The sequence below is a fragment of the Prunus persica genome, chromosome G3 (genome assembly GCF_000346465.2).
Source record: "Prunus persica cultivar Lovell chromosome G3, Prunus_persica_NCBIv2, whole genome shotgun sequence".
Lineage (NCBI taxonomy): Eukaryota > Viridiplantae > Streptophyta > Magnoliopsida > Rosales > Rosaceae > Prunus > Prunus persica.
This window is the reverse complement of record NC_034011.1, coordinates 19567156-19708589: the sequence shown is the minus strand read 5'-3', so window position 1 is coordinate 19708589 and position 141434 is coordinate 19567156. Positions and strand designations below refer to the sequence as shown.

General features: G+C 37.2%; 13 protein-coding genes, 3 long non-coding RNA genes and 2 pseudogenes across 23 annotated transcripts; 11 read left to right on the top strand and 7 right to left on the bottom strand.

The window, feature by feature from the left end:
- Positions 9699–12679, top strand: LOC18782765 (wall-associated receptor kinase-like 1). Its single transcript, XM_007217101.2, has 4 exons — positions 9699–9790; positions 9908–10785; positions 11063–11182; positions 11326–12679. The coding sequence occupies exons 2-4, from the start codon at positions 9945–9947 to the stop codon at positions 12537–12539; spliced, it is 2175 nt and encodes a 724-aa protein (XP_007217163.1). The 5' UTR covers positions 9699–9790; positions 9908–9944; the 3' UTR covers positions 12540–12679.
- On the top strand, positions 15917–19267 carry LOC18781963 (wall-associated receptor kinase-like 1). The gene is made up of 3 exons (XM_020558786.1): positions 15917–17064; positions 17474–17590; positions 17993–19267. The coding sequence occupies exons 1-3, from the start codon at positions 16152–16154 to the stop codon at positions 19204–19206; spliced, it is 2244 nt and encodes a 747-aa protein (XP_020414375.1). The 5' UTR covers positions 15917–16151; the 3' UTR covers positions 19207–19267.
- Positions 20837–23094, top strand: LOC109948115 (annotated as a pseudogene).
- LOC18782792 (protein DETOXIFICATION 41) lies at positions 30900–34003 on the top strand. The gene is made up of 8 exons (XM_007215191.2): positions 30900–31321; positions 31645–32189; positions 32555–32641; positions 32737–32793; positions 32898–33136; positions 33240–33358; positions 33441–33527; positions 33631–34003. Exons 1-8 carry the CDS (start codon positions 30998–31000, stop codon positions 33700–33702), a joined length of 1530 nt encoding a protein of 509 aa, XP_007215253.1. The 5' UTR covers positions 30900–30997; the 3' UTR covers positions 33703–34003.
- Positions 46462–55935, top strand: LOC18783286 (annotated as a pseudogene).
- Positions 65959–70134, top strand: LOC18784233 (wall-associated receptor kinase-like 1). Its single transcript, XM_020560048.1, has 3 exons — positions 65959–66874; positions 68403–68573; positions 68713–70134. Exons 1-3 carry the CDS (start codon positions 65959–65961, stop codon positions 69921–69923), a joined length of 2298 nt encoding a protein of 765 aa, XP_020415637.1. The 3' UTR covers positions 69924–70134.
- On the top strand, positions 70820–73579 carry LOC18784347 (wall-associated receptor kinase-like 8). Its single transcript, XM_020559091.1, has 3 exons — positions 70820–71696; positions 71919–72071; positions 72208–73579. The coding sequence occupies exons 1-3, from the start codon at positions 70823–70825 to the stop codon at positions 73383–73385; spliced, it is 2205 nt and encodes a 734-aa protein (XP_020414680.1). The 5' UTR covers positions 70820–70822; the 3' UTR covers positions 73386–73579.
- On the top strand, positions 74649–77425 carry LOC18782690 (protein DETOXIFICATION 41). Its single transcript, XM_007217654.2, has 8 exons — positions 74649–75054; positions 75176–75720; positions 75987–76073; positions 76191–76247; positions 76339–76577; positions 76669–76787; positions 76877–76963; positions 77063–77425. Exons 1-8 carry the CDS (start codon positions 74743–74745, stop codon positions 77126–77128), a joined length of 1512 nt encoding a protein of 503 aa, XP_007217716.1. The 5' UTR covers positions 74649–74742; the 3' UTR covers positions 77129–77425.
- LOC109948216 lies at positions 77796–79545 on the bottom strand. Its single transcript, XR_002270822.1, has 2 exons — positions 78257–79545; positions 77796–78169 (listed from the first exon to the last, which is right to left on the bottom strand). It is a non-coding gene; the product is annotated as an uncharacterized LOC109948216 (long non-coding RNA).
- On the bottom strand, positions 87999–89198 carry LOC109948114. Its single transcript, XM_020560047.1, has 3 exons — positions 88493–89198; positions 88224–88331; positions 87999–88132 (listed from the first exon to the last, which is right to left on the bottom strand). The coding sequence occupies exons 1-3, from the start codon at positions 89196–89198 to the stop codon at positions 87999–88001; spliced, it is 948 nt and encodes a 315-aa protein (XP_020415636.1).
- LOC18783624 (protein DETOXIFICATION 41) lies at positions 91967–94612 on the top strand. Its single transcript, XM_007215200.2, has 8 exons — positions 91967–92369; positions 92481–93025; positions 93290–93376; positions 93495–93551; positions 93643–93881; positions 93973–94091; positions 94181–94267; positions 94362–94612. The coding sequence occupies exons 1-8, from the start codon at positions 92058–92060 to the stop codon at positions 94425–94427; spliced, it is 1512 nt and encodes a 503-aa protein (XP_007215262.1). The 5' UTR covers positions 91967–92057; the 3' UTR covers positions 94428–94612.
- Positions 94868–100784, bottom strand: LOC18781567 (pentatricopeptide repeat-containing protein At3g59040). 2 transcript variants are annotated; one of them, XM_020559672.1, is made up of 7 exons: positions 100579–100784; positions 99680–99992; positions 98988–99278; positions 98211–98459; positions 97172–97296; positions 96658–96756; positions 94868–95655 (listed from the first exon to the last, which is right to left on the bottom strand). In XM_020559672.1, the coding sequence occupies exons 1-7, from the start codon at positions 100668–100670 to the stop codon at positions 95025–95027; spliced, it is 1800 nt and encodes a 599-aa protein (XP_020415261.1). In that variant the 5' UTR covers positions 100671–100784; the 3' UTR covers positions 94868–95024. The 2 variants fall into 2 exon arrangements, with proteins under 2 accessions (XP_020415261.1, XP_020415262.1); XM_020559673.1 differs by having other exon boundaries at positions 94960–95655; positions 100615–100784.
- LOC109948194 lies at positions 101539–104226 on the top strand. Of its 2 annotated transcripts, none has more exons than XR_002270802.1 (8): positions 101539–101678; positions 102329–102403; positions 102554–102668; positions 102851–102912; positions 103004–103202; positions 103458–103562; positions 103694–103780; positions 103952–104226. It is a non-coding gene; the product is annotated as an uncharacterized LOC109948194 (long non-coding RNA). The 2 variants fall into 2 exon arrangements; XR_002270801.1 differs by having other exon boundaries at positions 102293–102403.
- Positions 105292–107596, bottom strand: LOC109947829. Of its 3 annotated transcripts, XR_002270602.1 has the most exons (5): positions 107451–107596; positions 106729–106839; positions 106464–106578; positions 105796–106201; positions 105292–105701 (listed from the first exon to the last, which is right to left on the bottom strand). It is a non-coding gene; the product is annotated as an uncharacterized LOC109947829 (long non-coding RNA). The 3 variants fall into 3 exon arrangements; XR_002270600.1 differs by having other exon boundaries at positions 105796–106578; XR_002270601.1 differs by having other exon boundaries at positions 105796–106578; positions 106729–106803.
- Positions 107770–112416, top strand: LOC18782065 (protein NPG1). The gene is made up of 7 exons (XM_007214779.2): positions 107770–108032; positions 108618–108848; positions 109218–109470; positions 109573–110783; positions 111170–111317; positions 111626–111964; positions 112050–112416. The coding sequence occupies exons 2-6, from the start codon at positions 108696–108698 to the stop codon at positions 111943–111945; spliced, it is 2085 nt and encodes a 694-aa protein (XP_007214841.1). The 5' UTR covers positions 107770–108032; positions 108618–108695; the 3' UTR covers positions 111946–111964; positions 112050–112416.
- Positions 114065–117841, bottom strand: LOC18782903 (probable polyamine oxidase 2). Its single transcript, XM_007215301.2, has 10 exons — positions 117310–117841; positions 117026–117156; positions 116846–116934; positions 116612–116725; positions 116128–116215; positions 115903–115988; positions 115693–115795; positions 115434–115531; positions 114908–115337; positions 114065–114803 (listed from the first exon to the last, which is right to left on the bottom strand). The coding sequence occupies exons 1-10, from the start codon at positions 117347–117349 to the stop codon at positions 114498–114500; spliced, it is 1485 nt and encodes a 494-aa protein (XP_007215363.2). The 5' UTR covers positions 117350–117841; the 3' UTR covers positions 114065–114497.
- LOC18782264 (transcription factor PIF4) lies at positions 129967–134391 on the bottom strand. Of its 4 annotated transcripts, none has more exons than XM_007216194.2 (9): positions 133526–134391; positions 133260–133349; positions 132248–133148; positions 132067–132165; positions 131907–131972; positions 131663–131728; positions 131260–131577; positions 130982–131108; positions 129967–130392 (listed from the first exon to the last, which is right to left on the bottom strand). In XM_007216194.2, exons 2-9 carry the CDS (start codon positions 133328–133330, stop codon positions 130382–130384), a joined length of 1659 nt encoding a protein of 552 aa, XP_007216256.2. In that variant the 5' UTR covers positions 133331–133349; positions 133526–134391; the 3' UTR covers positions 129967–130381. The 4 variants fall into 4 exon arrangements, with proteins under 4 accessions (XP_007216256.2, XP_020416275.1, XP_020416274.1 ...); XM_020560686.1 differs by having other exon boundaries at positions 133982–134391; XM_020560685.1 differs by having other exon boundaries at positions 133260–134390.
- LOC18782526 (uncharacterized oxidoreductase At1g06690, chloroplastic) lies at positions 136669–140778 on the bottom strand. Its single transcript, XM_007215521.2, has 10 exons — positions 140169–140778; positions 139624–139715; positions 139488–139528; positions 139190–139354; positions 139090–139112; positions 138869–138940; positions 138517–138684; positions 137509–137591; positions 137366–137428; positions 136669–136999 (listed from the first exon to the last, which is right to left on the bottom strand). The coding sequence occupies exons 1-10, from the start codon at positions 140368–140370 to the stop codon at positions 136814–136816; spliced, it is 1095 nt and encodes a 364-aa protein (XP_007215583.1). The 5' UTR covers positions 140371–140778; the 3' UTR covers positions 136669–136813.

Genomic DNA, 141434 nt, shown 5'->3' with positions numbered 1-141434 from the left:
ATCTCAAGTTAAACAATGAAGATGGAGAACTATTACATAATCCAGAAACCTATAGAAGATTGGTGGGTCGCTTGATATATCTCACCATCACCAGGCCAGACATTGTTCATACAGTTCATATTTTGAGCCAATTCATGCAAAGCCCCCGTACAACTCATAAAGATGCTGCAGATCGATTATTACATTATTTGAAAGGGACTCCAGGGCAAGGGATTCTGTTATCATCTTCTAATAATTTTCAATTGAGAGCCTACTGTGATTCTAATTGGGCTAGCTGTCCAATGACAAGGAGGTCGACTACAGGTTACTTTGTACTTCTTGGAGAAAGTCCTATCTCATGGAAAACAAAGAAGCAAGATACTGTATCACGCTCATCAGCTGAAGCAGAATATAGAGCGATGGCTATGGCAACTTGTGAACTCCAATGGTTACGATATTTACTTTATGATCTTGGTCTGTCACACACCACACCAAGCTTACTTTATTGTGACAACCAAGCTGCTTTATACATAGCAGCTAATCCAGTATATCATGAGCGCACCAAACATATTGAGATCGATTGTCATGTTGTTCGAGAGAAGATTCAAAATGGTTCTTTACGTACTGCCTATATTCCTTCAAAGGAGCAACTCGCAGATGTCTTTACCAAGTCTTTAGGTAAAGATCAATTCCAACGACTCAAAAACAAGCTGGGTATTCTTGATCTCCATACTCCAGCTTGAGGGGGAATATTGAAGATATGGAAAGATTACAAAATATATTATTTGTTACCTTGTATAGGAATAGTCAACTTCTCTGTTAAGGCTTGTACAAATTAGTGCCCTTAACTTAGGATTTAAATTACCTTCCTTAGGTAGTCTTGTTGGTTTTATATATTGGCCTTATTCTGTATTGCAAACACACAAAAATATACGAGATATTATTTTACAAGAGGATCTCCTTGGCGCAGCCCCCTTGATGGCACAATCATTCCCGAAGCCACCCCCCGAACTTGGACAGAGTATGTAACAGTGGATATACAATCCATGATTAGTTCCACCCATTTGTCGTTAAAGCCCAAGCGCTTAAGCATAGCCTCAATAAAGGTCCATTCCACTCTGTCATAAGTTTTAGACATATCAAGCTTTAACACCATTTTCTTCAGCTTACTCCCACCACGCCGTTTAATAGCATGTATGCTTTCAAAAGCAGCAATAATGTTATCCGTAATTAGCCTTGTAGGGACAAACGTGCTCTGGAACTCAGAGATGATAAGAGGCATAATAGGCTTCAACCTGTTAACTATAGTCTTGGAAATCATCTTGTAGATCACCGTAGACAAACTAATCAGCCGAAACTCAGTAACTTTTGTTGGTTTGTCTACCTTAGGAATGAGCGTCAAAAGTGTGTGATTAATTTCTTTTACACTGGCACCCCCATTCAAGACATTAAGGCAGAACCCAACCACGTCATCACCTACCACCCCTCAATACTTCTGATAAAACAATGCCGACATACCATCCACTCCTGGAAACTTGGTAGGAAACATTTGACCCAGAGAAGTTTCGATTTCCTCCCTTAAGAAAACTTGATTGAGGCGCAAAATTTGAGATGGAGTGAGTATCGGCTTAACCACCTCAGTGACTGCCCCGGCCTCATGTAGTCCATTGGAAGCAAACAAGCCTTGAAAATAATCACAGAAAACAATGCCAACACTTTCAGTAGATGTACGCCAAATCCCCTGATCATCTACAATAGCCTTAATCATATTCTGCCGTCCCCGCATTTTTGCATGTTCATGGAAAAATCTAGTGTTTTTGTCCCCATATTTCATCCATGAGACCCGCGATCTCTGCCTCCACATCATTTCTTCTCTTTCCAGTAACACATCCATTTCCCTACATATATTTTTATGTTGAAACTCAACTACTGGAGAATAACTTCTACTTTGGATGTCATCTAATTTCCGCTGCAAGCTTCGGAGCTTTGTGTGTATTCGGCCAACTTGGTCAAAATGGGTCAAAATGGTTCAAGTCTGCCTGCTTTAGCGTGTTAAAGTAATCTAGACTTCATTAATAGTCGGCTGGTAACTTTGAAATAGTTGGCAGTTTGTTGGTAGTTGTGTGTTAAATTAATGGTGTGGTAGAAGTTAGTTGAATTAACTATGTTTGGTGTTAGTTGTGTATTTAATGTGTTAGGTGGGTAGTGGCTTTAATGTGTTAGGTGGGTAGTGGCTATTATATAAAGCCACCCTTTTCTCTTCATTTGCATCAATCAAGGAAGGAACATTATCATATCTAAAATAGTGTCCCATTACTTTCTGCTTTTGATTATCACAAGAGAACAAGTTTCTTCTCATACCCATTATTACTTCTACATAACCGTACCCACCACCAAAAATATCATTCTTTTATTCCATCAAAGTGGTATCAGAGCTGGAAACTCAGAATCATATGGCTTCAAACAACAACTTGTTACAGCCCCAGCTTCCAAAGTTTACAGGGAAGAATTATAGTCAATGGAGCATCTAAATGAAGGTGTTGTAAGCTGCTCAAGATTTGTGGGAGGTGGTTGAAAATGGCTTTGTGGAGCCAAATGATCAAGCAGTCCTCACTCAACAACAACTCACAGAGCTGAAGGAGACACGTAAGAAGGACAAAAAGGCTTTATTCTTTATCTTTCAAGCAGTGGATGAAGCTATCTTTGAAAGAATCTCATCATGCACTACATCAAAACAGGCGTGGGACACTCTCTTTGCATCATATAAAGGAGAAGAAAAAGTGAAGATGGCAAGACTGCAAACTCTAAGAGGTGAGTTTGATATGTTACGTATGAAGGAGTCAGAATCTGTTGAAGACTATTTCAATCGTGTCATTTCTCTAGTCAACCAACTGAGAATTAATGGAGAAAAAATTGAAGATCAGAGAGTTGCTGAAAAAATTCTTCGAAGTATGTCTCGAAAGTTTGAATATATTGTGGTGGCAATTGAAGAATCCAAAGATCTGTCTACTCTGTCTCTTGACAGTTTAATGGGTTCTCTTCAATCCCATGAGTTACGACTGAAGCAGTTTGACTCTGGCCCTGTTGAGCAAGCTTTTCAATCTCAAGTCTCATTCAGAGGAAGTTCTAGAAGAGGAGGAGGCGGCTTTGCTCGTGGACGAGGAAGAAATAATCAAGGATGTGGCTATGCAAATGACCAGAAAGAAACTAATGATGAAGGCTCTGCACGAGATTATGGTTATTCAAGAGGAAGAGGAGATTATGGAAGACGGGATTATGGTTATCAAAGAGGAAGAGGAGATTATGGTTTTCCAAGAGGAAAAGGAGATTATGGTGGTTATTCAAGAGGAAGAGGAAGAGAACAAGGTTCCTCTCTTTCTAATATTCAGTGCTACAATTGCAAGCAATATGGGCACATCAAGTCAACATGCAAAAACAAAACAAATGGAGGAGCCGAATCAAGCTTTGTGCATGAAAAAGCTTCTGAAAGGGAAAATGATAATGTGGTTCTACTTGCATATGCAGCTGCCAGGGAAGGAAACGTGTGTGCAAAAAAATGGTATCTTGATAGCCGATGTAGTAATCACATGACAGGCAACAAAAGTGCCTTTGTCAATTTCAAGCATACCAACAACTCAGAAGTAAGGATTGGTGATGGTGGAAAGCTAGTGGCCAAAGGATGTGGAGATATTCTTTTTCTGTCCAAGTCTGGAGAACAAAAAAGAATCTCTGATGTGTTATATGTTCCAGATTTAAATTACAATCTCCTTAGTGTAGGGCAACTTCTTCGTAAAGGCCATAATATTCAGTTCAGGGAAGACCAGTGTGTAATTAGAGACAAGTACAACTCTCTAATTACAAAGGTGCAGATGTCAGGAGACAATATGTTTTCTCTGAACATAAAGTATGAATCTTTTGCTTGCTTAAGTGCACTTATCAAGGATTCCTCATGGTTGTGGCATCTACGCTATGGGCATTTGAGTTTCAATACACTATCATTGATGGGGAAACAACATATGGTACGAGGCCTACCAACGATACAGCATCAAACACAAGTTTGTGAAGCATGTGTGCTGGGAAAACATCAGAGAAATTCGTTTCTTACAGGAAATTCTTGGAGAGCATCCCATCCTCTTGAGCTGGTGCACTCAGATGTATGCGGGCCCATGAACACAACATCAACAGGAGGTAACCGCTACTTTCTTACATTCATTGATGATTATAGCAGAAATACATGGGTCTATTTTCTCAAATATAAATCAGAGGTGTTTGATTACTTTAAAGTTTTCAAAGCTTTGGCTGAGAAGCAAAGTGGATTTGCATTGAAAACCTTGCGGTCTGATCAAGGTGGAGAATTCTCATCCAATGTGTTCGAAAATTTTCTAAAAGAAAATGGGATTAAGCATCAGTTCACAGCTCGGTACACCCCACAGCAAAATGGTGTGGCCGAGAGAAAAAATAGGACCATTATGGAATTGGCAAGAAGCATGTTGAAGGCAAAAGCAATGCCTAATCGTTTTTGGGCAGAAGCAGTGGCATGTGCTGTATATCTCTTGAACTGTACATCGTCCAATAGTGTGGAAGGCACGACTCCTCAAGAAGCTTGGAGTGGCCTCAAGCCATGTATTAGTCACTTAAGGATATTTGGCAGCATTGCTTATTCTCATATTCCTGATGAAACAAGGAGAAAATTGGATGACAAATCAGAAAAGTGCATTCTTGTTGGGTATAGTGAAAAGGCCAAGGCATATAAGTTGTTTAATCCATTGACTAACAAGATTATTGTTAGTCGTGATGTCAAGTTCAATGAAGAAGAAGCATGGAATTGGAGTGAAGCTGAAAATCAAAGTCCAATACTGTTGGACATTGGCCTTGAAAATCCAGATTTAACTCCACCAACAACTTCATCATCACAGGAATCTTCATCACAAGGGTCATCATCAACTTCTTCTAGTGATAGCAGTGAGGAAGAAGAAATTTGCAGAGGACAAAGGAGATCAACAAGAGCTCATCAACCATCCACAAGGTACCCATCTAGTGATTATGTTTTGATCACTAATGGTGGCACAAATTTTGCTCTATTTGTAGATGCAGACCCAATTATGTTTGAAGAGACTTCAAAGGATGAAAAATGGGTGAAGGCTATGGATCAAGAAATTGATTCCATTAAGAAAAATGACACATGAGAGCTGGTTGATCTTCCTCAAGGAAAGAAGCCTATAGGAGTAAAATGGGTGTATAAGACCAAGCTGAATGCTCAAGGAGAAGTTGAGAAATACAAAGCTCGCTTGGTAGCTAAAGGCTACAAGCAAAATTATGGAATTGATTACAATGAAGTTTTTGCTCCAGTTGCACGCTTTGACACCATCCGAATGGTGTTAGCTCTTGCTGCCCAAAATTGTTGGAAAGTCTTTCAAATGGACGTTAAATCAGCGTTCTTGGAAGAAGAAGTGTATGTTGCTCAACCTCCAGGTTATGTGCAGGGAAATGAAGAAACAAAAGTGTGTAGATTGAAGAAGGCTTTATATGGTTTGAAACAAGCTCCAAGAGCTTGGTACAGTCGGATTGATGCATTCTTCCAAGAGTATGGGTTTCACAAATGCCCATATGAGCATACTCTTTACACCAAGAAGAACTCTCAAGGTTGTAAAGCCAGGTGGCTGAAAAGTATTTTAGAAGAGATGGGTCAAGTTCAAGAAAGACCTACAAAGCTGTTCTGCGACAACAAATCAGCTATTTGTCTTTCCAAAAATCCAATGTTTCACAGCAAGAGTAAGCATATCAAGATCAAGTTCCATTTCATCAGAGAGCTAATCAAAGATAAAGAAGTTAAGGTTCTGTATTGCAAGTCCCAAGATCAGCTGGCAGATTTGTTCACCAAACCGTTGAAGAAGGAGCTGCTCATCAAGATGAGAAAATTAATTGGCGTAAATTAAGTCTAGCTTAAGAGGGGATGTTAAAGTAATCTAGACTTCATTAATAGTCGGCTGGTAACTTTGAAATAGTTGGCAGTTTGTTGGTAGTTGTGTGTTAAATTAATGGTGTGGTAGAAGTTAGTTGAATTAACTATGTTTGGTGTTAGTTGTGTATTTAATGTGTTAGGTGGGTAGTGGCTTTAATGTGTTAGGTGGGTAGTGGCTATTATATAAAGCCACCCTTTTCTCTTCATTTGCATCAATCAAAGAAGGAACATTATCATATCTAAAATAGTGTCCCACTACTTTTCCCACTACTTTCTGCTTTTGATTATCACAAGAGAACAAGTTTCTTCTCTTACCCATTATTACTTCCACATAACCGTACCCACCACCAAAAATATCATTCTTTTATTCCATCATAGCGTACTTTTTCCACAAAAATCAACTCAAACAAAAGTCCTGACCAACAAAATATGTATTAATTTCAGATTTTTGTTGTATTGGCAAACAAAATTTAATTTTTATTTTCCTCAAAAACATATACTATACCTATTTTTTTATATAAATAATCTACCTATTTTTTTTAAATAAATAACGTACCTGTTTTTTGGACCTACATATGTAAGTATCTTTTTAATAACGTACCTATTTTTTAATAAACCATGTGCCTATTTTTTTTAATTACAAATAATATACCTTTTTGGATCTCGAGCCTCTGCATTTGGATATTACGCAGTTACCCGTATTTTACTAAATCTTGATCGTTCTAATAATCTAATGACATAAGATATGACACATCCAACACCAACTTAACACTGTTAAGTCTAAATGAAATATTGCAAAAAAAAAAAAAAAAAGTCTGAATAAAATTAATAATTAATAATTAATAATAAAAAACAGCCACTCAACCACAACAACCACCTATGGCCCAACCAACCTCACAGCACCGGCTGCAACACTGTACCTCTTCACCACAAGCCAACCTCTCCTCCCTTCCCTCCCCTTCTTTCTCTCTTATCCCTCCTTTTGTGTTCTATATCCCTTTGCCCAATCTTCAGGCTCAATTGGTCTTTTTAAAGAGGATCATATCATATGTTGGAAAAGGTACAATCAGGCCAATGTGACTAAAGAAAACCTGGCTGCAGTTGTAACATCCCATATCGACCAACGGAGATGGGGTGATGTGCCTTATATGTACATGTCCGCCTCCATATAACACAAGGCCTTTTGGGAGCTCATTGACTTCGGAGTTATGGGAACTCCGAAGTTGAGCGAGTTGGGACTAGAGCAATCCCATGATAGGTGACTCACTGGGAAGTTGTTCGTTAGGGGTGGGCATCCGGATTGGAAAACCGGAACACTGAACCAGACCGGTGAAAAAAAAGGGGGAAAAAAATTGGTTGACCAAAAAAGTCAACAAACCAGACCGGAACCGGTTCCAACCAGTTTCGGTTTTACACTACACCAAACCGAACAGGTTGTATTTTTTTTTTTAATTACAAAATTTAAAAATCCAATTCTATATTTTAAATTTTATAATTAATATTTTTCCAAATTCAACTTCAAAAAATTTATCATTGTATGAATTGGGTCATTTGTTAATTTTAAGCCAAAAAAATAACTTATTTATTATAATTTTTATTTTAAAAAAAAATTAAAAAAATTTAAAATCGGAACTGATCAGAACCGAACCGACCAGATTTTTTTAAAAAATTTGCGATGTTGTTTCTTCATCAACAGGTCCTTGTACGGATGGCGGTACAGGTTCTTCATTCGATGTACAGCCACTATTGTTTTTCAATACACAGTGAACAATATATTTGTTGTAATTATATATTCTCGGTTTTTGGACTTGGAATCATCTTTTAGACTATCACCTTATCTGTAAGGAAATTTTCTAGCTCTGTTTCTTGTGTTGGATTTTATGCAAGATCAGAGAAGAGAATAATGGAAACAAGATGAACTAGAGGTCTTTCTTTTTGGGTCTGAACTCAGAGGTCTAAAACTCAGACTTGGTTCTCAGAGATAATTTTTCTGATATTTTGGATTGCTTAGTTTTCTTAATTAAGAGAGTTTTCCTCTCTTGATACATCTAAAGGAGTTGTGTGTACTTGAAACCCAAAAAAAAACGACAGAAGAAAAATTAATAATTAAATAATATTTTCAATTTTAATTTATTTTTGGACAACGACCTCTCAACTCAACAAATGGTGATTCGTCTTGTTATGGCCACAATAATTAACTGAGCATGCACTGCATGGGTGACTCAAATCAAGTAGCTAGTCAACTTATTTTTTAAAAAAATTTGTGGGTAGCTAGAAGAAATAATGAGAAGGAAACACTTGGATTTTCAACTACCAGTCATATACAATTTCCATTCCAACCCACCACTAGTGTTTGTTCCTTTTCGTCGATGGACAAGGGGGGTCTTCATTATACAGTACACGCACTAAGTTGCAAAGAAAACTTTTGCTTTATAATCTATTACTTTTTAATTCCATCATTAAGTCGACTATGATCGTAAACTAAAGCAGTTGAGATGGCAGTGAAGCAAGGACGGACTATGATCCTTAATTATCACTCTTGTTTTTTTGTTTTTAAGTTTTATCCTGGCAGAGGAAGATTTGTCAAGTTCCTACTAGAATTGCTGTCCAAGACACTGAACAAATATTTGTTTTAATATAACACGCTTTTTTTTTCTTTCCCTAGCTCCTAGTTACAGATGACAATTTAAAACTCAATTTTGTTTCCTAGTGTTCCAAGTCCTTCCTCCATATAGACTAATGACATGTTTACTAATCTGTAATTAGATTAGGAGGAATTGAATTAAGAATGAATTGAATTGAGGAGGAGTTGGATTGCGGAGAATTAAATTCCGGATTCCTATTAAAGTTGTTCACTAAACCATATGGAATTGAGGTAGGAGTTGTGCTAATTACTAAAATGTCCTCGTTGTTGGGTTAAAGTAGTTGGCAAGTTTGGAAAATTTTAAATTGCGTGAGGATATAATGGGTAAAAAAGCCTAATGGTTTAGTTCTCCAAAAATTAAAATACCACCTCCCACTCAAGAATTGAATTTCTCCAAAATCAGGAATTCAATTCCTAATTGAATTCTCTATCACCAGACATATCAGACAGACAATCATGACAGCTCTACACATACAATTTCCACACACTTTACCAAAAGAAAAGTTCCTTCAATTTGTTTCCATCGTGAAGACAGTTGCAAAGAAATTTTTTGTTTGAGAATCTTTTACTTTTCAATTGCGTCATTTTCTTCTCATCACATATGTTGAGTTGGACATCTTGGCAAACAACAACTTGGAAACAAAGAAGAAAGAGAGAACTGCATGATAATATGCAAAATGATTCTGCAAAAGCATTTCTTATCCACACAAGATAACAGAAATCCCTATGCACTACATAGAGGATTAGTAGAATTGATTACGGTCAAGTCTGGCTGCTTAGGTTTACTTTTTCCACACAGCTATCATAACATAAATCCTAGACAACAATAGATTCCCTTCAATTCTACTAATCCTTTATGTAGGGCATAGAGTATGAGCATTAAACCCTAAACTAATTGGTCATGTGCGAAGAGGCCCTACATCTCTTAAGCTTTTAAGCTAACTTTTCCATCGATCCTTCCGTGTGAGATACTCTACAAGTTGGTCAATAGACAAAGCAAAGAAATATACAAGAGTTAGTAAATGATTTATAAAAAGTATGATTTGTCATTTTGTGGGGTCCATTTTAGGTGTAATAAAGCTCCCAAACACATTGCAAAGAAAGTTCACCTCAAACTTCTTGCTCCAGTGTGTTTGTTTTTTCTTCTGAAGAAGAAATGGTAAACCTGAATAATTTGTCGTAGTTAGTGGACTTGACTTGTAACAGTACTACTCTGCCCCTTCCTTATTTTCTTTTAATATTATCCGAGAGAAAGCTTAGGCTCAAGAATGAGCATTTTGCTTTGCTAGCTAAATTCTAATTCCAAGCTTCCTACTACGCAGGCAGATTGGTAATTAAAGAGAAGGAAGAAGAAACATAATGGTTGGCCAGTTGCTACTTCATATCACTCTGTTCTTGTGGTCTATGAGTAATGCACTACTAGCAGTAGCATCAGAAGCATCCTTGGCAAAACCAAATTGTTTGTCGCAATGCGGAAACATCACTCAAATCCCATATCCTTTCGGAATTGGAGCAGGTTGTTACCTGGACGACTGGTTCCAAATAATATGCAACAACTCAGCCAGCCCTCCGAAGGCTTTCTTGAACCGGACTGGGTTAGAGGTGCTGGAAATTTCTCTTGGAGGCACACTTACAGTCACAAGCGCAATCACCTTCTCTAATTGCGATAACAAGAAGAGCGACCGCCAGGCACCCAACTTGCTTGGAAGCCCTTTTGTGTTTTCCAAGAGCAACAGATTCACTTCAATCGGTTGTGATGTAATTGCCTTGATGACAGATCAGGGGAGCCCACTTGGTGGGTGCTATTCCATTTGTGATAATATTACTCACAGTACTAGTACTATCTTTCAAAATAATAGCTGTAGTGGTTTGCGCTGCTGCCAGACCACCATTTTGGATGGTCTTTCATTCTTCAATACTAGTTTTGCAGCAGTGCTAATTAACGGTAGTGACAGTGAAATGGAATGCAAGTATGCCTTCATGGTAGACCACGATTGGTTTATGTCAACAAATATCTCTACCATTGTGGACATGGACAGCGTCCCTGTAGTGCTGGAATATCAGTTGAATCAATATTCTGAACAGCATATATATGGAACATATAACTTTTCCCATCAAAACATGAACTGCAACATTTTTCGGCAATGTTCTTGCAAAAAGGGCTATCAAGGAAACCCCTATCTTCTTGATGGATGTCAAGGTACGCAAGCCTACCATTGTATATGTCCAAATCAAAAGTCATGCTCAAATTATGAGAATTCCTTTTTTCAGTACTGATCTGTACGTTACCCTAATTTTTATTGTTTGTAATTAATTAAATTCTTCAACCAACGAAGGTAAACGATGAGTACAACTGTATGAGCTATGGATATTCATTTGGATTTCCTTGATTGATTTTGTAGATACCATTTATAATTAACCATCCCTTCTTTCTTCTATTTTTTCCCCCATTTTCCACTTGTCATTATATATTCCAGATATCAACGAATGTGACAACCAATATAGATGTGGTCCGGGCACTTGTATCAATCTTCCAGGGCACTTTGTATGCTACCAGCCGGATCGACAAATACTACGGATTAACGTGGGCATTTTAGGTATGCCAATGCACTTTAATAAATTAAACTTTGGGCCCTTTGGTGGAAAATTTGAAATTATAGACATATTTGTCACACAAAAAAAAAAAAAAAAAAATCTTCTTGATCACGTTATCAATATTTGTATCTTATTGAGTACTCAGTTGCTGGCGGTGTGATTGGACTCTTGTTTCTACTCATTGGAGCTTGGTGGTCGCACAAAGTTATAAAGAAGAGGAAGGATATCAAACGCAAGCAAAAGTTTTTTAAACAAAATGGAGGTTTATTGTTGGAGAAGCAATTATCTTCTGGTGAAGTTAATGTTGAGAAAATTAAGTTGTTCAGTTCAAAGGATTTAGACAAAGCCACAGACAAGTTCAGTATAGATAGAATTCTTGGTCAAGGAGGTCAAGGTACTGTTTACAAGGGAATGCTGTCAGATGGAAGAATTGTTGCTGTCAAGAAGTCAAAAATAGTTGATGGAGGAGAAGTCGGACAATTTATTAATGAAATTGTCATTCTTTCACAAATTATTCACAGAAATGTTGTTAAACTATTGGGTTGTTGTTTAGAGACTGAAGTCCCCCTTTTGGTTTATGAATTCATACTCAATGGAACGCTTTCTCAGTATATTCATCACCCAAATGAGGAGTTTTGTCTTACATGGGAAATGCGCTTACGAATTGCCATTGAAGTCGCAGGAGCTCTTTCCTACTTACACTCAGCTGCTTCCTTTCCCATTTACCACCGAGACATCAAGTCTTCTAATATACTCTTGGATGAAAAGTACAGAGCAAAAGTAGCTGACTTTGGGACTTCAAGATCAGTTTCCATTGATCAAACGCACCTTACTACACTAGTACATGGAACGTTTGGTTATCTGGACCCGGAGTACTTCCAATCAAGCCAGTTTACAGAGAAGAGTGACGTTTATAGCTTTGGCGTGGTCCTTGCTGAGCTCTTGACTGGACAAAAACCAGTTTCTTTGATGAGGTCACAAGAAAGCAGAAGTCTAGCAACTTATTTCCTGCTTTCCATGGAGAATAATCTTCTATTTGATATTCTTGATTCTCAAGTTATGAAGGATGGTAGAAAGGAAAAGATTACAGCAGTTGCTAACCTTGCTGTTAGATGCTTGAATTTGAATGGAAGGAATCGTCCTACTATGAAAGAAGTAGCAGTGGAGTTGGAGGGAATTCAATTGTCAGTTAGAGCTGAGACTGATGTTCAACAAGTTTTCCCAGAGGTCCGATGTGTCCAAACTCAGGAAATAAATGAGGTTTGGGATGTTGTTTCTTCATCAACAGGTCCTTGTACGGATGGCGGTACAGGTTCTTCATTCGATGTACAACCACTATTGTTTTTCAATACACAGTGAACAATATATTTGTTGTAATTATATATTCTCGGTTTTTGGACTTGGAATCATCTTTTAGACTATCACCTTATCTGTAAGGAAATTTTCTAGCTCTGTTTCTTGTGTTGGATTTTATGCAAGATCAGAGGTCCTTTTTTTTTTGTCTGAACTCAGAGGTCTAAAACTCAGACTTGGTTCTCAGAGATATTTTTCTGATATTTTGGATTGCTTAGTTAAGAGAGTTTTCCTCTCTTGATACGTCTAAAGGAGTTGTGTGTACTTGAAACCCAAAAAAAAAAACAAACAAACAAAAAAGACAGAAGAAAAATTAATAATTAAATAATACTTTTCAATTTCAATTTATTTTTGGACAATGACCTCTCAAGTCAACTCAACACATGGTGATTCGTCTTGTTATGGCCACAATAATTAACCGAGCATGCACTGCATGAGTCACTCAAATCAAGTAGCTAGTCAACTTTTGTTTTTTTTTTTTCTTTTTTTTAAAAATTTGGGGTAGCTAGAAATAATGAGAAGGAAACACTTGGATTTTCAACTACCAGTCATATACAATTTCCATTCCAACCCACCACTAGTGTTTGTTCCTTTTCTTCGATGGACAAAGGGGGTCTTCATTATACAGTACACGCACTAAGTAAGTTGCAAAGAAAACTTAGTCGAGTAGGGAGACTTTTCACACGAATTCAATCACATATGGATATTGTTTGCCTATTTTCCAAAAAGGACATACTCCTCTGCAAATTACAGTTTGACATATGTGGTAAATTATGCTTTGACATATATATATATATATATGTTCCTTTTTATTGAGGGATCCACTACAATTTTTGTTTCAACGTTCCAAACTATCTATTTTTAAGTCTACATTCATAAATCATCTTTGCAAAAAATTAGACAATTCGGAAACCGTTTCGACATCCAATTGTATCATACAAAATCAATGAATACGGTGCTTCAAGAAAGTACTAAAATTTCAATAATTCAATTAAGTGGTCAAATGATATCGAATTCAAATGATTTTTTTATAGAGATGATATTTGAATGAATATCTACAAAATAGATGGTTTGGATTAATGAAATAAAATACGGAGCGGATCCTATAAGAGTGTCCCTCAAATTAGCCTAATTGAGAGAACCCTCAACCGAAGCTCCCTCTATCAATATATGGAAGAGAATTATTCTTTTCCTTAAATAATAAGATAATATAAAGGAGATTTGTTGGAAATCGGATCCTTGATTTGGAGGAGATATTCCTATCGTAAATCAAGAAAAATTGGCTAATTAAATCAGGATAATTGGCTAATTAAATCAGATTTAATTAGCTAAATTATTTGAAATAAGGAATATTCCACTATCCACATTTCACCTTGTGATTGGATGCCAAACTTTATGTTCCCACATGGTCTAAACTAGATATCATCACAGTTGCTAACCTTGCAAGGAGGTGTTTGAATTTGAGTGGAATGAAGCGTACTACAATGTGTTCTTATCTCTAGGTGTTTCAATTCAAGTTTAGATTAAGAATTTCATCTCTAGGTGTTCTTATCTGGTTACATTATGATGGACAACATTGTATTTGACAAAGGTAAGTTTTGCATTGCATTACATTGCATTAACCTATTCCTGAAGATTATGACTAGTCATCCTTTCTCCGTATGACTAGTCATCCTCCATATGACTAGTCATCCTTCTTCCATATGACTAGTCAACCTTTGCGTTAGTAAGGTTTTCCAGGTCACTGTTTTCAATTGCATCCTACCTATTGTTTTGTCATATTCTGCGAAATCCTCTACTGCCTTGTACGATTCTAACCTAGGAATTTTTGGGTAAAAACACATGCATTCCTCATTTGGCAGCCGTCACTTTTGTAGGCAAGTTTTGGAAAGTTTCTTTACAAACTTTCTCTTCTTCCTCAAGTGTAACCTTCATATTTTTCATCTTTGAGTTTTTCAAAATGTTTCCTTTTGAAAACTGCATTTGAAATATGAAAACCTCATTTTGCTAGATCAAACACTCTCTCATATATATCTAGGTCAGATTCAAGATTGATTTCTTTAAGAGTATGGTTTCTTGAAGAAAATGATCATTCTTCCTTTAGATCCAATGTTTGGTTTCTGTCTGAGTTAGAGCTTGCAAGCTAGTGCTATGAGATGAAAGAGTTGGATAAGGAGTTGTCATTGCCATGAAGAACTGAGCTTCAAGTTTTGCTAAGTTAGCGAAGAAGATTGCACAAAGGAGGTAAAGCTCATCTTCCTAAATAGACCTAGGAATTTCTTGAGCTTGCTAGTGTTCCTTTGTATGAATCTTTTTGCTTAGTGGATTGCCTAGTCGATTGATGACCCCCAGTTTTTCCCAATGATGGGTTTCTGGGTGAACAATTTCTAGTTTCCATCCCTATAAATTTTCTGGGTTTGTGTTCTTTATAGTTGACTAGTCATCGCATGATGTTCATGTGTTTTCTAGGTTTGTGTTTTGCGGTTAACTAGTCATCATTTTTTGTTGTTTGGTGGTTGCTTGATTATGCTGTCTTCACACACTTTCACCATAGTTGTTGCTAGCACAGGGGATGCCTAGACTGACCGGTCCTTTTGAGTGCCTAGGTTGTCACTAGTAATTCTCTAGGCTTGCAGGTACATCTTGGTATGCTCTGTGTATGTTATTGTTTGGTATAATTCATATCTGATAGTTGACTAGTCATAAGAGTATTTGGTCAAGGTCTAGAGTGTGTGAAGTTTGTTGTGTTCTTAGTTGAATATATTTTAAATTTACCCCTTGTTACCTAAGTACCAATTTCAGAATGAGAGAGATCACCTGCAGAGCCGGAGAGGTTTCAAATGTTAGAAAAAACTTTAAATGCAGTTCCACTATTACCTTTCATGTCACGCTGAACAATAATTAAAAATTTCTTAATTGTAATATTGTAATGCATGTTCCATATCTCAAGTCAACTTTTCCGATCAGAATGTGACAGTAGTTTCAATCAAGAAGATCATAGTGGCTAATTAGCGAAACAGAATGATTGCCATTTAAACATAAATCATCCGATATATAAAAATTAATTATGACTAAATCACTCGAGAAAATCTTTAGACAAGACGTTAGAAGATTTTAGACTATCACCTTGTGGAACCAATTTTCTGGCTTCGCTTGTGAAAATAAAACCAAATAAAACTCTGTTTCTCTTGTGTTGCATGACCTTTCAAAATATTATTGTTTAGTTAGTTAATGTTACGTTTGCCGAGCTCTATGTAATCATTGACTTGATTTCACAGCATTTTTATGTACTTGAAAAAGACAAAATAAGAATACTTTATTTTTAATTTCGTTATGGCCACAATAATTCATTTCCTTTTGTGAATGACTCAAGTCAAGTCAACTTTTTTTTTTTTTTGGTGGATAGCTAGGAAGAGAAGGAAACACTAGAATATTCTCAACTACTAGTCATATACAATTTCCACTCGCATTACAAAAAGAAAAGTAGCCTTCAATTCGAACCCACTTTTCTTCGATTGACAAGGGGTCTTTTAATATTATATATAGTACAAGCACTATGTGGCAAAGAAAACTTTTGGTTGATAATCTTTTACTTTTTATTATCCGAGCATAGGAACAATGCAATCGCAAGCACTTCATATGATGATTTTATTATTAATATTCCTCGTGTTGTTGATCATACATACATGTGCAGCAGCTGCAGCACAAGAAGTTTATTATCCGAAAGCGAAGCCGGGCTGCAAAGAGAAATGCGGAGGCGTCTTGATCCCCTACCCTTTTGGAATTGGAGGCACAGATTGCTACTTAGACGACTGGTTTGAAATCGAGTGCAGCAACCAGTCTTCTAAGCCTTTTTTGAAGCGAGCCCAACTGGAGGTGCTGAATATTTCTATTGGAGGCACGCTTGAGGCTATGTTGGGCACGCTTGAAGTGAACAGCCCCGTTACCTTTTTTTGCAACGGAAATGGAAGTAGCAAAATGGCTAATTTGACGGACAGCCCTTTCGTCTACTCTCAGGACAAAAACAGATTCACTGCGGTTAGTTGCGGCTTCCTTGCCACGATGGAATCAGCTGATTTTGTGGTGGGTGGCTGCAGGTCAGTTTGTTATAATCAAAGCTCTGCTTACTGTGATATTGGTATCAACTGTTGTCAGACTACCATTCCTCCATATCTCACTATGATGAGCCTTTCCATTCTATACAAAGGCGAAAATCGAAACGCGGATTGCGACAACTATGCGTTTCTGGTTGACAAGGATTGGTTTGATAGATCTTCTGCTCATGCAGTCAAGAGAAGAAGTCACGTTCCTGTGGTGCTAGAATGGAATATAATCAACTCTACTTCTTCATTCGCATTATTTGGAAGCCACGTTACAGAGAATTTGGATTCTTATTTTTATAATTATTATAGTTATAGCGATGTACCCTTCTGCAATATCTACACTTTTGATTCCAACAATCGCTCAGCGCTTTATTGTTTCTGCCGAGAAGGCTTTGTAGGAAATCCCTATCTTCTTCAAACTTGTCAAGGTACGTATGTAATTAATTATATCTAGCTTCCGTTTCTGCATTTTATTTTTCTTTGCGTTTGATTTATGCAAGCAATATTGGAAAGGAAGGGAAAGAACTCCCTTTTTATTCAGCCAAAGAACTTTTTTCAAGACATAAAAGTCATGCAAGTCAAAATAAGACCCTTCCTTCTACATACTTTTGGTCACCTAATAATACTTATTGTTAAGATTGTTGTTATTTGTACCACAAATGTTATTTGTATTCTTACTATTTCTTTAATATTAATGAGTCTCTCATACATTTATGGGGTCCAAACCGTATTAGAGAGGGTGATCTGCATAGTGATAAGATATTGTGCAAATAGTATTCTTATTGTATTGCTAATTTACCTTTTCTGTTTTTTTTTTCTTTCTAAATTATGTTTCAGATATTGATGAATGCATAATTGGTCATGATCGGTGCGGGCCGCACAGCCACTGTGTGAACATTCCTGGTTCCTTTCTTTGCCATGACAAAAAGAAAACTAAATTGATCGTTATTATAGGTACGCAATATATCATCCTAATAAAATACTGCTGCTTTTTCTATAAAAAAAGAAGAAGGATATTTCATAAATAAAGTTACGGGGAGAGCTAGATTGGTCATTCTTCACTGTTCACTATATTAGAGGTCTCTGCAGTTTTTTCTTTTATGGAGTAAATCGGATATCCAAAAAGGACAATCCTAGAACCCAAATAAATTTTATAACTTTACAAATATCACAGAGCCCAAAGTTCTTGACTAAGAAAATAAAGACCAAGGCCTAAGTGTCAAGAGGAATTTTAGACATAAAACTCTTTTGTATATTGCCATCAACAGTTTATTTTATTTTATTTTATGGGCACAAGACATAAACTTGGTTTGCGATTTGTGATCATTTATCATTTTACTGAGTTATATATTGCAGGTCTTGGTGCGGGTCTTGGACTGTTACTTTTGCTTATCGGTGCATGGTGGGGATACAGATTCCTAAAGAAACGCCATACCATGAAACGCAGGGAGATGTTCTTCAAGCGAAATGGTGGATTATTATTAGAGAAACAATTGTCGTCTGGTGAAGTTAATGTTGAGAAAATCAAGCTATTCAAATCGAAGGAGTTGGAGAAGTCCACTGACAATTTCAATACTGATAGAATTCTTGGCCAGGGAGGCCAAGGTACCGTTTACAAAGGCATGCTGACTGATGGAAGAATTGTTGCTGTGAAAAAATCTAAAATAGTGGATGAAAGCCAACTTTCAGATTTCATCAATGAGGTTGTCATTCTTTCACAAATCAACCACAGAAATGTCGTTCAACTATTGGGTTGTTGTTTGGAGACGGAGGTTCCCATTTTAGTTTATGAATTTATACCTAACGGAAACCTTTCCCAGTATATCCATGAGCAGAATGAGGAGTTTCCACTTACATGGGAAGTTCGCTTACGAATTGCCATGGAAGTTGCAGGAGCTCTTTCCTACTTACATGTTTCAGCTGCCTTTCCCATTTATCACAGAGACATCAAGTCTACCAACATACTCTTGGATGCAAAATACAGAGCAAAAATTGCTGACTTCGGAACTTCAAGATCAGTTGCCATTGACCAAACTCACCTCACCACACTTGTACACGGCACATTTGGTTACTTGGACCCCGAATACTTTCAATCAAGCCAATTTACGGAGAAAAGTGACGTGTATAGCTTTGGAGTTGTCCTTGTTGAGCTCTTGACAGGGCAAAAACCAATTTCTTTTAGAAGGTCACAAGAAGAAGGCAAAAGTCTTGCCACATACTTCATTACTTCGATGCAGTTAGATCGCCTGTTCGAAATTCTTGATGCTGAAGTTGTAAAAGGAGGGTCTAAAGCAGATATCATATTAGTTGCTAACCTTGCAAGAAGATGTTTGAATTTGAGTGGAAGAAAGCGCCCTACAATGAGAGAGGTCACGGCAGAGCTGGAGGGGATTCAAATGTCAGAAAAAACTTCTAATGGTGGACAAAACTATGAAGAGGTTGAATATGTTAGGACTGACCCAATTGAGCCTTGGGATGTTGCTTCAAGTTCAACGGGAACAGGGCCAGGTTTGGATGGTGGTCCTTCTTCATTACATGAAATTCCACTATTACCTTACAAGTCATGGTGAACATTAATTGTAATATTGTAATGCATGTTCCATAAATGTTATGTGTTGCTCCTTTTCTGAACTTTTCCGGTCAGAATATGAGTGCAGTTTCAACTCCAATCCAGAAGGTCATAGGTGAGGTCCGACTGATTAGCTACACTGATTAGAGCGACTGGGTATTTTGAAAGTGTTAAGAGTTTGAAATTTTTAGTTGGATCTTGAAATTTTTAGTTTGAAATTCGTTCTTGTGGTGCTGTTAAAATATCAACCCCAGCCCACAAACATATGAAGCAGCCCAAGAAAAGTAAAAGCCCAGCTCATAGAAATAATATTGCACAAGTAAAACTAAAACAACCTAGAATGTACCACTACAAGAAAACATGCCTTAGTTGACACTTCATAGTTGACGTTTCTTGAAAAACCATCAACTATTCTACTAAATTTTGATGTTTTTTAAAAAACGTTAACTATACAACTGTTTTCTTGACATTTTATAAAATAAAAAAACGTCAGCTAATGAAGTATAACTTTGACGTTTTTAAAAAATCGTCAACTAAAGAAACAATTTCGTGACATCATTAGAAAGCGTCAGCTTTCAAGTTCAACGGGAACAGGACCAGTTCTGGATGGTGATTCGGCTTCGTTATTGCATGACATTCCACTTTTATCTTTCAAGTCACTGTGAACAGAATATTTTCTTAATTTTTATATTGTAAATGCATGTTCCATGTATGTTATGTTCTTCTTTTGGCGAAATTATACACGCATGCACCTCATTAGATGAGTGGAAGACAACAAAAAGTCCTGTAATTAGATGAGTGGAAGACAACAAAAGTCCTGACCAAAGAATGACAACAAAAGTCCTGACCAAAGAATGGTTCCTTCCTTTTTCCCTGTAATTAGATGAGTGGAAGAGCTTAATGTCTTATCACTTTATTTGGAACAATAAAGTAATTTTATTTATTCAACAATAGATGAGTACTAGGCTTTATAGAGGACTAGGCTTATTGGCCTTCTACAACTAGAAAATGTTTACTAGGCTTATTGGCCTCCTTCCTATTTTCTGGCTCATTGGCCTCCTCTCTCTTAGTTCACTTATTCAAGAGGGCTCAACACCTATTTATAGATACAGGCTGCCGCCATTGTCCAAGTCGGTGGACATGGCTTTCTTCTCATAACCACTAGTTTACAATATAATAGTATTATTACCTAATCACAAGATTTTATTAAGACTTTTCTAGAATGCCTACAACAATTATGTCTTAAAGCTTGACTTTGTCAAAGTTGGTGGACATTTCTTGAGTTTTCTACTTTTTTTTCTAGATTCTTCAATACGAGTGTGCATTAAATTTTACAGTTCCAATACTCCCAATTAAGCACGTTCTGAAATGTTTCCTAGTTGAAATTTTTTTGTGTTGAGCGGACGTGACTTATAAAACTCGTCGATGAAGCAGTTATTCCTCCCCATCAGCTGCAGGACGGTACAAGAACTATATGTCTCTGCTCCTTCCATATATTGTTTTTAGTTTTATCCTCAAGAAGATTGAGGCTAAGTTGATCATTTAATTTGATAACTAAATACTCCAAGCTTTGTACGAGACATGATAAGATAAGGAACTAACGAGAGGAGGAAGAAGAAGCAGAATAATGGACATGGTTTCTACTTCATATTACTCTGTTCATATGCTCTGCAGCGGCATCAGAAGCAGCCTTAGCTAAGCCTAATTGCTCATCGCATTGTGGAGTACTCACTGAAATCCCATGTCTTTTTGGAATCGGAGCAGGATGTTACCTTGACCACTGGTTCCAAATAATCTGTGATCGCACAGCCAGCCCTCCAAAAGCTTTCTTGAACGTTATCGGTCTGGAGGTGCTAGAAATTCTGTTGAAGGCACACTAAAGGTGACAAGTCCCATTACCTTCTCCAATTGCAGTAACAAGCCCTTAGGCCGCCAGGCACCCAACTTGGAAGGAAGCCCGTTTGTGTTCTCCCAGAAAAACAGATTCTCTTCAATAAGTTGCGGTGGAATTGCATTGATGACATCCTTATATGGGTCAACAATTGGTGGCTGCTTGTCCATATGCGATCATACTAACACAAGCGTCCTCCAAACGAATAGTTGCAGCGGGATGAAGTGCTGCCAGACCACCATTCCCTTGCATCTCAGTGCCTTCAATACTAGTTTTGGAGCAGTTTTAAATGCTGACAGTCAAATGGCATGCAAGTTTGCATTCCTAGTGGACCATGATTGGTTTACATCAAATTCAACAAACATTTCTGCCATTAGTGAAATGGATTCTGTCCCTATAGTGCTGGAATGGTCCTTGCTTGATTATACGAATTTCGAGATATATGGAACAAATAATTGGACCGATGATAAAAGCACGAATTGCAGCAGTCATTGTTTCTGCTCAAAGGGCTTCCAAGGAAACCCCTATCTTCTTGATGGATGTCAAGGTAAACCTATAGCTGTTATTATCCAAACTTCAAAAGTCATGAACAAATTATTGAATTGATTTTTTGGCTTCTTTGGCAAAACAGGGGTTTTGTTTTTAACTGATTTCTTTCATTTCTTTTATTTCCATCTATTGAAACTTTAGTTTTCCATTTGTCATTAAATTCCAGACATCGACGAATGTGAGGATCCAGAACTCCCAAATAGATGTGGTTCTGGCATTTGTATCAATTATTCCGGGAAGTTTATGTGCCAAATGCCCGATCATCGACCATCACAGGTTAATTATTTAGCTATTATAGGTATGCCCCTGCAGTTACTGAATCTTAGACTCAGATAACCTTGATTATTGATGAACTAAATTGATAAACATAATTATGAATTTGAATCGTCTTCTTGACCAATTTTTTCATCCTTTCTTATTTTATTGATTGAGCAATTCAGTTCCGAGCAGTGTTCTTGGACAATTGTTTCTACTAATTGGGGGATGGTGGTCGCACAAAGTCAAATTAATGAAATTGTCATTCTTTCACAAATTTCACACAGGAATGTGGTTAAAATATTGGGGTGTTGTTTAGAGACTGAAGTTCCCCTTTTGGTTTATGAATTCATACTCAATGGAACACTTTTTGAGTATATTCATCACCAAAATGAGGAGTTGCCTCTTACATGGGAAATGCGCTTACGAATTGCCATCCAAGTTGCAGGAGCTCTTTCATACTTACACTCAGCAGCTTCATCTCCCATTTTCCATCGAGACATCAAGTCTTCTAACATCCTCTTGGATGAAAAATATACAGCCAAAGTAGCAGACTTTGGGACTTCAAGATCTATGTCCATTGACAAAACACATGTTACCACCAAAGTACAAGGAACATTTGGTTATTTGGACCCTGAATTCTTCCAATCTAGTAAGTTTACAGACAAGAGCGATGTCTATAGCTTTGGAGTGACCCTATCTGAGCTCTTGACAGGAGAAAAACCAGTTTCTTTGACGAGTTCACAAGAATGGAGAAGCCTAGCAGCTTATTTCCTTCTTTCCATGGAGGAGAATCGTCTGTTTGATATTCTTGATGCTCAAGTTATGAAGGATGGTGGAAAGGACGAGATTGTGGCAGTTGCTAACCTTGCAAAAAGATGCTTAAATTTAAAGGGGAAGAAACGACCTACTATGAAACAAGTAGCGGTCGAGTTGGAGGGAATTCAACAGTCAGTTAAAGCTTCTGATATGCGACAAACTTTTGCAAATGTTGAATATGTTCGATGTGAAATAACCGAGCATGGGGACATTGTTTCTGCATCAAAAGGGTCATCTTGTATCAATGATGGTGTAGGTTCTTCATTGGATGACGAACCACTATTGTCTTCCAAAAATTTCTTGTAATATTCTATGTTTTTGGACTGGGAATCCTTTAGACCGTCACCTTATTTGTTGAAAAATAATGTACATTTGGTGGAGAAATCTACAAGCTAGCAGATTTTTTAGAATAATTTAGAAAATTACTAAGTTCAAGTTTATTGACTCTTACTAGAACCATTCTAATAATTATCTAATGTAATTGTAGCTAGATAATTCTAAAATTATAGGACAACTAGTAGCTGAAAACTAGGGGTAGGCATCAATCCGGCCGAATCGATGAAACCAGCCGAACCAAATCATAATTACCTGTTTAGTTTGGTTTTGACCAAGAAAAAGTCAAATGGTTTAAAAACCAAACCGGACCGTATATGGTACAGTCCGGTTTGGTTTGGTTTTGAGCTTTTGTAAACCAGCTTAAACCAAACCAGACCGTTTATGTGTATATTTTTTTATTTATATTTTATTTTACATGTGTAATACTCTAATTAGTTAATTACTATATATGAAAATTTGAATTGAGATATATTAGTTAGTGAAATATGAAGTTTTATGAATTTTGAGCTTTAGGATGGTTTCGTACTCTAAAAAATGAATTATGTATGAAGCAAGTTGTGAATTTGTAGGTTAAAATTGGGCAAACAATGTTGAAAAATGCAAAAAGAAAGAGAATTGGGCTTAGGCTCAACCGGCCGAACCAAACCAAACCAAACCGTCTTAAATTGGTGTGGTTTGGTTCGATTTCCTTTATAACTTTTATCCAAACCGAACCAAACCAAACCGTCATATTGTAATTGGTTCGGCCATGGTTTTAAAGTGAAAGCTATCCAATCTAAACCGTGCCCACCCCTACTGAAAACACTTTAGAAAGTCGGTTACTGTACACAACTGACTTGACTAGTTATTTGCCGAATTAGATGGTCGGTTTACCAACTCTATAAATATGCATGCTGCCCACTTATGTAATTATGTAACACCCCGACTCCAAATTTCTCCAAATTTTACCCTTATTTAATTATTTAATTATTTAAGGGTATTTTAGTCATATTTTTAACCGGAGAGAGTTTGGGACCGTGACTTGTATTTTTGGATAGGTCGTACTGAGACGAGTTCATAAACACGTAGTGGGCTCGAATCGAAGTTGTAACGAGAGAGATATGGTCGAAAAAAGCCCAGTGGCACATCGTAAATATTTCGAAATGGAATTTTTTTTTTATAAAAATCTGGTTTTCTCTCTCTCTCTCTCTCTCTCTCTCTCTCCCGCGACCTCTCTCTCTCTCTCCCGTCGGTTCTCTCTCTCTCTCTCTCCTTGTATCTCCGGCCACCGGCCACGGCTACGGACGGGGCCGGTGCCAAAAGGACCTGCTCGGCCTCGGCGTCACGACCCAGCCCTCCCCCGACATCGGCCGCCGCTCCAGTCGCCGGAAAATGGCGATTTTTGCCCGGATGTCGCCCGATCTTCACGGCCGCCGATCTCCCTCCTCCAGCCACCAATTCCATCTACCCAGGTATGGATTCTGAACCTCTCGAGCTGCTCTAGCTGATGGTTGGGTAGGATTAGATCGATTCTTAGCGTAGACAACTCGATTTTCGAATTGAAAATCGGCCAAAACTTCGGCCGCCGTGATCGGCCATTTCTGGCCACTTTTTGGGGTAGGTTCAAGAACAAAAGTGGCTCCAAATAGGGTGTTATACCTAGGGTAGGAGTTTGGAGCCGTGGTTTTGAGATTTTCCGGCGAAGCGTTATCGCTTTGGGCAACCACGCGCTGCCGGCGCGTGCGGCGGTGCGTGGGCACTGTAGAAAAAGTAGCGATGTGTTCCGATGAGATCCTTAGGTTGTCACGAGTGCGTAGGATTTCACGGATCTCAATTCGGACGTCGTTTGACCATCGAACGGATAATCGCATAGTGTGCGTTATCCGGGTTCGATAGGTTGGGACCGTTGGATGGTCCCAAATTTAATATATGTTAATCTAGGTAATTCTAGGATCGTGTAGGAATTCACGGATTGTGAATCGGAACCCCGGATGTTCCGAATAGTAATTTTACAGTTTATATTTTATATTAATTGTCAGATCGTGCGATCGTGAGAAATCCGACCGTCCGATCTGAACCAAACTTGCAGGACAAGTGTCCTATACCTGGTAGAACCCATAGAGACTTTCGGATCGGAAATTGGAGGTCGTGGGTTCTGCAGGTCTGGTTGACCAGGGTTAGAGTAGTTTGACCCTTGGTTGACCGTGAGTCTCCCGGAGTAATCTCACCTTTCTAGGGGGGATTATCGGGTGCTAGATGATTTTGGAGGGTTACACAATATTAGAATTAATTTATATAACTATAATTATATATGGTTGTACAAGGGTACAACAGAATCTAGAGTGTCAGTTTGGAGTGCTATACACACTACTTTAGGTACCTCCTCGGATGTTGGATTCACTACAAGTACCACCAAGTGAAAGTTAGGTCCCGCGTGGCGTAGGTTATCCGGCGTTGGGACAGGCCCCATACGTGGCGTTGGTTGTACCGGCGTATGGGGAGCTATGTAATATGATGTTCAGGTCTCACGTGGCGTAGGTTATCCGGCGTTGAGACAGGCCCCATACGTGGCGTTGGTTGTACCGGCGTATGGGAAGATTATGTGATATTGTGTTGAGGTCGTACATGGCGTAGGTTATCCGGCGTGTCGACAGACCCCATACGTGGCGTTGGTTGTACCGGCGTATGGGGAGATTTGTGATATGATATTGAGGTCCCGCGTGGCGTAGGTTATCCGGCGTTGGGACAGGCCCCATACGTGGCGTTGGTTGTACCGGCGTATGGGGAGATATTATGATAGTATGGCATGGTCGCACGTGGCGTAGGTTATCCGGCGTGTTGACAGGCCCCATACGTGGCGTTGGTTGTACCGGCGTATGGGGAGATTATATGTAATACAAAGAAATGAAATAAGGTATCGCCCAAGTGTGGAATTGGATTTTTAGGGAAGAACTACGTGTGGCTTGATCCCTCAAGGAGGGTACGTATGCAGCCTAAGGTTATTAGGTGCAGCCGCAGACTAAATATTAGTCATATTTGGTATTTGAATTGTTTGGTAATCGGTTAAGAATTATTAGAAGGCCGAAGGCCATTTGTGTGAATTGCATGAAATTATATTGTGCATGCTGCCAGTTGGGAATATTAAATGCGTTTTTATGCAGGTATAAATTTTGGAAAATGTCCAATTTATAGGGGGGACTCTGCCGAAATTTCGGCAGGAAGTCTCGGTCTTTAGTAATTGGGTCTGGCATCGGAGTGATGTCAGGAATTCCAAAGGGTTCGTCTCGGGTTTTGAGAAAATTCGGGGCGGGTCCTTTCAAATTAAGCTAGTGATAAAGGCCAATAGCCTATCTAGCCAATAGCTACAACCAACAGGCCAAATAGCTAAGCCTTGTTTCCATCCTATTGTAATAAAATCACTCTATTGTTCTTCTAAAAACCCAACAGTGGTATCAGAGCAAATTTCGGTCACCTTGGGCATGCATAAGGGTTCGATATAGTCCTATTTCAATCTTTACCAAAGAAAACTAGTTACTATGATTTATGGAACATCAAGATGAAGACCTATTTTATGTCTCAAGATTTACAGGATATAGTTGATAGTGGGTTCTCTACTCCAGTAATCCAACCGTGCAGCAGCCGAGGCAGTTAAAGAAAGATCAACAGAAGGATGCAAAGGCTCTATTTGCGCTGCAACAAGCTTTGGATGACACTATTTTTCCAAGGATCATGGGAATCATAATATCAAAGAAAGCATGGGATACTTTGTATGAGGAGTTTTAAGGAAACGCCAAGGTACGTGCAGTTAAGCTACAAACTTTGAGAAGAGATCTAGAAAATATCAACATGAAAGATTATGAGACCACACAAGAGTAGTATGCTAGAGTAAAAAAAAAAAATACTCAGTCAATTGGGAACCCATGGAGAAAAAGTTTATGATTCAAGAATTGTAGAAAAAATACTTATCAGTCTCACTGATAAGTATGATCAACTAGTAACTGCCATTGAATAGACAAAAGATATAAGTAGTTTGTCAGTGACAAAACTAATGGGCTTTCTAGAAGCATATGAAAAAAGACTGAGTAGGCGAAATGAAAGTCTAGTAAAAAGTGCCTTCCAGTCGAAACTAAATTTAAGGTCTCATAAGTCTAAAGATGATGAAAGAAAATTTGAAGAAAATTCTAGAGAAGGAGATGATGAGCCCAACAATAATTGGGAAAATAAAAGAGATATTGAGGAGAGAAACTATCCTCCGTGTCGGGTTTGCAAAAGAACAAGCCACCAAGAAAAAGATTGCTGGTATCGTGACAGGCTAAAATGTTGGTATTGCAAAAGATTTGGGCATATAGAAAATGAATGTCGATTAAGAAAAGTTATCAAGCTAACTACACATAAGAAAATGACTTGAGGCTTGGCCCTCTGAATGGGCTTAGGAACAGCGCACTTGATAATGCTCTCATTAACATCGAAAGTTTTTCTGAAGCCTACTTGTTTGGTGCATGCATTCCTGGTAGTTTCGATCTTGTGGAAGAAAATTGTAACTTGTGGTGCCATGGTTTTGTTAACCTATGGCAAACACAAATTAATAAAAACACTAGTCACCTTATGATTGGAGATGAAAAAGAAAATAGATCCCACCGAGTGTGCCAAAAATTATGTTGAAGAAAAAATGTGAACCTCCCAACATAATTTCACCACCACTATTTAAATAATGGGATTTTATTATTTTAGGTTCGACCCATTCGAGACTCGGTGTTTCTTAATTATAATAATTTATTTCAAGGGAACACCCCCTTTGATTCCATCATAAGGAAACAGAACGTGTATGTTTGGTCTTGCGACTGTTCCTAAGTCGAACCTTAGGGTGCCTACATATCCCTTGTGGGAATCAAGCCACTCATAGTTTAAAGAATTGCAATGAATAAATGACTCATTGCAATGAAAATTTGATTTGAATTGTATTGAGGAGTGTTTGAGTGAATTTAGTTGCATCAACTAGAGATTCAATATGGAATTGTGTTTGGGGCAAATTTAGTTAAGAATAAACTAGGGATTCTGTTTGGATTTAAGATTTGGGCGGTTGCATCTAGATTGAGTCTTTGGAAGTTTGGAAAAGTGTTTGGGAGAATTTGGTTAGGATAAACTAGGGATTCAAATTTGGTTTTGGTTGCATTTATTGGGATGGTAGACTGCCTACGTATCCTTGATAGGATCAAACCAATGTAGTTCAAAAAATTGAAAATTAATGGGTAAGTGTGGCCCACTAATTTAGAATTTATGTGAGACAATTTAGAGATTTTAAGATTTTCATAGGTAGATGACTCATGGGAAAAATTGGATGGTTTTATACCATTTTCTTATTGTCAATGTCCAAGAAAAATAATGAGCAATTTTGATGAATCCATTAATTTTCTACAATTGACATTTGCATTTGGATCCAAATATGACTTTGAGGATTTTAAAATTGATCTATTAATCATATAATAGGTAATTTGTTCCTTTGTAAATTCAATGAGTGTTTATTTGGACCACCCACCAAACATTATGGACTTTTGAGAATTAATGAGCAATTATTTTTGACAACCCATGAATCTCTTTCAAGCCTTTGATATTTGTTATAAGTTAGGCCTTGAGCAAGGAGTCCACATCAAAAAAGCTTTGGTACCCAGCAGCTGATTGAAGCCAACTCAATAGCTATTCAACTCTTCTAGAATTTATTTCCAAGTAAAACCAAACCTTGCATTCCCCTATTTATTTGGAATACTTGTGACCAATCCAAATTGAGAACAATCACTATATATCTCTTAAGCCTTTAAAAGACTACACAAAAAGTCACAATTGGTACAGAGCTTTCGCATGCAAAAGGAGAAAACAAACAAATAGGCTACCGCAAGCTACGAAGAGGTGCTAGTCCTTTTTTCCATTTTTTAAATATTTTTTTACTCATTTTTCTTTTGGCTAGCGTCTTTTCCTTTCTTTTTTGTTGGCCACCATCATTTTGCTTTGTCTGAGTCTCTGTGCTTTCTTTTCAACAAAGAAAACCAGCCATTTGTATTTTCCTCTCTTTCTGTAAAAACTCTACCGTACCCTCCTCTTTCCTTTTTTCTCCCCATAATTTTTTTCCTTTTTTTTGTCACCTTTATATAAGCAAAACAAGATGAGACAGATGAAGCAAGCCACACTTTGAAATTTAAAGGTGCTGATAAGATTTAGCCTTATTTTTAGGCCAATTTATTTATTGTAAATTGTAATATTCTACATCTGATATTTTGGTTATGATGAGATTTACTGTGATTTATTCTCTCATCATTGTTTTCTTTTAACCATTAAGACAAAGGAAGGAATTTTATATTTATTTCTTTCATTATATTATGTTATCTTTATATATTAATATTATCATTTCCTTACGTTCCATTTTCTTCCGGTCCCCGACATAAAATATTTCTCTACAATCCAAAGCAGATTCGCCTACCTTGGCTTGAAATTGTACCGCTAGCTCATTTGAAATTTATTGACTATTAATAGAGTGGCCAAAAATCATGGTGTGGGTATCATATTCAGCCTCTCGTTATCACGTCACCTAATATTTTCAATTGGTCAACTATGGCTGCTAAACATGCATGATAAATTTTCACCTACCCTTCAAGGACTAATTAGGAGAGTTTTGACGTACAGTTATTGGTATTCCTTTTTATCATCTAAAGGTTGGATTGAATTCGCATAAATAAATCTCACACAGACGGTACGTCTCATATCCCTAGTATAAAAATTGTACACGATACAAATTGAGATGGTACAAATGGTTTTTTTTTTCCCTTTGAATGGCACTTTGGATGGCACAAAGAAACAATTTCTATCCCACCCTTTTTTGTTTCTCCTAAACTTCATCGTATAAAGCACTGTCACTCAAATTTATATTATTAGTTGTGCTTGAAAATCAATAGAAGTAGTGTTTTTGACAGACTAATAATCTTTCTGTCATGTAAAGCCATATCCAAGTTGCTGTCCAGAAGGCTACTGACACGAAATATTCGAATCTTAGCAAGTGGCGTGCATAAAACTAATTAATACTGAAGCAACCATTGGCACATGTGCAATATTGTATGCTAAAATTTTCACAAGGAAAAGTTTTCAGCACCAAGGAAAAAGGGACATATGGCCAAGAAGCAGATTGTTTAGGTGATCAGTCCCTTGTATGTCAGCTGGCTTGTCAACCCAATAGGTTTTCCCCAACTTTTTTAGGTTATCATTATACAATTTATTAATATAATGCAGTTTAGGCCCTCCCTTTTAAAGCTGCTTTGGAAATATATTAAGTTTGTACAACTAGGAACAACAGAGCCAAAACAAATAGAGCCAAACCAACCTAAAGGTCACAATGCGATGTTGACCTTTAGATGCACACGCTTATATCTAACAAAGCTCTACCAAGATCTAGAGAAAACCAAGGCAGAACGGATTTTGACCAAAAAAAGAAGCATGCTACCGATTCAGAGGTTCGTGATTAGACTAAGAGGTGAAAAAGACGCTGAAATGGAGTCCCACTGATAGGAAATAACGCAGCACGTTTTGACAATGGAACCATCTTAAATGCACAGATGCATACATCGTTAGTTTGCATTGTAACAAAATTATAACGCAGTGATTGATTTCCGTGTCACACTTTTGGCTTCCAATTGTACAACGTTTGGAGGAATTTGTACGCGAAAATAGGAAACTCTGGCTATTCTTTTGCTGAGGGTACGCATATGAATAAAATAGAGCATTCCCTGCTTTTTGGCTTGTTTGGTACCTAACATTTACGGTAGTAAGACTGTCGGATGATACAGTTACTTCCCTTTATATAAGACTATGACCTCAACCTCATACAAATATATGTCCCCATTGTTTTCTCCAAATAAAACACAAAGTTTTGCAATCCTTGAGTAGTGGCGGCACAGCGGCTGACATACTAATTAACTACATGGGATCGGCAGAGGAGTACCAGCAGCCGCTACTACTCAGGCTTGATGACCAGCAGTCTCGGATTGCTGACTTGTCATCCACTTCCATTGAAGAGTTTCTGGGGCAACGGCAGCGGCCAGTTGAACTTCGATGGTGGTCTAGGCTAGTTGTTTGGGAGTCAAGGCTCCTCTGGACATTATCTGGTTCATCTATCACCGTTTCCGTATTCAACTACATGCTTAGCTTTGTCACCCTTATGTTTTGTGGGCATTTGAATGCCTTGGAGCTTGCTGGAGCCTCTATTGCTAGTGTTGGAATTCAGGGTCTTGCTTATGGCATTATGGTATGCATCCAAAATTCATGTAGCTAGAACAATTTCATCTCTATGGTTTTTATTTATTTATTTATTTATTTTGGTGGTTGAACGTTTTTGTTTTTTTGGACTGAGAAATCAACTTATGCATAATGCTTTCTTGCCCAAGTTGCTGCCAAACAAATGCTTATATTGTCGGGCTATGAATTTAATTCACATGTTCGGACAAGATCCAACCAGATCAATGGTCATTTTCCCTACAACATAAGTATCTTATGTTAGACAATCTAGCAAGAGAGCATTTTTTCTATATATAATCTAACATATGTTACACTCTTCCTTTCTATTCAAAGTTAGGAATGGCGAGTGCTGTGCAAACTGTTTGTGGGCAAGCATATGGAGCCAAACACTTACCAGCAATGGGAATTATATGCCAAAGGGCAATCATCTTGCACTTGGGAGCAGCAGTCCTCCTTACCTTTGTGTATTGGTGGTCAGGTCCAATACTTATAGCCATAGGCCAATCAGACGAAATAGCAGAGCAGGGCCAAATCTTTGCAAGGGGCATAATCCCTCAACTTTATGCCTTTGCCATAAACTGCCCTCAGCAGAGGTTCCTTCAAGCACAGAACATAGTCAACCCTCTGGCCTACATATCTGTTGCAGTTTTCGTACTACACATTATTCTCACTTGGGTGGTGGTTTTTGTTGTGGACTATGGCCTACTGGGGGCTGCTCTTATGCTGAGCTTCTCTTGGTGGCTTCTTGTCGTTATATATGGGCTTTATATTCGTCTAAGCCCCAGTTGCAAGGAAACTTGGACTGGCTTGTCTTGGAAAGCCTTCAAAGGAATGTGGCCTTACTTTAAGTTGACTGTTGCCTCTGCTATCATGCTATGGTAGGTGTGGACATTAAGGCTAAAGCAACCACTTTACCAAACCTCATTAGTCAACAATCTTATTATGTTGAAGGTGATGTCTATAATTGATGTAGCCTAGTCTGGTGGGCGGGTCAGGACATGACAAATTCAACTAAAATGGATAAGTGTCCTGGGTCATATTGTGTTCGACAAGTTAGAGAAAATATTGCAGGACTCTATGCCGGACTTATTCCAGTCACATCATGGCCCACCCACCAGTGAGGCCCAATCTCATGTACCACATAAGGTGGTCCACTAATGTGGTATAAAAAAGTGGTCTTTATATCTTTTTCCTTTTGAATAATTTCGAATAATAATTTGCTTGTGATCATGTATTAATGTAGTTTGGAGATATGGTACAACCAAGGGTTAACGCTCATATCAGGGCTCCTCCCCAACCCTACAGTCTCACTAGACTCGATCTCGATTTCGTAAGTATGGAATTTGTTAATGCAATCTGTTTAACCTTCTACTAACCGAGGTTTCTTTCTAACTTTACATGTTCTGATGAGATATATCTTTCCAGGATGAACTACTGGAACTTCAGTTTGCAATTTATGTTAGGCCTAAGTGCGGCAGCCAGGTATATCCCAGAATTTTAAATTTATCCTTTACATGTTCAATGTTTTATAGTGACGGAGACAAAACAAGTATTCTAATCATAACGAGATTATTGGGTTTATGCAGTGTTCGAGTCAGTAATGAGCTAGGGGCTGGTAATCCAAGAGTGGCCAAATTTTCGGTGTTTGTAGTTACCGGAACAAGCATCCTGATTAGTATAATATTCAGTGCAATTATATTGATATTCCGAACCGGATTGAGCAAGCTATTTACAAGTGATCCCGAGGTTGTCAAGGCAGTGTCTGATTTAACTCCATTGCTAGCCATCTCTGTTTTCTTGAATGGCATTCAACCTATACTCTCAGGTATGGTGATATATGAAAAAAGCAGTAGATGAACAAACCAGATCTGCACAAACTGTTAGCCCTCTAGGCATCATTTTCTAAATTTAACTGTGTGGAATTTCAGGTGTGGCAATTGGAAGTGGATGGCAAGCTGTTGTGGCATATGTTAACCTGACTTGTTACTACATTATCGGTCTTCCAATTGGATGTGTTCTTGGGTTTAAAACCAGTATGGGAGTGGCAGTAAGTTGAACCTCTCATCCCTCTTGCTAATAAAGTCATTGAGGATTTGTGATAGAACATGATGCATTTTTGGCCTTTTCAGGGAATTTGGTGGGGGATGCTTCTTGGAGTTTTTTTACAAACAGTAGCTCTAATTGTTCTCACTGCCAGAACAAATTGGGATGCCGAGGTGATTGAATTTTGACGAAACTATCATATGATCAGATATAGTGAACATGAACTGCATTTGGTCACATTGTCGCCAATGATTTTAATCATGGGTTTTTTCGTAGGTTGTAAATGCGGCTGATCGCCTGAAGAGATCTGCAGATGCTGAACACTCAGACTTGGTGGTCTATGTCTGAGCCCATGAAAGTGTTCAAACTTCATTTCAGCGGCGTTTTCATGTAGAGCATGTTGGGATGCAGTTCTGAAGGATAAAAATTTGTTAAAAGCTACAATTTTCTCTATAGATGTTTACATATGGAGAAAATAAGGAATCATAGAATTTAGGAATTGGGGAATTATTGAATCGGTATGAGAAGAATCATTCCCATTAAGCTGTTTACTAAACATATGGAATTAGCAAAGGAATGGGGTTGATTCCCATTGTTATGGTTTACTAATTTTCATGAATTAGAATCCAAATTAATTTTATTACTAAAATGCCTTGCTCATTTTCATCACAGCACATATATAATTCTCAAATTGGCTAAGGAGACCAAACTAATCCTGTAGCAAACTAGTAAGGCAGTGTAAACATGAGAAATCAATATGTTGAACAAGATGAATAGCAAGAGCCCAGTTTAATGATAATGTTAATAACACCTTTGTCCAGAGCCAATTTCAAACGAAAAAATAAACTCCAATAAATATATGTACATCTTTCACCTACGTAACTAGCAAACATTCAAATAATAATACCCTACATATTACCAAAAAAGGAGATATATAATCTCCACAAAAGTCTTTGTCCATGACCATACTTTGTTTTGTGATGAATGTGAAGACAGAAGATAGAAGAAGAAAGATAGATAGATAGAATGACTTACATAGCACAACATGTTGCTCCTACTTCTGGGAAGTTGTGTCTGCAACATGAAAAAGAAGTTAGAGTGTCTTGGAACTTCTTAGCGCGAGTTTTTATTTTTTTTACAGTTTGGGTGTTTTGGAATTATGATAAAGTGGTAAGGGTATTTTTGAAAGTTACTAAGAGAAAACAAGAATGGGAAACGTATCAAGTACTCCCGTCTAGTTAATATAATACCTAGTTTTAAGGGGATGTGATTACGGATTTTGAAGTGGGGCCACTTATTTTTTCATTCCTGATTGCAAGTAAACATAAAGAAAATAAAAAATAGAAATCATTCCATTTCCTCCCGTACCCATTATTGATATGTAAACATGAGGATGATTAAAGACTTACAAAAACCTTTGATCTTGAGCATATTGTCAGCATGATGTGGAAACATCAGTGTGAAACAGAAACACCAGTGTGAACGCAAAGATTGAAAATTTGGATTGAGATTGAGAAAATGGGATCCACATTAGAGTAAGAGATGAGAGGACTAGAATAACATGGCATTTTGTACAAAATGTTGATTTAGGCCCCGTTTGGCGTGCAAAATGTGGATAAAATAAGAGTGTTTAAAAGGTGTCAGGCTTGAACGTGGGTTCGGAGTAGAGGTGGTTGGTGCGTGTAAGACGGTGACTAGGGATAACCTAGAACTTAGGAAATGCTTTCTTTTTTCTTTTTTCTGGGTTTTATTTTGGAAAGTCTGATTGGCAGAGTAACAACGCCAAACTTTTGGAAACACAATATATATATTCTCGAAGTCAGAAAAAAATGTTGTAGAACAATTCTTCCTAAGGGGAACAAGAAGAGTTTCAAGAAAGCCGTGTGTACAATTCTTCCTAAGGGGAACAATTCTTCCTTGAATACTGGTAGAAATTAATGTAGAGAAGGAAGGTAGAAATTAATGTAGAGAAGGAAGGTGGAAATAACTATAGATTTTCTATTTAAACCCCACATTTCTCTTAGTTTACCAAATGTTCTAAGTTCACCCCAACTTTTAATTTAAATTTTCACAATTTTTTTAAAAAAACCCCACTATCTTCCCAAACTACCCTTAAATTAATACACCCCAAGCTAAAAAAAAATAAAAGAAATAAAAGAAATTTTCTATTTAAACCCCACAAGCTACCCTTAGAGGAGGAAGAACATTATGTGCATGAGAAATAGTAAGTAATTAAATTAGTTTTCTGTAAACACACATGGGATTAAGAGGTTGCAAAGGAAGTTTTCATGAAGTATGAAACACACAATGGTGTAAGTAGCCGCTAAGTTTGATCAAGTCTCCTGACCAAATGGGTTAAATTGTTAATCGAATTTGACAGACACTTGATTTGTTGACAATGTTAATTTATAGATTGAAAAAAATTTTGTGCATAAAACAACTTTTCTTATAATTTTTTTTTCTGGAAAAGGTTGAGATTTGAAAATCATTTGCTTTTCTAGCTTCCTACCAGTCATATAGGAAATTAAAGAGAGAAGAAAGAAGGTAAAGCAGAACAATGGCCCAGGCTTTAAAGAAGAGATAGAAAATACCGAGCCGGGCCGGGCTAGATTTTTTTAGAAAATTCAAAGCCCAAGCCCGACCCATGGCCCGGGCCTACTTCATTAAAAAAAATCATAAACTTAATCATAAGGGTATTTTAGTCCAAATTTGAGATTAGACTCACTTAATTCCAATATTTTCACATCAAACTAAATTCATAAAACACCCCATAAAGTCACACAACTTAATAAGATTTTTCACAAAAATACTAACACCAAGTATTATTTTTGAGGTTATTACATAATTAGACTGTAATACGTTCTGAAAAATAATAAGTATCAAAAAAATAATTTTTTTTAAAGGATGGTATGAATAAATATGCAAATATTTGGTGTTGTGTTCAAGAAAAGCATGATTATATTTGGTGGTACGATTATGTTTCGTGATATGATTATATTTGGTGATGTGATATGTTGTTCATCTTATTTATATATATATATATATAATTCTTGAATTAATAATTTGCACAAATTAATGTGCTAATCATCCAATTATAAACTAGGAATGAGTAAAGAAAAGTAAATGAAATGAAACAAATTATATATGTGATTTAAGTGATATAATCCTAAACCTAAACTCTTATTTATACATAATTATATATGTATGCGGGCCTAACGGGCTGGGCTTTTGTGGGGGGGCCGGGGAGGGCTTTTTTGGGCTTAATCGAGCCTAGCCTATGGGCCGGGCTGGGCTTCAGACACCCAAGCCCAAGCCTAGCCTAGTCCAAAGTGGGCCGAGCCATCTCAAAGCCCATAACGGGCCGGGCCGGGCGGGCCTCTATCGGCCCATGATCCCGCGGGCCAAATGATAAGGCCTAGTTGGCTTGCCTAAACAGTTTCTTTTGTATATTTAATATATTCATTTTTAATCAGATATTTGGAGAGAAGCTTCTACAGGAAGATAGCGCAATTATTCTAGACGTAATTTAAAGTATTGGTGCTCTATAGGTCATCTAAAGGGACACAATTTCAGTATTCGTGCTCTATAGGTCTCCATATTTTGAATTGTGTTCAGACTTAACCATAAAAATGAATATACGAGCCCAATACTTTGCCATAATGCTTAAAATAATGTGCGTTTAAGTTTCTTGTTTTTTATTGGACGCACATTACACAAATAATATACCAAACCCTAGCCTCATCTCTCCAAAAAAACTCATAGCGCCGTTTTCACTTTGAGGGGGGAGGAAGTCATTGTTCTTCCTTCCCTCTTCCTTCTTCTCTTCCTCCTTCTCTTCCTCCCTCTCTTCTTCCCTCATTTCCAGAGACAAAAGGTTTTCTCTATTTGTCTTCGTTTTGTTATGATTTTCCTCCAACTATCACAGACAGCTGCATCTCGGCATCGGATCTCCACATGCGTTTCGGCGTCGAATCTCTACCACCATCCTTTTTGCAGTTTCTTTATGTTCGAAATAAGTCACATAGACTCTTTGGGTTCTTTGTGTAGTTTTCACCTCTTCTTTTGTGAGAGCTTTTCACCTCTCCTTTGTGAAAGCTTTTCATATCTCCTTTGTGAGAGCTTTTCATATCTTCTTTGTGAGAGCTGTTCATCTCTCCTTTGTGAGAGTTTTATTTGTATTGTTATGGCTTGGTTTTTTCAAGCTTTATCTCTTTTTGATTATTCTGAGTTTGCTATCTTAGTTGGGATGTTTATGTTAGAGTTTCTTCGATCCTGCGTGATCATTAGTAGAGGCGCACCAGACTGTCCTCCGTTATTGTAATGGCCTTTTGTGGCTAATGGCCTTTTTGGTTGAATTATGGACGCAATCTTAGAATTTCTCAACAAAAAAAAGAAAAGAAAAAAAGACACATAATATTTTGTGAGTATAATTGTTTATTAATATAATTTGTAAGCAAAAGGGAACAAAAGTATATTTTTCAGGGTTAAAAAAGGTTCAACTATTCTCGCTGTGAAGTGATAACTCTATGATGATATAATAATTGACCACGAAATTTGTGCCTAAACTATTTAGGCACAATTATTTCCTTTTTTTGTTGGCATTGGACACAAAACAGTTGTGTCTTTCTGTATATTACACAAATACTACATAAATGTGCCAAATGTGATTCAAAAGGACATGAATCTATTTTTTGTGTTCTTTTGATCGTGCTTTTAGTCCAGTTTTTTTAGTAGTGAGGTGTAGATAGATTGTGCAAAAATATGGTCCTACACTTTTGTAATGTCTGGCTTTTTTCCCAATGAAATTTCATCAATTTTATTTCCTTTCTGATTTCAATAGTTCTTTCATTCAATAATCTTTGTTTGGTATGCTAAGAAAGAAATCCTGCTCTCTGATATTTTTTTAGTAATAATTACGAGTCTTGAAGAGCTCAAAGCTTTCTCTGCTCTAGTCTTTCTCAATTACTGACTAATTTTCTTCATTTTGACTGATATTTTGTAATTTGAATTTTGACTATATCATTACTAGAACTTGTTATTTTTGCAATATTGATCATATCAGTTATTGTGAAATAGAGAAAATAAGAAACAGCATTGATATTGTAATGAATGCTACTCTCCTGTTATACTATTCTGACCACTTCCAAGTTTGATTGAGATTGACTGGTTAATCAAAATCAAATCAAAGGATGAGTGTAGGTTTATAAAAGAAATATTTTTTAAAGCAGGAAATAAAGAGAAAAGGTTTGGCATTCTAGAATGCCATAAAATTTTCAATTGTTGTAAAATGATGAAAGTAGAGCCCACATGTCAGAAAGAAACTTCCTGCACCTTCAAATGCTTTCCTTTCTCTAGCCAAGGCCTTTGCTTATAAAATAAGGCACCCTCCTTATATGTAATATACTGAGCAAAAGATTCAATGAAAACAACATCAGTTTCTATGCTTTCTCTCTATCTCAATTTCCTCTACAATTCCTCCAGATTTATAATATGTTATCAGCACGAATATCTCTAAAATACCAGCTGGGATATTCGATAAAAACACTCTGCTTCATTGCTTTTCTTTCTTGGATTTGATTGAGTTGCTTATGCTCTTCTGTGTATCAATATAGCCTTGTGAAGCTTTGCTCTTCTGAATTGCTCACAATTTACTTGGACAAGATGCCATCTTTGCTGAGCATCAGGGACGAACCCAGGATTTCAAAATGACGTGGGCTAAATTTACCTTATATACAAACCTATTGAAAACTCAACGGTACGAGTAAATTTTATTGATAACAAAAAAAATACATGGAAGACATAATGAGTCTTACCCATCAAATAACACTTATAAAAGTTGCACCATTCAAGTCTTCACAGCATTAAAATCACTAATTATTGATTCATTATCTATATTATCAGCAAATTCTATTTCAATATGAAGTAGCATACAATTAGCAAGAAACTTATCACCTATCTTATTCCGAAGTCGATTTTTAATGAGTCTCATACATGAAAATGCTTATTCTGTTGTTCTTGTAGACACAGGAGGAGTTGGCACTAAATGAATCAATCTATCAATCAAGTAGTATGTTTTTGCTAATTTTGTTCTTTTTATTTATTTGTTGGTCAGCCTAGTCCTAACAGGATTATTGAATAATATTATATTTAGGTGGTTAGCCTAGTCCTAATGGGATTAATTAATAATATTTTATTTAGGTGACCTAGGCTAGAATATTAATTTAGTCTATAAAAAAGCAAGCTGCCTGGGCTTTAGCACAAGTTAGCATGTTAGTAGGTACGTGCCTGCTATCATCTGCTGGTCATCCATATATTCAGTGGCGGAGCCTTGTTTAGGCCTGAAGAGGCCTGGGCCCCCCAAAATTTTTTACTCCATTTAATTTTTGCTTTTGCTTTCCTACACATTCAGGAATATAATAATAGTCTAATAATAAACTGTTTGTGGCCCCCTCACAAAAGAAAAGATACGTCTCTCTCTTTGCAAGTAAAAGAGTAAGTGATTTTAAATAGAAAGACTAAGTAATTTTGGGCCCACCAATATATTAATAAAAAATAGAAGTAGCCAATCAAATAAAGTTTCAAAAAATCTCTTTTATCAAATAAGAAGTAGACTTTTACTCAAATAAAAAAGGATTGAGATTTAAATTTTTGTTCCTATATGAAGCAAAGTTTAGCATTGACTCAATTACAGATGGTTTTCGAGATATGAAAGAACGACGAGTGTTATTTTGATACCTAATTGAATAAACAATTGTTTTGTGCCTTTTATTTTAACAAACATTGTTAAGGTTGAAAATTTGAAATTTTTTAGCCTCTTATTTGTTTATATGTTGGCCATCCAACACATAAATTTCTGACTCCACCACTGCATATATTGCTTACTTTGGGCCAATTCACCCCTCATCCTCAAACTCCAGTGGAAGTGTGTCAAAAGCTTCCAACTTTAACCATCACTGGAGTGGCACATCAGTACCTAGTGAAATACCAAACTCCTATGCTTTTCCTGCCATGGATCTTCATTATCACAGTTGGGAGCACCATTCCCCGCCTCCATTTTCTACAACCAACAATCTCTTAGTTTTGGTGGCGCTGACTATCACGATGTTGACTATCACGAGAGAGCTGCTGGGGAAGGGGTTGTTGACAAGAATGAAAGGGAAGTTTGTGACCACCCAAGAGCTATGCTTTCTTTATGTTGTTTATTGGTTATATTATTATACTAACATTTACATCATTCATCATGCTAACCATCCAAACTAGTATAGGTGTGTTGCAGCAGATGAGTTGGAGCTTGTGCAGGAAATGCTAAAGCATCTTTTGATGAGTACAGACCGAAAGGATAAGCTCCCAGCTCCTTACCTTTTTATTTTATTTTATTTTATTTTATTATTTTATTATTTTATTATAAAGATTCATAACAAGATCAGTGCAGGTATACTGGTTATAATGGAAAAGCATAGGCTTGGAATCAAACCTGCACAAGAACCATTTTAATCCGACAAGATGTTGGAACGCTGCTTTGATTTAATATATTATAATTATAAGAGAAATTGACTGGGGACAGGACAAAAGCAATTGAATTGGAAACTTGGAACGTGATATTCTCTGCCACTAACCACTTTCTCTACTTTTCTTATTAGGTAAATTACAGTAAACCCCAAACCTATAAGATTATTTATGAGTTTATACTCGATTTTGGGAACATTTATGAATACATATTCAACGTCGCGGAAAACTTACAATTTGCCTCCTCTGTTAGCGAGTCCGTCAGAAAATTTGTTATCTGTCTATGTGGCATTTGTGGAACCCCTTTTTTTAACTGACATGGGGTTCCACATAGACAAAAAATTAATAAAAAATTATGTAAATGTTAAAAATAATTTTAAAATCATATTAAAATCATTATTAAAAAAAAAAAAATCTCATCTCTCTTCTCCAACCCAGCCAACCTTCTCTCCCTCTCGACTCAACCCCACCTCTCAGCCACTACTCTCTCGTCGTCGCCGCCCAACGAACCACCCAGCCATCTCCCAAAAACCACCAACCCAGCCACCGCCCAAAAAATCCAGTGCCAATTCAGATGATGAAGACGAATTGGAGGGGAAAATTTGCAAACCCATGTTTGCCATCTTCTCCTCCCTCCATTCACCATGAATACCCAAAAACCAAAAACAGAAAACCCAGAAAAAAAAGCTGCACGAGGAGTGCGTTCGTTGAGGAGCCAACGCCCTCTCTTTCTCCCGACTCAACCCCACCTCTCAGCCACCCCTCTCCCGTCGCCCACCCCAAACCCATTAGGAAAAAAAAACCATCAGACCCACCCTCCTTCCTACCCAGCGACCTGAATCTCTTAGCCCACCCCAAAGTCTTTGAGCCGACATCCAACACCTACCCTCCTCTAGGAACCCACGCCACACACCCAGCCAACCCCATGAACTTCGCTGAGGCTCCAAAATTATGAAAACAATAATTAAAGAGGGAGAAGAGCACGTCAAAGTCTCATTATCCAGGAACCAGTTCGTTATTAAAATCAAACACATGCATTGGAATCTACAAATTGAAGGATGCAGATTGATTAACTAAATTTTCATAAACATGTAAGCTCTGTAAATGATGAAAAGAGATATCACAAGCCAAAGAGGCATGCCGTCAGAAATTATGCTTGAGGCTTTTAAAACCCCTACAAAAAAATCACAAAAATAAAAAAAAAATAACCCACTAAACTCAAATCGATTTAAAAACCTAATTTGTACTTGGTCAATTTATTGATCAAATTCGAATTTGAATCCAAACCCTAAGGTTGCAGAACACTAAAAAGCCTTAATTTCAGGCTTCGCTCGATCAAAGGAGGAGCTTTATGTGGCTTCGCTCGATCTGAACAAGAAATTTTCTTCTTGTTTAGGGCACGGATAAGACGACCGTCCAATCCGAGGCTTTCGAACGTCTGCTATTCTTCGTCATCACTTTCAATATCCTTGGGTGGCTTCTCCGTAGTTTCTGCCATGGGAGAGTCTGTAGACTCCGAAGTTTTGATTTCTGGTACGAACAAAAAGATCGAAATTGTTTTGTTTTCTGCTTGGGTGGGGGAAGAAATCTGGGTGGAGGGAAGAAATATGGGATTTAAGAAATCTTGGGGGGAAGAAATTGGGAGGAAGGAGGAAGAGATCGGGGAGAGAGAGAGAGAGAATCTGGGTAGGGTTTTTAATTTTTAAAATTTTAAAATTTAATATGTTTAATTTTTTTAAATTTAAAATTTAATACGTTTAATTTTTAAATTTAATATGTTTAATTTTTTAAAATAATTTAAAAAGTAAATTTTTTATTATTTTTTATTATTTTTTGTCAACGTGGAATCCAACATCAATTAAAAAATGGGTTCTACAAATGTCACATAGGCAGATAACGGATTTTCTGACAATCTCGCTAATAGAGGGGGCAAATTGTAGGCTTTCGGCGATGTTGAGTATGTACTCATAAATGTCCCCAAAATCGGGTATGGACTCGTAAATGACCCTATAGGTTGGGGGTTTACTGTAGTTTACCCTTTCTTATTATATATTAGTATAAGAACATATAGTATAATAATATTATACTATTTGATCGTGGTTTTGATAAGAACCCACCAATAGTTGCCTTTACTTTTCTCATATATATAGTGATTCTATGGACGGTTTCACTTCCTATATTTTTAGTCGTGATTTTATCCCCACATTTATTTTATTTACTGTATGGTGTAGGTTCATTACCTATACAATTTATTTAGGTGTAGGTTTATTACCCATACGACACAATTTATTTGCTGTATGGTACAGGTTTATTACCCATACGACAATATTTATTTCAAAGTATGGCGTAGTCCACATTACTGTGTTTATTTTTTATTATTTAAAAGTATGGAGTAAAATTAGTGCCCGTACCAGCACATTTGCTTTATCGTACATTTACTTTTACTTAAAGTATGATGTGGAATTAACCCTCATACTTTATGAATTTACTTTATTGCAAATTTACTTTCATTTAAAGTATGGTGTGAGATTAACGTCCATACAGCAAGCAATTTACTTTACCGCACATTTAATTTTATTTAAGGTATGGTGCGGGATTATCGTCCATACCAACAATTTATTTACCAGCAATTTATTTTATGGATTAATTGTGCGGTATGATGAGTTTTTACAGTATACATATCAGGACCAGAAGTTCCTTGATCCTCATCATACAACTATATCAGGACTTGAAGATTCTTGATGATGATATTGATATGAGAGCTGGCAGTCTCTCCGGTACTATACTTGTAAACAAGAGATTGGACTTGAAGATTATTGATCCTTGACATGTAAATAAGGACCTAGAGTTCCTTAATGATGTAACAGTACCGTATTGGTTAAAAGTGCCGTACACATGAATAATATATGTACTGGCAAATGTATTGTACACATGAATAGATACGTATTCATGACTTGATGAATAGTACCGTATACATGAATAGTAACATATGCATAAATATTAACCATTTTGGGTAAACTATTACTATATACAAAAGGGAATATGCAGTTCGTTAAACTCATGGATGAACAATTAAATGAGATGCCAGAAGTTGCTCAAAATATGGACAATTATGTAAGGGCTTGAAGTCCCGAAATATGTACAAAAAATTGTAAAAATGTCCATACTATGAGAATATGGGATTTTGACCCAAAGTTCAAAATTTGACAATATTGAGAGCATGAAAGTTCCAACAGTTAAAAGGGCAACTCTTGAGGTATTATTGCAAATTGTGGTACATCACATATTTCTTTGGCATAAGAAAATGATGAATTTAATAAAGTTCGATTCTGTTACAATCGACACCTCAAGGAAGAAATATATTTTGTGAATTCCGATTGTTAAGAATACACCGTGAAATGGATAATATCAGGATAAACCTCAGAAGATGAATTAAGGCTCCCCACATATTTTGTTATATTATATGATCTGGGCCGGAAACCCATGGATCCAAGTATATGAGAGATCCCGAACCTGAAGTTGTGGGTATAGAGTAGTTAATGCTCTTCACTACTATATTGCAATATTATCATGATTTTTTACTCAATTTATATTTCATGCCTATTTGAAAAGGGCGAATAAATTCTGAGGTCGTGTTTAGCCCAGGCCAAAAGTTCCGGGCTCACATGCATGGAAATATGTAATTTGAGTGATTTCATGTGGTTACTTGAACCTATAAGACACAAGGTTTCAAATCGTCATTTTAAAAAGACATAAAAACAACAGGTGCAAGTTTGAATTTGCGCAATTATTATAACAAGAGAGAATGCATACAACAGATAGATTTTTCCACCTGCAAGGAAAAGCAGGCTTTGCAAAATCTATAAAATTACATTATGTTCTAGAAGCCTCTGAAGGAAGATGATGGCGCCGCTTAAGCTTAGCCATGAGCCTCTCGTGGTCACCCAGAATTCTTTCATTGGAGACCTGCAATATGTCTAGCCTTCTCAGCTTATCAACGAAGTACGAACTCACCGGTTTCAATAAGGCATTATTCTCTTCTTTAAGTTTCTCAACCTCCTGTTAAGGCTTATGAAGCATTATCTGAAGAGACGAATTTTCAATTGTCAGCTCCTGAACCTCGTTTGCTCTGGCACGCAAACGATCAGCCATGTTGGAAACATAAGCAACACTCTGAATGCTGGAAGTCGTTGAGTCATCAATAGCCTCTTCCTCATACCTCCTTGTTAACAGTATTTCATCTATAGGAGTAAGGAAATTCCTAGCTACTATGACAGTAATAGCATCATCCATCAGCACAGAATCATTAACTGTGAGATGACGATTTTGGGATACAAAGGATGGACGCCAAACTTTGGCGTCATGGGTTGTTGTGGGAGCATTCTTTAAATTGAAATAATTTGGGTGAGAAGAAGATGAAGCCATTTTAAGAAGGTTTGAAGGAAAGTTTTAAGAGAAGCTGAATTTTCAAAAAATAGAGAAGTTGAGTTTAAACGCAGTTACTCCAATCAGGTCTTGCAGAGGCAATATCTATAGGCGAAAATATGGCAACTATTTCCAGGATCCCAATATTATCTCGGATCCCATATTCTCTTTTTCTTTCCCAGATTCCAAAACTTCACACGGCCTCCATTAAAGTCTGTCGACACTTTCGGCGTTTTCAAGTATTATTTTCGTCAAAGCCGATCTTGCTTTCCGGATTTCAAGGAGGTACTTTTTCAAAAGCACCCCGAGAATCTCGCAAATTTCCTATGGTTAATTTGAAATTCACCAGTTCTACCTATTCCTCTTATTTGTGTATAAATATGTTACTAACGAAATTTTCTTTGCAAAAGACATCCGGTTTTCTCCATACCTAGTGATGCGATATCCACTTGTTTTTCCTATCAGTGAGCACTCGATGTGCTTGAGAAGCGAGACTATCTCTGATCATCCATTCAGGAAGCGAGACTATCCCTGATCACATTTTCGCTACATCGGGGAACTGTAAAGGCGACCACATGCTTAAATCTCCTGAGGTTCTTCTAAACTAGGAGAAATGAGAGTTTGTTGTCTGCTCTCATCAGCTTCCTCACCTGATTGCTTACCTTATCTTGCAATCAATATCACAATTTTTTGCATTTTTTCTCTTTTTATAATTCTCTGTTCATAAGGGGTTTGATTTCTTTAGAACGAACATCTGGAGAAAGAATCCATGAAGTGATCCTAACTCTGAGGGTTATTTGTTTTTGAGAGAGAAAAGAATTGTGATTTTTGCTCTTGCAGGATATAACTAGATCATCAAGCACTACATTATATTTACTGGGCCGATACGAGCTTGAATGATACTTGAGAAAAGTTTCTCCGACCTAAGGATGTAAGCAATACTTGTGTTATTTCATGTTTGTACTCTTATTTCGATATTTTGTACTACATCCTTAAAGGTAATCAAATAGGGAGATTAGGTCGTTCCAGAAGAACGCCATGAATTATGACCATTCCAGAAGAATGGTTTGTATCATTCCGACATGTATCCATGAATTATTAATGCAAATTTTACAAATTGCAAGTTGGATACATTGATAACACACTGCACAGATTAAAGTCCCATAAGAACAGAACATGGGTATATAAGTGATTAATATGATGCACGCCTGATGCGTAGCAAATGATATGGATTGAAGTCCCGAAAGGACAATCCTTTAACATGTTAATATTGATATGGTGCATGCCTAATGCGTAGCAGACATGTATGTATTAATCTGTCGCATGCCTGCAACATGACAGATATATGGGTTCTAAATGTTCCAACTCCCTAAATGGAGATTATCCATGCCCTACTGTAAAATAACGCTCCATTGGAGGTTATGATCCACATTCTCACACAATTCATCCTATAAAAGATGTATGTCTGGAAAGAGACAATAAAAGCCCCCTGAAGTGGCTTGGGTACCCAAAAGCAAAGAAATGCTTATAATTGATGTATGCACATGCACATGAGAATGGTGGGATCATGAATTGATGAATGACAATTTTTGATTTTGGAGTAGCTACTCAAATCATCAATGGGCTATGTTGATTGGAACCACGTTCAATTATTAAAAGTTGACAATATCATTGGCCAAAATGGAAAGAGGCAATTCCATTACAAATGAGAATGAACGTGAAAGAACAAACCCATAGTACAAACCCCAAAGGATGTTAATATTGAAAGTTATATTTGGGTGTTTGGAATAAAAAGGGAATATACCCACTTTGTATGACACAATGTTTCTGGCAGAAACAAAGGATGTTAGGTTTCTCCATATTTACAGATTCAATTGTGCCTCCTTATTGCACATTTACGGAGACCAACATGTTATCTTTAAGGGTTATTAAATGCACGGAGCTTATCACCAGAAGTGATTCCCTAAAAGATGTATAAATAGCTGGGTTAAAGCTATATAATGTGTCATAAAGTATAATCCCTAAAATAAAATCATTGAAGGATTGAAATTGCATGAAGCAAGTCTGTAGACATGTGCTTGAAGCACAAAATCTGTACTTAATACTAATATGTATAAATTGCATCAGTGAGTATATTGATTATAATATGTTTGCAACATATTAAAACTCCTGAATAGTTCAAGAAATATTTGTCTCGGCCTGAAAATTGAGCATTATACCAACGAGATTCTTGCTTATACTAAGAAAGTATTGAAATATTTTTGTGTGGGTTAACCGTTTGGCACTTAAATATTTTTCTAGAAGTATACTGGATTGGATATTGTATTTTTTAGATAGAGCTCAACTTCATCACCATCATTTTGGGATGATGTAAGGCATATTTGATGCTATCTCCACATAACACCATATACGGGCATATTTTTTCAAGTGAACTTACTAATAGCCCAGATTTTTGTTGGGTATTCGGATTCTGAAAATTTCTATGGTCGCCTACTGGAAAATAGTTAGTCATGAAGATTTCAAGGGGAGATATTCTTTAGGGGGAGCATCTAACAATATTACAAGATTGACTCACTAAAGTAGTGCCAGCTATGATATTCAGAAAGATGAACAACAATTTGGCTTAAAGATATTTTGCCAAACATCAGGGGTCACACACTGTACTATTTTTCCTTCGTCTAGGTTTTTATCCCACTGGATTTTTCTTGGCAAGGTTTTAACGAGGCAGTGTCGCACGCGTGTCAATATACACAGAATTTTATGTTATACATGGTTATGTACTCTTTTTTTCATTCGACCAGTTTTTTGTCCCACATGATTTTTACTAGCAAGGTTTTTAATGAGGCATATCTCACACATGGTGGTCTCCAAAAGAGAGTATTGTAAAATGATGAAAGTGGAGCCCACATGTCGGAAGGAAACTTCATGCACCTTCAGATGCTTTCCTTTCCATAGCCAAGGCCTTTGCCTATAAAATAAGGCACCCTCCTTACATGTAATATTAGGGGTGGGCACGGTTCGATTTGGACCGTTTTTGTCTCAAATTAGAACTGATCCGATACTATTCATCCAGTTTGGTTCGGTTCGGTTTTAATAAAAAAATTTCAAAAATTGTCCGATTCGGTTTGAACCGGTTTCGGTCAGGTTCCGGTTGCGGTTCGGTTTTGAACCAGATTATAAAAATTATTATTTTTAAATTATTTTTTAATATAAATATATATTGAAATTATATATTTTTTTAGTTTCACCGGTTCGGTTCGGCCCGGTTCGGTTTTTGAAGACATGGAACCGGATTCGGAACCGGTCCAAACCGGTCCGGTTCGGTTTTTGACCGGTTTTTGACTTTTTGGTCAACTCGGTTTTTTTCCGGTTTAGTTTGGTGCGATTCGGCTCGGATTTCCGATTCGCCGGTTTGAGTGCCCACCCCTATGTAATATACTGAGCAAAAGATTCAATGAAAACAACATCAGTTTATATGCTTTCTCCCTATCTCAATTTCCTATACAATTCCTCCATAACATCAACATATATAAAATAGATTTTAAAGAGACAAGTCAGACCAAGTACAATACTGTTTCCTTTGATCTGGTAAGAGAGGACTAGATCCAAGCACAAGGAAAGTGCACAGAACCAACTGCTAGACCTTCTTTATATTTATTCTGGGGAAGATTGGGAGTTGAAAATCATTGGCTTTGCTAGCTAACTCCAAGCTTCCTACTAGAAACTGCAGATATAGGTTAATAATATAGGAAGAAAAAGCAGAATGGTTGTCCAGTTGCTTTCCCATATTATTCTGTTTACTCTGTTCTGGTGGTCTATGAGTAGTCCAGTACTAGCACAACCACCCATATCAAGGCCTAACTGTCAATCGAAATCCTTTTGGAATTGGAACAGGTTGTTACATTAACGACGGCTGGTTCCAAATAATCTGTGACAACTCTACTGGAAATCCGACACCTTTCTTGAACCGTACCAATCTGGAGGTGCAAGAAATTTCAGTGGAAGAATACACATTAAGGGTCAGAAACCCAATCACCTTCTCTAATTGCAGCAACAAGCCAATCAGCCGCCAAACAGCCAACTTGGAGGGAACCCCTTTTGCATATTCCCAGAAGAACATATTCACTGCAGTGGGTTGTGGTGTTATGGCCACAATCACCTCAAACTCAAATGGCTACGTTATTTCAAGTGGATGCAGTTCCGAATGTAACATTTCAACAAATAGGAGTGATACCTGCGAGGCAGCCCTCCCTTCATCTCTCTCTGACTTCAGTACCAGTTTCCAGGATTATGGAAATTATAGGACACAGAGTTCATGTCACTACGCATTCTTAGCAGACAGTGATTGGTTTGGCAATAATTCCCCAAACTTTTCTGCCATCAGAGAAATGGACTATGTTCCGGTGATGCTAGAATGGAGCTTATTTCACTCCACAACCGATGTGTATGGAACCTTTTTTGAACCAAATTTGACGACGATTTATGGCTCACACCAGCCTTACTGCCGAAGCTACTATGACAGCTCTTCTATAAATGAATCGTCGAGGCTTGAATGTTCCTGCAGAAGAGGCTATAAAGGAAATCCCTATCTTCTTGATGGATGTCAAGGTAAACCTCTAACACCATTGTCCATGCTTTATAGAAATAATCTCTAATGGCAGTTGATTTTACCATCAATTTAAATTTGTTTCAATACATATTAATCCAGACATCAACGAATGTGAGCTTCCGGACCGGCGCTGCCCTGAACACTTCATATGTGTGAATTCGGTTGGGGACTACGGATGCTACCCGCTGAAGAGCAACTGGAAGGTTAAAGTCATCTTTATAGGTATGGCCCTGCACCACAAAGTCTACACCCTCTGATATAAGAATGCATAATCTAGAATTGCCAAGATGATTTGGATTAATAGAAGAGCAACCATATACCAATTCCCAGAATCATAATGAAACTCAACATAATCCAGAGATTGAGATTTTAGCATCTCCTCCACTAGTTCTCCTTCAGAAAGAACAAAAAAAGTAAAATAGTTTTGGTTATATATGTAATAGGAAACAGTTTCTACTTGACAAGTTGCAGTTATCCTTTCTTATTTTGTTGAGTTGTTCAAGTATCGGCAGCGGTCTTGGATTCTTGTTTCTGCTCATTGCTTCCTGGTGGTTGTACAAAGTCATAAAGAAAAGAAAAGCCATTAAACAGAAGGCGAAGTTATTTAAACAAAATGGTGGTTAACTGCTGGAGCAACAATTGTCTTCTGGTGAAGTAAATGTTGAGAAGATTAAGTTGTTCAATTCAAAGGAGTTAGAGACAGCCACAGACCATTATAATGTAGATAGAATTCTTGGCCAGGGAGGCCAAGGTACCGTTTACAAAGGAATGTTGACGGATGGAAGAATTGTTGCTGTAAAGAAGTCTAAAGTAGTTGACGGAGGTGAAGTTGCACAGTTGATCAACGAAATTGTCATTCTTTCACAAATTAACCACAGGAATGTGGTTAAGCTCCTGGGTTGCTGCTTGGAGACCGAAGTTCCTCTTTTGGTTTATGAATTCATTCCTAAAGGGACTATCTATCAGTATCTCCATCAACAAAATGAGGAGTGGCAAATGCGCTTGAGGATTGTGGCAGAAGTTGCAGGAGCTCTTTCGTACTTACACTCAGCAGCGGGTTTTCCAATTTACCACAGGGACATCAAGTCTACAAACATACTCTTAGATGAAGAGTACAGAGCAAAAGTTGCAGATTTTGGGACTTCAAGATCAGTTTCCATTGATCAAACACACCTAACCACAGTAGTATATGGAATGTTTATACCATATCTGACCAAGCAACTAGAAGCAACTCTAGGCAAAGCAAAGAGTCCCACATTGGAATATTACAAGATGTGTAGACTCCCCCTCATCTATAAAAGGAGACCATTCTCCACTTAGGAAGAGATCGATCCATGGGCTGGGCTTTATCTTTAGTCATGGGCTTCTCCCTTCTTCCCTTTATATTCGGGTTCAACCCCATGTACAAATGTAAACACATACATTATTATAGTGAGAATATACTTCTCCGTGGACGTAGCCCATTCATTAAGGGTGAACCACGTATATCTTGTCTTCTGTATATTTATCACTTGCCCAAATCCTCACACACTTGGTGAAGGTCCTCACCTTCACCCATCATCCATCACACATCATCACTAAGTTGGGCTCCAAAGTGCCGAACCATTTTTGAGCATCAACAGTTTGGCGCCGTCTGTGGGAATCGACACAAGAAGCCTTTGTCGTTCTCCCTTCCTTCAGTGCCCTTCGGCACCCTTTCAATCATCACCTTTTAAGCTTATTGTTTAACACAATACGTGCCGAAGCCACCATAGATCTCGAGGCACCAATATGCCAAAGACATGTATTTGCTGAAGCAACCCACCTTTCAGATACTTTGAGGAGTCTCAGTTTGAAGGCTGCCAAATATTCATCTAGAATATCACTTTGCATGGCTTACATAGCCAGGAACAAGCCACCATTTCAATCCAAAGGAAGCCCACGTTTCAATTTCAATTATTTAAATGAAGTGAAGAAAACACATTGACAATAGCACCAATTTGGCGGTTGCTGAATGTCTTGCCACCACTTTGCATGGCCAAGGAGCAAACCAATGTTTCAATATGAAGGATGCCCACATGCATCCTCCCCGAAAGATAAGATTCCTTTTTCTTGCATTTCGTTATTTCAATATACTTGCAAGCACACCATATTTATTACCAGCCAATTTAACTTGAGATATGAGAATAAGCAAAGCCTATATTGTGGTCAGAATAAAAGCCATTGGTGGGCCAACATGGTGAAAATACACATGGACATCGGTCTAATTACAGCCCAGCATGCTGATGCACATAAGGCACAAAGGAAGCCACGAAAAATCCCACCATCTGAAGACAAAGTACGAGCTTCAGATCGGCACCTCACATATTGTCTCCAAAATATGGCACACCTCGCCAAGAAATTTCTCAAGGCACCCAGCACCCTCCATCACTTAAATCAGAAGCTTGGCACACTGTCATTCTATGATTTAAGGGCTAGCAAGTTGAACATAATTCAGCAAATGTGGATAAATCTACTACGAATTGGCAGTGGCAGCATGCCGTTCGGAACTCCATCAGCCAAGTCAACCAATTGGCCAAACCTGAAACAGCAAAGAAGAAGAAGTGGCTCTCTGCCATGCTATGTTTCTCCAAAAACCAGAGCATGGACCGCCGCCACCTCGCACTATCTCCTCCCCATCTCTGCCACAACCTCTCAAGGCACCCAAAACCTATTGGTGATGCCTTACCCTTCGGCAAAACTATGCAAAGGCAAGGAGGCTCACCAAAATCGCTAACTCGTGAAGCCAGCTCCAAGGCAGGCCCGGCTCCAAAGTAACAAAACCTTCCCAATTAATCTTGCCGAACGGCAAGCCCGGTGCGAGTCTAGCAGTAACCTCACAAGAATTGCTTCAACGAGCTCACCACTTACCGAACACTGGGACTTGCGAACCCACAAAACCAAAACCGATCCAAGTCCTCCTTACCGAAGCAAGACTAGCTCCAAGGAGCACCCGAATTGCAGGCTTAGGCCCAACCCTTGCGAACCCAGCTCCACCAGCTTTCACCCTTTGCCGAAACCACCAAGCTCCAATCCCGGCCCGGCTCCCTTGCCGAACGGCAATGGCTATGCAGAACCTAGGAGGGCGCTCGAAAATTGTATGTCCTCAATGATCTTGCCTAAAGCCTCCTTCGGAACCAGTCTTGCTGAAGCTCTTTGGCTCTATATTAAGCGGAACGGTAGGCAGCATGCCGAAGCCTAGCTCTTAGGGCTGATTCCAGCCAAACTTGCCGAACGGCAACCTTATGCTGAATCAAGCAACGTACCCAGACCTCCGAGAGATCGACAATTTAGTTTCGGTAGCTTCCGATTGGTGCCCCACAGAGGATGAACGTCCCTGTTCAGGGCTAGCAAACCAAATTACCGTTCTGCACTCCCTCTCTTCAATACCACAATCTTTCAAGCCATCCAAGAGTTCCGAACGACATTACCGTTTGGTACCACCAGTGCTGAAAGCAACCACGAAGCTCTGCCGCACCACCATGCTGGACAAAAGCTCTCTAATGAATGGTCTATCAGAATGGCAAAGCACAGACCCAAATCTGCATGCCTCACTTTGCCGAACGGCACCCCAACATTCTCAAAAATTGGAGTTCACCATCAGTAGTCAAAATCATCTACCCACGGCCGAATTGTGGGCTTCATTGCTCAGAGCCATATTGAGTTGATAGTGGCCCCAGCCACCTCTCAAAAGGGGCACATGCATGGGTTCATCCAAAATAAGCACTACAAGCCTTATTAAAATCTTCGGTAGTAACCACTAATCTAGTGGAGGCCCACCTGTGGCACTTGGCATTCATGCCAACACAACAAAAAAACCCAAGATTATTAGCCATCGGCAATAATTATTGGTAAAGATTATCGACATACACGACAAAAGGAAAAACCCAAGATTATTAGCCATCGGCAATAACCATTGGTAAGTTTGTTTTACAAGCTTCGTCATTAGGCGCGAGCGATGCCTTCGGCACCCCGTCATCATTAGGCGCGAGCGATGCCTTCGGCACCCCGTCATCATTCGACGTAAGAGATGCCTCCGGCACCCCGTCATCATTTGGGACAAGCGATGCCTTCGGCACCCCGTCATTATTCGGCGAGCGTGATGCCTTCGGCACTCGGTCATCATTCGACGTGAGTGATGCCTTCGGCACCCCGTCATCATTAGGCGCGAGCGATGCCTTCGGCACCTCGTCATCATTCGGCGCGAGCGATGCCTTCGGCACCCTGTCATCATTCGGCTAAAGCGATGCCTTCGGCACCCCGCCATCATTCGGCGAGCGTGATGCCTTCGGCACCCCGTCATCATTCGGCGAAAGCGATGCCTTCGGCACCTCGTCATCATTCGGCGAGCGTAATGCCTTCGGCACCCGGTCATCATTCGACGTGAGTGATGCCTTCGGCACCCCGTCATCATTCGGCGAAAGCGATGCCTTCGGCACCCCGTCATCATTCGGCGAGAGCGATGCCTTCGGCACCCCGTCATCGTTCGGCACCCACTTACTCCATCACACTAAGAGAGGTGCATGCGATCTATATGGATTCAGTGGCTTACTCAAATTATACCGAACGGTAATCTGAGTGCAGCCTTTTAATGGCCACCCAAAATTACCAAGCGGCAACGGCAGAAAAGTCTACTCACAGCTCCAAGTGCTATAACAAACGGCACCATCCACACCACACTACTCGAAAGAAGACTAAGGTGTTGCTCAGTCAGTGCATTGAAAATTACAAGTCCTCAACTAAGAAGTACCTCCTTACTTGAGAACTTAGGGGACTTCTGTTTATACCATATCTGACCAAGCAACTAGAAGCAACTCTAGGCAAAGCAAAGAGTCCCACATTGGAATATTACAAGATGTGTAGACTCCCCCTCATCTATAAAAGGAGACCATTCTCCACTTAGGAAGAGATCGATCCATGGGCTGGGCTTTCTCTTTAGTCGTGGGTTTCTCCCTTCTTCCCTTTATATTCGGGTTCAACCCCATGTACAAATGTAAACACATACATTATTATAGTGAGAATATACTTCTCCGTGGACGTAGCCCATTCATTAAGGGTGAACCACGTATATTTTGTCTTCTGTATATTTATTGCTTGCCCAAATCCTCACACACTTGGTGAAGGTCCTCACCTTCACCCATCACACATCATCACTAAGTTGGGCTCCAAAGTGCCGAACCATTTTTGAGCATCAACATGGAACATTCGGTTACTTGGACCCTGACTACTTCCAATCTAATCAATTTACAGATAAGAGTGATGTGTATAGCTTTGGAGTTGTTCTTGTTGAGCTCTTGACTGGAGAAAAGCTGGTTTCTTTAGCAAGGTCACCAGAAGTCAGAGGCCTAGTTGCATATTTCAATTTTTCAATGGAGGAGAACCGTCTGTTTGATATTGTTGATGCTCAGGTTAAGGAAGAGGGTGTAACGGAAGACATTTTGGCAGTTGCTACCCTTGCAAAGAGATGCTTGGATTTAAGTGGAAAGAGACGACCTACGATGAAAGAAGTGGCGATGGCGTTGGAGTGGATTCAAAAATCAGTTAAGGCTTCTAAGCTGCAACAAAATCAGGAAGAGGTTGAATATGTCCGAAATGAATTAATTTGTGACTGTCCTTGGGATGTTGCATCTGAATCAACAGGATCAGGTTTCAATGGTGGTACTGCTTCATCAAAAGATTCATTGCCACTACTATCTTAGTAATCACGGGAAACAAGAATCCTCCATTCAATCGGTGCATTACCAATCTTCGCTTTTAGGTTCCCCGTGTATTTTTTGAAACAATAATTTATCTGAAGAACCTTTTTTTTTTTTTTTTTCCTTTTTTTTTTTTTTATGATTTTGTTCAATGATATGTTCTCTTTTTTATGCCCCTCGGGTAATACTATTGACGTGTTTGACAGTTTTAGGTTTCTCTAAACTCTAAACTACAGTTCTATTGTCCACTTCTCTGTGGTTTCTATTTGCTTTGTAATTAATTTCCACCACCTACTTTTGTTGAATAAATCTGTTTACTTATCTAAAGAATAATTTTCACTTGGCCTTCAAAAAAAAAAAACATTTACCTTTTTACTTTGGCTTCGAATGGCCCAATTTTTTCGAATTTCATCCACTATTCCGTTGAAAAAGTAACACGATTGGCACATGACGTACTATTTTAATTTTTTAAAATAAATTATTATAAAGCTAATATTTGGATAATTAAAAAATGGAGCTAATTTTCCGACTCTCATTTTTTCCATTTACATTCCCTTTTGCTTTTAATACTTTTTAATCAATTTTATTCTTTTTTATTCTTTCTCTTTTCTATTCTACCCTTACCCTATTCTCCATGTTTCTCTCTCTTCCCCACTCTCTCTGTTTCGATAGTGAGCCAAGAGCCCCATCCTCCCCAATATTTAAATTTGTGGACCTTGGCCCACATGCCTGCTCCATCCACCACACCACCATGACCACCTACACCTCTAAAGTCACCGGTCGACTAGTTCCTCCTTAAATCGTTCGATGATTTCAAACCATCGTCCCAACCCCTATAGTTCCCGGAATTCCCACCCCTGCTGTTTCCAACGCCATAAGCCAGAGGCGACTTTGATTTCCCTAATCCTAGGCTCTCCTTCACGGCTGGTGGGTTGTTTTGTCGATTTCCCAAATTCGATGACAAAACAAGAAAATGTCGCACTCTGAACGTGACATCATTTCTCTCCACCCCTTCTTCCACAAATACATGCACGAGATCGAAAAATATCAACCCAGCGTCAATCCCGCTTTCTGAGAGTCCCCGGGTTGCGGGGTTTTTGGGTTCTAATCTCCCCAGCTTCCACGAGATTGAATAATGTGATTTCTGGTTTTTTGGGTTATTATATAACCTTCATGAATACAGTAGTGGGAGAGAAGAAAAGAAGGGGAGGAGGGAAATTCTCAACATTTGAGGTTGAAGATTTTAACTTAATTGAGTTTTCATTAACGCTCGGTTTGCTTAATTAGGCTTTCAACTTATTCCGCCTTGGCTATGTGATCACTTGTATCGACATCATTGAATGATTGCTCTGTTGTTCATGGTTATTAATTTGTATTTTCTTTCGGTAATTGGAAGAGGGAGATGGGGCAAGAGATTTTTTCTAAGATTTTATAGGGTAAGGGTAAAATAGGAAAGAGAAAGATTTAAAAAGAACAAAATTGATTAAAAAGTATTAAAAAGCAAAATGGAGTGTAATTGAAGAAAAGAAAAGTGGGAAAATAAGTTTCCTTAAAAAATGGTACAAAATAAAAATTGTAAAAACCCTTACCCAGCTCAACCATACACGCTCCCAGCGACCACCCCCACCAAGCATTGTGGTAAAGCAATCAATCAGGTTAGGGGAAGATTTTTAACTTGAAAATCAAGTAAAGGGGAATAATTGAAAACAGAAACTTATGAGCAATTTGTTAAACCCTAGATTAGGAGGAATTAAAACTACCTGGGAGAAGAATGGTCGCCGAATCTTTGATTTTTGAGAGAGAGAGAGAGAGAGAGAGAGAGAGAGAGAGATGGGTGCTGAATGGGGAATTTTTTTTTTTTAATATTATACTATTTTTCTTCTTTTTTATTATCTATTTTCTTTTTTGTTTGATTTATTTATTATTTATTTTACTTGAAATTACAAGTTTAACCTTATAGTCAATGAAAAATTAGATGAAATTCACAAAACTTAACGGCAATGAAGAAATTAGTCATTTTAATTAATTTGGGTGTTAAATTGGCTGACTTTTTAATTCAGAGGTTAAGTTGGATTGGGGTCCTAGTAATTTACTCTTTAAAAAATGACATATTGCTCGAAACCTGGTATGCAAAGACTTGGGATTGCATCAATATATTCACTGTTGTGCAATACTAATTAAAGAAGAACACAAGGAAAGTGTTTGGTTACAAAGAAAATTAGAGTTGAGAGAGAAAATTAAACTGAATCTCATAATCTTCACTAATTGTAGCTCAAATACATTACAGACGTGGATTCACCACAACTAACACAACCAATTAACGTTTGACAGTTGACAGCTATACTTTCTTAGAGCATCTCCAGCTGCATCGCTACTCCCACTACTACATTTTACACTTTGCGCGACGAAGAGAATTTCGTTGCGCAAAATACATTGTAGTCGCACAAATTTTAACGCGACAGAAACTTCGTCGCGCAGAATCCGTCGCGCAAAGATCGTGAAGAAAGACTTTGCGCGACCAAGTTTTTTCATTGGTCGCGCAAAGTGACTTGGTCGCGCAAAGTAACTTTGCGCGACGAAAAAATATTTGTCGCGCAAAGTTTTGCGCGACGAAAAATATTTATCGCGCAAAGTCCCAAAAAAATTTATAAAAAATCAAAAATTCCCGCGTTCCATTTTTGGTACCCGCCTACATTTTTAGAGTTTTGCGCGACGAAATATTTTTTGTGTTTTAAATTTTTTTAATTAAAAAAACTAATTTAATAGTTTGCGCTACAAAATATTTTGTCGCGCAAGGTTTTTGACTTTTTGTTTTATTATTTCTTTAATATTAATTTATTTAAATTTTTACTTTTTAAATTTAATTTAATTGTATGATTTTTTTTAAATCACTTTAATTTAAATTGATATTAATTTTTTCGAATTTTTACTTTTTAAATTTAATTTAATTGTAAGATTTTTCTTAATTACTTTAATTTAAATTGACATATTCAAAATAAAATTACATATGAAAAATAGTGATCAAATTATCCAATAAATATATATATATATAATATTCAAAATGTACACATAAATTAACAAAATACAATAATAAAATTCTAATACAAGCGTATTGTGGTGGTAGTGGCGGATGATATGTTTTGATAGCTTCCTAATCCTCAACTTTAGCCATCAAAGTCTCGATGATTACCTACAAAAAAACAAATATGGTCATATAACAACAACAACAACAAAAAGAATGCATAATCTCCCCTAAAATTGTTATACCACAAATCCAACCCAAACTCCAATATATCCCCTTTACTCAACCCCAAACCCCACACAAACTCAAAACTAACTCCAAAAACACATATTAATGAAAAAAATTTCAAATTTGGAGAGAATATACCTTTTGGCAAGATTGAGAGTGAGTGAGAATGAGAGGGAGAAGTGAGTGTGACAGAATTAGATAAGATAGTGATAGAGAGATGAGAGAGTGAGAGATAGTGAAAAGATAGATGAGAGAGTGAGTGAGAGTGAAAGATAGTGAAGAGAGATATGAGAGATTAAGTGAGAGGAGTGAGTGTGAGAGAAAGGGTGGAATTTGGGGAGAGGGAAAGAGAGAGGAGAGGTAAGAATAGAGAAAGGCATTGAGAAAATGGTGGAGGAGTTATTTCGGTTTTAAAAATCGTATCACTTTGCGCAACGAAAAATATTGTTGGTCATGCAAAGTTTTACGCGACGAAATATATTGGTCTCGCAAAGTTTTTGCGCGACAAATTATTATTATTTTTTAAAATTCCCGCATCCCATTTTTGGTACCCGCCAAAATTTAACTTTGCGCGACGAAAAATACATATTGGTCGCGTAAAGTCTAAAAAAAATTCCCGCATCCCATTTTTGGTACCCGCCAAAATTTAATTTTGCGCGACGAATACAGGAAAATTGGTCGCGCAAAGTCTAAAAAAAATTATTTAAAAAAAAAATTTCCCGCATCCCATTTTTAGTACCCGCCAAAATTTTTAAATTTTTGCGCCACGAAAAGTACATATTGGTCGCGCAAAGTCTAAAACAATTATATAAAAAAAGTCCCGTGTCCCATTTTTGGTACCCGCCCAAATTTTTGCGCGACGAAAAATATATATCGGTCGCGCAAAGTTTTGAGCGACAACAAATATTGGTCGCGCAAAGTCTAAAGTTTTTTTTTTATTTTAAAAACCCGCCTCCCATTTTTGGTACTCACCCAAATTTTTTGAGTTTTGCACGACGAACTGTTGGTCGCGCAAATTTTTGAGAGACAAAAACGTAGCACAATATTTTATAAAAAAAATTGTTTTGAATAATAAAAAATAAAAAAATTATTTTATGATTTAAAATATAATAAAGGTGAAAGCTACTTAATAAATGTATATAGTATTCAATTTCTTAAGTGTTATACGTACAAAATAAATAAATTTAAAGCTACTTAATAAATATATATATATACACACACCATTCAACGATCCAACCGTAAGACTTGTTTGTATATACTTCAAGATCGTATACTCCAAAAATCGCAAAAAATAAATATTCAGAGATCTAGTAACGGGATAAAACTTTTCGATAGTTATAAATGAAAAATTACGATTTAACAGTTATTTTAACTCCGATTTTGATGATTTTTTACAGCTACACTCCTTGACCCTATATGAATACAATGACTGAATTTGATCTTCAATTTAAAACATTTGCACTAGTGGATACCACAAAATCTTATGTTATATTTAACGAAAGTATAAATAAACTCTTTAACTGTTAGTGAATATATTGTTTTGATGGCATATGCATTCTACGAAACTAGTTTCAACGATCCAACCGTCAAACTTGTTTTTTTATACTTCGAGATCATATACGCCAAAAATCGAAAAAAAATAAACATTCATAGATCAAGTAACGGGACAAAACTTTTCGACGGTTATAAATAAAAGATCATGATTTAACGGTTATTTTAACTCCGACTTTGATGATTTTTTACAGCTACACTCCTTGACCCTATATGAATACAATGACTGAATTTGATCTTCAATTTAAAACATTTGCACTAGTGGATACCACAAAATCTTATGTTATATTTAACGAAAATATAAATAAACTCTTAATTGTTAGTGAATATATTGTTTTGATGGCATACACATTCTACGAAACTAGTTTCAACGATCCAACCGTCAAACTTGTTTGTTTATACTTCGAGATCATATACGCCAAAAATCGGAAAAAATAAACATTCAGAGATCAAGTAAAGAGACAAAACTTTTCAACAGTTATAAATGAAAAATCATGATTTAACAGTTATTTTAACTCCGATTTTGATGATTTTTTTACAACTACACTCCTTGACCCTATATGAATACAAATACTGAATTTGATCTTCAATTTAAAATATTTACACTAGTGGATACCACAAAATCTTATGTTATATTTAACGAAAATATAAATAAACTCTTAATTGTTAGTGAATATATTATTTTGATGGCATACACATTCTACGAAACTAGTTTCAACGATCCAACCGTCAAACTTGTTTGTTTATACTTCGAGATCATATATGCCAAAGATCGGAAAAATTAAACATTCATAGATCAAGTAACAGGACAAAACTTTTCGACGGTTATAAATGAAAAATCATGATTTAACGGTTATTTTAACTCCGATTTTGATGATTTTTTACAGCTACACTCCTTGACCCTATATGAATACAATGACTAAATTTGATCTTCAATTTAAAATATTTACACTAGTGGATACCACAAAATCTTATGTTATATTTAACGAAAGTATAAATAAACTCTTAATTGTTAGTGAATATATTGTTTTGATGGCATATGCATTCAAAAAAACTAGTTTCAACGATCCAACCGTCAAACTTGTTTGTTTATACTTCGAGATCATATACGCCAAAAATCGGAAATAATAAACATTCAGAGATCAAGTAATGGGACAAAACTTTTCGACGGTTATAATGAAAAATTACGATTTAACGGTTATTTTAACTCCGATTTTGATGATTTTTTTACAGCTACACTCCTTGACCCTATATGAATACAATGAACTAATTCGATCGTCAATTTAAAATATATATTTTCTAACAAAAACCCAATCCGAACAACAATAATATATTTTTCTAACAAAAATCCGATCCGATCTAAAATAATAAATTTAAAGCTACTTAATAAATATATATACCGTTTAAGTGACAAAATAAAAAATAAAAATAAATTGGTTTAAGTGACAAAATGTTTGGATTACGTCATGCAAAGATTTTAAAAAATAATTTTTTTATTTTATTCATTTTAATAAGGACTTTGCGCGACGAAGTTTACTTTTCGTCGCGCAAAGTCACTTTGAGCAACGAATTATTTTTCGTCGCGCAAAGTTGGTCGCGCAAGACTTTGGGCGACGATGTATTGTCGTCGCGCAAAAGTTTGTCGCGCGAAGTGACTTTGCGCGACGAATTATTTTTCGTCGCGCAAAATTTTGTAACACCCCGACTCCAAATTAAATGTTTATTTTAATCGATTTAAATAAAATTACAAATTTACCCTTGGGATAGGGGTAAATTGGTCACTTTCTTCTTCGGAAGGATTTTGGGACCGTGGATGGTATTTCTGGGTAGGTGGTACTGAGACGAATTCGTAGACAGGCGGTAGGCTTGAATCGGAGTTGTAACGAAAAAGTTACGGGCAAAATAGTGTCAGTGGCAAACTTGTAAATATTTCAAAAAAAAATTGGTAAAAAATCAGATTTTCACCTCAGCTCTCTCTCTCCTCTCGCGCGCGACACTCTCTCTCTCCTCAGTCTCTCTCTCTCCCCGACGTCCACTCTCTCTCTCCTCGGTTCGCTCAGTTCCGGCCACGGCAGGACCCGAGACCGGTCCCGATCGACTCGCCCAGTCATCCCGATCAAGGCCTGGCCGTTCTCTCCGTCGAAAACTACGGATTCCGGCCGCGAGCTCAACGGTTTTGAACCGGAGCCTTCTCGCCGTCGCGCCGCCGCCTCCGCCGCCCAAACCCGGTGATTGAGGTATGGTTTCTCATCCATTTTCCGAGTTCTAGCTGATGATTGTGTAGGTTTTGATCGATTTTGAGTCTAGAAAATCGATTAAAAAACCTAGGTTTTGGCTGAATTTCAAAATGAAATTCTGGCCAGTTGCCGGCCGAATTGGAACTTCCCGTAGTTGAATGAAGTGATCCTGACCTCGAGTAGAAGCTAGGGTAGGAAGGGTGAGCTCGGGTGTGGAGTTTTTCCGTCGCCGGAATTACTCTACACACCCACGCGCTGCCGGCGCGTGTGGCGGCGCGTGGGCGAGGCTGGGGAGGATGTAAATTAGCCCGATGAGATCCTTAGGTTGTCACGAGCGCATAGGATTTCACGGATCTCGATTCGGATGTCGTTTGACTATCGAACGGATTCTCGCATATTGTGCGTTATCCGGGTTCGATAGGTTCCGACCGTTAGATCTTTCCCGAATTAAAATATGTCGTTCTAGGTATTCCTAGGACCGTATGAGACTTCACGAATTCTGAATCGTAGCCCCGGATGTTCCGATTCAAAAATGCAAAGTTTGCGGGTTAGCGATAACCGTGAAAATTGTGAACGCTTCCTAAACCTGTAATCGAACCTTAGGATGCCTTCCTCAACGTGCACGTATGGGAAATTTGGGGAGTTAAGCATTTAATTTGTAATTTCCGCTTAGACGTGGTTTTTATATTAATTAACGGTTCGTATCTCGAAATAGGTATTTCGACTGCACGTACGCAGCAAGCAGGACCTTCACGTGGTCAGGCAGCGAGGGAATACTTGTGAGTGGACTTTGTTTTAATCATATGCCTGGTTTTAATTGATGAAAGATTTTGCATAATGTTTTAATGGCTTATGGATTTTATATATTATATTCATGAGTTAATTTTGATGGTTGTATAGCAATTGGCATTTTGGGTTTTGAGAGTGCTTTTATAGGGATTGTGGGGAAGTATATTATATATATATATATATATATATATTCTTTATAGATGAGATATTTGGGTTGTTGAAGAGTGATATGGAAGAATGTGATTTTGGAGAGAAGTTGTGTGATTACACTACGTAAGTACCTTCCCCAGTTACGAGTCTCACTCGCGGCGTTGGATGTTCCAGCGGGTGAGACACTTTCCGTATGCGGCGTTGGATGTTCCGGCGTACGGAAAGACGGTGTATAGAGTTTAGGGTCATCACCATGGCGTTGGATGTTCCGGTGTGTGATGATCCAGTCTGCGCGCGTAGGACATAGTTTGAGAGCTACACATGGCGTTGGATGTTCCGGTGTGTGAGCTTTGGAGTTTCGTCCCCCGGTTGGACCACTCATCCCTAGACGCAGGATAACACCTGAAAATCCTGCGGACTAGTCAAACGATCCCCCAGTTGGATTGTTTTCCCCGGTACCTAGGTGGTGGGATGAGTATATAGTATAGCTATTTATAGTTATTTATATATAGATTTATATGTATATTTATTTGAATATGTATAGTTGAGTGTGAAAGGAATTGGAGTCTGTTTAATAGTTTGACAGGAGTGGTAAGTTTGAGAGAATGGGGTTCTTTTTGAAAGAGATAACTGATGTTTTTAGATGAGTTTTACTGAAGCATGTTTTGAGTAATTACTTATTGAATTGTGAACCTGCATGACTTGAGCATTATTTTTACATGGTGGGGTTATTATGTTGTTTTTTTAACTGCAAATCTGGTTTTGTCCACTCACATGTTCTCTGTTTTGCCCCCCCCCCCCCCAGCCAGTAGTCGCTCCTGGAAGTGCAAGTGGTATACGAAGCGAAACCTGTGCATCTTTCTAGTTAGAAATTGTGTAAATTCTTCTACCCAACTGTTCTTGTAATCTAAATTCAGTAGATGCTCTGTATTGCCATGGTAGATTTTACTTGTGAGGTCGGAGGCCACTCTAGTATGATTTGTAGATGTATGAAAGCATGCTGCTGGTTGGGATTATTATTTTGTGGGTATGTTGCAGGTTGAGTAAATTTTGTTGGGATTGTTTAAATTGCAGGGGAGACTCTGCCAAAATTTTGGTAGAAAGTCTCGATTTCTTAGTAGGTGGGCCCGACATTGGGATGATGTCGGAATAAAGACGGAGTCCGCCTCGGTCTTCGGGAAATTCCGGGGCGGGTCTTGTCAATTTGGTCGCGCAAGACTTTAAGTGACGAAGTTTCAAGTTTCGTCGCGCAAAGTGACTTTGAGCGACGAATAGTTTTTCGTCGCGCAAAATTTGGTCGCGCAAGGGGTTTTTTTTACTAGTGTCCCTTATCCTTAGCCATTTTAGGGAAAAAGAAGGAAAAACTACCCTCCAGCAGAGTTGCTACCTCTCTCGCCATTTTGGAGATCGTTATTTTGGCTCGCTACATGTAGCGAGGGGTAGAGAGAAAGGTGCGGCTCGCCAACTGAAAGCTGCGCAAGAGAGAGAGGGAAAGAGAGAGAGAGAAGAAAAAGCTGGAAGAGAGAGAGGGAAAGAGAGAGAAGGAAAGAAAAAGGTTCGTGGGGTTGAGACAATGACCTTTTGGGTTCTTTTTTATTATTATTTTAATGAATTTAAAATAATAAAATATTTTAGGTTAGCTAAAATAAAGAGACTGATGGAGGAACCGCCTTTTAAGTGGTTAGCTATTTAGCTTTCTAACTACTTTAGCTAGAATTTAGATAAAATTTGGAGAGTCTCCTAGAGATGCACTTATAACCTACTAAGATGTTGAGCTTCTTGGCTCTGATGAGATTGCTGAATGGTTCCACCATTGGTGGATGCTTATCATTCTTGGTGCAACCCCCCATCATGGCACGGGTTCGAACCATAGAGGAGACATCAACTACACATACTTTACTTTCAGTCACTTGCTTTACAGCCAAAAACAAAAGAACAAAAAGAAGAGACGATAATAATAATTTACTTCTTATCTTTGTCTTGGCTAAAAGCCAATCAATTGCATCAAGAAAAAAAACGAGGATTAGGTGGTCATCATTAATCTTGTTTATTTGGCATGGGAGCTGATCAAGCATGGACTTTTGCATCTAGAGGATGCCATTTGTCACATTTTCCCTTAGCCCATGAGCCACGGCACACCAGCTTCTGTCCATTCCTCCTTCCCACAAATTGCAGTTTGAAAACATAAAAGGAAAATTAATCTACACAAGCACAACTATGATTGACAGGAAATTTTCAAAGAAAGGAGAGGCAAGTATATTACTTTTCATATGCCTACAAAGGACGGGGCTATATATATATCATTGTCCTTTACTCACAAAACAATACAACAACATATGAAATTCCCTTCCTCTTACTAATTGCTAGAACTCCATGGCCTTACATGGGATGCTGATTCTAAGGCCACTCAGGTTGGCCGGAACGATATTTGTTTTAGCGACACTTGCAACAGCCACCGCAGCAGCAGCTCAAGCCCTGCCTGGATGCCCTGACTATTGTGGTGATCTGAAAGTTCCATACCCATTTGGGACAGTTGAAGGTTGTTACCTGGGAGAAAACTTTTTTATCAACTGTACTAAAAAGAAAAATACCATGACTAGTAACTTCACTCAAATCCCAACAGCATATCTGATGGGAAGTGATAACATTGTTACTAATATATCCCTTGACGGTGAATTGCAAATATTGCAGCGTGCGTCCCATGATTGTTTTTATAATAATGACAAAACGGGTGCGGTATACATCTCCCCCTACTCGGTCTCGTACCCGCTCCAGGTTTCTCCTTTCACCATCTCGGACACCAGAAACAAGTTGGTTTCCGTTGGTTGTGACACTTTTGCAATACTTGAAGGTTACCGGCAGGACGAAGAAAGGTACGAATCGGGGTGCCTGTCCTTATGTCGTAGGCCTGACAGCGTTACCGAGTCTTGCTCTGGCATTGGGTGCTGCACAGCTTCCATCCCTAGTGGACTGAAAAATCGTACTGTGACAGTGAGTAGATATAAAAATGATTCGTATGGAGACTTACGCTGCAGCTACGCCTTCATTGTGGAAGAGAACTATTTCAAATTCTCCAATGCAAGTTTTCTAAAAATGGCGAACACACTTCAGCTTCCAATGGTTATTAACTGGGAAATCGGAGATCAGCCGTGTGCTGCAGCTGAGAAGAGCCACAATTTTTCATGCAAAGCAAATAGCAAATGTATCAACCGGACCAATTCATCTGGTTACTTCTGCATGTGCTTGCCAGGTTATGGAGGGAATCCATACCACCCAGATGGATGCCAAGGTAATCATGGCCTTGTTTGAGATTGCCCCCTTTTTTTTTTTTTTTTTTTGGTGCCAAAAACCCGCTTCACTTTAAGGTTAAACAATTTAAGTTTGTTTTTTTTTTGTTTAGGAAGCAGTTTAAGATGTTTAGTAAAAATAAAATATTCCAATTATTTTAAAAGCAATGACATTCTGACAGTAGCTTTTTTGCATGTGCTTTTCAAAACTTCTTTCAATAAAAGCAAAGATGAGCCTTTAATGAATTTTTTTAATTCCCAAAATACTATCATTAATTTTTAAAAATGACACTACCTCCACCTCCATATGCAACTCCACCACCACCGAATGGCACTGCCGAAACCACCACCACATGCTCCTCCACCTCCACCTCCACCTACACCACCACCTCCACCACCAACACCACAACTACCACCACGGCACCACCACCACCACCACCTCCACCTTCATCACCACCGTCACCTCTTTCACCTCCACTTTCATCTCTTTCACCACCACCTCCACCACCATTACCACCACATGATTAGCGCATAACACTTTCAACATCATGTCTATTTTAGTCATTATTTACAATTATAATAGTTTTATATTAAAATTTATCAAACGATTTTAACATTGCTTTTTGTGCTAACAGCACTTTAAAAATATTATTTTGCTTCACATACTTTACAACTATAAGTATTGTTTACCAAACATGAAGCTGCTTCACATACTATATATACTCTCTTTTGATAAGAACTAAAAGGTTCATATCACTTTGTATGTGAAACTGTCATCCTTACGATGAATCAATTAGGTCGGAAATTGTTCTGTTGAAATATAATGTTCGTCCATTATATATATATATATATATATATATATAGAACTTCCATTGAGGGATCCCTCAAATAAGCTTATTTGAGGGACACCCCTTGTAGGCCCCACTCCGGATTGTATTTCACTAATCCAAATCGTCTATTTTGTAGATACTCATTCAAAGATCATCCCTACAAAAAATCACTTGAATCCGATATTATTTGACCACTCAATTAAGTTATTGAAATTTTAGCATTTTCTTGAAGTACCGTGTTCATTGATTTTGTAAGACACAATTGGATGTCGAAACGGTTTCCGATTTGTCTAATTTTTTGTAAGGATGATCTATGAATGAAGACCTAAAAAATAGATGGTTTGGATCATTGGAAAAAAAATTGTAGGGTACCCTAAAGGGCGTCCCTCAAATAATTTTATTTGAGGGATCCCTCAATAGAAGAGAACTGTATATATATATATATATATATATATATATATGGACATAATTAGATGACTAAATAAATTATTAACCCCACACATAAAAGCATAGTAATTTAGCAGGCCCATAGATTATGAATGAAGGATACAATGGTAACATAACTTCGCCAAACATCCCCATATATATTATATATTATTAAGTCCATATATTACTTATTAATTACTTGTTATAATTAAAAGCCGAAGATTGAGGTTTTTACCCCCAATTGTGATGCATTCTACTGCTGCGTTCTTTTCAGATATTGATGAGTGTGAGGTCTCAGATCCCTGCAGTGCAGTGTGCTTAAATCTACCTGGAAATTATTCTTGTCTATGTCCAAAAGGGTACAAAGGTGATGGCCTGAAAACTGGATCAGGTTGCATAAAATACAACTCCAGCCAATCTCCTCTCTTGATTAATATTTCACTCGGTAAGTTAACCAATCTCAACCGACTTTAACCAACTTCAAAATCACTTTTGTTTTTCCTCTGTAAGCTATTGGTTACTTTGATTATCCCTCCTTTTTTTTTTTTTTTTGTTGCTTTTTTTCCTTTTTTTGAGCTGTTCAGGTATAGGCATTGGTCTTGGGCTGTTATTAGTAATCATTGGTGCATGGTGGTTGCAGAAAGTCGTCAAGAAAAGAAAAGCCATTAAACGCAAGGAGAACTTCTTTAAACAAAATGGTGGTATTTTGCTGGAGCAACAATTATCTTCCGGTGAAGTTAATGTTCAGAAAGCCAAGTTGTTCAAGTTAGAGGAGCTAGAGAAAGCCACTGACCAGTTTAATGTAGACAGAATTCTTGGCCATGGAGGCCAAGGTACCGTCTACAAAGGAATGTTGGTAGATGGAACCATTGTTGCTGTAAAGAAGTCTAAAAATATAGCTAGTGGAGGCAAAGTCAGACAATTCATCAATGAAATTGTCATTCTTTCTCAAATTAACCACAGAAATGTGGTTAAACTTTTGGGTTGTTGTTTAGAGACTGAAGTTCCTCTTTTGGTTTATGAATACATACCCAATGGAACACTTTATCAATATATTCATGACCAAAATGAGGAATTTCCTCTTACCTGGGAAATGCGCTTGAGGATTGCTGTAGAAATTGCAGGAGCTCTGTCCTACTTGCATTCAGCAGCTTCTTTCCCAATTTACCACCGTGACATCAAGTCTACTAATATACTCTTGGATGGCAAATACAGAGCCAGAATAGCAGATTTCGGGACTTCAAGATCAGTTTCAGTTGACCAAACGCACCTCACAACATTAGTACATGGCACATTTGGTTACTTGGACCCAGAGTACTTCCAATCAAGTAAGTTTACAGATAAGAGTGACGTGTATAGCTTCAGAGTGGTTCTTGTTGAGCTCTTGACAGGACAAAAGGCAGTTTCTCTAACGAGCTCACAAGAAGCCAGAGGCCTAGTTCCATATTTCAATAATTCCATGGAGGAGAATAATGTGCTTGATATTTTTGATGCTCAAGTTAAGGAGGAGGGTGCACCGGAAGAGACTTTGGCAGTGGCTAACCTTGCAAAGAGATGCTTGGATATGAACGGAAAAAGACGCCCCACGATGAAAGAAGTGGCAATGGAGTTGGAGGGGATTCAGAAAGCTTCGAATGTGCAACTCAATCTCGAAGCGGCTGAACATGTCCCAAATGTAGTAATTGGTCCTTGGGATGATGCTTTTACATCAACAGATTCAACAGGGTCAGGTTGGGATAGTGGCGCTGCTTCATCAACAGATGTACTATCAATATTATCAGACGAATCAGGATGAACAAGAATTCTCAATGCAGGGGTCACATAAGTTCTTAGCATTCGTCTAGCTATATTGGAGATTTCCCTGTTTCTTTATTTCTTTTCTGGTCTGTTTTGTGGTATTTGTTTGCTGTGTTTGCCAGTTTGAGGTTTGTCTAAACTCTAAACTGCTGTTTTGTTTGTCGAACTCTCTGTTTTTTGCTGTTTAATTTCCACCAGCTTTTTGTTGAATAAATATGTGTTCATTAAAAGAAGGTTGACGCTTGGCCCTTCAACATATTTTATCTTTTACTTTGACTGTTAACTTTATTTGATGTCTAATTAAAGTGCATAATTGATTATCCTAATTCTAAACACGGAACTGTCAAAGGACACTTGGAAAATAATTTTCAAAGTTACAGAGGAAGCAGGCTCCAGAGATGACCGGTCCGCAGTAAGAGTCTTGAATAAACCTGTAACTGTATGAACTAATTAATCTGCTAATGTAAACCTTTTCCATGAAAGTTCAAAGAAAAGCGAACAAAGAATAAGATGCCAAAAGAGGAAATGAAAAGTCTAGTAATACTTCCGTCAGACACAGATTTGCTCTTAATATAGTAATATAGTCCAAAGATGGCACATTGTTGGAAAACATGGTATTGGTACGCAAAAACTTGTGATTGCATCATTGGCCGGAGTGGTAGTTAGCATTTTCTCTTTTGTCAAATATGGTTGCTAGAATCCAAAACCTTAATCAAACTTTCAATGTTTCTTTTTTGGCTTTGAAAATTCTGGTGGACAACTTATTCAGGAAATTTCAGCACAGAATTCCCACATGGGCAAAGAGAGACATTTTTATTAGCCTGATTCCTCCTATAAAGCATGCACTGAGAATTTGGATTTGCTCCATGACCCTCAAGGGGAGAGAGAGAGAGAGAGATGAAAATGGTGCTCCAACTTTTTGAGGTGGTTTTGTTATTGTGGAAAATAAGTACTGCATTAGCTCAATCACCAGCTCTAGCTAAGTCTGGTTGCCAGTCACAATGTGGAGATGTTACCATTCCATACCCTTTTGGAATTGGAGCCAACTGCTATGTTGATGAATGGTTTTCCATTTCCTGCAATGAAACTTTTAACCCTCCCAAGCCCTTCTTAAATAGCACTAAACTTGAAGTTCTGGAAGTTTCGACAGAATTAGGAACTGTTCGTGTCAACTTTCCGGTAAATTCAACTTGCGGTGATAGAAGCAATGCAAATGTGATGAGCATGGAAGGAAGCCCTTTTGTTTTCTCCCAAGCTGATAATAGATTCACTGGTGTGGGATGCAACAACTTAGCTCTAATGACATTGCTGAATGGTTCAACCATTGGTGGGTGCTTATCATTCTGCTTCAGTGGCTCAACAGGAGGAAGTAGTACTACTTGCAATGGCATTGACTGTTGCCAGACAACAATCCCTTCCGATCTTCAGGCATTCAATACAACGATAGAGAACATAGAAGCCAGGGAAAACTCAGAGGGATGCAAGTATGCATTCTTAGTAGACCAACAGTGGTTTGAGTCCAATGTAAGAGTAGCAAAAGCCTCAGCCATACAAAACAGGGATAACTTTCCTGTGGTGCTGGAGTGGAGGATAGACAGATGGAAATATGACTCGCTTGTAACGAATAAATCAATTTCCCTTAACAATTCAACTCTGTGTGAAAGTGGAGTTTTTATCAACAGCACCTCCTTTAGTAACCAGACCTCAGTGGTTCGGTGTTCTTGCAAAAGGGGATACGAAGGAAATCCGTATCTTCCTGAAGGATGTCTAGGTAAACTTCTCACAATCTAAATGATGAATTTGTTTTTATTTTGAATCAGAGATCCCCATCAATCCATATTCATACATGGTAAACCAGTTTGAGGCAACGGCCTCAAAATGCAGGGCTAATATCTCCACTGGTTGCTTGTTTATAATTGATCTTTGCTCATTATTTTTCACTGTTCTACCATTTCGATATTCATTCCTTTTCCACTTTTCTAATTCGTTTCAGATATTGATGAGTGCGCGGACCCGAAGAATAGCCCTTGTTTACAAGAAAACCTTGGACCTACTTTTACCTGTAAAAATACTGAGGGGAGTTATGAATGCCACTTTCACAGTCCTCCAGAGAAGAAGAAATCTGCAGTTAAACCGGTGCTTATAGGTATTGCTTCTATCCTTCAGTTGCCCTGGAACAATTTCCAGTGAATTCAAATGGGCAAAAGTTGTACTTTTCCCTGAAATTTCAAGAGAGGCTAAAGCATTTGAGTACTTCTTTCTAAATTTGTTGAGTTATGCAGGTATTGGAGCAAGCTTGGGGCTATTACTTCTACTTGCTGGTGCATGGTGGTTATACAAGGTCGTGAAGAAAAGAAACAATGTTAAACGGCGAGAGAAGTTCTTCAAACAAAACGGTGGCTTGTTGCTTCATGAACAATTAAGTTCGGGTGAAGTCAATGTCGAGAAAATAAAATTATTTGATCCAAAGGAGCTAGAAAAGGCCACAGACCATTTCAATGTGAACAGAATACTTGGCCAAGGAGGCCAAGGTACTGTTTACAAAGGCATGTTGACGGATGGAAGAATTGTTGCAGTAAAAAAGTCCAAGGTAGTTGATGAAGGGAAACTTAGGCATTTCATTAATGAGATTGTCATTCTTTCACAACTCAACCACAGGAATGTGGTGAAGCTCTTGGGGTGTTGTTTGGAGACAGAGGTGCCTCTACTGGTTTATGAATTTGTTCCCAATGGAACCCTATTTGAGTATATCCACGAAGACAATGAAGAGTTTCCACTTACATGGGATATGCGTGTAAGGATCGCCATAGAGGTAGCTGGAGCTCTTTTCTATCTGCACTCTGCAGCTTCCATACCAATTTATCATCGTGACATTAAGTCCACAAACATACTTTTAGATGATAAGTATAGAGCAAAAGTAGCTGACTTTGGAACTTCAAGATCAATTTCCATTGATCAAACTCATGTAACCACAATAGTACAAGGTACTTTTGGGTACTTGGATCCAGAGTACTTCCAGTCAAGCCAATTCACAGAAAAGAGTGACGTCTATAGCTTCGGAGTAGTCCTCGTTGAGCTCTTAACAAGTCAAAAGCCAATTTCTTTTACAAGGTCGGAACAGGGCAGAAGTCTAGCTACATATTTCATTCTGTCAATGGAAGAGAATCGTCTGTTTGATATCGTTGATGTTCGATTCATGAAGGAGGGAAGTAAAGACCAAATTGTGGCAGTTGCTAACCTTGCAAAAAGATGCTTGGACTTAAATGGAAAGAGACGGCCTACGATGAAAGAAGTTGCAATGGAGTTGGAGGGGACTCAAAAAGCAGTGAAAGCTTCACATGTGGAACAAAATCATGAAGAGATTGAATATGTTGGAAATCAAGTGACTGGTCCTTGGGATGTTGCTTCTACATCTACATCAACAGATGCTCTACCTCTTTTATCATCCGAATCACAATGAACAGATCCTCAATGCAATTGGAGACTTCCCTCATGAAACAATTCTGTAGTTGTTGCTGTGTTTGATAGTCTTAAGGCTTGTTACACTCTAACTATTGTTCTGTAGCCCACTTTCTCTGTGGATTGCTCTGATTAATTTGTAACTGTTTTTATTAAGTAAATTCTTTCATTGATTAAAAAGCAACTTCGACGACATCTTATTAGCTTCTCTTGCATATGTTTCACTAATTTTGTATTAGCCATCTCATTAAGCTGGATGTGTTGCATTGATTCTTAGCAGAGCAGTCCTTCCAAATTAAGCTATACATAGACATAGATGAAGGCTCTAATTTTGACTAGGCGCTTTTTTCTTCTGTTTTTTTTTTTTTTTTTTTGGGTCGAAGGCTTTATTTTCTTCTTTATCCACTATCTGTTCTTGACAATTTACTTCTTTTTCTCTCTTTTTTTTGAAAATAAGTGATTATATATTATTGATGATCAAACAAAAGTACGACAATTTGCTTCTAACTCCAAAGTTACAATCAAAGAAACTACAATCCCTTTGGCATCTTATCATATGTAGCAATCTCAATCAAATTGTACAGCAATTATGGTTGTTAATTGTTGGACAAACTGAATTCTTTATATTTTGTAAAAACCATTCAACTTAGTACTCGCTTCTGAGATTCTCTCGACCTTCAAGTAGGGGTTTTTTTTTTTTTTTTTAACAAGAATCCTAGAATCCTAAAGCTGTCATGTGACTTCTGAAGGTGCACGTGCCCATCTACATAACTCAGTAAACATTTTTTACCTAATCAAAATTATTAACTGCTAATCAGAAACAAATCCCAAATTTTAATTTATATACAAAATTTCTACTGACCATATTAGGTGCACGTGTTGACTAACCCTTTGTCAATGGTACCTGGGTCCACTCCAAAATCAATACAATAATTTATCCAACACAAACCAGCACAAAAAACTGAAATGGGCCCCACCAACTATCAGGCTATGCCACAGGGAACTAACAAGCGACATATTCAGTTAGCATTTAACAAAGCACTGCACGGAGCCTTCAAAGTTCAAATGCCACAGTCCACATTATACAAGGGTTTTGGTTTGGTGTAATTTGTAGACCGAAAAATAGGTAGTTGCAGCTAAATTTCTCTTGCTAATGTAACTTCTGAATGAGCCGGTGGGTACGAAAAACAATTTGAAAGGTAGTTAAGACCTTTCTACTTTCCCTTCTTAATTTTGTACATAATGTAACATCATATAAATTTATTCACTCTGCCTCTTCCAAGTAACACGAGCATACTCTCACACTCAGACAGCTGCACAACCCTCAAGCAGTAGTGGCACGGCGGGCTGAGATAACCATGGGGTCGACGGGGGAGTACCAGCCTCTGCTGCTCGGACTTGACTCACATTCCCAGATACCTGGCTTGTCGTCCGCTGCCGTCGAAGATTTTCTGGAGCACCGGCCTGTGGCTGCCCGATGGTGGCCTAGACTGGTGGCATGGGAGTCAAGGCTCCTCTGGATTTTATCTGGTTCATCTATCATTGTCTCCATATTTAATTTTATGCTCAGCTTTGTCACCCTCATGTTTTGTGGCCATTTGAGTGCCTTGGAGCTGGCTGGAGCCTCTATTGCTAATGTGGGAATTCAAGGTCTTGCTTATGGGATTATGGTAAGTATCCCAAACTAATGTACCAGATAATTCATTTACCAAAATTTCATCTTTATGTTTGTTTTTCACTATTTGTGGTTGATTTAACTTTATTATTTTTTTCTTGCTTTTGAATCAAAAGTTGGGAATGGCTAGTGCTGTGCAAACTGTGTGTGGGCAAGCATTTGGAGCCAGAAAATTGCGAGAAATGGGCATCATATGCCAAAGAGCAATCATCTTGCACTTGGGAGCAGCAGTCCTCCTTACATTTCTGTATTGGTGGTCAGGTCCAATACTTAGAGCCATAGGCCAGGCAGAAGACATAGCATTGGAGGGCCAAGTGTTTGCAAGGGGCCTAATTCCTCAACTTTATGCATTTGCAATAAACTGCCCCCAACAGAGGTTCCTTCAAGCACAAAACATTGTGAACCCTTTGGCCTATATGTCTTTTGGGGTTTTCCTCATCCACATTCTTCTCACTTGGTTGGTGGTTTATGTTGTGGAATATGGCCTACTGGGGGCTGCTCTTACTCTCAGCCTCTCTTGGTGGCTTCTTGTCATTACATATGGACTTTACATTATTCTAAGCCCCAAGTGCAAGGAAACTTGGACTGGCTTCTCTTGGAATGCCTTCAAAGGAATTTGGCCTTATTTTAAGTTGACTCTTTCCTCTGCTGTCATGCTCTGGTAACTGTCAAATTTTAATCATTTTCTCCCCTTTTTTTTTTTTTAATTCACAGCTCATTTGCAAACACTTTTTTTTACCTTTCGCTAGTGGGATATAGCTCAATTGGTTGAGTTCTTTCACTTCCACCCATGTGTTCAGAAGTTCGAAAACCCCAAACACCCAATAAATACTTGTGTGAACCTCCCTCCCCCAATTGTTCGTACTCAAAAAAACACTTGTTTTTACCTTTCAAATAACTCTTGGGTTTGCTCATGCATTAATGTAGCTTGGAGATATGGTACAGCCAGGGGCTGGTGCTGATATCTGGGCTTCTCTCCAATCCTACAGTTGCTCTAGACTCCATTTCTATTTGGTATGTCTAGTGTTAAAGCATTCCATTTAAGCTTTTCCCTTTATCAGTCAATTTGCTCAATTGTTTAACTCACATTGTTAGTCTAACTTTACATTTTCTGATGTGATATAATTCCAGCATGAACTACTTGAACTGGGACTTGCAATTTATGTTAGGCCTAAGTGCAGGAGCCAGGTTTGTGACAAATAAAATGCTCTTAAGAATGTTTATTTCTTAATCGCGAATTAGAATTTACTTTATTGATAACGAGACGTCGGTTATGCAGTGTTCGAGTCAGTAATGAGCTAGGTGCTGGTAATGCAAAGGTGACCAAATTTTCTGTGTTTGTTGTGAACGGGACCAGCATACTGATTAGCATAGTCTTCAGTGCAATTGTATTGATTTTTAAAGTTGGATTAAGCAAGCTTTTTACGAGTGATTCCGTAGTTATCGCAGCAGTATCTGATTTAACCCCATTGCTGGCCATCTCTGTTTTCTTGAATGGCATTCAACCTATACTCTCAGGTACTGATGTGTGACAAAAGGAGTACATGAACAAACCAGGTCTGCAGGCATTGTGAGGCATCATTTCTAATTTACCTCTCTGGAATTTCAGGGGTGGCAATTGGAAGTGGATGGCAAGCTATTGTGGCCTATGTTAACCTGACTTGCTACTACGTTATCGGTCTTCCGATCGGATGTGTTCTTGGCTTCAAAACCAACATGGGAGTATCAGTAAGTTCAATCTCTCCCTTACTCTTGTGCCAGTAAAGCTATTTCTTTGTGAGTGATAGAACATGATGCATTCTTTTTATCTCTTTCAGGGGATTTGGTGGGGGATGATTATTGGAGTTTTTCTACAAACAGTAACTCTAATTATTCTCACCGCCAGAACAAATTGGGATGCTGAGGTAATTTAAATTTTGATTGAAGTATTATCTTTTCTTGGCATATATAGTCAACATGGACTGCATTTGATCAACGTATAACTAATCACCATGCTTTTGTAGGTCGAAAAAGCAGCTGAGCGATTGAAGAAAGCTGCAGAAATACAAGACTCGCTGACCGATGTATAAGACCATGGAGGTTTTCAAAACTTGATTTCACCTGCTGTTCACGTATGAATTCCTGTGTTTTGACATAGCTTGGTCAACGAGATTTAGACTAGAAGTTTTTATCTTCTTCCCCTGTATTGTATACAACCAATCAGATTGTTGCCAACTTTGATGATATAAGGGAAAGAAAACCATCCTACTTGTTTCACAGAATCGAACAGTAATAGTTTCAGCTTTGATGAATATGTCACATTCAGAACTATACTACCTTGCTTTTGCTGAAAGAAAATGAGTAATTTTACTGTTGTTTCTCGTTTCGATTTGGTCTTTATCTCATCGGTTTTCCATGGAACGTGCCATCTCCTCCTTCTGCTCTTCACGTTCCCAAATCCGAATTCCGTACCGGCCTTTGCAGATTCCGACGCCCAGAGTGAAATCGGCGCCGACAACAACTGAGGTATGCCTGCTAAAAGTCAGTTTCTGCGCTTTTTGTTTTGATTCATTTGGGCTGAGGTATTGTAGGATTATCTCAGCCTTTGATTGTTGCTTTTGATTGGACTGTATGATTTGGCTTTGGATTTGGATTGTTTGGAGGATTTTTGTCATATTTAATAATGATGTTCCTGTTTATGGATCCCTTTGTAGGAATGTAGTTTATGATTAAAAAATTTGGGGTCCAAACAAGGAATCGATTTTTAATACCTGAGCTTGATCAACAAGAAGAAAATATGTTAAACCTGAAATTGGTTCATAGACAGAAATAGGCTCTCCAAGTTAACTAAATTTCCAATCCCATTTGGGAGTCTTCCTACTAATTTATTGTCACTTACGTAGAACCGTGCAAGAGTGCTGTGCATTCAGGTAAGAAACCCCAAAAATTGTTCATATTAATGCCTAGGTGTCAGATAAAGCTCAAGTCATTAAGTCTCCCACTTCCTAGATTGTTGGAGGTAAGAGAAAATCTCTCAAGCTTGTGCAAATTTGCCAAAGATGGGACTTTACAATGTAGGCTGTTTCCTTGCATTCCTAGATGACCTCGACTTGAGGCATTAGATATTGATACTGGAATAGTTCCACTAAATTGGTTAGAAGCAGTATCAAAACACTGGAGACTTGGAGAAAAAATACACAAGTTTGAGGGAAAAGTACCTTGGATTTCATTTGGTTGCAGAGAAAATCTTATGAGAGAAGACAGATTGAAGATGGAGGGTGGAATCATACCAGACAGAGAATTGCCCGCGAATCAAATCTCTGTTAATTCTGTCAGCTGGCTGAAAATATCTGGAATGCTCCCATTCAAATAATTAGAAGATGCAGAAAGCACCTCAAGAGTTGATAAGTTACAGGGCAAATGTCCTGTAACAGGTTGTAAATCTTAAGGAAGCACAGGAGTTCTCCATTGACAAAAAGTTCATTTATTTGTTCAAAGTAATGTGCTAGTCTTTGTGCATCAGATCAGATCACTATTTCCTTCTATCTCTAATTTCCCTTTGTGGGGTTGGGGTGAGGGGCTTTGTGTTACTGCATCTTCCTTGACTTTGTGACCATGACCAGATCACAGTGCAAAGGACTGAATTGAACAGTCCACTTGGCCTTGAGCTTGAGGTTCAGTTACATATATTTGTTTCTATAAATATATTGTATATTTAAAGCTTGGTGCTGAGATATAATCATGTGGGATAGACCTGCGTGCTCTTCTCCGCTCTATGACAGGATTGTATGTCTGCCTGAATGGAGGAGATGCATTTTCAAACACTCAGCAGGTTTGCTGTTGCCTTTACTTCATTCTAATACTATTTTCTAGCTAATCTCTTATGATTTCCTTCTCTTCTTCTCTGTCTTTCTGTCTCTCTGTCTCTCTCCCTCTATACATCTCATGAATTTTTTGCGCTCAGGCTGCCCTCTATGGCCAACCATGGTGTCGCGCAACCTAGGGAAAAGGAAGAGGGAGAGGGGACGAACCTGATCCACGTGATGGCGGGGCCTGAGGTGGCCGGAGCCGGCGATGGCGACGGTGGAAGTTTCAGCCGAAACTTCACGTCGTTCCAGCCCAAAATCCTTGGGTTTTCAAGCTGTGAAAATGACTAGGCTAGAAGGAGGACGTCGAGACGAAGATTTTGGGACCGGTCTCGCCTGAAACGGTCGCTGGAGTTGGGAGAATTCGCCTTCTAAAGCGGCTGGTCTGTTTGCGCGAAGAGAGAGAAACGAGAGAGAGAAAGAGTCGCTGCTGGAGGAGAGAGAGAGAGAGCTGGGTATTTAAATTTGAACTTCGCAAAAATTATGATTGCGCCACTGTAATTTTGTTGACCAAAACGTTTTTGTTTTAATTCCGATTTGGACTCATCACATGTCTATGAATTCGTGAGCCCGAGCACAACACCTAAAGCAACTCCACCCATTTGTCCTTTGCCATAGCAAGGGGGAGACTAGGGCAGTCACTATTCACGTGAATAGTGGCTGCCCTTGCAAAAAGTAATGTGTGTTTCCACCCATTGTCATGGCAAAAGGCAAATACTATTCTTTTCTTCTTCTTTTTTCATAAATTTGTTTACCTAAACAATTAATTTGGATAATATTTTCGAATAAGATTTTTGGGTTCGTACATGTCAATATTTATTATAAAAATTCATATCTCAATCGTATAAAATTTTCAAATAAGATGATAAATAAAAATACAATTTAAAAATGAATAAAATATTGGGTAAAAAGTGAATAATAGTATAAGTAGAAGAAAATGTATGAGGATTTAGTGTTGAAAGTAAACAGTATTGGTAGGTATTTATAGGAAAAAAAAAATCAAGACTTTTTTGGTATTCTTTAAAAAAAAAATTCAAATTTTTTTCATAATTTTATAGCCAAAAAAAGCACAGCCATTGAATTGGAGGAGAGCAAGCGATCGGAGTGCGCAAACGATGACACATGTCTTTTAGCTGTTGGTGGAGCGCAGGGCTGATGTCAGCACACGCTGATGTCATCCTTCCTCCTCGGGCTGCAAGTCAAGCAAGACCTGCCTTCGGGCCAGCCGGTCTTCGTGGGTCCCACATCCAGCCTGGGCAAAAGTGGCCCGTTGGAATTGGATTTTTTGCTTGGCCTCCCCCCAGCTTCGGGCTTAGGCTCCTGGCTGGATTTGCTCTAAGGAATCAAGAAAATTTTCAAAACTAACCCTGAGCAAAAAGTCAACCCTAAACCACCAAATAACCATAGGGTTAAAGTCATCCCTTGACTTTAGAATTTTAAAAATTAAATTAAATTTCGGAATGGGATGTTATGTAACAACCCGATTCTAAATTATTAGCTAAACATTAAATTATTCAAGGTAAAAGATAATTTTACCCCGAGAATATTGAAATGATTTAAGAGTTGACTTTATTCGGGGAAGATTAAATAATTAAAATAAGAGGAAATAAATTTAAAGGGAAAAAATAAATTGAAATAAACAACAAAATAAAATTATTTGAATTAATTAAGGTTTTTGAAAATTAAAGATATTATTTATTACAAAAATGGGCAAAAAAGTCATTTTAAGTTCGGGAAGGAATTTGAAAATATCGATTAAACCTTTGCATAGAGCACGTCGAAACGAGTCTGCAGACACGTAGTAGACTCGAATCGGAGTTGTAACGAATAAATGGCGATCAAAAGAAGTTCAGTGGCATAACCGTATATATTTCGAAGTTCAGTTTTTTTAAACCCCGAGTTTCTGCATTTTGGGGAGCTCGACCAGCCGACTTTAAGAGGTAATTTCTCTCAACTCCGACCACCAATTCAAGCAAGACCGGTCCCGTTAAAACCACCACACTTCCCTATTCTAGCCCCAGCCCTTCGCCGCCTCGATCCGTCGCCGTAGTCACTGGAAACAGCCAAGAAACAGGTAGTTTTGAATAGTTTTTTTGTAAACTTTCAACGGCTCGTTCTCTCTTCTTCGGCCACCGTTTCATGCGAGTGAGGTATAATTTCTCACCTATTTTTCATGATCTAGCTGATGATTGGGTAGGAATTTATCAATTTTGAGCATAGGTAGTTCAATTTTTGAATTGGATTTCAGCCGATTTTGGGATTGCGATTCCGACCACATTTTGGGGTAGGTCCAAGAGCAAAAGTGGTTCCAAATAGGATGTTTTACTTAGGGTAGTAAGTTGGGTTTTCAATTTTGAAGATTTTCGGTTGTCGAAATTTGATCAAGCCACACATGCGCTGCCGGAGCATGGGCAGCCTGGTGAGGTCACTCTCAGTCCTAGAATGATCCTCGTGTTATCACGAGCGCGTCGGAATTCGTGGATCTCAATTCGGACAATGTTTGAGCCCCGATCAGATCTAGCATATTGTGCGATTTTCGGGTTCGATATATTTGAACCGTTGGATCGTAGTTATTCCCGTATATGTCGATCTAGATAATTCCAGGAACGTATAGGAATTCACGGATCGTGAATCGGAAACCCGATGTTCCGATTTGATAACTTAAAGTTTGTGTTTTACAGTAACTGTCCGATCGTGCGATCGCTAGCGATCCGACCGCTCGATCGGGACCAAATTTGCAGGGCGTGTATCCTAAACCTTGTAGAACCCATATGAACTTTTGGATCAGAATTGGGAGGTCATGGGCCCCGTGTGCCTGTTTGACCAAGTTTGGATAGTGGTTTGGTGTTAATTACGGTGAGTATGTGTAAATTAGTTTCAGTTCATTAAATGCATGGTTTATTTTCATTATTTGACTTAAGAGCTTGATAGGTGGTTTTGCTTTGGATTATTTGAAGGCCGAAGGCCGATTATGTGAGTTGCATGCAACTATCTTGTGCATGCTGCTGGTTGGTGATATTAAATATGTTTTAACAGGTTGAGAAGTTTTGGGAAATGTCCATTTTTCATGGGAGACTCTACCGAAATTTTGGCAGAAAGTCTTGTACCCTTCTTCTTTATTTTTGAAAAAGAGGTTATAGTAATTGAAGCGGGCCTGACATCGGGGTGATGTTGGGATTTCCATAGGATTCATTTCGGGTTCCGAGGAATTCAATGCGAGTCCTGTTAACTTGGCATCAGAGCCAGGTTTCGATCCTGGGACCTGTGGGTTATGGGCCCACCACCATGAATTCCTACACTTTCCTGAAATTATCTAGATCGACATATACGGGAATAACTATGATCCAACGGTTCAAATGTATCGAACTTGAAAATCGCACAATATGCGAGATCCGATCGGAGCTCAAACGTTAACCGAATTGAGATCCACGAATTCCTACGCACTTGTGACAACACAAGGATCATTCTAGGACTGAGAGTGACCTCACCAGACTGCCCACGCTCCGGCAGCGCGTGGGTGGCTTGATCAAATTCCGGCAACCAGAAATCTTCAAAACTGGAAATCCAGTTTACTACCCTAAGTAAAACACCATATTTGGAACCACTTTTGTTCTTGGACCTACCCCAAAAAGTGGCCGGAATTGAGATCCCAAAATCAGCTGAAATCCAATTCGAAAATCGAACTATCGAGGCTCAAAATTGATAAATTCCTACCATATCTTTCAGCTAGATCATGAAAAATAAGTGAGAAATCATACCTCACTCACATGAAACGGTGGCCGAACGAGGGAGAACGAGTCGTTGAAAGTTTATGAAAAAACTATTCAAAACCTCCTGTTTCTTGGATGTTTCCCGCGACTACGGCAGCGGATTGAGGCAGCGAAAGGCTAGGGCTGGAATAGGGAAGTGTGGTGGTTCTAACTGGACCGGCCTTGCTTGAATTGGTGGTCGGAGTTTAGAGAAATCACCTCTTGAAGTCGGCTGATCGAGCTCCCCAAAATGCAGAAATCCTAGGTTTAAAAAAACAGAACTTTGAAATAATTACGGTTATGCCACTGAACTTCTTTTGATCGTCATTTCTTCGTTACAACTCCGATTCGAGTCCACTATGTGTCTACGGACTCGTTTCAACGTGATCTATGCAATGGTCTAATTGAAATTTCCAAATTCCTTCCCGACCTTAAAATAACTTTTTTGCCCCTTTTTATAATAAATAACATCTTTAATTTTCAAAAACCTTAATTAATTCAAATCATTTTATTTTGTTGTTTATTTCAATTTATTTTTTCCCTTTAAATTTATTTCCTCTTATTTTAATCATTTAATCTCCCCTAAATAAAAGTCAACGCTTAAATCATTTCAATATTCCCGGGATAAAATTATCCTTTTTCTTGAATAATTTAATGTTTAACTAATAATTTAATTGTCTTTGTCCTTGAAGTCTTCTGCTTTTGTGTACCTATTTTGGGAAGTATTTGATAGCATCTCTGATTACAGGTTAGTTTTCTATTCATTTTTTAAAAGACTATGCATGGTAGCTGTTGCTAATTTATTTGCAAATACTATGGCATTTGCAAAACCTCCTTTCTGTGGTTGTGATATATTGCTATGTACTGCTGCCCCCAAAATAGATTGTATTTTTTAATTTAAAATTCATTTATCTCACAGAAATTCACATTACATGCATAGTTTGTTCTTATCAAACTTTTGCTCAATCTATGAGTTGTTCAAAATAGAGTAACTTTAAATCAAGCTTTCATACAATAATTGAACTGGTTGGGACCTAATGTTATTTATCAAATTGGAAAAATCATAACATGCTCTACCTGAAGCCTTAGCTAATTCAAATTTGGTGTGTTGGATTTCAAGATAGAGGAAATTTTTTGTAAAACATCTTCCCATCCATCTTTGCAATTTTTTTTTCTTATTTAATGATATAATTATTCGAGATCTTTATTTAGTTTTGTGAAATATAAATTATTCAATCATTATTAATAATGGCAAAAATATATGCCAATTAGCATCACGTGTTTGTGAGCATAGATTTTGAATTTTGTCCTTACTCCTTTGTTCTTTTCTTTCTTGGCTACCCTGTAAATTCTATGATATTCTTTCTTAAACTTTTAGCCTAAAACATGGCTACATTGATGAGACTGCAATTGTTTATGTTATTTCTACCTCCTGAAAAGGGTTACTAAAGAACAATTAAAAATTGAAGGAAGTTTTCCTATAAATAGGGAAATCTTATGTTTGGTTCTTTCTCAAAGTCAAGCTTAAATCTGATGTATCTAAACTATTGTCATATTGGATTTTTGAACTTCATTATATGATAATAGTTATTGTTTTCACTCAAATTTTTTCATTTATCTACACTAACACCTGTTATGTTGCAAATTTGTACCAACTGAGTTAAAACCCCTATTAAGGACAAGGGAAAACAAAAGCCACCTCTACAGCAGAGCCAGCAGGAGATAGATCCCCTTCCAACAAATATCAAAACATAAGAATCCCCTTCCACCACCGAGTAGCATAAGTCCTAGCCAAACTCTTTTGAACAATTAGCAGTTCAAAACTACTGCTATTTTGATGTTTTCATTACTGCTTGGTTATGGTCAGTATTTTAACAAGACAATTATCTTGTAAGTTAAATTTGCTAAACAAAGCATTATGCCACTATTTAGATCTCCATGTCTATATAAAGCTTTAAAACCCGCAGCAACGCCTGGGCACCTTTACTAGTGCACATTAATAAGCTTGGCAAAACTCAAACGGTTCCATTTTGTTCTCCACCCATCTCAGCGCCAGTAGAAGCGCGATCGAAGGTGGCCTGAATTCTGAGCCTATATAGTTCACAGGCAATCGAAAGCCAATAGTAGTAAATTGCTGCTTGCTTAAATGCCACTAAGCTGGTGTGGAAGAATTCCGTTTCCCCGTAATAACTCTCAACTGATATTCTTGCATGAATAATAATAATAAAGCCTGAGTAATGTGACTATACCACAAAATTGAGTACCCCCCAATTTACAAATCAGCCACTTTAAGTAAGCCTTCAAGGTTTTTCTCCCATTTAAATAAATCAGTTCATGTTTTTGTTCATCATATGATGAAGTGACCTCTGAAGGACCAGCTAATTCATCATCATGATTGTCGTCATCGTCCTCATCTGAAAACTTCGTACCTCCTTGTTCATTGCTACACTGATCCAAAATCCCGACAACTTGGTTAGCTACCTTCTGTTCTTCTGCTGTTTTCGCCAAAGATAAAGGGATATTCTTTGCTTTCTGATCAGGTGGAAGCCTACGTACAGGTTTCCATTTCCTTGTACCAAACAACAGCACTGCCAAAATCTCTGTTCTTGCCATATGCATTCATGATTGTCGTTAAGATTGTTTGATTTGGTTTGACACCAGGCTGCCTGCATTTCCTCATATTTCTCCATCATGTCTAGGCGGTAACCACATCTGGGACCAAGTGTGACCTGAGTAGATTTTTTATATTTTGGCTAGTGATGTAAACCTTTCTATTCATCTTTATTAAAACTCTCTTCCTTTGGTATATAAAAAAAAATGGCAGATAAGAAAACGATATTATGTAAATATTTTATAGTTGAAACTTTTCCTTATCCAGTTTTCCTCAAAAGGTCTTATCCTAAAAAGAGTGCACAAAGTGCTCAGTTGTCAATTCATAGCTTCTGATATTTAGTTTTTATGAAGAATTTGAGAGTTTTGGAGAGAAGGAGAGTTGCAAAAAAAATGCAACTATGGCGCTGCAATATTGCTAAAGGTACTACTGTTCATTTCATTCCACTATTCAAGTATAATCGTATGAGAGAGAGAGAAATGAGATACTTCTCTAACATATTTACACAAAGATTAAATCCTAGCATCCTATCAAACTATGAGATTATTCCACTTGTCATAATCTGACACTTAAATCCTAGGCTAGATAAGAGACCACTTGTTCTATGATCCAATGGCTCATATTACATCAGGAAATTAAAACTTATAAAATGAAATTCAAAGAATTTAGGATGTTGTCTTCAAGATATCAGCTCAAGGGTCACACATCAACACTCCCTTCTAACCCTTTAGCTGATTTCACACCAAGCAGTCCTCTTAGACAGGCAAATCGATCCTTTGGCAAGGCCTTGGTCAATATGTCTGCAATCTGATCTTCTGTTTTGCAGTAAACAAGTTCGATATCTTTTGCTTGAATGACTTCTATGATGAAATGAAACTTTCGACTGATGTGCCTAGTTTTCTGATGAAGAACCGAATTCTTTGCCATTGCTATGGCAGAGGTGTTATCACACAGAATTGGTGTGCCTTCCACTTGCTCTTCTCCAAAGTCTTCAAGCACAAACCTTAGCCATACCAATGTGTCGACGAGGACTTCGGGCCCTTAAAGGGGGTGGATTGTAAGATCCCACATCAACCAATGGAGAGGGGGTGATGTGCCTTATATGTGCACACCCGCATCCATCTAGCACGAGGCCTTTTGGGAGCTCACTGGCTTTGGAGTCATAGGAACTCCGAAGTTAAGCGAGTTGGGGGCTAGAACAATCCCAGGATGGGTGACCCACTGAGAAGTTGCTCGTGAGTTTCCAGAAACAAAACCGTGAGGGCAGAGAAGGGGGCCTAACGCGGACAATATCGTGCTACGGCGGAGTTGATCCCGGGATGTGACAATTTAGCATGTGATATTGCTTCTGCAGCACTGACATACTCTGCTTCTGCAATGTACAGTGCCACTGTGTTCTGTTTGATCAATGCCCATGAAAACATACCCGATCCTAGTGTAAAAGCGTACCTTGAAGTGCTTCTCATGTCATCGTCACTTCCTATGGTGTAGTTACTTCATCCACTTGAGTTGGTGTAACCAAAGTTTGACTTGGTTCACAGACTTCAAATTGCTTATGTCCTTCATTACAATTTGCCATTTGACTCTCAACAACCGTTGGGACTCTCATTTCACTTTCATCAGTGTTCTCCCACTTCCATGAAGCATTCTCATCAAAGATTACATCTCTGGACAAGATGATCTTTCTGGAACTTGGATCAAATACCCTGTACCCCTTTTCACAGAGTCCATAACCCACAAAGATGCATTTGTGACTGTTTTCTTCAAGCTTATGCCTTAATGCTGAAGGAACATGCACATAGCATAGTGATCCAAAAATCTTCAGATGTGCAATACCTGGTTTTCTGCCAGTGTATGCTTCAAATGAAGTTACCTTCTTGAGAGACTTGGAGGGACATCTGTTAAGTATGTATATTGCAGTGTTCACAACTTCTGCCCAAAACTCGTAAGGAAGGCCCTTTTCATGCAGCATGGACTTTGCCATTTCCACCACGGTTCTATTCTTCCTCTTAGCCACTCCATTCTGTTGAGGAGAATATGCCATAGTTAACTGTCTTTGGATCCCAAGTTCATTGCAATACTTGTTAAATTCATTTGACAGAAATTCTCCACCCCTATCACTCCTTAAGCCTTTCACCTTATGTCCACATTGTAGTTTAGTCATAGCTTTGAACTTCTTGAAACATTCAAATGCATTTGACTTGTTCCTGATAAAGTATATCCAAGTCATTCTGGTGCAATCGTCTGTGAACAACAGAAAGTACCTATTTCCTGAGATAGATTCAATTTGCATTGGTCCACAGATATCTGTGTGAACCAATTCCAATGGAAAATTAGCTCTCCAAGTAGATTCTGATGGAAAAGAATCTCTGTGTTGCTTTCCTAGCATGCAGCCTTCACACATAACATAGGTTTTCTCCAAATGAGGCAACCCATGAAACATTTCTTGATCTTCCAGCAGTTTGATGCTTCTATCACTTAGATGCCCCAATCTCTTGTGCCATGTCTGCAAACAGTGTGTCACACTTTCCTTCAAAGCCAACTGATTTGCAAGCATCATTGTAAGAGGAAAGCACATGTTGTTTGTCATCTGAACTCTAGCAACAAGATTATCCAGTGACCAACCATCGAAGATGTTTACTACATTTCCTCCAAACATCATATTGTAACCGTGCTCCAGCATTTGTCCAACACTAAGTAGATTCTCTTCAAGTCCAGGAACAAGCATCACTTCTTAAATGTGCTTCCTTCCCAATTTGGTCTCTATCACAAGAGTTCCCTTTCCTGCAACCTGCACAATTTCTCCAGTTCCCATCTTCACCTTGGAAGTCAGATTCCTTTGAATGTTAACTAGTAACCTTTTATCACCTGTCATGTGGTTACTACAACCACTATCAATGTACCATGAATGGTTACTAGTTCACATTTGTCACAGCATTACAGGCATAGAACAAAGTACCAGTTTCTTCAACCTGGTTTACATAGTTCACCTTCTGTATAGATTTATTTCCATTGCAGTCTCTGAGCACATGCCCAAACTTCCCACAACTTGTGCATTTAGGCTTCCCTTCAAACCAACACTTGCCATAATGCAGTTTATCACAATGTTTACAGGCTGTTTTGTTTCCATCATTTGAGACATTTGGTTTGGAAGTAGAATTAGGCTTATTATCCCATTTCTTTCCTTTGGATTTCTAGTTTTCTGAAATTTCTGATTTCCAGAATTACCTCCACCTGCAGAATTTTTGCCTCCAACATTTAGACTAGCAAAAGCCATTTCTGTAGAGTCTTCAGCATGTCTATCCAATTTGAGCTCAAAGCTTTTCAGAGAGGCAACAACCTCTTGAACCTCAAGAGTTTCAAGGTCCTTAGAGTGTTCAATCACAGAGCAAATAGGGTCATATGATCTAGGCAAACTAATCAACAATTTTTGCACAACTCTTTCCCTAGACAGATCCTCACCATAACTCTTCATTTGATTCATTATATCGAACAGTCTAGCAAGGTATATAGATAATGACTCGCTATCTTTCGTACGAGTGTATTCAAATTCACAACGCAAACCTTGTAATTTTAAGCTCCTTACTTGCTTATCTCCTCTGAACTTCTGATTTAGAATGTCCCAAGCACCCTTTGAGGTCTTCTCGTTCACAATTATGGGTAAGATTTGATCTAAAACGGCACCTTGGATCAACCCAAGTGCGCGAGCATCCTTCATTAGAAGCTCTGCCATCGTAGGCTTCTCCACTTCAGCGACCGCAGTCTCTTCTATCTTCTTCTTATCCTTCGCTGGATCTGAAACATCGAAACCATTTTCAACAAAATCCCACAACCCATGAGATTTCAGAATGGTTTTCATTCGATTACTACAGAACTCATAGTTTTCTCCATTGAAAACTGGCGTGCGAAGCTCAGCGGTGCCCGATCCTGCCATATTAGACATTGGATTCAAGAAACCACAGCTCAGCTCGAATCGATTCCAAAACTCTGTTCACAGATTCAGGCCCAGTTTAGGCAACCGAACCTGGCTCTGATACCATGGAGGAAGTTAAGGTTCCACCCAGAAACCAATTGGCAATGGAGGAAGTAGCTCAACTCCTTATAAGTCCTTGCTAGGTTTCTCAACTTTCCAATGTAAGACTTTTTACCTTCACATTCTCACACGCCCTCGCACGTGTGGCAAATTTTCAAACCTAACACATGGACAACACATATTGGGTGACCTGGAGCACGTGTGGTTGTTGGGCTTTCACACGTGGGCTAACTAGGCTCTGATACCATGTTAGAATTCATAGCTTCTGATATTTACTTTTTATGAAGAATTTGAGAGTTTTGGAGAGAAGGAGAGTTGCAGAAAAAATGCGACTATGGAGCTGCAATATTGCTGAAGGTACTATTGTTCATTTCATTCTACTATTCAAGTATAATCGTATGAGAGAGAGAGAGAGAGAAGTGAGATGCTTCTCTAACATATTTACACAGAGATTAAATCCTAGCATTTGATCCTATCATCCTATGAGATGATTCCACTTGTCATAATCTGACACTTAAATCCTAGACTAGATAAGAGACCACTTGGACTATGATCCAATGGCTCAGATTACATCAAGAAATTAAAACTTATAAAATGAAATTCAAAGAATTTGAAATGTTGTCTTCAAGATATCAGCTCAAGGGTTACACATCAACATAATCAACATTCAGGTACTGAGAAGTATACCTGTCCCTTCTCATGCTCTTAAAAACAGTTCGAGCTTGGTCCACCATTCCTGGTACTGCAAAGGCGTCAAGCAAAATGTTATAAGCTTTCCGGGTTGGTCTGCAAAACAGAAAGAATGGCGGAGATTATAGTTTTCATCATGGTAAGGAATTGGCATCAAGAATTCGGCCAAAAGTAAATTGCGTGTAGCATAAATTGGCCTGCGAGTGTCTACTTTCCACAGCTTGGCCTTGGTGCAAAAACCAGTATAATTTAAATATAACCTTTGTAGATGATGATACATCAACTTGCAAATTCATTTCATTACAATCATTTATGCAAAACACAAGCAGAGGAGCCAAGTGACCATGTCAGCTTCATTGAGTTTTGCAAGCTTGAATTAAATAAACAAGTTGAATTAAGAATATGAATCAGTTCCTCACATATTCAACTTTCAAATACTGTGGCTCCCTGTATCAATAGAATAAGTAGCATTGAGCCCAAGTACCTGACACCAGCATCAAGCATCTCCTCAAAAACAGCTAAGGCTTCTTCCTCTCTTCTAGCTTTCCCATAAGCATTAATGAGTAAGGCATAGCTCACTACGTCAGGTCGGAGACAAGCCCTTTGCATCTGCCATTTGAAGTTTCCGTTAATTTCTGATGGAACTTCAGGTGAACAGTTGGTACGAATTTCAGGAAAACAAATTAACAAGATAAGCATGGGGAAGGGGAAGAGGAAAAATAAAAGATTTTTAAGTCTTCTTGATCATTAATAAGAATATGTTGGAAATGAAGTGACTGGTCCTTGGGATGTTGCTTCTACATCTACATCAACAGATGTTCTACCTCTTTTATCATCCGAATCACGATGAACAGATCCTCAGTGCAATTGGAGACTTCCCTCATGAAACAATTCTGTAGTTATTGCTGTGTTTGATAGTCTTAAGGCTTGTTCAACTCTTAACATATTGTTCTGATTAATTTGCAACTTCGACGACATCTTATTAGCTTCTCTTGCATATGTTTCACTAATTTTGTATTAGCCATCTCATTAAGCTGGATGTGTTGCATTGATTCTTAGCAGAGCAGTCCTTCCAAATTAAGCTATACATAGATATAGATGAAGGCTCTAATTTTGACTAGGCGCTTTTTTCTTCTGTTTTTTTTTTTTTGGTCGAAGGCTTTAGTTTCTTCTTTGTCCACTATCTGATCTTGACAATTTGCTTCCTTTTTTTTCTTAAAAGTAAAATAATAGTATATTATTATTGACGATCAAACAAAAGTAGGACAATTTACTTCTTACTCTAAAGTTATAATCAAAGAAACTACAAAATGGCATCTTATCATATGTACAGTAATTATGGTAGTTAAATATTGGACAAACTGAATTCTTTATATTTTATAAAAACCATTCAATTTAGTAATGGCTTCTGACATTCTCTCTACCTTCAAGCAGGGTATTTTTCACAAGAATCCCAGAATTCTAGAATCCTAGAATCCTAAAGCTGTCATGTGAGTAAACTTTTTTTTTTTATGAAGTTGCACGTGCCCATCTACATAACTCAGTAAATATTTTTTACCTAATCAAAATTATTAACTGCTAATCAGAAACAAATGCCAAATTTTGATTTATATACAAAATTTCTACTGACCATATTAGGTACACGTGTTAACCTAACCCACACAGAATAGAAACTCTCTGTCGATGGTATCTGGAATGGGCCCCACCAACTATCAGGCTATGCCACAGGGAACTGACAAATGACATATTCAGTTTGCATTTAACAAAGCACTGCCATATTTGACTAGAAACTATACATGGGTTTTGGTTTGGTGTAATTTGTAGACAAAAATAGGTAGTTGAAGCTAAATTTCTCTTGCTAATGTAACGCATGAATGAGCGGGTGCGTACCAAACAATTTGAAAGGTAGTTAAGACCCTCAGCTTTCTACTTTCCCTTCTTAATTTTGTACATAATGTAACATCATATAAATTTATTCACTCTGCCTCTTCCAAGTAACACAAGCATACTCTCACACTCACACAGCTGCACAACCCTCAAGCAGTAGCGGCACGGCGTACTGAGATAACCATGGGGTCGGCGGGGGAGTACCAGCCGCTGCTGCTCGGACTTGACTCACATTCCCAGATACCTGGCTTGTCGTCTGCTGCCATCGAAGAGTTTCTGGAGCACCAGCCTGTGGCAGTCCGATGGTGGCCTAGACTGGTGGCATGGGAGTCAAGGCTGCTCTGGATTTTATCTGGTTCATCTATCATTGTCTCCATATTTAATTACATGCTCAGCTTTGTCACCCTCATGTTTTGTGGCCATTTGAGTGCCTTGGAGCTGGCTGGAGCTTCTATTGCTAGTGTGGGAATTCAAGGTCTTGCTTATGGGATTATGGTAAGTATCCCAAACTAATGTACCAAATCAGTTATGTGTATCTCTATGTTTTTTTACTTTTTTCTATTCTGTGGTTGAATTTTTTTTTTCCCCTTGCTTCTGAATCAAAAGTTGGGAATGGCTAGTGCTGTGCAAACTGTGTGTGGGCAAGCATTTGGAGCCAGAAAATTGCCAGAAATGGGCATCATATGCCAAAAAGCAATCATCTTGCACTTGGGAGCAGCAGTCCTCCTTACATTTCTGTATTGGTGGTCAGGTCCAATACTTATAGCCATAGGCCAGGCAGAAGACATAGCATTGCAGGGCCAAGTGTTTGCAAGGGGCATAATTCCTCAGCTTTATGCATTTGCAATAAACTGCCCCCAACAGAGGTTCCTTCAAGCACAAAACATTGTGAACCCTTTGGCTTACATGTCTGTGGGGGTTTTCCTCATCCACATTCTTCTCACTTGGTTGGTGGTTTATGTTCTGGAATATGGCCTAATGGGGGCTGCTCTTACTCTCAGCCTCTCTTGGTGGCTTCTTGTCATTACATATGGACTTTACATTATTCTAAGCCCCAAGTGCAAGGAAACTTGGACTGGCTTCTCTTGGAATTCCTTCAAAGGAATTTGGCCTTATTTTAAGTTGACTCTTTCTTCTGCTATCATGCTCTGGTAAGTGTCACATTTTAACCCTTTTCTCCCCTTTTTTTTTTTACTGCACATCTCATTTGCAAACACTTTTTTTTACCTTTCACTAGTGGGGTATAGCTCAGTTGGTTGAGCTCTTCCACCTCCACCCATTGTTTAGAAGTTCGAAAAACTCAGACACCCAATGAATATTTGTGTAAAACCCCCTCCCCCAATCGTTTGTACTAAAAAAACACACTTGTTTTTACCTTTCAAATAACTCTTGGGTTTGGTCATGCATTAATGTAGCTTGGAGATATGGTACAACCAGGGGCTGGTGCTGATATCAGGGCTTCTCTCCAATCCTACAATTGCTCTAGACTCCATTTCTATTTGGTATGTCTAGTGTTAAAGCATTCCATTTAAACTTTTTCCTTTTATCAGTCAATTTGCTCAATTGTTTAACTCACATTGTTAGTCTAACTTTACATTTTCTGATGTGATATAATTCCAGCATGAACTACTTGAACTGGGACATGCAATTCATGTTAGGCCTAAGTGCAGCAGCCAGGTTTGTGACAAGTAAAATGCTCTTAAGAACGTTTATTTCTTAATCACGAATTATAATTTTCTTTATTGACAACGAGACGTTGGTTATGTAGTGTTCGAGTTAGTAATGAGCTAGGTGCTGGTAACGCAAAGGTGGCCAAATTTTCAGTGTTTGTTGTGAACGGGACCAGCATACTGATTAGCATAGTCTTCAGTGCAATTGTATTGATTTTTAAAGTTGGATTAAGCAAGCTTTTTACGAGTGATTCCGTCGTTATCGCGGCAGTATCTGATTTAACCCCATTGCTGGCCATCTCTGTTTTCTTGAATGGCATTCAACCTATACTCTCAGGTACTTATATGTGACAAAAGGAGTAGATGAACAAACCAGGTCTGCAGGCATTGTGAGGCATCATTTCTAATTTAACTCTCTGGAATTTCAGGGGTGGCAATTGGAAGTGGATGGCAAGCTGTTGTGGCCTATGTTAACCTGACTTGCTACTACATTATCGGTCTTCCAATCGGATGTGTTCTTGGTTTCAAAACCAACATGGGAGTAGCAGTAAGTTCAATCTCTCCCTTACTCTTGTGCCAGTAAAGCTATTTCTTTGTGAGTGATAGAACATGATGCATTCCTTTTACCTTTTTCAGGGGATTTGGTGGGGGATGATTATTGGAGTTTTTCTACAAACAGTTACTCTAATTATTCTCACCGCCAGAACAAATTGGAATACTGAGGTAATTTAAATTTTGATTGAAGTATTATCTTATCTTGGCGTATATAGTCGACATGGACTGCATCAACTTATCACTAATCATCATGCTTTTGTAGGTTGAAAAAGCAGCTGATCGATTGAAGAAAGCTGCAGAAATACCAGACTCGCTGACCGATGTATAAGGCTATGGAGATTTTCAAAACTTGATTTCACCTGCTGTTCATGTATGAATTCCTGTGTTTTGACATAGCATGGTCAACGAGATTTAGACTAGAAGTTTGTATTTTCTTCCCGTGTTGTATATAACCAATTAGATTGTTGCCAGTTTTGATGATATAAGGGAAAGAAAACCATCCTATTTGTTTCACAGAATCGAACAGTAATAGTTTCTGCTCTGATGATAATGTCACATTCAGAACTATACTACGTTGCTTTTGCTGAAAGACAGAACTTGAGAAGAAGCTGCCACACTTGAATCACAAAACTATGAATTCCAAACATGCACATTAATAAGCCTGACAAAACTCAAACGGTTCCATTTTGTTATCCGCCCATCTCACCGCCAATAGAAGCGCGATCAAAGGTGGCCTGAATTCTGAGCCTATATAGTTCACAAGCAATATGAAGCCAAAAGCAGTAAACTGTTGCTTAAATGCCAATAAGCTGGTGTGGAAGAATTCCGTTTCCACGTAATAACTCTCAACTGATATTCTCGCACGAATAATAATAATAAAGCCTGAGTAACGTAACTATACCACAAAATAGAGTACCCCCCCAATTTACAAATCAGCCACTTTAAGTAAGCCGTCAAGGTTTTTCACATTATCACCATTTAAATAAATCAGTTCATGTTTTTGTTCATCATATGATGAAGTGACCTGTGAAGGACCATCTAATTCATCATCATGATTGTTGTCATCGTCCTCATCCTCATCCTCGCTATCATTCTCATCAACAGGCACCAAAAACTTCGTACCTCCTTGTTCATTGCTACACTGGTCCAAATTCCCTACAACTTGGTTAGCTACCTTCTGTTCTTCTGCTGTTTTTGCCAAAGATAAAAGGATATTCTTTGCTTTCTGATCAGGTGGAAGCCTACAGGTTTCCATTTCCTTGTACCAAACAACAGCACTGCCAAAATCTCTGTTCTTGCCATATGCATCCATGATTGTCGTTAAGATTGTTTGATTTGGTTTGACACCAGCTGCCTGCATTTCCTCATATTTCTCCATCATCTTCTCTATATTATTTGTCTTAGCATACCCTTTGATTAAGGTTCCGTAAGTGACGATATTGGGTTTAAGTGCATCTTGTTTTATTCTTAAGAAAAACTTTTCAGCACCCTCCATATCAGATGCATTTACATATGCTGATAACATAGTCGTATAAGAGCAAAGATCAGGTTTATACCTGAAGAAAAGCAAACAAATATAGAGGGTTCACTATCCCGATCATATACAGTACATTTTTAGGGATAGGTATTACCATCATAAATATGGCTATTTCTACACTCCTACAAAATCATGTCTTTAATGATTCTGTCAACAGACCACATTCTTGTTGAGTTAGATACATGACGTTACAACCTAAAAATCCATGATTCTATCAGACAGTAGAATCATAAAGTTCATTCAAGACCTAGGTATTTAATTCGGAAAATAAATGTGAAGATAATCAGTGAAGGGAGAGAAGAAGTGAGAGAAATGGACTGATGGATTCCAATCGAATCCAATCAAACATTGAGTTGTTGACTGGTTTGTAGAATTTACAATCTGACCCACTGGTGATCAGTATGTAGAAAATTTAGTAAGTTCATATACATGCTTGAACACATATAAACAGACAAAAAATAACCAAAAAAGAAAATCTAGGTGAAGAGGACGGGCAAACAGGCATATGGGTGGAAGAATACATGGGCATAAAGAAATGAAAAAAAATATCACATAAAAAGCACGCTTGCACATGATACTTTTTAAATATCTCAACAAGTATGATATACTGACATCATCCAAGTTCCCCTACTACAGTGGAAACATCAATTAACTATAACTTTCAAATCCAAGACTTCTATGATATGTGGACCCAACTAACAGGTACACCCCTAATATAATAAATCAATGTCACTAACCACTTATTTGCAATCTTCTGAACATGATAAAGCAGATAAGAAATATATTTTATGTAAATATTTTATAGTTGAAACTTTTCCTTATCCAGTTTTCCTTACAAGGTCTAATCTTAAAAAGAGCGCACAAAGCACTCAGTTGTCATTTACTGCCACTAATAATAAGCACAATAGAAATCTTTCTATAACCAAAACAAGAATTTTGAATATATGGAAACTAATTTTTTAGCAAATGCAACTCATCTCTGAATATAGCATAATCAACATGCAGGTACTGAGAAGTATACCTGTCCCTTCTCATGCTCTTAAAAACAGTTCGAGCTTGGTCCACCATTCCTGATACTGCAAATGCGTCAAGCAAAATGTTATAAGCTTTCGAGGTTGGTCTGCAAAACAGAAAAAATGGCGGAGATTATAGATTTCATCAATGGTAAGGAATTGGCATCAAGAATTCGGCCAAAAGAAAAATGTGTGTAGCATAAATTGGCCTGCCAGTGTCTACTTTCCACAGCTTGGCCTTGGTGCAAAAACCAGTCAAGTTTGAAGCCAGTGCAATCATCTACAATTTAGATATAACCTTTGTAGATGATGATACATCAACTTGTAAATTCATTTCATTACAATCATTTACGCAAAACACAAGCAGAGGAGCCAAGTGACCATGTCAGCTTCATTGAGTTTTGCAAGCTTGAGTTAAATAAACAAGTTGAATTAAGAATATGAATCAGTTCCTCACATATTCAACTTTCAAATACTTTGGCTCCCTGTATCAATAGAATAAGTAGCATTGAGCCTAAGTACCTGACACCAGCATCAAGCATCTCCTCAAAAACAGCTAAGGCTTCTTCCTCTCTTCTAGCTTTCCCATAAGCACTAATGAGTAAGGCATAGCTCACTACGTCAGGTCGGAGACCAGCTCTTTGCATCTGCCATTTGAAGTTACCGTTATTTCTGATGAATTTTATAATTAACAATAAAGCTGATCACTTGAAAACCTTGATATTTAGGTTATGGAACTTCAGGTGAATAGTTGGTACGAATTTCAGGAAAACAAATTAACAAGATAAGCATGGGGAAGGGGGAGGGGAAAAATAATATATTTTTAAGTCTTCTTGATCATTAATATTGGCACATTTCTTTTTGAATGATACAGAATGATGACTTTCATGTGTGCTTGTACCATTCAAAATCATTGTTAAAACTGGCAGATAATAAAAGGCATCCTTTTCCACTTTTCATTTATATGCATAATATATGTAAGCCAGTTTTTGCCCTTTGAATGATATGTTGTATAAACTGGGCACACTTCAAAGAAAAAAACTACATGCCTGATATACGACAAGAACAATGGATAAGGAGAAGCCCTTTCATTCTCTACAAACAATTTAATTTAAACTGATTTTTTATTATTTTTTTATATTAATAAAAATTTAATATTTAATATTTAAAAAATTCTACCTAAAAAGAGGTCATGCATGACTACTAAACCACAAAGCTCTTGCTGCTGAGGCCTGGGAAACCTTTGACGGGTACACATGATAACAGATTAGGTCCCTACCAAAGCAAGCCTCATGAATAAAGCCATTGGAAAAAATCACGATAAATGTGCAGACTTGAGAAAGAAGGCTGCAAGGAATGGATAAGGGTGTGATTCTTGACCGGAAAGGAAGCACATTCTTCTATCCTGGTCGTAATTCAACCAATGATGCTTAAGAGAACAGACCAGGCAATTAGTGCTGCAAGATTATTTTACAATTCTAAAGCACACTCTAATAGGAACTGTGCAGCATGCTCTTGTGAGCTATATGAATAATTATTAAGATATTTTCACAAAATTTACCTGGTTATACATCTTTGAAACTTCCTTGTAATTAGTTTCAAATGACATTAAGCTATTATAAGTAACCGTCGATTGCTGAACCCCTCTCTCAGCCATCAATGCGAACATCTTACGAGCTTTATCATAACTCCCGACCTTCTTATACATATAAATCATCATATGGAACATCTTTTGGTCTGGCTTCAAAGGTGATTTTCCCTCATCCAAAAGGGTCTCAAAAATTTCTTCTGCTTCCTTGAACTTACATCCCTGCAGTATTTCAAGGTACTCTCGTGAGGTAGGTAGAATGACTCTCCAATGAAAGCATGCATATTGCTCAACAAAAGATTACAGCGAGCAAATCATATTCTAGATACAGCAGCACCTATTTGTCTAAAGCAAATCATTCAAGAGACAAAAGAGAAACAAAAAACATATATTCAAAAATAAATTTTAAAGAAAATATCATCTACTTTGCTTCGTGTTCACTTTTTTATTTATACTAAAAAAACTTTAAAGTAATCTTGCTGCAAATTTGAACAACTATATAAATTAAGGCCAGACATAGACCGCACTGAGGTTATAACCTAGATCATTCAATTGGTACCTATATATTTCAAAAGAATAGAACTTACTGAAATACAGCTTCTATTCATTAAAGCATAAAATAAAAAGAAAATTTGCTATACGTGACCTAATATAAGCATCATCAAAATAATTGAAAATTTATAGTTAAAATTTAATATAAACGTTTAGGGACATCCACAAGTTTGGCTAAGGAATTAAAGATGATATTACCTCAACAAATATTTTTAGTATTATTTGATAAGTCACAGCAGACGGTTCAGGGCCAGAAGACTGCATCCTTCTAAATATTGCTTCAGCATTGTTATATCGGCCTCCTTTTCCATATGCTTCCATAAGAGCAGTATGAGATATTACACTTGGTGGAATTCCCTTCTCATTCATCAAACTTAAAACCTTCTCAGCCCCGTTGAAGTGCCCTTGCTTTCCATAAGCTGTTATAAGCATCAGGAAATCCATTTTGCTGAAGTCCCACCAATTTTGAGTTTGGAGCCATTCAAGAATCTAAAAGACAAAGGACATAAGCAAACAAGAGATTTGAACATCAACGCAAATCAAGCACTAAAAGTAATGAGCTCAGAAAATGAATGATTTACAAGAAAAATAAAACATCCTATCCATGTAATTTATCTGATTGGTTTGTCTATAATATGCAGGATCAAGAAATTTATCTGATCCAACCTATAAGCCATTCCTACAGGGAAGCTGCCCCCACTAATTGAAATATTCATACTATATTGCACCCAGAAAATACCCTTTTCCTCCACATAAACTAAGAATGACGTCAGCATAGATTAATTTACTATTTGGCTACAACTTGTCATCCTCAGAAAGAATTAACTGACTTTTAAGAAGTAACCAAATCTTTTCTGTTGCAGCACAAAAAAAAGTGCATCTCTACATACCTGGCTGACAAGGTTCCATTTTTTCAGTTGCTTGAATCTGACCAAAGTTCCAAGTACAAGATCCTTAGGAATAGTCCTGTCCTTGAGCCTTTCACTTTTGAGCACAGAAACAGCAGAACCTGTCTCTTCAATTTCATTCATCAGTCTCCTCCAGTTCTTCTGCTCAGCTTCATCCGCAGCATCTTTGAAAACTTCTACTTTCTTCCTTTTCTGCAAGAACTTTCTTGGTGCCAGCATACCCATACAAACTACCCCCACTCTTCCACGCACCTTGACATTGGCACCAATAGAATTTGTGCACGCTTTCAATTTACTGGATACAAAAATTCACATTGTTATTTCTCAATACCACAATAAACACATAAACCATCAGACAGAGAGTTCTCAGACTAGTCATTTCTATGCAAAAGCCCGACTTTCCCAGGTCCAGTGGAGCATGCAAGCCAAAGGCCACATTGCAGAGAAATTCAATTGCACAACAATGCAACTAGGTAGATATAAATTAATCTAATTATACTCAAACATTCATAATTTACGGTTGCACGTCTTCAAAAATGATAGCATACTCCAGAGGCATACAAAAACAGCAATTTCACCTTCAACCCCATCAAGAAAAATCATACCATGTATTCATATCTTTCAGAATTTTGAATCAAAACAGAAAATTTAGTTAACCACAACCCCCTGTTTGGCTGCCGAGAGAAAACATTAGCTACAAAATGTAGTAAAATAATTGTCACTTCACTTTCAAAGTAAAAGCTACAGCCCTGAACCTCAAAAATTCAATGTTATCCCCCCAAATTATACAAGTAACCAAACAGAGCATAAAGAATGCAAACTCAGAAGCTGAAATAGAACACAGATGCTCAAATGAAAGTATGGGTTTTTAGGGGTTTTACCAGGGTTTAGCAAAAGGGGATGAAGGAAAAACAAACCTCCAATTATCCAAAGGAGCTGAAATGAAGGGCTTTAAGAAAAGCGTTTGAGGCATTTCTTTTCTGGGTTTCGTCTCTCAGAAGTGCTCAGAGAAAACCCGAGTATGAATGAAGTTTTAAGGGAATTTCTGAAGAAGCTGTTGGAGCAGAAGACTGTAGCATATTTTTGACGAAAATCTTATCTTGTTTAGAGCGGGACCGACTGGTAAAACCCAACCGTTGCTGGGCAACTGCGGGCTTTGGGCTCAGGCTCCTTTGGAGGTACGTTGGGCTTTTCATCTGTGGCCTCTTCTCTCTATCAAATCAGGTAATTTAAAGAAAAAAGAAAGCAAAAGAAGAAATTGAAAATAATTTGGTAAAGCCTAAGAAAGGTCAAAGACATTGCCAATTTTACTCTAATTATTTTAATTTTATGATTTCTTTAAAATTAATAAGTAAGTTTTAAATAGTTAAACATTATGCACAGCCCCTTGGACTTGTATAATATTGAAATACGGTCAAATAATATAACTCATTTAAGTGTTATAATATAAATAGATGAGTTTATACGACATAATCATATTCTAGTATCAACTTAGTAGTTTATGTTGAACTGTTATTTAGTATTTCATTATTCATTTAAATGCATATTTTTTATTTTATTAAGTCCGTGAGTTGACTATCAGAATTGGATGAATGCAATTAATAATATTTTTTAATTTAAAATAAAATTAAAAGTTTAGGGAATTACCCATTTTAATAATTTTTTTCCCTTTTTCCGCTGACAATCCATTTTAAACTTGGGAAATAGCTTAAAATGCCACCTTTTTTATAATTTTAACTAAAAATATCATCCCTTCCCAATTTTTTTACAACTACCATCTATAAATACATTTTTATTGTGGAATGATTGTACCCATTTCAGTTTTTCAGAAATTGGGTTCTCTCTCAACTCTCTTGGCTCTATCTCTCTCTTCAGCCCTTCTCTCTCCCTCGTGTAACTCTCTCTCTCTCCGACGCAATCGTCTTTCTCCCTCAGCGGTGGCTATTCATCCAAGCTTAACTCCACGATTCACATCCACGAGGTACTGTTCATCTTCCTTGTCTTTGAAATTTGGGGTTTTTGTGAATTTGGTTTATGGTGTATGGATTTGTAAGAAATTGATTTAGGGGTTTCTTCGAAATTGGTTTTGGGTCTCAATTCTTTGTGCCCAAGTACTAATTAATACTAGTCATGGAGAATTGTCATTGAATGAAGCATCCGTGGAGAATTGTTGGATGAAAATATCTTTGCTATATTCATGCTACTTCCTCTTGCGGGTGGTTTATGTTGAGTTAATATTTAAATTTTAAAATGCATTCTTTTTTCAATTTTGATTTCAACGACGTTTTCTTCAAAATTGTTTGTGTGTAAATGCAAAATAAAGGCATAGATTCTAATTGGACTATTCATTTTGCCCAAAAGCATTCCTGATGCTTGATCTTTGTCAGTGTAACAATCATGTTATGGAATTATAAGTTTGCACATACAATTTGATGGTTGTGTAATTATATGTTTCATGTTTTGGAAAATTTCTGGTATTTCTTGAAACCAACCATGGTTGACTAGTTCACATTCTCATTATCAATTTTTTTTTCTTTCCCAATTTGCTTTATCAGCCATATAGTATTGTGATTTTAATAATTATTTTTCTTATAGATGTTCACATATTAACTGGTGAAAATAATTGAACAGAGAAAATCCAATGATGCAGAAGTCGAGTCACTGCGAGAGGAATACCATCAAAGGGTTGCAACACTTGAAAGGAAGGTAGGTCTTCTCATAAAGTCTTGTTTATAATCGTGCTTGGATTGATCTAGGTGTTATATGTGCCCCTTATGTTTTTGATGAAATTGGTACTTGCCTATTTTTAATTCAGCTCCTGATAATTGGAGGGGCTATGCCAACTTATGATTGCAGGTGTATGCTCTTACAAAGGAAAGGGACACGCTTCGGCGGGAGCAGAATAGGAAAAGTGATGCAGCTGCTCTTCTGAAGGAAAAGGATGAAATAATTAATCAAGTTATGGCTGAAGGTCTCTTTCTGTCCCTGTCTGTCTCTGTTTCTCTTGAGAAGCTCAATATGTTCTACATATTTTGTGCCTCATAGTGAATTTCAACGTAGCCAATGTTCTATTGTGGATGCGAGGAGGGTTTCTTTATGCAATCATATCAATAATTATGGAAATTCCTTCATTTTTGCATTTTTATGTACCAGGTGAAGAGCTTTCAAAAAAGCAGGCTGCTCAAGAAGGACAGATTAGGAAATTAAGGGCTCAGGTATGCTAGCCGGTTTATTCATTGTCTGATTTTGTCATTCTTTAATCCTTTCACTGCTAGGTATTCTTATATTTTTTTCTCTGAATACTAGATCAGAGAGTTTGAAGAAGAGAAGAAAGGGTTGATTACTAAACTTCAGGTAATTCATTTATGTTGGAATCTTTAAAATTGTGGTTCTCTGATTTCGTTTGATAAAGACAACTCTTGACCAGCATATTGAAGAGCAATTTGGTTGTGGTCGTCTATTGGCTTGTATCTCATCACGACCTGGACAGTGGCTGTGCTGATGGGTATGTGACTTTATTTGCATATGTCTGTTTCTAGTCAGCAGATTTGTCATAGGCATATTAGTGTAGTTACCATATTGCAAGGGCTGAAATATGGATGATATCAGCTTCTTTTTATTGTTGTTTTAAAGTGAGGTATGTATGGGTCTTATGAAATTTGTACAGAAATATATTGGAGGGCAAATAATTTTATTTTAGTTTTTTATTCCCAAATGATACCCAAAACATGTAAGCTTCACACTATGTTAATTTTTGCAGGATGGGAAAACATTGGACAACGAGCTGGAGGTTGTTGAGGGAATGAAGCTAGACAGGGGCTACATATCCCCTTATTTCATCACCAACCAGAACAATCAGAAATGTGTAAGTTTTAGTTTGACTCAGCGATAACTATGTCTTGAAACTGTTAGAGGGCTGCTTGTTAAAGTTAGCAGCACCTCAAGTCCCTTTTTGCTTGATGCTGATTATCTTCAAACTTGTGTATGTGCTGATAGGAATTGGAAAATCCTCTAATCATAATCCATGAGAAGAAAATCTCAAGTATTAATGATGTGGTTAAAGTATTGGAGTTGGTTTTGCAGGTTAGCATTTTTCTGGTTATGTTCACTAGTTTCTTCGTTTTTACTATGAATTGGTTGACAAACTTTTGCTCCTTTTCAGAAGCAAAGATATTTGCATTTTGTTATATATTTCAGAACCGAAGTTATAAAAGAAAATGGTTTTCCTCTTTGCTAATTGAGAATCATGTGCAGTTATGATTTCAGATATGTAGATAACCTGTTGTTGCTGATATTGCTACACGGGAGGAGAACAGAACAACTTGGAAAATGTGCAAGAAGGGAGAGCTAACTCATACAACGAAGAACAAATTGATGAAGTTAAGATCAAATTAGTAGAATTTGTGAGCTCTCCATTATTTATAATTATAGGTGGGAAGTATGTATGTAATAGAGCAAAGATTGGTTGACTATGTAATAACAATTGAATTGTCAAGTTTTATGAAAGAAATAATTTTTGCTTCTTGGGATAGTACTGTTAGGGTTCGGTGGCGATTTATTTTCCATGTCTAAATTGTAGTCTGTAATGGATGTGTGTGTATTGTATGTAGATTGACTTAATATTGCTGTCCTATTGCATGTGTATTGTACTAATATTGCCTGTGTATTGTACTAATATTGTATGCATATTGCCATCATATTGCATGTATATTGTAATGCTATTGCTATCGTATTGCCATTATATTGACCTAGTGTATGTATATTGACTACAGCTCATCAATGGGTTTACTGTTTGGGCCATATTGCATTCAAAAAGAAGACGAGGAGGAGAAAGAAACAACGTGCCTTTCAAAAACAGGCAGTCAGGTGCATCATAATTGCATCGTAAGACATTGTAAGAAATTATTTTAAAAAATAATAACAACTAAAAAATAATTTACAAAAAAAGGAAGGTATGAATAAAGAGACAGAGAGCGAATAAGGGGAGAAAGAGGCAGAACGAAGCTAGAGAGAGACAGAGAGAGAGCTGCGCTACAGAAAGAGAGCAAAGAGAGAGTTGCACTAGAGAGAGAGAGAGAGAGAGAGAGAGAGAGAGAGAGAGAGAGAGAGATAGAGAGCTGCGATAGACAGATACCAAAGAGAGAGAGAGATGTGCCAGAGAGAGAGATGTGCCAGAGAGAGAGAGCCGAGTGAGCTAAGAGAGAACAAAATTTCTGAACATGTGCAAAATCAGCAATAAGTGGACAATAATTATATTTTTATAGGTGATATTGTAATATTATTGCTATCGTATTGTGGTTATATTGCTTTAATATTGCCTCTATAGTGTACATGTATTGGCCTAATATTGCTATTATATCGTATGTCAATGGCCATTTGGTCTAATAACAGAGTCTCCACTTTGTTGAAAAGTAATCCTGAATTCGAATCTCATGGACACGACAATTGTTATCCATCCTTATATTAGCATGAATTGATGTTGACCTTTGAAATGATAGTTGGAGTTGCACATCGATTCATATTCAAAAGGAAAGTAATTCTCTCCCTCAATGAATCTTCGTTCAAAAGAAGGCAACTATCAAATATTGGGTACAAAAATGCAAGGTCCACAGTAAATTAATTGGACACAAACCACATATTACAAAACTAGGATGATTTTTGGCATGCTTGAAAAGACAAGGGCCAAATACAACAGAAAAGAAAATCCATTCAAGCTTCACACTAAACATGGCTCAAGCACTCGACCATGGTTTCAATCCAAAACCTACCCAACAAGAGCATACCACGTGTCCATCATAACAGAAGATGGCATTTACAAAGCATGAACTGCAATATGTTTCTTTTTCTCCTAAACAAAATTGTTATTAAAATGGAACAAAAGATCCCTAACATAGAGCAATACAAGCAAAGATAGTCAATTGTCATACACACAAAATTAGTCCTCATCCATCCCTGCATGCTGATCTCTCTCACTAGGGCCACCTGCTGGTTTTGCCATTATAATCTGCAAGATAGTCAAAGCACTATCAACAACCTTTTTTTAATGAAGGTATTAAACATTAAATAGGCTGCAATCAGATGGATTCATCATTTCTCACAGATTTTTAGCTAGCCAGAAAACCCCCATCATATAGATTTTCTATTTTTCAGATTCAGATTCAGATTTTTCAGGCTCTGCTACCACAGTCTCTGTTTCCTCCACCGTCGCAGCATGCTTATCATCTGTTTCTTCCTTGACAACTTCAGTTTCCTCCTTATCAGCCATCTGTTCAGTTGAAGAGTGTTGTAAAGTTTCTGTTTTGACCCCTTCCTTTGCCTCAACAGTAGAGAGTTTTTGTGGAGATTCAGATTCCCCTGATGATTTGTCAACCTTTGGCGGATGCTCTGAAGACTCAGCTTTCTGTGATGAATCAACACTACTTCCCTCATTTGTTTGTCCCATAAAAGATATAACAGGATCAAATAGCAATTTCCTTTCAGTAGACGAAGGCCATAATCCTGAAGCTGTCACACATATAGATGGGACATCTTACTTTCAACTTTCATGCAAAAATAGAGAACACAGCATAACTACCAGAATTCCTTTTTTCCAAATAAATCCTATCATTGAAAACTCTGTTCTACCCGAAACGAAAAACACAATGCAATTAAATACGCTAAAGAAATCATGATTTACAAGTAACGGAAATTCACTATGAGGCACAAAATATGTAGAACATATTGAGCTTCTCAAGAGAAACAGAGACAGACAGGGACAGAAAGAGACTTTCAGCCATAACTTGATTAATTATTTCATCCTTTTCCTTCAGAAGAGCAGCTGCATCACTTTTCTTATTCTGCTCCCGCCGAAGCGTGTCCCTTTCCTTTGTAAGAGCATACACCTGCAATCATAAGTTGGCATAGCCCCTCCAATTATCAGGAGCTGAATTAAAAATAGGCAAGTACCAATTTCATCAAAAACATAAGGGGCACATATAACACCTAGATCAATCCAAGCACGATTATAAACAAGACTTTATGAGAAGACCTACCTTCCTTTCAAGTGTTGCAACCCTTTGATGGTATTCCTCTCGCAGTGACTCGACTTCTGCATCATTGGATTTTCTCTGTTCAATTATTTTCACCAGTTAATATGTGAACATCTATAAGAAAAATAATTATTAAAATCACAATACTATATGGCGGATAAAGCAAATTGGGAAAGAAAAAAAAATTGATAATGAGAATGTGAACTAGTCAGCCATGGTTGGTTTCAAGAAATACCAGAAATTTTCCAAAACATGAAACATATAATTAGACAACCATCAAATTGTATGTGCAAACTTATAATTCCATAACATGATTGTTACACTGACAAAGATCAAGCATCAGGAATGCTTTTGGGCAAAATGAATAGTCCAATTAGAATCTATGCCTTTATTTTGCATTTACACACAAACAATTTTGAAGAAAACGTTGAAATCAAAATTGAAAAAAGAATGCATTTTAAAATTTAAATATTAACTCAACATAAACCACCCGCAAGAGGAAGTAGCATGAATATAGCAAAGATATTTTCATCCAACAATTCTCTACGGATGCTTCATTCAGTGACAATTCTCCATGACTGGTATTAATTAGTACTTGGGCACAAAGAATTGAGACCCAAAACCAATTTCGAAGAAACCCCTAAATCAATTTCTTACAAATCCATACACCATAAACCAAATTCACAAAAACCCCAAATTTCAAAGACAAGGAAGATGAACAGTACCTCGTGGATGTGAATCGTGGAGTTAAGCTTGGATGAATAGCCACCGCTGAGGGAGAAAGACGATTGCGTCGGAGAGAGAGAGAGTTACACGAGGGAGAGAGAAGGGCTGAAGAGAGATAGAGCCAAGAGAGTTGAGAGAGAACCCAATTTCTGAAAAACTGAAATGGGTACAATAATTCCACAATAAAAATGTATTTATAGGTGGTAGTTGTAAAAAAATTGGGAAGGGATGGTATTTTTAGTTAAAATTATAAAAAAGGTGGCATTTTAAGCTATTTCCCTTTAAACTTCAGATTTACCCCCAAAATGAAATAAAATAAAGGGGAAGGAGGAGAAGGAGAAGAAGAACGTTATTATATGGTTGTAGCTCCAAAAAACCATTAAATGAATAGTTTAACATTCAGATCACACATCGCTCTCTCTCTCTCTCTCTCAGGTCTCTCAACCTCACAAAGCCCTGAATTTTCTCACACATCAAACATGTCGTTGTAGCTGATTCCCCACCGGTCACATTCCACCGCGCAATTTCAAGCTTCCGTCATTTTCAGCAAACCGTGATCTGAATCCGATGCAACCGGCAAGGTAACAATCACAACGCACTAGGCATTTCAAAGCTGTTTGCTTGATGGGAAAATTTAAAGAAAAAACGAAAGAAAATGGAAGACAATGTAATGAAAACGAGTTGAAACGAAATTATGAGTGCTGCTTTTGTAACTGGTGTTCTTTCGCTCTTTCGAAAATTTTGTCACCTCAATGAATATTGACTGAAAATGTTGCTATTTGGACCCCGCATTGTGAAAGCTCTGTAAATTTGTAATTTTTATTACTTTTCTTCCCAATTCTTACATTTTCTTAGCAACCCAGCATTACCTATAACTTCAAATTTTCTTTTTCAGTTTAATTGGATTACATTGGATCTAAAGATTGGTAGTTTGCCCCTGGGATTTTCTGTTACATAAATGTGTAGATTACCTAGATATCATTAATGTTATACTAAAGCATCTGTTTGGTTGCTGAGAAATTTTCGGAAAGGGAATAGGTTTTAGTCATATATTTGAGCATAATTGAGATGAAATGTGTTGCTGAATTTTGTTACACAAATAGTTAGTTTTTATACTTAAATTATGTTCAATTTCTAAGAACTGCAGCATTTTATTTATTTGTCAGCTAAGTGTTGAATGGATAAAAGACTGGGACAAAAGTGAAATTTGTGGAATAAGGTGAGGAAGAGTAGGAAGCCACGCCATGGAATCTGGCGAGTATGAAGAAGGCATGGTGATTGAATTCTCTGCAAATGGGAATTCCATGAAAGCAACAGATGTTCAGGCCAAGCTTGATGAAGGAAATATTCAGGAGGCAGAATCTTCATTACGAGAAGGGTTATCACTCAATTTTGAGGTTATTCTATGCTTATCATCTGTTTGTTTTTGTGTAAAAATTTTGTATGACCTATGGACCTAACAGTACCTCCTCCCCTTTAAGAATAGTGCTTATAGTATACTTGAGGTGTCGGCCCTAATGTTTCCCAGTCCATCAGAAATTTGGAATCTGATTCAGGTTATAATAAAAATAATTCCAGGATATTCTTTTATAATTTCATCATTTGAAGTATTAGTCATTTAAAATCTTGGTTTATTCTGGAATTTACCATCTTTTCCATAATTATATCTGTGTCTGTACGGCTATATGCACAAGTTAGAGTAGTGCTTGATGATTGGTTATCACTTATCCAAGAAAAAAAAAACATTGATTTATGATAATCTATAGGAAGCAAGAGCCCTTCTTGGAAAGCTGGAGTACCAAAGAGGTAACCTAGAAGGTGCACTTCGTGTGTTCGATGGCATCGATCTTCAAGCTGCCATAGAGCGATTGCAACCTTCTCTTGCTGAGAAAACACCTTCTAGGAAGGGCCGAACCCGTTCTGACTCACAGCATACAGTCTCACAGCATGCTGCTAGTCTCGTTCTTGATGCTATATACTTAAAATCCAAGTCTCTTCAAAAGCTTGGGAGATTAACTGGTAGGGTACTGTTCCAGCAATTGATATGATGGTTTTCCTTTCTTTTTAACTTTTCAAGTTTGAATTAGAGTACAAATGGAACCTTGTTTTATGTGTCTGCAGAGGCTGCTAGTGAATGCAAAAATGTGCTTGATGCTGTGGAAAAAATTTTCCATCAGGGCATGCATGATGCGCAAGTGGATGGTAGATTGCAAGAGACAGTCAGCCAAGCTGTAGAGCTCCTTCCTGAGCTTTGGAAGCAAGCTGGTTACTATCATGAAGCAATATCTGCTTACAGGCGTGCCCTACTTAGTCAATGGAACCTTGACAACGACTGCTGTGCAAGAATTCAGAAAGGATTTGCTGTGTTTTTGTTGTATAGTGGAGTAGAGGCTGGTCCACCCAGTTTAGGTGTTCAGGTTGAAGGTTCATATGTGCCCAAAAATAATCTGGAGGAAGCAATTCTGCTTTTGATGATCCTTTTGAGAAAGTTATCCCTAGGTAAAACCAAATGTGACCCATCGCTTATGGAACATCTAACATTTGCGTTATCTTTATGCAACCAAACTTCAGTTTTAGCAAAGCAGCTGGAAGAGATCATGCCTGGAGTATATCACCGTGTTGATCGTTGGAATTCATTAGCTCTTTGTTATAGTGGAGCAGGACACAACAACGAGGCTTTGAATCTATTAAGGAAGTCTTTACACAAACATGAACGACCAGATGAACTCACAGCATTGTTATTAGCCGCCAAAACCTGCAGTGAGGATTCCCATGTTGCGGCTGAGGGAGTGGGATATGCACAAAGGGCTATTAGCAGTGCTCAGGGGATGGATGAACATTTAAAGGGTGTGGGTCTTCGCTTGTTGGGTCTTTGTTTGGGGAAACAAGCAAAAGTTTCTTCCTCTGACTTTGAGAGGTCCCGGCTTCAGTCTGAAGCACTGAAATCGCTAAATGAAGCCATTGCTTTGGAGCAGAATAATTTAGATTTGATTTTTGAGTTGGGTGTTCAGTATGCAGAGCATCGGAATCTAAATGCTGCTTTGCGGTATGCAAAACAGTTCATTGATCGAACAGGGGGCTCCATAATAAAAGGTTGGAGATTGCTTGCTCTTGTTTTGTCTGCTCAACAGCGATATTCAGAGGCTCACGTGGTCACTGATGCTGCTTTGGATGAGACCGCAAAATGGGAACAAGGGCCATTGCTCAGGCTTAAAGCAAAGCTGAAAATCTCTCAATCATTACCCATGGATGCAATTGAAACTTATCGTTACCTTCTTGCATTGGTTCAAGCCCAAAGAAAATCTTTTGGGCCTCTCAGAATTAGTAATCAGGTTAAAACTCTGACTTCTGCTTTACATTCTTCACTATTCAAATTTCTGCCAAATGTAGCCCTAAGCTATTATTGGTAGTGGTGGGAAAGTGGTATTATTGTGAGTCTGCAATGTCCTGGGAGGAAGTTTAGCCCATTAATCATTTCTTTCTACAATGGTTTAATTTAATGTGATAGTAGTTTAGATTTTAGAAATTTGAAGTATCTGATTGTTTTATGGAGTTGACTTTTTAGATCTTGAGGTTTGTAAGTGAATGCCGGGTTAAGTTGCTTTCTCGGAAATTATTTGTTAAAGATTCTTGCTCAACGTGAAAATATATACTAGTAGGAACTCCTGATTAACAAGTTGTTCCTTTTAAGTTTATGTTGGTCTTTTCTTTTTGATAGGTTGAAGATGATAAAGTCGATGAATTCGAAGTTTGGCATGGTTTGGCAGACTTATACTCTAGCCTATCACATTGGAAGGATGCAGAAATATGTTTGAGTAAAGCCAGTGAACTGAAGCGGCACTCTGCAGAAATGCTGCACACAGAAGGCAAGTACTAAACTCATCTACTACATTAATGAATTTGAGGCATTTATATTGTACTTCTTGATAAGTGATATACATGACAATGCAAGCGGTGGACCTGTGGAAAACGCTCGCTTTAGACAAAATGTCTTTCAACTTTTCAAGGGCTAGTTTTAAACAAGGGCCTATATGACCTAACAGCACTTTCACGCTCTTCTAACACTAGGGAGCCTATCATGGCATAAAAACCTTTTACTTGTATAGCAGTGCAATTTGATATTTTGATGTGCGGTATGTTTACTGTTAAGTTACTTGCTGTGCAATTATATTAGGTGTTATCTTAGAAGGACGTGGACAAATTCAAGAAGCTCTAGCAGCTTATATTGATGCTCTTCTGCTAGAACCCTATTATGTTCCGTGCAAGATTTTGATTGCCGCTCTTCTGTCAAAGATGGGCTCAGTAGCATTGCCTGTGGCAAGAAGCTTACTCTCGGATGCATTAAGGATCGATCCTAACAATCGAAAGGCTTGGTATTACTTGGGGATGATTCACAGAGATGATGGTCGAATAGCAGACGCCATCGACTGCTTCCAGGCAGCTTCCATGCTGGAAGAATCTGATCCCATTGAAAGCTTCAGCTCCATTCTCTGATGCCTCCCTCTATTAAAGGGTATGCGTTTTTGTAATTTTTGGTTCTAAATATCATTTATTTTAAGCAAGGCAACCAATCTAACAAGCATTTAATTCATATACAGGAACCTTTAAAAGAGGGATTTGGAAATTGGGGCCTGCTGAACTTCTGTGTTGGATATTTATATTCAAATTTGTAGGTCTCATTCATCTATCGGAAGGAAGGTACGAGAATCAGTTGAAAGAAAATTATATTTTGAGCATGTTTTGAGAAAATAAGAAAGCGACGGAAATAGAAGCTAATTCAAATTTTCAGTGCAACGCAGAGAACTTGAAATATTCGGAGATTAATCTTCTTTTATTCTTTTTTAGGAGGGCAGGGTTTTAGCAATTCATTTGCTTAAATATGTCGACTTTTGCTCAGCTGTGTAAATTTATGTGATTTGACTGAGCAACTATATCTAAATGAAAATCAAAGATCCATTTTCTAGAGTTGTATATCTTTCCATTCTCTCATTTTCTCTCTCAAGTGTAAGAGCATCCATAATAGGCTCTCTAAATCACCTTTTTGGACAAATTTTAGGGAGGAATTGGGAAAGTACAACTCCTACCATGCTTCCTATTTTGTATAGAGATTGACTAATTATATTGAATTAAAAAAATAATTATAGTATTTATGACTCCTTAAACTAGGGAGTATGATTGGAGTTCAAATTTTATAGAGTTCCTAAAATAACGCTTTGTATTTTTAGCTAAACTTTAACAAAAAAAATATAGAGAGCATGATTGTAGATGCTCTAATATCACGTGATTATTGTCCTGCGTCCAATTTTCTCAATATTAATACGAATCGATTAATGATACATTAAATTTTGAAAACTAGCTCAGAATTTCAAGTCTCCATTTGGATGTCGAGATTTGAATAAGGAAATGAAGAAAACAAATGGATTCCAAATGACTCATTGGACATTAGGGGTGGGCGCGGTCCGGTTCGGTCCGGTTCTCACCTCAAACCGGAACCGAAACCGGTATTATTTAACCGGTCTGGTTCGGTTCGGTTTAGACAAAAAAAATTTCGAACACCGGCCGGTTCGGTTCTAACCGGTTCCGGTTTTGAACCGGATTATTAATTTATTATTTTTTTAATTTTTTTTTTTAAAAAAAAATTTTTTAATTTTTTTAATAAAAAAATTATAATAAATAACTTATTTTTTTAGCTTAAAAATGAACAAATAATCCAATTCATACATTTAGAAATTTTTTGAAGTTGAACTTGGAAAATTAGTGATTATAAAAGTTAAAAAATGGCATTAGATTTTAAAATTTTGTAAAAATATAAATATAAAATATATGACCAGTCCGGTTCGGTCCGGTCCGGTGCGGAGAGATGTAAAACCAGAACCGGAACCGGTTGGAACCGGTTCGGTCCGGTTCCGGTCCGATTTGTTGACTTTTTTGGTCAACCGGTTTGTTTTCCGGTTTTTTTTCACCGGTTCGGTTCGGTGTTCCGGTTTTCCGGTCCCGATGCCCACCCCTATTGGATATAGTCATTTCAAATTCATTCCAAATATATTACATCTAGTTATTTAAATACCCATCTGGAATTTGAAAGAAAATTTGGCAACAAGGCCATATTTGCTACGAAAACAAGAACATGAATGTATTTGAAATAACTACATGTGAGGACTCGTTTGAAATTTATTTGTTTCCTATCTTTCTTGTCCAAATCTTGGTATTACATGAGGTTAGTCAAGTTGACTATAGCGGATTTGCTCACTACTTTGCACCCGAATTAAAATTTCCCTCCCCGTAGTTTACATTAAATTAAAGTAGAATATTGTTTGTATCAACAACAAAATCTTGGCATACACAAATTGTAAATATATTGGCTACACTTACCACATTTTTATCTCATATTTCTATACCACATGATGTGACATGTCCATATCATATGTCACATCAATTAAATAAATGAAGCGTATTTTAATAAATAAAATTAGAAAAACAAAAACTAGTTTTTACATGATATGGTACATACGCTGCCACATCATGTGTAAGACTAGTATTATTCTTTAAACAGAGCCTTAAAAGTTTTTAATGGATCCAATGAGAGAATCCACCAATGCTGACAATAAATCAGTTGAAGAAAGTTTCCTTTCTAATTATGGGTAACGGACAGACAAGCATGCATAAGATAAGATACAGAAGAGAGAGAAAACCCACATTGATTTGAACATGACAAATTGTAACGTCCTCCCCACCAATTAAATACTAGATATATTGACCTCTAATATGACAATTTATTGTAATATTCCACTAGCTATTTATTAGACTAGATTCATATCATTTAGTGATTGTCCAATGATTGCGCAAATACAGATAAGCCCAAACAGATGAGGGCAACAAACAGATACACCAGTGCTTGGCTGCTTCATTCAAGGGAAAACGGTGATTTTCCACGACCTTTCCCAGACAGCCGAATCAAAATGGCAATATTGTTTGTCGCCCAATCCAACCTGAACATATCTTCAATACTCGCATTCATATATCTGTAGGATGGTGTGGCCTGAAAGTTATATGCGGGAGATCAAAAGCGGGATGGACATGGCCTCCTCGCCCATGACCGGCTCGAATAAATCCAACTCCCCATATCGCTCCAGAACACGCATCCTGCAGTCTTCAGCGGCCATCATTCCAGTAGAGAATGCACCATGCACAGAGCCTGGGAAGTCCGCGCTTGTTGCCTCTCCGGCAAAAAATAGGTTATCCACTGGGACCCTTAGCTTCTCGTACAAATCATGGGGTTTTCCAACCATGTCATAGCTATATGACCCAAGCGTGTTAACATCACTGCCCCAACGAGAAACAAGATACTGAATCTGCATAATTGGAAAGGCATCAATTAAGTTAGTTATAGCTCAAAAATAAATAAGACTCATCAAATTTCACATAAAGTCTAGTAGAAGTTAGAAACAAGGAGTACCGGGGAAGAAGCATCTGGAAGGATCTTCTTGAGTTGCATAAAAGCAAAGTTAGCAGCCTCTTCATCAGACATTTTCTCTATGTCTTTAGCCAGCTGCCCTGCAGGCATATAAACAAGTACAGAATGACCAGTTGCCTTGTGAAGATTTAGAAAGTAGCTGCAGCAATAAGATGTTTCAGCAACCACTCCCAAAAACTCCACATTTGGCCAAAACACCTTTTCGAAGTGCAATACTATTTTATTCTCAATTCCCACTCCGAGGTCATCAATGGCTTCTTCCTTCCAGTTGGGTAGCTTTGGCTCGAACGATATGCTCTTTGCCTTAAGCACACCGAGAGGAACAGCTACAACAGCAGCATCTGCAACAAATGTACTCCCATCTTCTATTGTTACATGAACCCCATTATATTGCCTTGCTATTTTTGTGACCCTGAGAACAGGAGAAAAGTTATATGCTTGTTGATTAAGCTACAAGCAGATTGCAGAACATATATAGGAGAATATGAAAAAGAAAACTGATGCATACCTGTGGCCCAAACGGATGTCAAGACCTTTGGCAAGTGTGTTTATAACAGGGAGGTAGCCCCTGACCATAAGGCCATGACCACCAGGAAGCAGTTCTTCCTATATAAGAGAGAAACAAAATTGCTAATTAATGGCCATTCGAGGTTATTAACTTGTTATATGCCATATTTAAGCACAAAGATATCAATGTCTATAGTTGAACTGAAAATTCAAACAGTGTAATGTGTAATGAAAAGTAATCTGAGGTATGATAAGCGTGCCTGATCCCAGCATTTAAGTGAAATCGTATCAGCATCTGCTGCAAACCAACCTTCCATTCTGCACAAGTACCACTGCAGAACCTTATGTGCAACTCCTTCCAACCTGTACGACACATATGAAAGTAATTTTGGTAAACTATTTATACACCAACAGAGTGTCAAAAGCTGAAAAAATAAAAAAATAAATGTGGCTTGGAGGAATTATGGTACCTTAATTCCGGGTTCCTTTCAAAAACAATTGAAAAGGCACGAGTGATGGACATGTCTTCACTAAATTCCTCTCTTACCTTATCTGTCTGCACTAAGAAAACAAAAAATGATGTCAAAGAATGCCCACAATGGCAAGCCACTATTTGAGGGTTAAGATAGAAGCGAAACCTTTCGTGTCACAAGGCTATAGCCTTAAAACAAATAAATAAACATAGGATGACTTGCCTCTTTCAAAAGGTTCTCAAACACTTCACCAACTTTGGTGACCAAATCTTGAGGAACTTGCTTCCCATCCATATCAAAAAGTGCATAGCTGCAAAGACAACATGAATTTACTACCAATGTCAGATATCACCCTACAATATAAAGGCTCGGACAAAAAGCCAACTTCACAGAAAGATGAAGCAATGTGTTAAAATCATTTGTATCAAAGCACATTCTTGAATGTATTGACCATAAATAATATATATTACATTGTAGACTGTTGTGCTTTAAACTGTTAAAAGCAAATCTTGGCACAGTACTAGAAGGTTGGAGAAATAAAACAACTTATACGAGTACGAACCATTCAATTCAAAACAACCAACAAAAACCAAGCCACACTAAAACCATAACAATGCATATCGACAACCCAAACTTAAATGACATTTAAAATTCACAGCATTTCCTACAACAAGGGAACTATAAGTTGAAGGAAGATATTATGTACCTCTCCAAGTCATGGTCATATAAGACAGAGTTATCCCCACTCGTGCGGTATAAGGGTAACCCCAATCTCCCAATCAATGGTGCCAATGGATTCTCTTTGCATACTCCGTGCAACCTGAAGCATAAACAAAGATCAAGGATTTAGGCTTCAAATGCCAAATACAAGCAACTCAAATTCCAAATACAAGCAATTCAAATTCCAAACACAAGGAAGCAAGTCACATTCTCAGCTTACCATGATGCACCCAAGTCAATAGGGAAACCAAATGAGTAATCGGTGTAAACTCGACCACCCAGTCTGTCTCGAGACTCCAACAGCATAACCTGACCATCAAAATTCAAAAAATTTAAAAACCCTAATTGCACACTTCAATGTACAAAGCATTGAGTTGGAATTTCAATGTGGGTAGGGTACCTGAATTGAGGCATCGTGAAGAGCACGTGCAGCTGAAACTCCAGCCATACCACCACCTATCACTATTACAGATGGGGACGTCGTCGTTCCGCCTGATGTCTGCTTCTTGTCACCATTCGAATAGCACACAGCTGCATTTGTACAAATTATTAAATAAAAATATTCAATCCAAAATTTAAAAAATTATTTTAGAAATTACCCAAAGCAGTAAAACGGTTAAAAAAATGAACTTTCAAACCCAAAAAAGAAATTGGAAGAGAAAAGAATGGAAAATGTGATTGGACCTCTGCGCAATTGGGGATTACTCTTGGCTCCAGACGCCATAGTGATTCAAAGCGTTATTGATATTACGATTAAAATTGGGATTAAAATTAAGATTGGATAATGATAATAATGGATCGAGGGCTTTCTTCTCGAATTTAAGCAGAGTAAGAGGCAATTGGGGGGAATAATGAAGGATAAAGATTAAGAGACACGTAATGAAGTGATTAGAATTGGAATTCAATTTCCTCTTTGTGAAACCCAGCTTTCCCAACCAGCTCATGCGCCTTTCTTGTGCCTGACGATTCGAAATTCACTCTCGTTTCTTTGTATTCAAACAGCCGCGATCGGATTTCAATTCCCTCCGGTAAAAGCACGCACCAGAATCGCCGGAATTCGCAGCGGCTCTGGAGAGATCGGGGAATCGAAACGCGGGATTTGGCTGCGTTTTGGATGCACAAGAATTTAGGGATTTGGTGAGTATTTGGTTTGGAAATGGAAACAGAATTTCATACAAATAGGAGAGTCGAAATTTGATTTCCACCGTCTAGGTTGTCCTGCCTTTATATAGACAGCTACGCTGTGCCAGCCAAATGTCGAAGAAGATGAAACGAAACGATTTTGTACTCGCCAAGATCGCTTTTATCGTGTACTCGCTGGAAGAATTTGCCACGTGTTAGGGATATTTTGGAAATTTACCGGGACTGTGATTCCAATTTTGGCGCAAACACTGGGATTTGCAAAGTAGGGGCATATTCGGTTTTTGTGTATTGACTGGTGTACCGTGTACGGTCTTTCAGCCTTTAATATTGATATGAAATTATTTGAAATTTTCTTTTTTGAATTTTGTTTCCTATTCTTCATTTTCCTTTTCCTTTTCTACGTCAAGTAAATTTGCTATACATATGCAGCATGGAATTTAAATTCTTACCTAGTTAGGGTAGTGGCAAATTCAGAAAATTCTTTTTTTGTTCTTGTTGGGTAAATGCAAGAATATACATACGATCAAATGTTTATCTTAGTTTTTTAAGGCATTTCATCAAGCACTTTAGAAAGTGCTCTTTTATAAAATACTAATGAATAACCTTATTGAGTGTGAGTAGAGGTTGTTTTCCATTCTTTCCGTCCCATTGCTCAAGTTCAATTATTTCATATTCGTATCAAATATTTGTAATATTTTTTGTCTGATTTACGCCGTTTTATATTTATATCAAAATATTATTGTACAACGTAACTTATTGCGTTAAAATCATTTGACACTCATTCCACATATATTTTTAGCTAGGCCATGTATGTTATGAACTACAAATCTAAGAGTGGTCTTTTTTATTTTTGCATCAAATAGATGAGCTATCAATCCATCCATACATTTCTTGTAAAATTAGGACATGTATGATTATTTTATTTTATTTTCCGCTAGGGAAACATCTATTTGATTCATCTTCTATCTATATATATAAAGCAAAAGGCAGAGAATGGTGAAACATTCAAAATATCAAAAAATGTCATTGGTTAATGCAAACATTAAGAATTAAAATTATTAATTAAATGAGGATAATATGATAAATTCACAATTTTTCATATTAAAAAAATTAAAATTAAAAGAAAATTCAGATAATGGATCCTATTTTTATGGAACACAACTATCTATTATCTTTTTTAATTCTAAAATAAATTTAAATTTTTTAAAAAAAAACCTCTCGCAGGCGCAGAAGCGCGTGCAGAGAGGCTAGTATATATAAAGCAAAAGCTAGAGAATGGTGAAATATTCAAATTACCAGAAAATGCCCTTGGTTAATGCAAACATTAAGAATTAAAATTATTAATTAAATGAGGATAATACAGTAAATTAACACTTTTTTATATTTAAATAAAATCAAAATCAAAATCAAAATCAGATAATGGATCCTATTTTAATGGAACACAACTACTCATTATCTTTTTTAATTCTAAAATAAATTAAAATTTATAAATAAAATAAATAAAAATAAAATAAAAATAAAAAAAGCCTTTTCGCAGACACAGAAGCCCTTACAGAGAGGCTTGTATATATATATGTCAAAAGAAAATAATCATAATTTTTATCAATTTATAATTCTTTTATATAAAAATAAAAGTTGGTGTGTTGCTATTTGACAACATGACCTAGAAACACACGTCATGATGCTAAACAAATATCCAAGTCTTCTAACCGTAAATTTGTGGTTTTATATGACGCACTTGCTTTACATATTTGTTTTGGATTACGTGAAGCTTTCATGGCCATGCGTTGAGAAATAAATAAGAAAATAGAAAACGCAGCATGCCAAAGACGAACGTGATGACGAGTGCTTTCCTAGGATGCTGATTTGGTGATGTCTTCACTCTCTACATTTTCAAATTTTCAAGTCCATGTCCAAGTTCTCAATATTTTTATATGCAAGCAGTCTCAATATTGATAGTCACCGAGCTGAAATTTTTTATTTTTTATTTTTTTAAATTTCAATTCATTGCAAAACTTTTAAAAAGACAGAGAACAGTACAAACAAAGCCGGGTTTGTTCCTCTTTGTGATGATTTTAGCTAGATTTGTTCATATTTGTTTCTTATTGGTTTTTTGGCCGGTGTTTTTGACTAAGCCGAAATATAAACATGCTTGATAGTCACCAAACAGAAATTTGCAAGCAGTCTCCCTTATTTATTCATTTCTAAAACGCGATCCTTTTATTATATTAAAATAAAGGTATATTGTCTAAAATTGTACAAATTAATGACCTAATACGTTGTAGAAGTATGTTATATGAGCTGTTTATGCTGTATATATAAAATGAATTAGGTCATCAATTAGAATATCTCTATTACTTTTTAATGAAATGGGTAATGTTGACTAACTTTGGGTAGTTTTTAATTTTTTTTTTATCTTGGCGTGTAAAATATTAAACTTAATTTTGACAATTTCCTTGTAGACAGTTTTTCCAGATAGACATTGGCTCATATCTACTACACGTGTGGACTGCATTTTCAAATTTTCATTTAATTTCATTTAATTCTTAATTTGGTTAGATCTATTGAGAGGAGCGATGGTATATACTAAACTGACACACACTACACAGATACTAGGACTCGAAACTTTCCTATGAGAGAGCAATTTTGTTAAGTTAAAAAGTAGATTTGAACAATTTCACACATAAGAAGAAATTTTTGAATTTTTATTCAATTTGGAGAAGTTGAAGACTGCAAATGATGACAGTTGTAGGAATCTTGAAGGTTTGATGAAACATAATGATATTTCTATTATTAATGGGAATGATTTGTTCCCCGAATTACAAATCATGAGAGAAACTTTACCATAAGATACAAAAAGGCCAATTCAAAGTGTTGAATTATTTGAAGGACTTATATCGTTGTTTCCCAGTTGCATGGATTGCTTACATTATTTTGTACCAGTCACGGTTGCCTCCGCAGCAAGAATCTTTTCAAAATTGAAGTTGATCAAGTCAATTATGTCACAAAATATATTGAATGGCTTAGCTATATTATCCATTGAAAAAGACGTAGTAGAAAAACTTCATTATGTAAAGTTAATTGATATTTTTGTATATTATTTGTTTCTTTTATGTTACAATCGTGAATTTGAATTCATATAATATTTTTTTAATTTACGAAAAAAAATATATATCATATAAACATACATCAAAAGTAGAATGCCACATTTAAGTTGTTCGCCTAGAAACTCCAAAAAAAAACTGTTTGAAAAGTGTTAAATTTCATAAGTTTGTTCTTTTCCAAATTTCATATTCAACACCACAAAGAGAGTTACTTATCGCATTGCGTAATTTGCTCTTCATATTGATAACTCTTTCACTTGATTTATAAAACCACGTGATATATTCAAGATTGATAACTCACTCTCAATCTCATTTATCAATAATTACCGAACGTGTGGTAAGTAGAGAGATCATTTACAAAGAGGACCCTAAAATTATAGGCGGAACCTAACCTAATTATCTATATTATATACAAACACACCACATGACCCAACTTCCAACCAATATGGGGCATCTGCAATACATTGTACATACACAATTCTCTGGTCAATTCATCTCATTCAATCCTCATCATGACTTTTTGGTGCTAATTTACAAATATCTTTCTTTTTCTTTTTCTTTTTGGTTTGTTTGATCTTTTTTTTTTTTCTCACATGCTATTTAAAAGGGAAATGTTAAGGAAAAACACTTGTAATGGGAATAACACTGTTTTCCTATCTTAGGTCAATAACAGTATGATATGTGAAAAAATTATCCTACATATCATTGTGTTATTGATCGAGAATAATAAAACACCAACTACAATGAATACTTAAAGTAGAACGCATCTTTTCAACACTAGTAAATATATCATCTCTCGAAAGGTTGCAAATCATGTGAAACTTAAAAATCATATAATTAATTAGATGAAAATCAGTCTAGCTACTCAGATAGAATCGTGCACCTATCTCCACCATTCTCCACCGTTTACCATTTTATCTAGCCCTTATTATATATAATTAAATTCATTGTCATGCATTGTGTAATGCATCAAACATATTTCTTGTGAAACTCTATATCATGAGGGGCACTAATAAACTAAATCACAAATATTTAAATTGGTGTAAGTGGACATTTAGATCTCATGACAATAACGTTTACAATGAAAGTAGTCCTTCTTTTTTCCTAAAGATAATCTAACCAATAATTTATAATTATAGTGTTACACATAGGACTTCCATTGCCATTATAGACTTAACACATTTGGAAGTTAAAGTGAAATGTACGAAATCAGAGAAAAAGTAAGGATTCATTTGGATGGAATGAATTCAAATCTAAGGATCAGATTATATTATAAGGTTAAATTGTAAGATTAAGATCACTACCATTCATATATGACAAGATTTGAATAAGAAAAAAATAAAGAAAATAAATGGATTTTCAGATGACTCATTGACACATTGCATATAGTCCTTTCAAATGGAGCTTAAAAGTCAATACCAAAATGATAAAAAGGGGAGTCAGAATTTGAAAATGAATAATACGAGAGGAATCATATTTTTACATCACATTGATCATATGGCGTGGTAATAATCAATACTTACATGTCACCCACACACACATATATATATAGTCTCCTTCTATTCAGGGATCCTCCAAATAATTTTATTTTAGGAACACCTTTTAGGGTCCCCTACAAATATTTTTTTCAACGATCCAAACCATCTATTTTTTAAGTCTACATTCATAGATCATCCTTAAAAAAAATTGGACAAATCAAAAACCGTTTCGATATTCAATTATGTCCTACAAAATCAATGAACACGGTGCTTTAAGAAAGTACTAAAATTTCAGTAATTCAATTGAATAGTTAAATGATATCGGATTCAAGTGATTTTTTGTAAAGATGATCTTTGAATAAGTATCTACAAAATAGATAGTTAGGATTAGTGAAATACAGTATAGAGTGGGGCCTACAAGGGTGTCCCTCAAATAAGCATATTTGAATGAACCCTCAACTGAAACTCCCTGTATATTTTAGAAATGTGAAAAACATAACGAAGAAAATGAGCAATGTAAAAGTCATTATGAAGTTAAGCAAACTTTAAAAATCAAGTGATAGTTTAAATTACTCTAAATTACTTGAAAGAAAATTATGCTCGCGAGTCATGTGCAAGGGACGAATACGTCGCTCTAGCCAACCAAACTAACTTGCATCTCCTTACAATTCATTGTTGAATCCAGAGATTTCGTCTCAAGCTTAAATTCCTCACAATCCTAGTGGAGTAGCTTGAAAACGATACAATGCTGAATAGACCTCAATTATTTTTTAATTACCAGTTGAGTTAGTCTACAACTTACAAGGATATCGAAAGAGAAATGTATGTAGAAGTCGTAATCAACTAACCTTTTTCTACCATGACAACTCTTTATTATTTTCAGGCCCCACTTATAACCACCAAGATGGACCACCCAATTAATGGAGAAAATATAAACCTAACTTAAACAAACAAATAAAATAAAAACCAAAGTGTTAACAGTTTTTTTCATACATCTTTGCTGGTTTAGGTTGGAAACGAAGAATGGTTCCACGTTGGGCCTTTCTTTTCAATATGTTACTAATCCGTAATTGAATTAGGAAAAATTGAATTGAAGAGGAGTTGTATTGAGGAGAATTAGATTCCGGATTCCTACTAAAGTTGTTTACTAAACCATATGGATTGAGGAGAATTAGATTCCAAAGTCCTATTGAAGTTCTTTACTAAACTATATAGAATTGGGGTTGGAGTGGTGCTAACTACTAAAATGTCCTTATTGTTGGGTTAAAGTACATAACAAATTTGGAATTTTTAAAATTATGTGAGGATATAATTGGTAAAACAGATGAATTCCTAATGGGTTATATCTTTATGAATTAGAATACCACATTCATGAAAAGGCACCATGTACTTTTTTTTGAAGTGAAGTAAACACATGAATTCTCTTCAACAATCTGCTGGTTCAAATTCAATAGGCTATCATATCAATATCACTATCAACTGAGTACATGGTGCCTTTTCAGAAACAAAAGGAGCCCCACTTATCACCACTCAAAAAGTTCGTTACCTTTATATTTAAGTGATTAAATGCATCATTTAAAACTAATAGCGACTTACAATCTAATTGTGTGTAGGTGTCATACATGAATTTATTATGTTAAACACTAATTCACTTTATTAATAAAAAAAAATGATAAAATTACTTTTAAATCCATGGCGCTCTTGGACTCCCGAATTTGGAGTATCTTACTTTCACGTAATTCACATTTTTGTGTAGGTGAACTAGTCAGGCCTTGCTGTCAATTACCATTAATTTAGAATTTGAGAGACATGATTTGAGGGCAAATGACAAATCAATAAGATGAGATTTTTTTTTTTGTATAAGCGATAGTGTAAACTATAGGTGGAAGAGGTTTCTCACACACATACTATTTTAGTATTATAAGGGTTCGAACTTGAAACTACTAATACACACTACCACAGTAATAAAGGTTTATATTTTAAGATTTTATCCTTTTGGGTTTTCTTCAAAAAAAAAATTTAATAAGGCTACTTGTATACATGTTGTCACATCTTATAGTGTTTTCTTGATGTGTTAATGAAATCCCATTTTCTAAAAAAAGGACTGATGTTTACCCAAGGATTTGGTGAAAATACAAAAATTAATATGATAAATTTCCTTAATCCATGTGTATCATATTATTGCTCTTTCATTACTCAATGGGTCACCACCACCGACCAAGTTTGGTGGACCAGTGATTTAAGCTGAAACACCTTTTCCGTGGAAAACATGAAATGTCATGTGGGAAAAAAGACCCACATGAAGGAGAAGAAGATTGATGGGCACTTAACCAACCACGTGTTGAAAATGCAGTAAATTATCTTTCTTCTTTTATTTATGGTCACACATATATCTTCTCTTTCCTCCTCGCCTTGTGCGCTTACAGAAGTCAGAAACAGAAACAGCCTTTTTTCTTACCATCTTTTGTTTCTTCTTTCACCAATTGCTCACTTCAGTCCCGGGATTTGGTGTTTTGTTTTGTTCTTTTTCTTTTTCTTTTCCTTTAATCCAAGCTCACTCAGAGTGGAAACTCTGCAACCAGTGCTGAGAGATCGTGTCAGAGAACTAGGTCTCATCCATTTTTGGAACTGGAAACACCCTAAAATTAAAGAACATTTACCACTCAAATTCGACCTTGACCTTAAAAAAAGTCACAGCATCACCAGCACCACACACGATCCCACACCACCATAAGATAGTAGATCCCACCAAATGCTTCAACTCCACCTCCGCAAAAGATAGATCAAAGGGGATCTACACCCACCCAGAGCCCAAAAATCAAGAACACAACACAACCATCATAGGCCAAAAGTGAGAGATCGCCTTAGATTCGGCCAAGATCAGCCGAAGAGGCTGAGAATAAGCCCCTAAAAACCTAGGGGTGAGACAAAAACTTGCCAAAGGCAAGAAAATCAAAAGCCCAGCAAAAAACTTAGGGAATGGATTTAATAAGTTCCGATTCTTCTTCAACATTCTTTGTTAATTGCATTAGTAAACCAGTCACATTTTATGTTCATATACACACGAACGAATGTGACAACAAGTAATCTTCATATCTTTTGTTTGAATTTTACTAAAGATATTCGTGAGTACGGCCTCCGGCTGTGCATTGGTTGATACACATTCCGTCATTAACGTAAAAAGATATCTCATTATTTATAATAATTCTAACCATTTTCTCGATCTTTCCTTGTTATCTAAACTAGCACTAAGAGTATTTCCAGAGGGAGGAGCTAGTCTGGGCAAGAGGCCCTCAATCCCGTTTCCAACGGCCAAGGCTTGCTAGGGCAAGTGCTGAGCTCCACTAGCTTGAGCCCCCAAGGCAAAACTTATCTGCTTTGCTGCTTGGGTAAGATGACTTAATGCTGACATCATTATGACGTCAGCAGTCAATTTAAATGGATGAAAATACTCTAAAAACTAACCAACCATCTTTCTATATTTATCATAACCCTAAAACAAATTTGTCGATCTTTCCTTCTTATCTAAACCAGCACCGAGGGCTAGCCAACCCTAATTCTCAAGGTATAATTAGTCTTCACACCGACCCTAAAATGTAGTTTTCATCTTCACAAGATGATGAAAAACGTGGAATTAAAAGGTGAACATCCCCCCACATGTTACACTTGTTGCATGTGCTGTATGAGGAGCAAATACAAATGGGGTAGGGTTGTTGAGGGGTACTAATAATATTAGTAGGCCACCTCTTTTATAAGCATGCTGTTAGCTAAGGAGGCCCATGCTTGGGTCTATTGAAGCCTTAAGAGGCCCACTTGACAAAAGTTTCCAGCCTTTTTCATCTTTGGTCTTTATTTTCAAAACCCAACACCATTTGTTGTGATTTTGATTTCCAGAAACCAGTGAAATGTTTGAATGGTTTTACCAAGGTAGAAGAAGGAATGGAATATATTCTCTAACTAATGTGTGTAACAAATGCTCATGAATTGAAGAAATTATAGAATATAGACACATCTACTATTTTTGTTGTTATTAAAAATGGAAAATTCAAATAATTAGAATTAGAGTCATGCCTCCTCTCAATCCAAATCCAAATTGTAAAAATGTTAATTACTGACTTTTTGTATGGAGTGCTGAATTTCATGACATTAAATTGTTCAAGTATAACAGCGCGACTATACTCGTTAAATATATTCAAATATTTTAAGTGTATAGCCGGGCTGCTGTACTTTTAAAATATATTAATATTTAAATAGTATAGCCGCGTGGCTATACCCGTAAAATATATTCGAATACATTAACAGTATAGCCGCGTGACTACACTCGTTAGATATAATCAATAAAAATATAGCCGTACGGCTATACTTTCAAAATATATATTCGAATATATTTTACGGGTATAGCCACACGACTGTACTGGCAATATATATTAATATTGAAATAGCATATCCGCACGGAGATACCCTTTGAATATACGAATATTTTAAAAGTATAGCCGCTCGGCGATACTGCACAAAATAGTTTTTACTAGCCTTTTTTGATTGCTTTAATTAGTAATTATGCTTTAATTATTACTAGCCTCTCTGCATGCGCTTCCGCGCTTGCGAGAGGTTTTTTTAAAAAAATAAGTAAATTTATTTTAGAATTAAAAAAGATAATGGGTAGTTGTGTTCCATAAAAATAGGATCCATTATCTGCTTTTTCTTTTTCTTTTAATTTTTTTAAATATGAAAAAGTGTGAATTTACCATATTATCCTCATTTAATTAATAATTTGAATTCTTAATGTTTGCATTAACCAAGGGCATTTTCCAGTAATTTGAATGTTTCACAATTCTCTGCTTTTTGCTTTATATATATAGATAGATTTCAGTAGTGAATAATTAGTATTTAAATATTTTACTAATTTCATAAATTACTTAATAAATAGTAATTAGTTATTTTAAATTATTTTGTGGAATTTGTTTTTTTATTTTTTTAATACAAAATTAGTTTGTCGCAATTAAGTAATATCTTAGCCTTATTTAATTATATTAATCAATTTTTATATTTTAATTCTTCTTTATTTAATGAGTAATTAGTATTGAAGTATTTTAATTAATTCCATAAATTACTTAATAAATCATAATTAGTTATATTTACTTATCTTAAATAATTTTGTGGACATTAAAATTATTTTTAATTTCTGAATATATTTTAAAAACAGTCTCAATTATTAGAAAATGATTTTAGCATTACAAAAATTGATTTGAGCCTCCAAACCCTAAATCCAAGTCTCAAGCCTCGAACCCTAACCACAAATCGATTAGGATTGCTCAATCAGTAGCTTCGAAAGTTCGTTTTTGATGTAATTTCTTGTGACTTAAAAAAAAAATGTGTATATAAAATTATTCAAATTGATGTAGTAATCAACCAATGATTTTCTTACCTAAAAAACTCAACCAATGATTTGGTGTTGGCAATAAACAAAAAATCAACCAATGATTTATTAGGTGGTAAAAGAAAGAAGGCTAATGATTGAGAGGAAAAATCAATTGATTTTCAGAATGAAGTGAAAATCTTGGAAGTGGGGCATAAATGATCGGGATGATTAATGCAGTGAACATGACTGGAAATTACTATCTCAAGTCCCTCCAACTTGCGGACAAGACAGAAGCCAAGAAAAAAGATGTTCATGAACTACGTTGGCTGTAGGCAAGTTTTGCAAGAATGGGACCAATCTGCTGCGGCCGGCAACATCAATCTTCATCCACCTTCCAACATCAAGAAAAAGATATATAGTGGGGACTGAGGAGATATTAATAATAATAATCATTAATTTAAAAAAGAAAAAAGAAAAGAAAGCTGGCTTTTGCCACTAGCTTCAAATGGCCCTTGACATCTTTTATCTTCTGTTATCTGCTTATATGGTTAGATCTTCTTGTGGGGCCCATGATAATTGGGAAGCACTAGTCTTGTTTTTTTCGGTAACAAAAAGTTTAGGGGAAGGGAAGGCTATTCCCATCTCAAGATCAGGTATACCAAGGCCTCTTTGAGGTTACCAACTAAAAGGAATTGTCGACAGCGGAATTTGAATCTAAACCTTGATAGCAAAAAAAACAATCCTTACCAACTCAACCACCTTATGTTGACGGAAGCAATAGTCTTGAATTCATGATGATGATGCCTAGTTATTTTCATTTAAAATAAATATAAGGGGAATCTGCCCATTATAAAAAGGACCACCCCCAACCCTCATCCCAAAAGCCATTAAAAAAACAAAGAGATACAACTTGGGGAAGGTGAAAACATATCAATTTTAATAAGATATCAAAATAATATATGTATAATTAACCGTAACGTTATATGTACGATAGTTACTGATCACATTGTTAATTATAACTTACCGGCTCACATTAGTGAGTTTCACTTGTGTCTCGTCTTTATGCTAGATGTCATCAGTTAATGTGATTGATCAAATAGTTCTCCAAAGTGAGTTGGAATTTGGGAAAGATGAATATGAAACCCACCCCACTTGATAGAATATAATGATGATCTTATACATGTCGGAGAAAGCAGAAATCCTTCTTGCTGGAAAGGAAATGACATTTTGATCAAATAATTTTATTTATTAATTATTTATAATGATAGTGGGAGACCTATGTGAGTCATGCACGTGCACTTGTAAGTCATTATTATATTTGATCGTACCTCCTAATTATCTCCTCACTAACTAATCTCGGTACTTAAGCTAAAAGGCACGTTGGTTCCAAACTTGTTAATCTGAATAAAACATAATTAGACATTTTTGCTTCAAGACCAATTATTGAACTTGGTGAAACAATTGGAAACCAGAAAAGAAAAGCATCTACAGAAAAAGGGTAGGGAGGAGGAGACATAATCTTTGTGGCAGTTGTTGACTTGAAGATCAAAATGCTAGAAATACAGAAGCACAAGTTGTATACTTGACTCTGTGAGAAGCACAAAGCACACCATTTTAATCAGATTTTGGAAAGTTTCCATGTTCATAGGTTCCACCATTAAATAAAATGAAGGAGCGCTCCAAGTCAAATTATGCAATAAAGGATCAGCCCTGCAAGCCATGTGCTTGATCTTGGAGTTTTATGACTCGTGTAACATGGAGTTAGAGATAAAAAAAAGGGTACTCCAATATCGAGGACTTGCATGTCACGGAGATAGCATTGTTTTGCTATCCCCATCCAATCACGCTCAGCCAATTAGAATCCTTATTACGTGTGGCGGAACATGATTGGTTGGAAATAGCAAAATAGTATTATCCCCGTTATATACAAGTTTTTCTCCCCAATATCTGCAGAGCAGATAGTAGTTGGCTTTGCTTTTATTTTGATTCCAAGACACCACTACCTTTCAATTAATTGCAGCTTGACTTGTAAAGAACAAGATAAAGCTTGAGAAAGAGTGGTACAGCAAATTCCTTTTGATCTTCAAACCTTGAAAACAACAGGTCATAAATGGACTAATATTTCAGAACATGAACTGTAAAAGAGAAAAGCCTCAGTGATTCAACTTTTTCCTTTATTCATTTCCAGTTACTTACAGTGACAGATAAAACCATCACAGGCAAAAGCATAAGCATAAAGGTGCAAACAAAGAAACACTTCAGGAAACATCAATATCCATTAAAAAATTGAGGCATATTTTTATAAGAGAACATCAATGAGCAGAAAAATGCCTGTATTTTATACATGTTATTGGACATGAACTGAAATACTATTTTACTTTTTACCAGAGTCAAAAACTCAATTCAGGAAGCTGCGCAACTAGGCTTGGGATGTTTGAACTCTTGCAGTAGTTGTTCATTGGCATGTACGTAGGAGAAGTGACTCTTCGATCACCTCAACTACGCTGTAAGATCGTACGTCACGCTCACTGGTTGGGGAGGCATGCGAACCGTGCGAGCTAGAAATATATTCAACACAACAACTTTTGCCACCTTGAAATAATCTTGTTAAATAAGCCAGGGGACCATAGAGAGGAGATAAGCATGCATACTCACTGATTAACCTGTTAACATCAGAAAAAGGCTGTGTGTCCATTAAAATTAGTATGACAGGGACACTTATGGCATCAAGGATTTAACAAAAACAAAACAGTTTTTTACATGTCAAAATGACAATTATAGCTAAAGAGCATCAGCGTCAGGACTGTTGACAGCTAAAAGGAGAATTCAGTGTAAGCAAATAAAAGAAGACATAATGGCCTCTATTTTAGCAGATAATATGAGCCACAATTGTGCACAGCAAGATTATATGCGGCCAAACCCTCATAGCAGGGAAGAAGTTTGAGACCATTCACTTTATTGGGAGATTGAAACGAAGATAAGATAGGAAATATTCATAAGTTCACCCCAATTTGCTACATAGACCCTGATTTTGACAGCCATCAAACATAAGAATCCACAAACTACGGTTCACACGGTTTCTTTAACATAAGTTACTCCCTTTTGAGTTTGAAAAGTTAAGCATGCTTCTTGTAAACAATGATTATCTCAAAGACGGAGGAGCAGTCAGTTACTGGCCTATCAATATAACTTTCCACATACTTTGTTTGCAAATCTGAGTCTTAGAAATCAATAAAGTGACCTAAGGATAAGTGGTTGATGAAGTGACTTACACATCTTGCCACTTAAAGTATCATTAGCTGTACCTCCTCCACCTAAAGGTCCACTGTTGATGCCAGTTGGTGCTGTCATCTGATTCTGTTGCATAGGCTGGGAGCCAAATCTGAACATATTCATAGGCTGCAAGAAAATTTGGATATGATAAAATGAAAACAATACAGTTAGAAAAAAAAAATAAAGCATGTCTAACAAGACACGAATGGCGAATAATTTACTTGTGTACAAAACCACTATATTACTAAACATTTAATTCAAGACAAAGAACACAAACCTGAGACATAGTCTGCATATGATGGAAGCCCATAAGACGCGCATACTGCTCCTGAAAAGCGGGATTTTGCATCTGGTTATGATAATCAACTGGATTCAAGACCGGTGCTTGGCACATTACAGCCTGGTTTGTTGCTGGAGCCACATTAATGCACTGATCAACTAGAGGGACTCTGGGTAAATGCATCGGATTGTGCATTGAAGGCAAGGCTGGTGGTCCCATTCCCACTCCCATTCCCATTCCCATTCCCATTCGGGACATATAGTGCTGCATGCCTGGAAACATCATTGGTGCCATCCCGCTTCCCATCCACATTACCTGAAGCACCAAGGAAAGTTGTTATTAGTAGCTTGAGCTACAAACAATATAGGACCAGTTTGAGTTTTATGAGGTGCCATTGTACCTGAAGTTGCATCTGAAGAGACTTCAAGTATTCAATTGCCTCATCTAACATTGATGCTTTATCTGTCTGAAAAATAAGGACCAATTCAGTCAGAACAATATATGATTACATAAAAATTGAAAGACTACAAGAGAAAAGAAAACAAGTTAATAGGTAGTATGAATAAAGAAAGATATTGTGAGTGCCGGCGGTATTTTTTTTTTTTACAGACAGAAAAAACTGAATGGCCTTTAAGAAAGTAAACCTTGTTAGAATGAGGTATGAGCTCTTGCAATGCTCTCATTTTCTCGTTGATCCGATCTCTCCGTCTCTGCATCAATGAACAAGTTATAGTGTAACTAAAAAACAAGTTACAGCAACAAAATCACAAATTCCAAAACTATGAAATGATAGGAAACTCATACCCTTTCTGAGAGATTATGGACTTCAGCAGCACGGCTCCTCCTGGATGATCCAGACCGTTGTGCTGACTTGTTTCCTGCAGCTGACTCAAGTTCAGCAGCCTAAAACATAAACAGGTTATTGGTCATGGTGAAAAGACAGTGATGCTACAAGCAGTCAATGTATTGGAGAGAGGGTTTTTACCTCACTTTGGCACTCTGACTCCTCAGCATCTCTACCCTTTCTTTTGTTGCTATTGACAACATTAGACCGCTTTCCTCCTCTGCCAAAACTACTACCAGAACCACCAGAAGACGAAGTAAGAGTTGGGTCTAGTGTATCTGTTTTCCCTCTCTCATTCTGAGGCATCATCTTTTGAACATTGTCATAGAAGGGTCCAACAGATAAACCAGTCGTCCCATCACAATTGCTTGAAGCCCTGCTCACATCAAAGTCATTTAGAACTTGGTTGCTACCAACGTAACTCGAACCAACGGTCATTACCGAACACTCTTTAACCTCCGCCTGAGTTAAATTGCCAGACTCTTTCCCTCCTATTTTTCCTCTGGAAGATCCTCTATCACCCTTACCTGGGGTAGCAAATGTTGAAAAATTAACTACTTTCCCCAAGCCTACTAGATTTTGGTTTTGCTCAGTTGAGTTATTGTATTGATATCTTGGAGGAGGCATTGGGTTTGCAGGATATCCCATACCAGCAGGGGACTTAACATTAGGTTGGGGGGCAGTGGAAACAAGATGGGGGGTATCAGAAGCACCAAACTTAGCAAACTTTTCTTCTTCAAATTGTTTGGTTGGCTTGTCAATCTCAATTGGATCACAGGAAGGCAATTCAGAAAAAAAATGGGAACAGAACTCTTTGTCAAAGGAATCTTCAAGAGGGTAGTGGATCAAGGAACCTGTGTCTTCATCTTGAGTCAAATTACTTGAGTTCCCATATAATCCACCAACCCTTATGGTTTGCGGATCTTGTTTTTGAACTTGTCTGGCCTCATTAGGAGGATTAGGACACGGTTTTCGATGCGTTTGGCTGTGCAAAACTACCTGTCCATTTCTCCACAAGAGCTCTACTAGTTCATGGTCTGGCCTGTATAATTTGCCACCCAATCAAGATAGTTCAACAAGTTCAAAATGCATAATATTTTAGTCAGGCAAGTAATCTGGCAATAACTTTGAGGATATATAAGAGAGTACAGACCCCATGGGTTTCTTTTGGTTGGTCAAAGGGAGATCAGCCTCAAAATTCCAGTCAGGAATGCAAGAATTCATGTCTCAGCAGACAGGATTTCTGTAAAACAAAGCAAGAAGACAACTTTAGATTATTGTAAATGATTGATAACCATATTTAGAAGCTCTGATACCTCATCTAGAAGAAACCAACTTAAAATACTAATTGATTAGTTGGTCAACTGACTAACTAATTTAATAATCAAACAATAACCAACAAAAGATGTTGCAGCATACCAAATATGGAACTGTACTAAGAAATGGAATAAGAGAAGCAATGAAATGAAGCCCCAATATATTGTTTACCACACCACATGCTCTTTACAGATTAAAAAATTAAGAGCCCACCCAAATTAGACTTTTCATTATTAAAAAAATTGAGAGTCACATGGAACCCAGAATAAAATAATCCCACCATGGAAATAGGCAAATACTGGAGAAAAATCAACTAAAAAGCTGCACTTGAAAATAGAGACATCATTGACCACTTAAGGGAAAATACTAATAAGAAGTGAAAAAAAAAAAAAAAAAAAAGAAAGAGAAAGAATGATATGACATGAAAAAATTCTGGTTTTTTTTAGAAAAAGAAACCCAAAAGCAAAAAATCTTCAAACGAAGAGAAAGTTAAAAACCCAGAAGGGCAATGAGTACTAAAATAGCACCCAGAAGCAGAAAATGAAATAGAAAAGCAACCCTGATCAAAAGCCAAGCTCTGACTTCTCTTGAAGTGGAAACTGAAAGCCTACAGTGTATAAATTGCTGTTTTGGAAAGCACCACAAGTCTCTCACTCTCTCTGTGTGTGTTTGTGTGTGAGCTGAGCTAGAAGAACAACTAGAAACTGGGAAGGGAATGGACCAAAAACTCTTTTAACAACAGTTAGAAGGACAGGGACTTGTCACAGAGGTCAGAGCAGAGATTGGCTAGTAACACAGAGCTTCAAATTTCTACAGAAACCCATGATAGCATTCCACGTGGCAGTTGCCCAATTGTGCCATGCTGTAAACTTGTGGCTGGGTCAGCTTTGAGTGCTGTAAAATGTAGATGGTTAGAATTGGACGACTGGGGGATTGGTTATTTTAAGGCAACCAAATCTAGAACTTGCAGCACATTCAATCTGTGCTATCTGATAATGTATGAGGGTGGTGCCACGTTTGCATCGGCACTGCACATTTTATTGGACAATGATGAGGGACAAGATTGTCAGAGGCCAAGTTTTTGACAGCTTGGCAAGTTGGGAATTTTTTATGTCATGCTTAGATTTTTGGATGATGCAATGCAAATTTGCACTTATCTTATTCTTATCTCTATGAAAGTTATAAAGTCATTTTCTTCAATTTCAGATGTCTAAAAGTTGGAAAAACAACAATTTCTCAAAACATAGATAGGTCTAATTGAAAGAAGGATTAATCTTCTCCCTATTGTGTTTTAGGTAAATATGAAGAAAAAAGTTGTCAAAACTTGTATGATTGTGCTTGGAAAATATATAACTGAGAAGAATATATAGAAAAGATGGTATCTTCAAAGCTTGTTCCAATTGGGATGCAGTGATGATAGGAATTGGACTTGGCATGGATTTGGACAGATACAAAGTAAAAGCACATAAAAGAAGCATGGACCAGGTTTACTCCAATTGTTCACTTGGAAGGAATCTTCCCCAACTGCAAGCCAACCCTTGCCTTATGTGCTGGTGGTAGCAGACTTATTGATCCAAGCTAGAATTTACTGCAGGATGGTGGCCTACAGAATTTGCTAGCAGGTCCTGTTTTATACTTCCTGTTAATCATGATAAGAACTAAAGTGGGTAAAGTCCTCCACTTGAAGGTGTTTTTTGTCCCAAGTTGATTGAGAGATTGTTCTGTGTCATGGTCTTCTTGAAGCACTGGCTGCTACAGTTTTTATGGGTACTCCTCATCTTTAACTCCGAGTGAGCTGGGTTTCAAGATGTGAATTTTTTTTACTCACTGTCGGGCAATGTTTATGCCGGATTGATTATGTTTTCTAGATTTTCTGTATTGCAAGAACCTTCCTTTGGGGTTGTATATATTCTGTTTTTGCCCTGTTTATCAATGAATTTGACTGTTTCACCAAAAAAAAAAAAAAGAAAGAAAAGAGAGAGAGAGAGAGAGAGAGAGAGAGAGAACTAAAGTGGGTCTATCTCCACCTTTAAAAACTTAGCTAAATGGAAAGCCCTAGTCTAAATGAGAAGAGAAGCTGTTGAATTGTTTGAGCAATTCTTGGCATTAATTTGGAGGTGGTAGTTTTTTGGCTGGGGAGACTAGGATCCTGTGCAATGTATAAAGGGGTAGGCTTCATGGGTTGAGCTTGAGGAACTAAACTTGTGTTTATGAACTTTAAATTCATGTCATTTTGGTTTTATAGAGAATATAGCCTCTTAGCCAGCAATGGATAGGGCTGCTATCTAATATGAACCTTTGGCTTTGATTTATTGTCGTTTTCAGTACAGGGGCGGCAAGGCCTACCAAATAACTACTCTCTTAATATCGAATTGGGTCCATGGTTGTGTCTGTAGCTGGAGAAGGCAATTACATGGTCAACTAGGTACCAAAATGCATTTATTCATCCTCCAATCCAATTAATATGTTTGGAATTATGGGCTTATTTTCCGTGCATAAACAAAGAAAGAAGTTAGAAATTGGAAAAAAGAAAGAAAAAAAGGACGAACTAATCTGCAAACGGATTAGATATACCTTAATCCAAATCCGAATTCATTTATAATCGGATTATCAGATTGCACCTATCAATCCATATCCATTACGCATCGGATTTGGATCAGATTGAATTATTATTGGATTTATTTTGAGATGTACAAGAAATCAAAGTTTCATTAGTAGCCTCGTTCTTGTATTGTAATTATCTACTTTTTACATCAAATTTTGATATTTTATCATAAAATTTAGTTTTAAGTGTATTCTTACTAAGTGCATATAAAACTAAAATTACTCATTTACATAGATAAAATATTAATATAAAGCATAGAAAAACTAAATTATACTTCATACTAAGTCGGATCGAATCAACTATAATTCATATCCGGATCCATTTATAATCGAATTATCGAATTTAGAAGTTCAATCCATCTCCTATTAGTTACGTTGGATTCGGATCAAAATCCGATCTATTCACTTAATTCTTGATGCTCTTGTTTTGATCTGGGAAAAACAATTTCAACTTTTGAGGTAGAAAGTGTCTTTATCCAAGTATTCTGTCAATAGTCTTTTTAATAGATTGTAAAGTTGTAAGCTAGTAATACCTGAATAAGAAAACAATTTAGTTTTTCCATCACATCATTTCCATCTGATCAAGCACTTAAAAATTTGTGCTAAGACCAAAATGATAGCGTCTCCAAACAGATCTAAAGTGGCTAAAAATGTGGACAGGATTTAGTTACATTAATGGTCAACCTGCAATCATTCTTATAGAAAACATGATATTTGTATTTGATATGAAGAAGTGTACACATTCTTGTATAGGGGAATTTACAACTCAGATGCTTGTACAAAAATCTATAAGTTTTCAACAGGGAAACCAGTAACGGGTCTTATCTCTGTAGCCAAAGAGCGCAATTCAGCGACTTCTTCATTGTCGAGCTTCCATCCAAGTGCACCGGCAAATTCTGCAGCCTGTTCTGCATTTTTGGCTCCTGGGATTGGCACAACATTATCCTGGGCTATCAACCAGTTTAGGACAACCTGTGCAGAGGAACCCAACTCACATTAAATCCCAGCGAGTTAGAAATTAGATTGCCCAAATATGAATTTCTGCATTCAAGAAATCTTGTCCAAGATATCAATATGTGGGTTTATGATCTTATATGATGGAGAGCATGAAACTACAGAGAGTTGGTCTACATATACTAAAAACAGTGAAACAAAGAGCTCTGTCTTTCCTGCAATTTGGTATCTATCAAGAGTTTGATAATTGTATCCACGTCTAACATGACTTAACTACTAAAATATAGGTATTGCTGGTTACTGTTCAGCCATGCTTCCACGGAAATGACAAAATTGAGGACTTCTAATTGAAAAAGATACAATAGTTAAAGAGCATTAACAAACCTGTGTGTTTGTTTTACTGTACTTTTCTCCTATTTCCTTGATCCGGTTCAGCAGAGGCTGGAGCTGCATATCAAAATGATATTTCAGCAATAAAATTGGAACTTACTGTGTAACTGGCTTTCAAAGTATTGACTATGCTTTACCCTTGTAAGAAATTCAGGAGTATAAATCTGTCTTCGAGGGCCGGTGGGAGGATTTTCAGGTGTATACTTTCCTGTAAGAGCACCTGCATATGTATAAATAGTAGAAATTTCAATATTCTCAATCTCTTTCACACCAGGATCAGACAGAAAAACTTGGCTTCTGCGGAAACCAACCTACTAAGATCTGAGATTAAAGGCTGTAATCATTGTAACCAGGGTTGTGCAGAGATTACAAGTGATAATATAAGACCTCAACAGACATCTTTTATCAAGAATTCACATATTTTTTGTTTCAGACTAACTGCATGCCCTTTTATTACTAAAAACTGTCCAATTTCTTACCTAATAACAAACTGTGCATTCTATAAAAAAAATAAAAAATAAAAAATAAAACTGTGCAATGGGCGGATAACCCAGCTGTTTTTCACTTGTTACAAGGTACTGGTTTGGTGAAATATGAGTTTAAATGTAGAAAAGCAGATATACAAACACCTCCATTTTCTTAGATATTTCACTTTAAAGGTTTTACCAAGCAAGATTACCACTTATCCAAAAATAGTTGAATTCAAGAATAAGCAAGACACAGTAAGATTTTAAAAAATGCACGAGAAAGAGAGAATTTTACTTCTTCACTGTTTCTTTTAGGAGCCAGAACTAGTCTATCACACAATATAGAAGAAATAAGCTCATAATGTTGAAGTTAAGAACTGCTTGAAAAGGAATGCTCAAAATTCAGAATCAGGGGATCGGTGACAAAAGTGAGCAAGCCTGCTTTCTCCTAACTCAGCAATGATTTTTGTTTCCATTGTTTATACCCTTCTTAAGTTAAAACAAAAGATAACAATAGGATGAACTTAAGCCCCAATTTCTGAAGATTGCTCAGAGAGGTCTTGAATACTGTAAATTGAAAAAATATTATACCTTCTAAAAATGATTTTATTAATTCTTAAGCTAAGATATTGAATGAAAATGAAAATAGATTAAGAAAATACAAGGTTCCAACTTCACCTTGAGCAATAGGCGAATAGGCAATCAAAGTGATCCCAAGTTCATCACAGGTAGACTTTACTCCCTTCTCCTCCGGTGCCCTGTATATGAGGCTGTAATTCACTTGGTTTGATGCTAGTGGGATACCTCTCTTTTGAAGTTTCTTGTGTGCCTCACGCAATCGCCTTTCTGCAATAAAGATCTTTGTGCATCATGTTCAGATTAGTTGAGGAGGGGATCCATTTTTGTAAATTTCTTTCTCGATGTGTCAATATATTCTGTACTTACTTAAAACAAAGAAGAAAAAAGAAAGAAAGATAAAGGACATGTTTCGAACAGCTGACCATAATTAGATAAAAGGATAGATTTGTACCGCTATAGTTTGAAACACCAACAGCCTTCACAAGGCCTTGTTCAACAGCATCTCCAAGACCATCAAGATACCCTGAAATATGATTTTTCCAGAGACGCCTCTTTAGAAACAAAAGGTGATTATTATATATAGCCATCTATTTACATTAGCTAGACAGAGAATTATTCTATGAAAAAAATGGTGTTATATATAAACAAAGTAAATTTAGTTATGAAAACAACCTTCATTTCCCCATATTCCAGGCCTGAAAATCAACACAAAACACTTGATTAGTTATTGTAGTTACATTAGCAGAATGACACCCTGACGTAAAGGACATACCAATGGAGTTGATACAGTTCTACTGAAGAAACTCCAAGGCGACCGAGGGAATCCTTAAGGGCAGTAATGACACTCTGACGACCCAGCCTCCATGGCAGAGCTGCGAATTTGGTTGCAATAGCAACCTCCACTCCTGGATCCTTTTCTTTCCTTTCCTTGACAAATCTGTGTAAAATTCAGTGGAAGTTATATAACTAATGTTCTCAAAATACAGAAATTAACCATGATTAGCCTTACTCTTTGTTGACTAGAAAGTAGAATGAGCCGCTATAAAAAAAAAATATATCCCAGTACGTACCTTCCTAGAAGAGTTTCAGAATTTATAGCACCAAAAGAAGCCTGCAAGAGTGAACAGTAATTTTTTTGTTTACACTGATAAAACTTTATGGCATATGTTTGAGAGGAACAAAGGAAATATAGGGCGCTTTTCCTACCCTGGAGCCATAAACTTCAGCAGTATCAAAGAACGTTATACCAGCATCAACACTGACATCAAAAGCAGACTTAGCAGCCTTCATCTTCCTATCTGCAATTTACACAAAACATATTGCCATATTGAACACAATTGAATAATTTCCACTTTCCAATATACCTAAGCATTTCATAATCTTAACAACAAAGCTGCCAATACAACCAATTCAGAAAGATATTGAATTTTAAGATTTATTGCCCCACCTAAAAAACCCATCAAACAACCAACAAGAATTTCCATTGCATAAGGTTGAATCATACAAATATAGCTCACTTCCTCTCGTGTACAGTTTGAAGCTGATGATGGCTTTACATTGTAATTGCAGGTGTAAAAAGTGAAGCAAAATTAAAAACACTTCCCCAAATGATAAAAGTGAAAATAGAAAAGACATAATGGCTCAAAAACTCTGAAAATCTCATCTGAAACAAATATACCCACAATTATAACCAAAATAAAGCATCAATTTGAAAAGGGATTCTCAGTTTTTCAATCATTTCCGCAACTTACCATCCCATTCGAAGTTGTTCCAATAACTGGTGTCCCCCCATGACCAAGCTCCAATCCCAAGCCTTGTCACCTTCAAATCAGAACCCCCCAGTTTCACCTTATCATCCTCTGTGGTCACATTTTCAGAAGCAACAGCTCTAATCTTATGAACTCTCCTGTGACTAAAAACAGAAAAGCATGCACTGCTCACATGCATAGCCATGATTTCTTTCCCTGGAGCTGCTGAGTTCAAGAAAAAAGAAAACAATCTAAAACAAGAAATGGGTTGTTGTTGCTGATATTGAAGAAGTTTCAGCTCAAAACAGAACTAAATTGCCAGAATTCTGGCAGAAGCCCCCCAAGAATTTTGGAAATGCAAGACAGAGACTTGTGAAATTAATGAACTTGTCAAAGAGAAGTGACTCAAATGAGGAAAGAGATAGTTGGTATTGGTTGAAGCAGCATGGAAGATTGAATTGAACAGTAGAGACCAAACCATTTGGTGGGCTAAAAAGAGTGAGAAGAAACATGGTCCTCAGAAGGTACACGTCAGCTGCTCTTTCCAGGTCCCAGAAACTGAGGACGAGGACGGCTGGATTTGCATGAACCATCAGCTTCAAGTGATGAAACAGAAATCACATGGTCTGATTTGACGATAATTTTGCCTGCTGAGCCGACCTAAAAAAGACTAATTGGGTCTGGATTTTCTAAGGTAAGCTGCAGGATTTAGTTACAGGTTGACTGTTCGACCCCGAGATTAACGGTCAGATTCAGTTGCTCATTTAGGAAATGTCAATTGGGCCCTTCTATACCTTGTGTAATGTAACAGAATCCCAGTTCTCACTATAATTAATGGGGCAACTTTAAAAGAAGAATGGAGAAAAACTGGATCATGTGTACAATGTGAAGCCCATTTCTTGCCGCTCGTGTGCAGGAAGGGTAGAGGGTTATAATGAGGGGGTGGGGTCTTTAGTAGCAATCCGATTTAATGTAGAGTTATTATTGAACTGTTGGATTGAACTCTCTCATTGTAACTCCTCGTTATAAAAACTTCATTTTCTTTCAAAATGGAAATATATTGGAAAATTCTAACCCGGCCCAAGAATCTTTCTGAAATTTAGACCCCAATTAGTTGAGTAGGCAAGGCATTGTCATTTTTGTTTCTGTCAGTGATAATATAATTGGTCATGTTGGAATTAGACATGTGGTTAGAGTACATGAAAAATATAATTGAGCCCATAGCTTGGTATTTAAAAAGACCTTTCAATGAATGATCTTTCGTGCTAT

Bases quoted from the DNA above. Each gene is read 5' to 3' on its own strand.
- LOC18782765 (XM_007217101.2), top strand. From the start codon at position 9,945: ATGGTTGGCCAGTTGCTACTTCATATCACTCTGTTCTTGTGGTCTATG. The intron at 10,786-11,062 runs GTACGCAAGCCT...TATATATTCCAG, and splicing joins TCTTCTTGATGGATGTCAAG to ATATCAACGAATGTGACAAC. The intron at 11,183-11,325 runs GTATGCCAATGC...TTGAGTACTCAG, and splicing joins GATTAACGTGGGCATTTTAG to TTGCTGGCGGTGTGATTGGA.
- LOC18781963 (XM_020558786.1), top strand. From the start codon at position 16,152: ATGCAATCGCAAGCACTTCATATGATGATTTTATTATTAATATTCCTC. The intron at 17,065-17,473 runs GTACGTATGTAA...ATTATGTTTCAG, and splicing joins TCTTCTTCAAACTTGTCAAG to ATATTGATGAATGCATAATT. The intron at 17,591-17,992 runs GTACGCAATATA...TATATATTGCAG, and splicing joins TAAATTGATCGTTATTATAG to GTCTTGGTGCGGGTCTTGGA.
- LOC18782792 (XM_007215191.2), top strand. From the start codon at position 30,998: ATGGGATCGGCAGAGGAGTACCAGCAGCCGCTACTACTCAGGCTTGAT. The intron at 33,137-33,239 runs GTATGGTGATAT...GTGGAATTTCAG, and splicing joins CATTCAACCTATACTCTCAG to GTGTGGCAATTGGAAGTGGA. The intron at 33,359-33,440 runs GTAAGTTGAACC...TGGCCTTTTCAG, and splicing joins AAACCAGTATGGGAGTGGCA to GGAATTTGGTGGGGGATGCT.
- LOC18784233 (XM_020560048.1), top strand. From the start codon at position 65,959: ATGGCCTTACATGGGATGCTGATTCTAAGGCCACTCAGGTTGGCCGGA. The intron at 66,875-68,402 runs GTAATCATGGCC...CGTTCTTTTCAG, and splicing joins CCACCCAGATGGATGCCAAG to ATATTGATGAGTGTGAGGTC. The intron at 68,574-68,712 runs GTAAGTTAACCA...TGAGCTGTTCAG, and splicing joins CTTGATTAATATTTCACTCG to GTATAGGCATTGGTCTTGGG.
- LOC18784347 (XM_020559091.1), top strand. From the start codon at position 70,823: ATGAAAATGGTGCTCCAACTTTTTGAGGTGGTTTTGTTATTGTGGAAA. The intron at 71,697-71,918 runs GTAAACTTCTCA...AATTCGTTTCAG, and splicing joins TCTTCCTGAAGGATGTCTAG to ATATTGATGAGTGCGCGGAC. The intron at 72,072-72,207 runs GTATTGCTTCTA...TGAGTTATGCAG, and splicing joins AGTTAAACCGGTGCTTATAG to GTATTGGAGCAAGCTTGGGG.
- LOC18782690 (XM_007217654.2), top strand. From the start codon at position 74,743: ATGGGGTCGACGGGGGAGTACCAGCCTCTGCTGCTCGGACTTGACTCA. The intron at 76,788-76,876 runs GTAAGTTCAATC...TATCTCTTTCAG, and splicing joins AAACCAACATGGGAGTATCA to GGGATTTGGTGGGGGATGAT. The intron at 76,964-77,062 runs GTAATTTAAATT...ATGCTTTTGTAG, and splicing joins GAACAAATTGGGATGCTGAG to GTCGAAAAAGCAGCTGAGCG.
- LOC109948114 (XM_020560047.1), bottom strand. From the start codon at position 89,198: ATGGCAGGATCGGGCACCGCTGAGCTTCGCACGCCAGTTTTCAATGGA. The intron at 88,332-88,492 runs GTAATTCTGGAA...GTTGGTTTGAAG, and splicing joins CAAAAATTCTGCAGGTGGAG to GGAAGCCTAAATGCACAAGT. The intron at 88,133-88,223 runs GTACTTTGTTCT...ACCACATGACAG, and splicing joins AAACCAGGTTGAAGAAACTG to GTGATAAAAGGTTACTAGTT.
- LOC18783624 (XM_007215200.2), top strand. From the start codon at position 92,058: ATGGGGTCGGCGGGGGAGTACCAGCCGCTGCTGCTCGGACTTGACTCA. The intron at 92,370-92,480 runs GTAAGTATCCCA...CTGAATCAAAAG, and splicing joins GTCTTGCTTATGGGATTATG to TTGGGAATGGCTAGTGCTGT. The intron at 94,268-94,361 runs GTAATTTAAATT...ATGCTTTTGTAG, and splicing joins GAACAAATTGGAATACTGAG to GTTGAAAAAGCAGCTGATCG.
- LOC18781567 (XM_020559672.1), bottom strand. From the start codon at position 100,670: ATGCCTCAAACGCTTTTCTTAAAGCCCTTCATTTCAGCTCCTTTGGAT. The intron at 99,279-99,679 runs GTATGTAGAGAT...TTTGTCTTTTAG, and splicing joins AATGGAACCTTGTCAGCCAG to ATTCTTGAATGGCTCCAAAC. The intron at 97,297-98,210 runs GTAAATTTTGTG...TTCAAATGGCAG, and splicing joins TTTCAAAGATGTATAACCAG to ATGCAAAGAGCTGGTCTCCG.
- LOC18782065 (XM_007214779.2), top strand. From the start codon at position 108,696: ATGGAATCTGGCGAGTATGAAGAAGGCATGGTGATTGAATTCTCTGCA. The intron at 109,471-109,572 runs GTAGGGTACTGT...ATGTGTCTGCAG, and splicing joins AAAGCTTGGGAGATTAACTG to AGGCTGCTAGTGAATGCAAA. The intron at 110,784-111,169 runs GTTAAAACTCTG...TCTTTTTGATAG, and splicing joins CTCTCAGAATTAGTAATCAG to GTTGAAGATGATAAAGTCGA.
- LOC18782903 (XM_007215301.2), bottom strand. From the start codon at position 117,349: ATGGCGTCTGGAGCCAAGAGTAATCCCCAATTGCGCAGAG. The intron at 115,989-116,127 runs GCAAGTCATCCT...TTCTTAGTGCAG, and splicing joins TTGAGAACCTTTTGAAAGAG to ACAGATAAGGTAAGAGAGGA. The intron at 115,338-115,433 runs GTATGCATCAGT...TCCTGTTCTCAG, and splicing joins GACATCCGTTTGGGCCACAG to GGTCACAAAAATAGCAAGGC.
- LOC18782264 (XM_007216194.2), bottom strand. From the start codon at position 133,330: ATGAATTCTTGCATTCCTGACTGGAATTTTGAGGCTGATCTCCCTTTG. The intron at 131,578-131,662 runs GTACAATGGCAC...TTGGTGCTTCAG, and splicing joins CTCTTCAGATGCAACTTCAG to GTAATGTGGATGGGAAGCGG. The intron at 131,109-131,259 runs GTTTGTGTTCTT...ATTTTCTTGCAG, and splicing joins ATATGCAGACTATGTCTCAG to CCTATGAATATGTTCAGATT.
- LOC18782526 (XM_007215521.2), bottom strand. From the start codon at position 140,370: ATGGCTATGCATGTGAGCAGTGCATGCTTTTCTGTTTTTAGTCACAGG. The intron at 139,716-140,168 runs GTAAGTTGCGGA...TGTAAATTGCAG, and splicing joins GAACAACTTCGAATGGGATG to ATAGGAAGATGAAGGCTGCT. The intron at 138,685-138,868 runs GTACAAATCTAT...TCTTTATTGCAG, and splicing joins TGGTGTTTCAAACTATAGCG to AAAGGCGATTGCGTGAGGCA.